The sequence below is a fragment of the Gadus morhua genome, chromosome 6 (assembly GCF_902167405.1).
Source record: "Gadus morhua chromosome 6, gadMor3.0, whole genome shotgun sequence".
NCBI lineage: Eukaryota > Metazoa > Chordata > Actinopteri > Gadiformes > Gadidae > Gadus > Gadus morhua.
The window spans coordinates 20,895,726-21,000,725 of NC_044053.1; the positions used below are offsets into that span (position 1 = coordinate 20,895,726).

The 105,000-nt window shown below is 45.1% G+C and overlaps 4 protein-coding genes across 12 annotated transcripts in view; 2 read left to right on the top strand and 2 right to left on the bottom strand.

Annotated features, from left to right (window-relative positions):
• Positions 1-13,607, top strand: part of si:dkeyp-14d3.1 (transmembrane protein 132C) — a 126,118-nt gene extending 112,511 nt beyond the window's left edge. Inside the window, exons 7-9 of the mRNA XM_030357815.1 lie at positions 3,531-3,804; positions 5,869-6,060; positions 9,651-13,607. Of these exons, the coding sequence (XP_030213675.1) occupies positions 3,531-3,804; positions 5,869-6,060; positions 9,651-10,823 (1,639 nt within the window). The 3' untranslated portion in view covers positions 10,824-13,607. The remainder of the gene's footprint in view (positions 1-3,530; positions 3,805-5,868; positions 6,061-9,650) is intronic.
• Positions 13,608-17,400: 3,793 nt separating this feature from the next.
• Positions 17,401-42,324, bottom strand: slc15a4 (solute carrier family 15 member 4). Its single transcript, XM_030357828.1, has 10 exons — positions 42,242-42,324; positions 40,869-40,969; positions 40,039-40,655; positions 38,271-38,566; positions 37,371-37,512; positions 36,673-36,753; positions 34,387-34,567; positions 30,286-30,444; positions 26,152-26,310; positions 17,401-18,711 (listed from the first exon to the last, which is right to left on the bottom strand). The coding sequence occupies exons 3-10, from the start codon at positions 40,612-40,614 to the stop codon at positions 18,560-18,562; spliced, it is 1,746 nt and encodes a 581-aa protein (XP_030213688.1). The 5' UTR covers positions 40,615-40,655; positions 40,869-40,969; positions 42,242-42,324; the 3' UTR covers positions 17,401-18,559.
• glt1d1 (glycosyltransferase 1 domain containing 1) lies at positions 41,170-54,440 on the top strand. 8 transcript variants are annotated; one of them, XM_030357830.1, is made up of 13 exons: positions 41,170-41,293; positions 41,570-41,668; positions 41,995-42,146; positions 42,278-42,383; positions 43,315-43,366; positions 44,114-44,150; positions 44,389-44,445; positions 48,261-48,359; positions 48,938-48,987; positions 50,574-50,617; positions 51,110-51,230; positions 52,091-52,189; positions 53,879-54,440. In XM_030357830.1, exons 2-13 carry the CDS (start codon positions 41,601-41,603, stop codon positions 54,023-54,025), a joined length of 1,032 nt encoding a protein of 343 aa, XP_030213690.1. In that variant the 5' UTR covers positions 41,170-41,293; positions 41,570-41,600; the 3' UTR covers positions 54,026-54,440. The 8 variants fall into 8 exon arrangements, with proteins under 8 accessions (XP_030213690.1, XP_030213691.1, XP_030213689.1 ...); XM_030357831.1 differs by having other exon boundaries at positions 41,179-41,290; XM_030357829.1 differs by having other exon boundaries at positions 41,187-41,456.
• Positions 54,441-55,225: 785 nt separating this feature from the next.
• LOC115545053 (transmembrane protein 132C) lies at positions 55,226-90,059 on the bottom strand. Of its 2 annotated transcripts, none has more exons than XM_030357813.1 (9): positions 88,870-90,059; positions 83,329-84,229; positions 76,030-76,167; positions 66,356-66,554; positions 63,044-63,187; positions 59,947-60,152; positions 58,675-58,939; positions 57,855-58,046; positions 55,226-57,099 (listed from the first exon to the last, which is right to left on the bottom strand). In XM_030357813.1, the coding sequence occupies exons 1-9, from the start codon at positions 88,940-88,942 to the stop codon at positions 55,768-55,770; spliced, it is 3,450 nt and encodes a 1,149-aa protein (XP_030213673.1). In that variant the 5' UTR covers positions 88,943-90,059; the 3' UTR covers positions 55,226-55,767. The 2 variants fall into 2 exon arrangements, with proteins under 2 accessions (XP_030213673.1, XP_030213674.1); XM_030357814.1 differs by having other exon boundaries at positions 66,356-66,551; positions 88,870-90,058.
• Between the last annotated feature and the right edge of the window lie 14,941 nt (positions 90,060-105,000).

Sequence of the window (105,000 nt, forward strand, 5' to 3'; positions counted from 1 at the left end):
CGCAAGCGATAACGATCAGAGATCTCCCCATAGCAACGCGGCTGCGCCCGCGCAACCTGCCGCACGCTCCAACTCAGGACTTAAAAACATCCCCTCCTCATCATCATCCGCTGATTTGCTTGATTGCCATCCAGCTGGGGCGGGAGAGGACAGAGGGGTGATCGGGGGGTTCGGAGGACATCCGCCAGGACACCTGTTCCCTCCTTGCGTCAGGCGACTGGCAGCTCGGCACTCGTAACAAAATGGCTGACTGTTGCAGCATCACCTGCTCTGCGGTGCGATGCCATCACCTCGGCTCCCGAATATAAACCCGGCGTCTTATTAGAGCTTTCGGCGGGTCGGACCTTTCCCTCCGGCAGCTACTCAAGCACCACCGCTGCTTTGCACTTGTTGACATCCGTCAATGGATGGGGCCGGCCGCCAACACCCCTGTGGTAATTACTCCTTGACGGTGCTCATATCCGACATGGCGCAATGTTTGGCTCTTCTTTATTTTCTCGCACCCATGTTAGCCCCAATCATTGTCCACGAGGGCCGTGCCTCTGAGTGACAGCGCTGTTGATTCGGCACCGAGGCTAGACTAGTCGCTGTGCTGCTGTCCAGCGCCGCGCCTCTCTGCGTCAGCGGCCGACAGCCAGGGGCTTGTTGTGGTCATCGAGGCTTGTGTGTCCGGCCTGGCATGGCCCTGCGACCGGGTACTATGGGAAAGATTCTGTCTGTTCCCAGTATCCCTGTGCTTCATACATCTACGTTTATCTGGGAATAGCAGACTTGACCTTGCAGGGGCTGCAGCACGCTTGGTGGCAGACACAGGCTTTTGGTCCGCCGTCCATAAGCTCAGCGGGGAGCTGAGCCAATCAGCTGCCACACTACACTGAAGGGACCGTTCGCTGGCAAATGGACACAGTTAAATTTGAAAAGACGAGAGAAAAGAGTGGGAGAGAGTGGAAGAGGGAGAGCGGGAGAGGGAGAGAGAGCGTGCAAGAAAGAGAGAGAGCGGAAGAGAGGGAGAGAGGGAGAGAGAGCATGCAAGATAGACAGGGGGAGAGGGAGAGAGAGCGTGAAGGAAAGAGAGAGGTAGAGAGAGAGGGATAGTGAGAGAGGGCACGCGAGAGAGAGAGCAGAGCTTTTGATTGCCACTGACAGCCTCACTAAGCTCTAAGCAAAGCCTTCACATACAGCATCGCACGTGTGTGAACGGAGCGGTAGTCACTCATGCACACAACCATATCAAGTAAGAACTGTATTATAGCTTTAAAGAGATTGTTAGCTGTGCAGTAAGTTGGTTGCTCATTCTGTCATTCAGTAGCATGTTATGCTTCGAGACACAGGCTTACAGAGAAATCTTTATGTAAGTACAGGACTGCAGCACTGCCTGTCCATTTTTGTCCCAAAAAATTGGGGGGAGTTATTTGGGTGGACAGGGGGGGGCTGATACTTTTAGTAGACATGCAGCAAAATGTCAAATCAAATGGAGCACAGGCTCCAAGTGCAAAAAGAGGAAGAAACAGAAAAAGCCAAAACCGAGCATTAATATGCATCAACTCTTCTTAAAGTAAATCTGGGCATTGGAGCAAATGAAGCAGAAAGGAAAAAAATTGGTTTCTGAAGAAGGCTGCACTGCAATCTCAGCCGGGTTTGTCCATTATATTAACCTCTGAGATTAGGTTGAGATTGCTCCCTCATCTCCTGCAGATTAGTTCTATGCCAGAATCTAGGTCTTCATTTGATTAGTTTATACTGTATAACATCCCAGACTATGACAATTATTTTTTATTTTTAAAAGAATGGTAAGAGGATTTGTAACTCCTACTCAGCCATTAAGTACGTATTAGTGTGAGTAACAAAAAAACAAACCAAAGCGTTCATGAATTAAGAGCTTCTTTCCCTGGCTGGATGTTGGATGAATTCTATTTCTCTTGATGAAGCTCATCAAAGCAATCTGCACATGCATAGCTACTGTATGTACCTTGCAAGGCTGGATCTAATGAGGAAATTAGCATGCACACATGTCAACTAAATTAAAATTGGGATTCAGACCAGAGTTTGAAGGTGCTGTTAGAATTAATTAAAACACGATGCTACCATCAGATTAAACTGATTACTGATAACTGATTGGCAAGGAGGCAAAATCATTATGAATCTTGCTTAGTTACTACATTTATAGTTAGCCTCCCTCCCCAACTGACCAGACGGCAACGCTCGCCTCCAGGTCTAAAAGACCAAAAAATGCAGATCATATTCCCTGTTGGAGATTTGATCTTGCTCAGCTGGATTGGTTGAACTTTAACCTTTGGCTCGTGTTGCTGTGGTAACTTCTTCATATGGTGAGGCTCAAGCACTTTCTTTTTGTCGCCCTTCCCTAGAAAATGCATGTTCGATTGGGTCTGTTCTGGAGTCCTTTGCTATGCCTGTGAATCTCAATATGTTTAGTTGAGTTTTCGCTACCAGAGCACTGCAATGAAATCATGGATGGAGTGGAAAAGTCCCAATGTTGTATCTAAGCACACACACACACACACACACACACACACGCACACACACACAGACACAGACACACACACACACACACAAACACACACACACACACACACACATACCGCACATACAGTTTGTCTCGGTGTGGGAGAGAAAGTGTCAAGAGACGTGATTGAATGAAACAAAAGTGTGGACAACATACGTATACGTCCATATACGAACGACCCGATTCTGCTGACAGTTCCTCCTCGCTCCAAGGCTCTGAAGAACTCCGCTCACCTTTCCCCTCGGTCAGCTGATCAAATCTGCCCCATCCTGGGCAGAGTGACCCTCTCCATCCCCCAGTTTAGCGGACTGCCTTGCTGGAAATCCTTTTAACATGTGGCATTGTTGATTTGTTAGCCGTTGTAGTTAAACAGCAGTAGCGCTCTCCAGGAAGCTATTATTTTGAAGCCGCAAGGGAGGCATTGAAGAACAGAAAGAACATCCGTTCATGTGTCTTATGATGAGGCTGAGCCTGGGCCAGACGTTTGATGCCCTCTTCTTTGTTTATTCACAAGACATTCGTCTGTCTCTGTGTAAGGTAAATAAGGGTCTACAGGGGCTAACTGCAGTTGGGTGGGTATGAGCGCTAAATAGGTTTTAGAAAGGTGTGAACTTTACAAACACGGGCGATAAATGTGGTACGGCTTCCGTAACTCTGAAAAATAGATTCTGCGGCCACCAGCTCAATGGCTCTGCAATGATTTCCGCTCATTCCTCGTTCCCCGATACCGTAGGAGAGGCAAACTGAGCGGAAACAAAGGTGAGACTCGAAAGGAGGGGAGGACTGATGACTCGGCAGAAGTCGGCTTTTCTGTATACTCCCTTTGTATTAATATAGGAAAGAACGTGCTATAAGAGTCGTTATTATAAAAAGTTTTTTTGAAAAGTGACTTGAATACGGATGGTTAAATATATATCTATGGATTGTTTGAACGCCGACCTTGAATTAAGGGAACCAATAGAACGGCGCTCGTCCTCATCCCCTTCTGTTTTCCTTTTCATCACAGGTCTGCACGGGACAGCGAGGATGAGGACGATGAAGACCGGCGAGGGCGGAGCTGCACGCTGCAGTACCAGCACGCCATGGTGCGGGTGCTCACCCAGTTTGTGGCGGAGGGGCCCGACGCGCGGGGCCCAACCAGCTTCATGCTGGGCAGCGACTGGCAGGTGGACATCACCGAGCTGATCCGGGACTTCCTGAAGGTCGAGCGCCCCCACGTGGCTCGCCTGCTGGACGGCAGGGTTCTCATGGGACTGGACGTCGGGATGACCGCCATCCAGGTGAGCTGAGGGTCTGCAAGGAGAACACTTTGTAGGGTGTACCTCCTTGCACTTAGTACTTAGCGATAGTACTTAGCAATGTGTAGCGTCTTATCCTAGCAATCTTTGTTGTACACGGGGAATGGGTTAACCTAAAAATTGTTAGTGCTTGGCACTTGGTTCTATGAACATTCTTATTGTACCGACAGCGATATATTGATTCTCTTTCTGACAAATGTACCTATTGTAAGTCGCTTTGGATGAAAGCGTCTGCTAAATGCCCTGAATGTAAATGTAAAGCCTGGTTCCGCCAGATTTAGGTTGTCTGTTTCTGATGCTATTTATTTCACAAAAGTCTTGAAGCACAGTAGAAAATGTGTTCAGTAAAACTCATTGAACCATACAATATAGTTAATTTTCACCAAAATGTATTTAATCTCATGAGCAGTTTATTAAATGTCAGAAGGAGTTAATTTAATCTCAGGAGAACGATATCCAGAGTTACTGAAGTAGGAACAGTAACCACATGAAGCATACTTGATCACCATACCAGGTTTAAGTGCTGAATATTTGAACCGTCTTTCGCCGGGTTAGCTTAGACCAGACATAACTTTATCCCCCCTCTACCCTGGAAGATCTTTGAAATGAATCAGGAATCTGTTTAAAGAACTTCTTCTTTCACAAAAGAAACACCTTATTACGTCAGTGTTTATGAGAGAGAAATATACTCAAGACTGTTTCAGTATATTAGGTCCGCATCCATAACAGATCTGGCGGCAGGACTACCTAGGCAAGGGGGCATCAGAAATGACTGATGGGGCGCAACCATTGTTCACTCGCTGATAACACAGGAGGGATGATAATCGATGGTGGTACAATTACAGACAGGTTTTCGTAGCCCCCCACGGATGTTTTGCCAAGAATACAGGCTACTGCATCGCTTTAAAGCCACTTCAATATGAGCTGTCTTTCCCAGAAAGGGACATAATACCCGGCGTAAGACCACAACAGAGATTGGTCAAGGTCTGCCCAGCCTTATCGATGTAATGCAAGGCAAGCAACTATTCTTCAATTTATTTAACTTTCACATCACATCCTCTTCTTGGCAGCACTGCCAATGATGAAATAATGTCTACGCCTATTCTTTTACTTTAATAAGCGCAGTATTATTTCACATGCATTTAAAAAATATGCGTGGGATCATGAATTATGCAAGCCCAACCGAGCTGCCTCTTCATGCCGAGGATTCAGATATTCGATTCAGCAGCTCAGTGAAACGTTTCCCTTATTCCTAGTACTTTGAATGACCCCGCCCTTCTGTTGGGAAGGGCGTTTTTTTTTTTCAGCTGCTAAAATTGTCCAACTTTGATGTGGCATGCGTACAATAGTGTTGTGTGAATGAATGATGGATGGGGCAGATTGTGTGATAGAACGTTTAGTTACCAAACTCAGCGGGCACGACGTATGAACTGAGGAGGCATCGCGTCCTTTTTTCCCTGGGTGCGCCGGCCTGATCCGCTCTGAGCCTCACCCACGTGGTACTGGCTGCCCGCTGGTGGCCCCAACTGAACTCTCTGGGAGGACAAACTCAGTGGTGTTACTGTGATTACACTTAAAGAGCTAAGGTCATAAATATATCTAGCCATTACAGCACCACTGATACCGTGCGCTGCAAAGACTATAGCGAATGTCGATGTGCGGACGTGGTTTGCACATACAGCAAAGAAGTATCCAGTGTACTTCCCAAGCTGCTTTCCCACCAGAGATAAGACAGTGTGTCTTGTATATAGGTCAGACTGTGGCTGCTGTTCTTCAGGATTACAGGTAGATGGATTCTCTAAGGGTTTCGAAACAAATCTCGAAATGTAAAGCAGGGGCATTATCTTACCAGCCAGGCCGAGGTGTGTAGTCGGGCTGATCTCCTCACAATGACCAAAGACAGAAATCTTCGCTTTTGCATTTCTTGCTATTACCCCCTCCCCCCTCTACCATCGCTCTCTCTCTTGCTCTCTCTCTCCTGCCTATCCCTTTCGTTCTCTCAATCTCACTTTCTATATCTCTTGTTATCTCTGCCACACACCACAGGTGCTGTCTCCCCTGTCAGACTCCATCCTGGCAGAGAAGACCATCACGGTGGTGGACGACAAAGTGACCATCACGGAGCTGGGGGTCCAGATGGTGACGGCTCTGTCCATGGCCCTGCAGCTCAGTCAAGGGAGCAACAGAGCCATCCTGGCCACCACCACCAGCCCGGAGCTTCTGCAGAGCCCAAAGCAGGTCAGAGGACCAATCCTGCACACAAAACTTCTACAGAAGAACATGGAGTGGTGCGGTCGAACCGATCCGAGACAAAAGTCCACACGCCTTTACTCGTGTTTATTTTCTTGTCTACTCAAAGGGATTTCTGACACTGGTGTAGCATGAGTGACTTGGGGAATTTGAAAACATCCTCTGCTGTCAACTCCCTCCCCTCCATTTTCATGATATAAGACTACCTTTCACGATATAAGAAGCTGTAATTTCTGAAGGAAAGGATGGAGAAAAACGCCAAGGACGGAGTTATGCAGAGTTTCCTGGTTTGTCCCACAGATATTTTTAGTGGTCTACTCAACAGATATTTTGACTATGTTCTATTAGTCCCTTCCAATCGATGGGCCATTTGTTATGGTTACGCCGGTAAGGATGTCCTCAAAACAAATGTAAAGAGACAGAAAAGAAAACGCTATGCCCACAAGAATTTGAGCTCTTCTCACTCAGACTTTAGATTTTTATATGAATACTAATTTGTGAGTTCAAATTAACTTGAGGTTAAAAATGTGGAGATGTCCAGCAGCCTTTTTTCTTTTTTTGGCAAGAAAAAACAAAGGCTCATGTCCCAAGCTAAACTGAGGAAGTTCAATGACTTGCATGATTTTGCAACCTAAGAACTTGTATGAGTGTATGTGTGTGTGTGTGTGTGTGTGTGTGTGTGTGTGTGTGTGTGTGTGTGTGTGTGTGTGTGTGTGTGTGTGTGTGTGTGTGTGTGTGTGTGTGCGTGTGCGTGTGTGTGTCTGTGTGCATGTGAGTGACTGTGTTTGTGCGTGTCTTCATCTAACGTGTGTATTTGCTTGTTGCAAACTCTAACCCTCTTAAGTCCGAACCTTGAACACTACAATGCAGGACATAATGTGTTTCCTTGGGCGCCTCATAGAAATGGAGAGCATAAACTCTGGGCGTGCAAAAGCAAGACCACAGTTTCCATCTTCCCCTCCCAAAAAAAAGGGAAATGGTTTACAGGCTAAAACTTGGTCGCTCCTATCCTCTGTAGCTTCTCCTTCCCTGCCTACCATGGTTTGTTCATGGTACCCCCTCCATCGCTCCCTCTCAAGGGCCCTCATCCCCCCACTTCCCCCGTCACCCATCCCTTCATCCCTGGATGAGAAAGGATGGGGTTGGTGGTGGTGGTGGTGGTGGTGGTTGGGGCTACTCTAGTCTTATCTGCCATCTCCATACACAAAGTGCCCGTGTGGGGATAAGCTGGCAGCACTGTCTTGGTCTTCTCCCGGTAATTAGAGAGCATTGAGGGACCACAGCGCTGCCCCCCCCACTGTGAACCCATGGGGGTCGCTCCTCTTGTAAGATATTCAAAGTAGAATTTTGAAAAACGGCAGCTGTGAAAAAAGTTTGGCGACGCTGGTGTGTATGTGTATGCATGGATGTATATATGTGTGGCGAATTCCTGTTTGTAGGGGATAACTCTTTAATGCTTGTGTCTGATCTTTTTCCTGCGCCCGCAGTTTCTTTTAATCTGCCCCTCCCCCCCACCCCCTCCCCCCTCAGAGAGCATTAGCGAGAGTAAGCGGTCGCATGGCCTCCAGTGAGATAGCCTTCTGCTCCTGGTTGAAACACAAGGCTGTTGTACTGGAATCCTTAACAACCTGCCTTATTGCACAACATTTCTGCTAACGTTAGTATATTACACAGGAAAATATGATTACACAAATATTTTATATGAAAAGTACATATTATATTCTGAATATTATTACTAGGAACAAAATTCACAATCGAGAAAATAGTAATAGGGAGAATAAACACAAAGATAGTGTGAGAAAAAATACTACACAATAATTTTCCATCGACTGTATGGGACCATAGCCAGCTCGTATCGTAAAATGTCAAGAACAAACTTGTAATGTGATCACAGGGCCTACTTTCATCAGGACAGCATACACATTTCCCCTCATCACGGCCCTTTAATGTATTGTGGCCAGGACTCAGAGTGCCTTACCTCATCTAGGAAACGCTGAAGTCCCACTCTTGTTAGGGCAGGCATCATCTCTAGAAACGGATACCTGGATAGCAACGCAGCATCTGGAGGCAAGGGCACAGATTTTGAGATGGGAATCATCTGGTTTCTTTTCGGCACTCTTTTTGCACTCCACGTAGTATTGACCAATCAGAGCGATCAGTCTGTGGGGAGCGAAAGAGGCAGAACCGATTGTCCACAACGCGAGCTCGGAAGCCATTGGCAATTGTCTGATTTATCTTTTGTTAATGTTTTTATATATATATCTGCATTCAAACAATGCAAAGAACGACCGGCGCCGGACGAGGAAGGCGTGGCCCGGACATCCACTGGCGACACCGGATGCCGCGTAACAAAATCTGTGTCACTGAAACGGTGGTGGTTAACCACAGAGGATCATACATTAGCATCAGACGGGAGCCTCTAGGCTCCGACACCGGGGAGGCAGTGACTAATAGATCATTTATCTCACCAACTGACTCATCAGATCGCAAATGATTCTAGTCTCAAGAGAAGGCTTTGCAGTCAATTGCTTTCTCACAAAGGACAACAGTGTATCAACATTGTTCTCCTCTGTGTCCCGCAGTCAAGGCCTTCTCCTACTGTGTTTTATTTGTTTTGATCTACTGTCTTTAGATTTAGATATTAGATCTATTTAATTCTTACAAAGGGACAAAATATATTAATGAACATAAAAATAAAAAATAAAATGTAAATATACAGGATTATAGCAGTCGGCTAATTTCCATCCTTAGCCCCTGACTGGAAGATGGTCCCTAAATACATTTTAAATAAAGTGAAATAAAACAAATCATAATATGCAGTAAAACAGACACATACTGAGTAAAACATCATCATAAACATAATAGACAGGGTTAACAGATCAGCGGCAGTGGACAAATTATAGTAAATGATCCCAGCTAGTGACACACGTTTTTTTTTTCAGAAGCCATTTTTTATGGTTTTTGAAAAAATTAGGTAAGAGTTGGTAGTTTGCGTATTGCACTTGGTATGGAGTTCCAGGTATTGGTTGCTTTATAGGAAAGAATTGCCTGGACAAAGGCACTTCTCCTAAAGGGAACAGTGAAATTACCTCTGGAGCCTGCTCTGGTTGTGCTGTTTGTGTTCCTTTTGATATATTCCTGTAAAGGAGGTGGAGCTAAACCATGAATCATTTTAAAAACTAAAATAATGTCAGTCTATTTCACATTGTTTTCCATATGTAGCAACTCAAGTTTCTTTCAAATCTGACAGTGATGATACATTTTAGGTTTTCTATCTAAAACTTTTATAGCTTTTTTATATGTTGACTCTAGGGACTTTAGGGTCGTCTTACAAGCTGAGGCCCAAGTTGCTATGCAATAGGTCATGTGAGACGTGATCATTGCATCAAAGTATAGCCTAGCTGCTTCAAAAGTAAGATTGTTTCTTATGTATCTAAAGTTGGACAAGTTAAATTTCATTTTGTTGACAGTTTTATTGTGTGCTGCATGAAACTCAGTTGTCCAAGATCACATCTAGGTTATTCAACTCTTGAACTATTTTCTATTTCTTTGTTCTCTGTCTTTCTCTTGCTCCACAGGAGGCGGTGATCAGCGCCTGGCTGCAGTTCAGCGATGGCTCCATCGCTCCCCTGGACCTGTACAACCAGGACTTCTTCGTGCTGACCGCCACCTCCCTGGACGAGGAGGTGGTGAGCGTGCGGCAGGATCCCTCCTGGAAGTGGCCCATCATCGTGGCGGAGGCGGAGGGCCAGGGTCTGCTGGTCCGCGTGGAGATGACCGTGTGCGAGCTCTGCCAGAAGTACAAGCGCCGCAGCATCCTGGCTGCGGGGAACTGCAACATCCGCGTGCGCTTCGGGCTGGGTGATCCCCGGGGCGGGGCCAGCGACTACAGCCCCGACGGGGACGAGGTGCTGGAGACCAGGGCCCGGCTGTCCCCGTCCCAGGACAGGACGAGTCTGGAGACCCACTACTACGGCAGCTCCGTCTCCGACATCGAGGACGGGATCCTCAAGCGGGCCACCACCACCAAGAGCGTGATCCTGCGCCGCCCCGCCGGCGGGAAGCTGTCCAACGACGGCGGCCAGAACGGGCCCGTCGACTTCTCCGACTTCCCCGTCCAGGTGGACCTGCCGCGGGGCCGCAATCTGGACGACGAGCCGACGCACAGAAACCGAGGCCTCACCGACCTGGAGATCGGCATGTACGCCCTGCTGGGGGTGTTCTGCCTGGCCATCCTGGTGTTCCTCATCAACTGCATCTCGTACACCCTCAAGTACCGCCACAAGGAGCTCTCCATCGAGGGCCAGGAGAACATGAACCACGCCCACGACTGGGTGTGGCTGGGCAACGAGGCGGAGCTGCTGGAGAGCCAGGTCAGCCTGTCGCCGCAGCGGGACGAGCACACCTCCATGATTGACTGCAGCAGTGGGCTTGAGGAGGGCAGCCACCTGCTCAACGGCGGCTCAGCGCAGAAAAACGTGCAGGGCCAGGTGCATCGGGCGGCGGAGCACGGCTGCCCGGCCAAGGACAGCAAAGGGGACTCGCCCACCACCAAGCGGAAGAGGGTGAAGTTCACCACGTTCACCACCACCATCCCTCCGGACGGCAGCTACCCCATCGTCAGCACGCTCAGCGCGGGCCACGGCCAGGACATTAAGTGGGTGTGTCAGGACATGGAGCTGGGGGACTCTAAGGAGCTCCGCAATTACATGGAGCGGTTGAACGACAGCGCTTTGAAGGAGGTGGCATAGTGCGAGTGGTGCCCTTCTAACAAACTCAACCGATGCCTTTCATAGGAAAAATGGGTGCGGGTAGAAACTCGCCGTGTTGAGTAGAAGATTTCATTGTACTCAATAGGATAAAAATAGCATAAAAAAGTTACAGACACGGATGACAAATCACAAACTCAAAATATGTGTCCGTGAGTGACGGTAAAATGGATGCTCTGTTTTTTGTTTGTTATTTTCCTCACTGTTTGTTATTCCTCTGATTCCCTTTTATCATTCTTCCCTTTTCATGGTTTTAAATAGAATCACAGGATGTCCGCAGGATGAATCTGCATTGAGTTTTGAAGTACTTTGATACAGATGACTAGAGACTGAAGATATAGATATCTAGATAGATGGATAAATGTATTAGGGTGTGTGTGTACACATTAAATGGTTTTGGAAAGTCGTGCAACATTTTGATTATTGATTTTCTATGTCCCACCCTCAATCATTGGTGTCAAGAAAGACATGAGCCAGTCATCGAAGTCCTGCATGTGTTGGACAAAAAAAAGGCACAACTCCTCTGTCCATAGTCATCCTCCCAAACACGAAAGAAAACATGTCCTACGAAAGAAATGTTATGTATATACTGACCAACCTACAAAGCATTGTACTATTGCACTGTATATTGTATTTTCATATCATTTAAAAAAAAAGATATTCCACTCTGTTAATAGTGTGTAAACCTTTTTTGTATCTTCATCTATTTTTTGTCTTTTTAGTCTCAAAGACCAGTGTGAGACCACAGGTACCTCTGACTGTAGGAGAGGGTCCAGAAAATAGCTCAGAGGAATCCAGTGTTCCTCTTCCCTTTAACAGCAGGAATAATCATTCCTCATTCATTGTCTCACCATCTCTCTGTTCCCGCTTTAGCAGTGACTTATTCAAATTAACTGCCATTAGAAAATGAAACTTTATAACCGGTTTGGGCTATTCAACGTTATTGACATTTATCCACTGACAGCGGCACAATAATATAACATTCACATTTTTATGAGGGGAATTAAAGTTCATATTAATAGCTCGTCAACATGTGAACATTACAGTTCATATCAGCAGCTCGTATTCTGAAGTACCATAGTGTAAAAAAAAATGCATAGGACTTACCTCTGTCTAGAGTCTGTTGTTCACTGATAAAATACTAGAAGGTTGTAACTTTTACTTTACACCTCTGTCTTCTGCAATATTTTGGTTGTTGGGAAGTTGGAAATCAAATCCAGCAAGGGAGGTTTCTGTTGGGAAACAGCTCTTCTGCGGTAATCCAGCGAATGTTGTCGCCTTTAAAGCAACTCCAAGAGGCTTTCCTCTATTTACCTGTCCATCTTCAGGGAAATGCACTTCCTTCAGGCAACACTTGCACTTTCCCAAGAAAAAAAACCTTTGGGGGATTTAATAAAACTTTTCTGAACAAAAGTCAGTCATCTGAAAAATTGCATTTTGCTCAAAAATGTTTGGTATAATCAAAGTAGAAACCCCTGATTGGATTACTTTTTTTCCTTCTTTTTTTGTTCGTTAAAATTGTTATCCATCACAGAGAAAAATCTGGATTTGGATTTTACAGGCTGCATGCAATTACAGTGTGCAGAGCCAAAGGTCCTTCAGTGTATTCACAATAGAGTTCCAGCCGCACGCGTCAACCTACTACCTGTGTAATTACTGGTGGTCCAAATTAAAACTAGTTGTGATGAAGCTCTATGACAAACGGCTTCATCCTCCTTCCATGAGGCTTATCAGCGACGCCTAAGCCTCTTCGCTTCATTAGCACTATGCCACCATGGGACTTACCTGAACGTCTGATACATGGAGCAGGTTAAGCCATCCAGCGTCTTCATGAAACCCAAAACAAGAGTCCCAATGACTGTCAGAATTGTCAATCACAGAAATTAAAGCGTAGATTCGGCGCAATAGGGGTGAATCAGGTTAATACTTAAATTTACATCAATGGGTTTATTCAGTCCGCTGGTAGGTCCTTTATATTCTTTCTACATTGCAATTTTTTTCCACAATTCTTGTAACCATGTTTCTTTCACTACAGGTCGGTTCTAGGGCCTGTGATTTGTTGTGCTCCGATGTCAATCAAGATGTCTCCCTGAACCAAGTAGTTGGTTCTGAAACTGTTAATCAGCTGTGTCCCAGACTCTCTGCTTCGAAAGGCTGGCTCTGTGAGACTAAACCAACTGATTGCCTGGCCTTGCTTTCCCCAGAGGGGAATGGCACTCACTAGTGCTGTTTTGTCATTGGACAATTCTCCTAGACTTGGTAGCCCCACCCAGCCTGTGATCCAATCACTCTGCCGGTGAATGGAGTTCGCCCTGCAGAAGTGTCTGGAGAAAAGCAATACATTTCTTTCTAGTTTCGATACGTTTTGCGGGAGCCAATCACCAAGCTGGCTTTTCCGCCTGGTGCACTATTGGTTGGTTTAACACAATGAAGACAGGGAAGCGATGGCAAGCAGCCAATTGCGTACAGAGTCATTTGAACTAGGCCCGTTGATCACGCCTCTTGTGCCGAAGAAAATGACAGCAGCTTTCCCAGACTAACATGCAATCTACGATTGAGCTTGGTCTGGCAATAGCCAGGCTACAGTTCTCCACCATGGTTGCCACAACAACACTTTGTTCGATGGATTTCATAGCATCAGCGGTATCTAACGAGCCTGAGTCTTGAGTGAAGGAGTATTGAAAAGATAGATTCATCGTGGTTCCATGGCCCCGGCAGCGACTGATCCTGTTTGTGAAGAGCATTAAGTAGTATTGTATTAGTGAAAGAAACAATGACATCCAAAGTGACTTTGTTCTACCCTGTCAGTGTATTCAAACTACGATTGGATAAAATAAACGATGTTTGCTCTATCCAATTTAATCGGGATTAAATTAATTTACTCCTCAAATGCTTACTCTACTGAGTCATATACGAGAACTACACTCTCACATATCACAGCGTCTCTAGAGACACTCCAAACTTCAAATTATAGTTTTCTACGAAGAAAAGAACAACTCAAAAGAACAGACAAGTTGCGAGACGTTTCCAAAGGCAGTTGACTGTCAATAAGCCTGGTCGCTCACTGAAAGCAGGCCTGGTCCTCACTGAATTAGGCCCGGTCCTCACTGAAAGCAGGCCCGGTCCTCACTGAAATCAGGCCTGCAACTCGTTGCTAATTACCTGAGGTTTGAATATAGATTGAAAATGAAATGAGACATTTCTACAGATCTGACTCTCTGCATCATTCAATTAGTGTTCAACTGACTCCTGTTCAACTGCATAACAGCACAAGGGAGCAGCAGTTTTGCGTCATTGAAAGACTTGACCTGCTTGGAATCTCAAGCAGGGGTCAAAGCAAGAGAAGGCCAGAGAATCGACTTTGATTTCCTTTTTCCTTGTCGATTTTGCCAATCAACAGAGACGGCGCCATTTAATTGACAGGAGAAAAACATAAAAACCTTACCTCAACGTCATCACGGGTCACTTTGGCCCTGGCTTGCGTCAACCTCATTAAAATGTATGTCAGACTTCCCCCACATCACCCTCTAAAAGGTTCAGCAGAACGACACCAGGCCTCAACTCTCCCCAACACACACTCCTGCTTATAATCCCTATGTTACACTTCATACAAAGGGCTCTGTGCAAACATTGACACACACTACCCACTCTCTCTCCACTCACACACACACACACACCAGAGAAAGCAAAAGGCAAAGAGAGATAACACTGCTGCTGCCGCTGCCTCTCTCCCCCTCTCTCCGCTCTCTCTCCTTTATCTTCGTCTGTCTCGTTTGCTCATCTTTCCTCCCCTTGTGCGACTCTCCGAGGCGCTCAGCCGCACCCCCTTCCCCGCGTGACCGTGGCGAGGGGTGCCGGTTCGTCGCCTGCCACCCTGGGGATTGATCTGCAAGGGGGCCAGAGGAGACGGGGGATGGGTGGGTGGAGGGTGTGTGAGTGCTGGGGGGGGGTATGCCGGTGGAAGCGATGAGAGTTATCATGCAACAGCACGCCTGTGAGATGTTTCAACAGTTTTAAAATGGCATTATTAACCAAGAAGCATGCCTGGGGATGGTGGCGCAGGACCAGGACCCCCCACACACAAGGCCTGCTCCTCTGCTTTCAGGGGTCCCTCCTCAGCTCCATGACCCTGGTGGTTTCTAAGACGTGCAAGCATTTAGGGCTGCAGAAGACACAAATACTGTGGTTTGAGGTTGTCCATGAAGTCCCGACCAACACCCTTTATTCAAATTTCTAACTTAAATCAAATCCAGAATGATTATTTGGTTGACGGTGTGAGACCAGAAAACTACTAATATTTGAATCCTTTGCTGTCAGTGGATCTGATGTTCAAGGCCTGTATTTGCTTTTTCTTAATAATTGTACAAATTCATTTGATTCATGCTGTCATCTTTGTGTTCACTTTCAAATATTGTTCATTGCAGAGAACTAAATAAACAATCAAACACACACACAAACATACACTCACACACTCTAACAGGCACGTAAAGACCGAGAATTACAGAAGATTGAAGGAACTGCTGCCAAGGTCAGTCTGACACTCCATTTCAACCAATTTCTGCAGATGGAGCCGTGGGGAACAGGCCATAATAGTGTTCACAAACGCTGGCAGACCACAGCCAAATAGAGGTCCTGTAAACACCGTCTCCTACTCCCCAGAGCAGTGGGACGTCCTGCCGTATAGAGACACACAGACGCCCCCAGGAGTCCAAGAATTTCCCAAGGAAAATTAGGGGTTGAGTATAGCTTTTATATGAGAGCCAGGGGAGTGCACAGAGCTACACAATCAGAGATACACACCCAGAGCTACACACCCAGAGCTACACACTCAGAGCTACACACCCAGAGCTACACACTCAGAGCTACATACCCAGAGCTACACACCCAGAGCGACAGACCCAAGTGCTTTACACCCAGAGCCTCCCGTTCAGCGTCTTCAGAGCACAGTGTTCACCACAAGCATTTACAGTACGAATGAACGAAGACGATAAAGACGATTGAGGATCATTAAATCCATCCGCGAACCGGAAATGTTAAATGTTCAAACTGTTCGAATGAGAAACATTAAGATGCATCAACAAAAAAATCCTACACTTAGCATAACTATATTATGGTTCTTCCATTCAGGGCAACATTTACTACTATAGAATATTAGTCAGAGTCAGCACCCGGAGGCAATGAACTGATGGCTGAGCCCCAGCAATTGCAATGAGCCATGCTCCCAACCATGTCATACATATATAGGCCTGGGAGAGGGCTGTGTGGTGTGCAGCAGACGTGGGGGTTGTATGTGAAGGCTTGTAAAAATGTATTTGTTTTAGCAGTGGTGAGGGGTGATGGGGGGGATAAGTGTTGAAAAGGTCAGAGAGGCCGCAGAGATACACCTGGTGATGGGAGCGTTCCTCATCAGGAGATTTATCCTGATCCTCGTTCACCTCCTCCCCCCTCCCCCCTCCCTCACCCCCTACCCTCTCCCCTTCCTCGCCACGGCGGGATGGTTAACATCTCCTGACAGGGGAGGGCGGGAGGGGTGGAGGAGTCAGCACATCGTAACGACAGGATCACGCCGTAAATCCAGATAAACGCGAGCTGCGGAGACATGTTATAGTTGTTTATTTCACAGATGATCCGACGTTCTCACTTCCAAGGTACACTGCCGGCCAAGAGGCACATAAATAACACACTTCTGGCTCGTGGAAATAGTAAATCCTGATTTTAGGGCTGTAGTCGTTTCCATTGAAAATGTGATACGATTCACATATTTTCATACTTTCTCTATTCTCAAGGGCATGCGTGGCTCGCTCTGTTGGTAACGTGTGGGGACTCAAGCCGACAGGGGGGCTGCCTCTCGTCTACGTCGCCCATCCGTTAAGGCGAAACCTTCCCTGACCACGAGGAGGCCTGAGTTGTATAATGAAGGAGCTGTCACAGCCATACAAGGATTAACAGCTTGATTAGCGATATCGGCGTGTGTAAACGCTGATCGTTAATATTTAATGATGACGAATGAGTCTGCCTCAGGCCAGGGTTTTTTGTTTTAATATACGCGCATTAGCCTTATCTTAATTAACATGTAATGATACGTCCTAATCTGGCAGCAACACGAAGAACATTGTCTGAAGCATCTGCCGTTCCTGGAGTACAAAAGTAATAGTAAATTATCCAATTAACGCCTCTCTCCCTGGGCACCGTTCAACTACCAGGTGCCTATTTATTTTTGCCCAGTTTTAAGACGTTTTGTCTACAGCGCATGAGGTGGGTCATGAGGTGGTAGAGCAAGACGCATCAACGCTGACAGGTTCTATGCAATATATATATATATATATATATACACACATTATTAATGAATCCATTGCCAGCCAACAAGTCTTTGTGGAAAACAGATGTTATTCATGCATGTTTGATGCCCTGACTGACACGCTACATTCGTTTTACTAATCCTCAGAGATAACTATTTGCTAGGCTCGAAATATTAATGAAATTATGTCCATGCTTGTCAAGAAGACATAATGATTATAGTTCATATGAATGTTGTGGCTCATTTAAAAAATGGCAACAGTTTAGAATTCACACATTTAATGTCAAGGAGAATTTTCTGAACAAATTCCAGTGCTCTTATTTCATTAAAGTTCAGAACTTCGACACCAATTATTTCTCTCATATGCAAAATAAAGTCAAATAAATGTTGGAAAGTTTTTCAAAACCCCAAATGCAAAGACACACAGAAAGTAAATGACTTGAAGAACCCATGTAACTGACATTGACATAAGGAGTGATCTTTCTGGTACAAATGTAATCCAAGAATTATTTATTTCGTGCTCTATTTCCTGGTGGTTTAACAGTATAATCAACCAATTGCTAATAGAAAGCTGGTTCTTTTTAAGAGACAAAATACAAAATGTTTTGATAATTAAAAAATGTTTTAATTATCTAAAATGTAAGCAATAATGAACAAGGCAAATGCAGCTGCTCTGTTTATCTTTTACAATGAGTAGGCAAATCTATCCAAGTAATTTGCTGCAATTTGAAATCGAATCCCATTTATAACACATTTGTGAGACTAAAAAGCCATCTTGATGGAAAAAAAGCACATTCACAGTTATAAACACACATAAATATTGTTCACATGAAGCTCTCTTGTAAACCTCCTTCTAAATGACAACCCATCTATAAACACAAAACTGATAATACTAATTCAATGTGCCTGTCCAGAAATAAAAAAGGCAAACCAGAGACAGGTGAATCCTACGGTACAAAAGTGGTTATTGCCTTTTCCACAAAGCCTTCGGAACAACAGTACAGCAAGAAGTAAGGCACCATCAACTTGAGACAAAAACATCTGGATACTTCATCATGAATAACACTTTAAGCATGATCGCAATTCCTGACCTCAAGTGCAAATTCATCAAAGGGGACATAAAACGTAAAACAACACACAATTGGAGAAGTACCTCAGTAATCGATTGGAGCGTACCCTGCGATCAGCATTAACCCCTTAACCCCGGTCAGCGATGCTAAGCTGAGATCTGTATAAAGTAAGGCCAAGTCCCAAGTCAAAAACATGTTAAATAACAACACAAATAAAACACTGCACAAAAAAAAGCAACCGTACCAAACAGGGAAGCAAGAAGACCTGGAGGAGGTGATCATGGGGGAGGGGGGGGGTCCTTCTCAGGCTTATTGTGGACAAGGCACAGTGGTGCATGGGTGGACGCTGGTCAGGAAGTGGACTGACTCCGCCTGTAACTTCCTGTCCGGCCCTTTTGCTTGTCGTATTTGACCGAGACGATGAGGAAGACGAGGAGGGTGAGGCCCTGGATCCCAGCCAGGAGGAAGAAGTAGTAGTGCAGCTTGCAGTGGTTGATGTTACCTAGAGAGAGGAGCAGAGAGTTCGTCAGGGGAGACGTTTTGGGATAATAATAATCAGGGAGAGTTCAGCCCGTCCGCGGTAGGCTTTGATGAGGGTTATCGAAGGAAAACAAACGCATTAAACTAGGGCTGTGCAATTAATCTAAATTTGATTGTGATTTCGATATGGTCAAACGATGTCCAAACTAATATGATTAGTTTGGATGAGTTCAAAATATTTATTTTTTATTAAAAAAATAATAATACGGTTTTATATTTAATACAAATTGCAGCTATAATCCCATAGAACAGAAGGCTACATATTTTTATGTAGCCTTAATTAAATAATTAAATAATAAATAATTATATAAACAATCTTGATTTCAATATTGACCAAAATAATCGTGACTATGATTTTTTCCACAATCGAGCAGCCCTACATTCAACTCGCTGTCAGCGAATGCAGTTTATTTTAATTAGACAACTAGATATGTCGGGGGGGGAATGACGCCAGTGCTGTACCTCGTCATAGTGATTAGTGCACCACACTAAGGTAATAGCCCTGAGCAGTAAACCTGGTTAACCAGGACTATGAAGGTTGATTCCTATGGAGTCACACGGTAACAGTGGGCTAGGTGTGAGGCTGTAGCTCACTGTGATAAAGCTCTGCTAGGATTAAGAATTCAGTGAAATGTGGAATATGTAAAGATGTTTGACCTGCACATTCTGGTGCTGATAGAGACGGCGGCCGGGATGATGTGAGACTGAAGTCTGACAAATAACTGTAATATGGGCCCACAGCTGTGACGACGGGCAGAGAGCCTTTCATCTGTATTAAAGGACCGTTTGTTTCCTCACGGGACCCGCATCCAATAAGGAGGTGAGGACGAGGCTTCAGCTGTGATTTCCTGGGATTGAAAGATGAGGCGTGTCCAGGTGGAAGAGGAAATGCAGGGATAGCAGACGACACCATCCAACACAAAGACAGCCGCACACAGAGCAGAGTGCTATGGCAGGAAGGAGGCCCGGGAATACTAGTGCCTTCAGAGGAAGAAGAAAAGTTCCCCAACCTGTACTTCTCCAGGTTGTAGGACGCGGCATGCTTAGCTAATGGCTGATAACACAGCGGATGTGTGCAGTAGCCTGTAGGAGGACAAATTAGCTGAGTAATTATTCCCGGCAATTTACTTACACTTCCTGAGCCACAGAATACTACACCCAATCAAACCTTGAGCTTCGCGGTATAATTTGCTATGGTAATTATCTGACAACTGATGGAGTCTATCATATTTTCATCCTCAGTTAATGATGCATAATGAGGGTTGTTCTAATTTTCATCAACAGTTTAGAGGAGTTGTTGTATTTGGATAATGGTTTCCTTTTCCAGTGTTTTTGCTGATGCAAGTTGGGTTTCTGTCGTGCTCAAGGGCATAAAAGAGTGTGGGGGTTGAGGAAGCAGTAAAATAATGTGCTCTAAATCCAAGTTTATGGATACCATTACCATTATTAACACCTCTTAGGTTTTTAATCTCTAAGAATTAGGACTTTTGAACCTCTTTGAATCACTGAAATGAAATGCACTGTGTGAAACCGATTACTCCTTCACAAGGTTCTAATACGCACTTTTGTCATGTTTACAATTGTATAGATACCGCTGTCATCCAGTTAAAGGTTCCAACTGTCTATATGTTACCTGTGTACTGGGGGTGGGTTGTAGTCCAACCAGCCAGGCTGTACTGAAAGCAATTACCATCACCCTGCTAGTGTGGAAATAAGGTTTCTGGCGTCTTGTATCTCGTACATCAGTCAATACGTTTTCTGCGAGATGACCTTCACTAACCATCCTGAACTCCCTATGTCACGGTAGGGAGTTCACAGCCAATCATGATAGGATCATCATGTTTTATTCCCTGCATCATCACAAAGGACACACATAAACCCTTGATTTTCTTATGGGAACATGGTTTGCATGTGTTACAGTTTCCCTAATTAAGTGAATCTAACCATGGCATGACATCGTCCCCTACTTCATGAGACGATCATCTGGAGTCAACTCAGAGCTCTGAGCTTCCAAAACCGTGGACAATGACTGTTGACCTATTAAAAGGTCAGGTCCACTATCCAGTGTATTTTGTGTTTTCTAAAAAAAAAAATCAGACCGGTTTAAAAACCCGCAATGGAAGCATGAAGGCCCGCACCACAGTGCGTCGTGTCCCCACTTTAAAGTGACACCGGGACCGGGGCTATATGTAGCTTGCATCCTACATCATCTTCAGCTGTGGGACCGTGAAACCCCCATGAGCAACGTGCTGCCAGGAGAAGAGAAGAGAAAGCCCCCTATTAGGTTCCTCAACAGAGAATGTCACGGCGAATAAAGTGGTGGGGAAGAAGCAGCAGGCTTAATTGGCTAAGGAGGTAATTCCGGTGTAGTTGTATCATTTCCCCAGGTACCCCCACTCCAGGGGGGGCGCGAGGGGTAGGGAACAGAGAGCAGGTTCTGACAGGTCTGGGATGAGAGAGGCTTCAGTCTCATTACACTGCTACCTTTAGAGCAGGCCGTCCCCGTGGGTCAAGAGGAATAACACCACAGGGGGGTTGAATACATTTCTGCTCTTTCTTTTGCTTTTTGTGAGTAGATGCCGCCTGCAAGGATTGTCGGTATATTTCAAAATAATTTGTCAACATGACAGACAGCTTTTACATCAGAATCTTGTGGAAAAATACATTCATGCATTATTTATTAAAAAAGAAATTGCACAATAGTACAATTCAGTTATTCCACAGTTGAGAACATGTGACATGTGTCTTTGCCTCCCTGTTATGTACTCAAGAAGGAATGTGCAATAATGATTGCAAAAGTAAAGGAATGTGACCCATCTTCTAACACACTACCGCAGCAAGAACACAGTGGAGCAGTCCTCTGTGACCCGAACCCACCCAAGGGCCATTTGACAGGTCAGGGACTGCTGTCACAAGTGCTAAAGCAGGACATCTGGGAACATGAGAACATGTGGCTGTAAGCAGATCGCTGGCCAGGAATCACGAGGGGTGCACACGAACAACAAAGTGATTCATCGCCAAGATTTATCAACCTTCATCTTTCTTTCTCCCCCCAAAAATATCCCTGAATTGTCACTTATAATGTACAAGTAGCAATAACACGCCTTAAAGCCATGGCAAAACTACTTTTTTCTCTAGCCAGAGTCTGTGAAGCTCCTTCACGCTGCACTAGATGCGTATATAAGCGTATCGTTTTCTAGACTCCGCGTCGACATACACGACTTAACACAGCGTCTTGTGGTACGGATCAAACGCTCGGGATTAACCAATCAGGATTAACCAGGATCTGAAACAAAGACACCCTGCTTCTATCACGTCCTCCCCTATTTTGTGCTCAACAGAGCAGATCACAATCCCTGGTATCCCTGGGAATTACAGCTGGTGCCTCTCCCCGCTTCATATGTTGTGATGCGCACCCGGTTGTGGGTAATTAAAAACGAGGGACCATAAAGAGACGGCGACGCTGATGGGAGGCATCAAACGCAGGGGTGCTGCCGTGTCCGCGGTGGGCTCGCTGGGCTGTCTGTCTCCCACCTTTGATCTGGCATTCAAAGGACCTGAAAGCTGCCTTTCAGATGTGAATTTCTGCCACTGCTAATGAAACGGGGAGGGCAATTGAAAGTCCCGCTCCTTACATATATTATTTCCGTCTATTCTGTTGGTCAGCCTAATTCGGCAAAGGTTGCCTGTGTAAGAAACGGATAACATTTTTTAAGGAAATATAATAAATCTACAAATAAAGTACAGCATGAATAATTCATTGTAAAGCACAATGGGCTCAACAGCAGAGCGCAGCGGGGAAACAGGCCAAAGCATTTGTACCGAGTCTGTACTTGTATTAGCCATTCGCATATTAACTTTCAACAGATAATAGGCCAAGGGTCCTGTCGCAATTGTTATTATCAAAGAAGGATGGCCCACAGACAACCACAACTTGAGAATAATTCAGTAATAAGGTGTTTTTGGGGGATTTCCCGGTATATTCAATAATATATTTGAATTGATTTTAAAGATTTATTGAAATGCTTGGTAGGATTATTGCATTGTATGGCAGTGCATTGAAGCCTCTTTTAAGCCGGCCACCTTGCTGCAGAACAACCGAGTCCCACTGCGCCTATTATAGTACTCTCCATGTTAATTAGACATCATCTCCTTTCCTTTAGTCCACTGCCCCAGGGGCCCATTTAGATGCTTGGCACTTATGTGGAGCCTATTAAAGCCAAAAATTACAGGACACTCGCATAATGGGAAATCCATGAATAAGACTATAATATTTTACAGGTATTTAATGGCTCTTTTAAGTTTAATAGCCATTTATCCACCAGTCAAACCACTATGTAGCTGTCACAAGCTAGTGGTTGTAGCTACATTGTAACCGTCACAGCTAGTAGCTGAATTGTAACTGTCACAGCTAGTAGCTGAATTGTAACTGTCATAGCTAGTAGCTGAATTGTAACTGTCACAGCTAGCAGCTGAATAGTAACTGTCACAGCTAGTGGTTGTAACTAAATTGTAACTAATACAGCTATAGGTTGTAGCTGAATTGTAACTGAAACAGCTAATGCTCTTAACTGAATTATAACTGTCACCTTCCAGCGGTTATATCTGAATTATAACTGTCACAGCTAGTGATTGTACCTGAATTAGAAATGTCACAGCTAATGGTTGTAACTAAATTCTAACTGATACAGCTATAGCTTGTAGCTGAATTATAACTCACCTGCTAGCGGTTATATCTGAATTATAACATCACAGCTAATGGTTGTAGCTGAATTAGGACTGCCACCGGCTAGTGTTTTGCAAGAGGATTGCCACTGTCAATGCGATGATTAGAAATATAAAAAAATGGTTACCATTAGCAAGACTCTCTAAAAAGCCATTTGAGGTTCAACGGCTTATATTTTATTATACTCAAAAGCTTGTTTCCAGACTCCATTTGAGCATGGCACGTGAATCGAAACGACGCAAGTCAATATCAACAACAGATAATCTGATGCAGGTCATCAGAGAACTCGGCAGCAGCGCCTCCCGATTGTGATTCTACGACGCATTCAATGCTATCTGCAGGTTCCAAACAAAGTCAGAATCAATGCACGAGTGAGGTGCGGGGAAGGGGTTTACAGATATTGAAAAAGAGGTATTTGACACTCACTCATTCATCTTTTTGAATTGCACCAATGCAGTGTATGTTCAACGATAATAGAACCTCAAAGTCATCAAAGACAGCATAGCAGCTAAAGAACACGGTTTCCTTTCTCTATTATAAACACAAAAGGTATATATCCACAGCAACACACTTCCATGAGGACCACTGGAGAGTTAAAGCAGAATTGTCCTTATCTGACATTTAAGGCCCCGGTTAAAACACTGACATTTTACCCAATATGATCCCACACTTCAAGAGCGAGATGTGTGAATGCCAACTCTCTTTGAGCACTCCCACCCCATCCTTGACATCTGATCTCTGACCTTGCGGTGCTTGAACACAACAATAGAAAAAGGGGCCATTTCCTGTCATGTGATTGAGGCCCAGGCTTTTACTCCAGCTCAAATATACCCCCCTAAAAAGGTGGATCCAAACCAAGGCGAAACGGAATACATTTTGGGAGAACAAAACCCCTTCCTGTATAAAGAGTATGATAGAGAGAGAGAGGCTTGACCTTCTATTCATCGGGCTTTTGAGTTTTAAAGGTAGCGCCGAGGCTGGTTACAAAGGTTTGGGATTGTTTTTTCTGCATTTTCAACAACTCAAATAAAAACAAAATTAAAAGGTGACAGAAGAAGAACTTTGAAAGTAAGCAAGTTCAAATCCCCCAAATAAAAACATTTTCACGATGAAACACATTCCCAAATGAGGATTCCTGAAAACTGTGGATGAGGAGACATGGCAGTGGAGTTAACAGCAAGAGTAAATCCAGTAGGCGCGGCTCCAGGTGAGCTTCCTGAGGGTTAACTTAAGAGAGACTCTTGAATCAGGCCCACAAGCCTGTGATTAACGTTGAATGTCTCCAAGCCCTGCCCGGCACACAGTCGCTATTCGAGCAAGCTTATCCCAAATGCCTCAAACATCACACAGCAACTCGCCCCGAGCCATGGAAATAAGCAGACTTCTACTGCTGTCCCTCCTGGGGCATTATATTTATATTCAGAGTACTGACACCGAATGTGAACGACACGATACAAAACAGCAGAAAAACATGATAATCATGCAACGTAACCTGATAACCACATCCTGATACCATGATTTTTGTCTTATTGTAGTCCGATGACGCGGGGGGAGTTTCAGTGCATTCCCGAAAACCAGCCGCCATTTACCGTAATGCCTTATTTTGGGAAGCCCAGGCTGTCAGGAACAGCCTCCAGTAAAGCAATCAAATGACGCTTTAGAAATAAACGCCGCCTCAGGCCAGCCGATTGGGGGGCGAGGGATGGATCGAGGAAGCCGTGCAGAGCGCGCCAAGTGCCAACCTCATCAAAAATACCTCCTAACCTGTCGCCGCACCGTATTAATGAGCTATTAGGGGTTTGGTGGATAAACAATTTACAGTTCTGCCTTATTTACCGCAAGCTTGCTGGGAAGTGCAGCTGGGCCGGGAGCCGCTTCTCGCCAGGGGGGCCATACATCTGCTGCCACCGCTGCTCCCTCCATCACCAGAGCAGATTTATACAAACCTTTTGTCGTTAGGCTGGCACGGCTATTTATTACTGCCAACGCTCGAAAAACAAGGGAATTGTGCAGCGTGTTGTCTTCACCCCTGTGACTAATTTACAAACTACTTAAGTGGGTTTTAAATCAGAGCGAGCCATGCGAGTACTCGTGACACTGAGCCCCGAGAAAATAAATAAATCTTTTGCTTTTAATCCATCGCAGGACTTCTATATGGTCGAGATGGAACAGCGCACTCTGGACAGCCAATGTTTCTCAATCAATAGCGCCAAACTATTAACCAATGTGCCAGGGAGATGGACAGACTGATTTTCAGGTGCTGGTACAGCTTATGACACACGGCAGCATGTTCTCCTTGGCAAATATTGTAGTGTGAAAGATGAATGGGGCCGTGGGTTGAAGGCAGAGATCCAGGATGTATTTCAACACCGGCACAGAGACATTTTTTGAGTCTGTTATCTTTGGAGTAAGGTTTTGACGGATCTTATACTAATTATTCCTAATCACTTTGTTGCGATATGCGAAACCAGGAGATACTTTCTACCACGGCAGAAGCCCTTGTTGTCAAGAATATCTCCAGAACATAATCAGTGACTTGATTCATATGTAAAGCTGTATGACTGGATTTGATTGTGCTGTGACATTTACCTTTCAACACGTTCAGGTCGATATGTATAACCGACTCCTCAAATGTGCTGAGTGGCTTAAGCTCGGGCTGTGGGGTTTCTCACTCACCAAAGTCGTTGTGTGATGACATCCAGCCAATGGCTTTGAGGGAGACAATGGCCAGCAGGCCAGAGCCCACGAAGGAGCCGATCCCAGAGAAGAAGAAGAAGAGACCCATGATGGCACTCTGCATGGACCTAGGGGCTGCTGAGTAGGCAAACTCCAGACCTGCCGTTAAGAGCAGAAGGTAAAACACAACCTGGCTGAATTATTGCATTAAAAACACCGTTCTGAGCTGCAATTAACACCGTCAGCACGTCGTGGATGCTGTGTTTGAGTAAAATGCTTTTTAAGGACTATCCCATTTGCACACCGGTAAATTTGTAATGTAGTAATGCAACTACAGATTGGATCTATGTGTGTCACTCCCTGAAGAAATACAATCAGCCCGTTATGAATGCACCCTTGTAAAAGAGAGTTGTAGCGTGGAACTATTCCCCCTGCTGTCGATAAACCATGAGGGTCTGCTCTAATGCAACCACAGCTCTTTGGGGAGCGGGGGGCACTGACCAACATAAACATGCATACTTCACCGCACCACTCCACTTACACTGCAGGGGTCTGGCCAGCCAGGACACTGGGGACCTGAGTTATCTACATGGCCCTGCTATAGACTACATGACACCAAAACAGCATTTTTCAATTAGACTTAGATATTTATTTATTTTTTAATGGCGAAGTAACCGTTCGGGCGCTCATGTTAGGAAAAGCGTGACTTAATTTTTTATAAAACATATGGCAAAAATCGAATTGTGCTCCTTCTCGCCCAGAGATCCATCTGGCAACAGGCTGACACTGATAATGTAGCGGCTACAACGTGTTTTTCAACTGGGAGCCCTTAGCCATATCTGCTGGCAGAGATTAGGCTAGGCCAGGGAGCCGTAATTAAATAACTTTTCCTTTTAAGAACTTCCTCGGAGGGGAACAGAGCACAAAATTAATGGGATTCACAGCTTCCTCCGAGATACCTGCAACAGCCGCGATGGAATGGAGGGGAAAAACATTGAAGAAAATAAAAGGAACTGTAAATGTGGCGAAACATAAAGTGACCTTTCCAGAAGTCGGAGGCAAGTTACATTTATTTATAGAAATGTTTAACCTTTCAATAATAACAAACAACTGGTCAATAGTTTAGCCTATAAAACGCATACCAACAAACAGCCCGGCCATCGCAGGGCAACTGTACAAAATTATTAATAATAAACCTCACTGTTTTGTGATCGCTGGAGTATTATAATGTTGTCTCAAGCTCTATCACACTGAACAGACTTATATTCATCGACAGTGGGGGAAATAACAAGCATTTCTTCTTTTTTTCTGTCCAAAATTAGTGGGATATTAAATGTTTTTAGTTTCTTTATCCGGTGGGCTTTATCGCTGGGGCAACTTTTCCTTCCATGAACATATCATTGGGTTTAACATTCTCCAAAGAACAATTCATAATTAAATATCCCTGGGGGAATGTTTTAACCATGGTGTTCATGCTGCCGGCTCCCCAAATCTATTGTCCAGGCAGAATTATGCAGAATTAGGGGGCGGCTGAGGAGAGAATCATGTTCCTACAAGGCTTAGGACGGCAGAAAGGAGCAATAGCAGACACTTTGGGCTCGGGCAGGATTTATTTAAACTGAAGAAGACGACGAAGGGCCAACGTTTCCCGTTTACATGACATGTCTGACAATTCACTCAGCCCGTTCCCCCCGAGGTATGCCCCTTGTGTGAGGGTACGGCATCGAGAAAGGAATGAGTATTCTGAGGTTCCCCACGGCTTTGCCATGTCTGAATCTCTCTTTCATGCAGACCTCATGTTGGCCCTGTGAACCTCTTATTCCATATAACTAACTAACTATTGAACAATCATTACACAGAACAGCATCATCATAACGATTTAAAATGTTTTGCCTTTATACATGTATGTATGTATGTATGTATGTATGTATGTATGTATGTATGTATGTATGTATGTATGTATGTATGTATGTATGTATGTATGTATGTATGTATGTATGTATGTATGTATGTCAACTATAGCACCCATTGCAATCCTGACCATGCCTGGAAGTAGAATAACAGCTACTAACAAATAAACCAAGGTGACAACGGCATAACGTTGTGTAACTAGCAGGATAAGTCAACCCGTAATAGGCCCACGACCGATGCATGACTTCAGAGGAAACACCAGATAAATGGGATAATGACCAGTTAGCTTGCCTTGATTCTCGCAATGTGATCGGCACGTCTAGTCTCTGCGATCACAGGAGGCACACTGCCGCCGCCGCGGCGAATCGCAACAACAACAAGGTCTCTGTTGCCCGTTGATGTGGCTATTGGGACAACGTCAGACTCAGAGACACACATCGCACAGAAACACATAATCTGCTCTTTCATGAACAAGAAGAAAAGGGAAGCTGATGAAGGTTTGTTTTTTGATGTCTGGTTTTGTCACCGCGCTTCGTACATGACACGAAGCGGGCATGGAAACACGCGACATAACATCCCACTATGTTATGCAATGTATGGATCCAACAAGCCCCTATGAAGTTGGTTAAAAGGAGCTTTCCCTGGCATTATAGAGTGCTGATGAGATAGTGTTTTGGCAGCTGAGCATGGTGTAACGTGAGGCTCCTCCTTGTCCTTGCATCAATACAGTAGATGAGGTTTTCTTCCTTCTACAGGTTAACTGAGTAAACGGAGGAGGTTTGACCTCGTTACCTGTATCGTTGCCAGTTCCCTGTGAAATTACGATTTGTTTAAAGTTTTAGCAAATGAGGGGGTACTTTATTTAAATTGATGTCATTGACAAAGTCAGTGGGAGTGTGTTTCATAAGGGTGGCCTGCTTTCTACTTAAAGAAAAGGCTGTCACACACTATGTTTTACCCAAACGTACATTAAAACGCGTCTTGTTGCTTTTGTCTGCAGAATTCATTAATGGGAGTATTACTATAATTAATAGTGAATCGGGATATGTTATTCAAAGCAAAAGTTGAGCAAGTCAACCAACCGCTACGTTCCAACCTCACAGACCTATATTCACAGCAGCTAACATGACCCAACCAGTATACGTTTGGCCATTTGCCATTAAAGATTATTATGATGTATAAAGCTAATTAATAAAATGTGCAGAAAAGTTCTGTATGCTCTATACGTGCAGCCTTTCTACACATTTACGTGGACAGCAGTTAAACCATTGCCCATAAACTACTTTGCTAACACATTTTGGTCATTACCTCTGTAATGGCTGAATTACTTTTGGTTAAAAAGAAGGAAATTCTGATTGAAAATGTAAGCAAAGCGTTTCAAATGGTTTCGAGCTGGTACATGGTTGCTAGAGACCTTCTTTGTTTTCAAAATAAAATCCCATTAAAACAATGTACAGGGACAGAGCGTTGCTTTAGTCTGCAGAACCCATCACTCTGAGTCCGGCAGGTCTTCAACTCTTCACGCAACATGAAGTTCAGGCACTTTGCATGCACAGCGTTTTGTTTGATTCTTCACTGCCACCTAACCAAGTTGTTTTAGGATAAGGTATGATGGTCGAATTAATCGCAAGGATGGATTCTGCTGACAACAGCAAGACCTCAGCTCTATGACAGATTTTAATATATTTTTGGACCACAATAAAAGTATATGGTACCAAAGTTAAGTAATAATAGAGGTTTTGTGCGAGCGGCAGAAGAAACATCGGGCAGTTTTCATTGGTTTACTCGAGATTTTGGCAATAAGAAACCCTCAGATCTCTAGCAAGACTGTCCTTTTAGATGTTCTGAATGTAATAATCACACAATGAAATTACGATGTCTCTTTGTTGAAGCAAAGAGCCAAGGAGAAGGAAACACGAGTACAACAAGGTAGAAAAGGGCTTTTTGCCTTTTGGTAAAGTTTTTACAGGACTGCAGTTAAAAATCACTTGATAATCCTACCCTCCACCCACCAATCAATAAATTTAAAGTTTGAGGTAGAGGGCATCACACAAAATTAGAAACACACATCGAAATTGATAAGGGACTGATTTTAACATGCATCCTGTTTCACATCTGACTATGGCTGTAAGAAGGCTGTGAGAGCTGCACTGCAGCAGTTCAGCCCAGCTGGGAACTACAATGTTCCTTTAAATATAAACACAAGGGGTCAACACACCGTACCTGCAATGCTGGCAAATATTTCGCTGATTCCAATCAGCACATATTGAGGCACCTGCCACCAGATGGGTAAATCTGCAGCGTAGTAGATCACCCCGCCAAGCTCCTGGTCAATGGTGCCGTTCGTCTTCACAATCTCCAGCCGCTTGGTCTCCAGTAAACCTGGGTGAGCAGGGAGAGAGAACAAGGTACACCGTATCACACCGAGCTGAAGGTTAGCAAACAGGCAAAGTAAAGCACAGTGCAAATGAGCACAGACGGAATCGACTGAAGGATGAAAAGCAAAGCAAATAGAGATCTACCGACGGGTGACGGCTACAAAGCAAAGTATGATAATTATATAGGATATATGAGCTGGTATAAGACATTGCGAGGGAGCTCTTGTGAAACTACCTAGTGCCCTTAAGTCCATGACACAGACAAATGGCAGACATAGCCAGAGCTAGCACCTCCACTGACATTCCATTAGGGACTTGGCGTCATGGGTGGCCCACAACTTAATTAAGATCATATCTGCGCACCAGCACAATATGACAGCTAGTAATGGAACGGTTCCGACAGCCCCACAATGAGCAGCGAGCAGTCGTCATCAGCGGCCTCTGCTTCCTAAAAGCTATATTGGATAACCATCATCATGTGACCAACAGCTATTCCCAGATAACTTCCAGAGACAGCCTCCTATCATAACCGCACTTAATGCGCCATCGGAGAGGGGCTTCCAGCCTTGTAATCCAGCTATCCTATAACACCAGCTGTCCATCCTGGATTGGACGGCCCATGGGCTGCCCAGAGCAAAGCTGGCACTTGCCATCAACATGCCCCCGCACTCTCGCTAGCATCCCACATCCGCTGCCTAGTGCAGTGATCCCCGGGTGCTTTGCCTTCACAGAAAAAAAGGAACTACTTTTGGAAAAAAAACAAATAGGGCTAACCAAATTTAAGAAGATTAGCATATATATATTATATATATATATATATATATATATATATATATATATATATATATATATATATACACTTAAAGTTCACTGATCGAACAAGATAAAGACTTGGGTTGAAATGTCATTGCGTCATTGCCCTTGCTGCCTTGTGAAGCAGGAGTCCCGTTGTCCTTGTTCCAAGTGTGGCAGGATGTATGCTGATGGCGTGTACCTAGTCCATATAACTCCAAATAAATAAAAGGGCCACAGAAAATTAGTAATTGACGACAAGGATTTAAATTCAGAAGACGATTAGTGTGGCCGAAGACACGCGGCCAATAGCCGATGGACGTCTCATAAAATGTAGCTTTGAGCTTTTGAACGTTCGGAAATCTATCAGAGATTAAGAACAAATATAGCCCTGGTGTATGAATGCCTGCAGTAAGGGTTGAGTGGGGGAAAAGCACATCTAGTAAGGACCAGCGCGTTGGTATTTGAAGACAAAAGGTCTTATCTTGCGAGAGATGTACGCCAAAGTAGTCCGACTTGAAAGTTACAAAGGCCACGTCTCAGATATATGGTTTAAAACAATTTGATGCTATTTTAGTTTAGAGGTCATCTGGAGACAGCAACATAGTTGCAAAACAAACTTGTTCTCAGAAAAACAACCTGTTTTCCTGCAATTCAGTCTACTTAGATCATTTCAAAGAAAATAATGAAATCTCTCCAATTAATGCGAGGCAAATCCATAAGAAATGCGTTATAAACTCTTCAAATATCATCTTGATATGGAAATATTTCAATTATTTTACTTCCTGGCCATGGGTTTATTTAGTCCTTCCTTTAAGACTACATTATCTTAGTAAAAGATAAGGCAGTGTCAAATGCATTGCTGTTATGTTGACCAAAGTCTTCTCAGTGCCTGTGAACACCAGAACTGTCATAAACCCCTTAGCCCCATGCAATAATGAGACACAAAAATGGCTTTTTGCAATGTTCCGAATTTTCTTTCACCTGCATCCAAGTGGAAAAGCAGGGTGTTCTTTAGCTGTGCCAAATGGGAAAGTAAAGAACTGAAAAGCTTTTGCATGCCTGAAATAAAAATCTATTCCCCCTTTTAACTCATTTTAGTTTTGCCAAAGTACCTGGGCAGACAGCCTTCTGTGAGAACGTATAATGGAGGCTCATTCCATGTTTTTTGATTAAACTTTTCACAACGGTTCAGGGTTCTGAAATGCAGACATGAGGCTTCTGATCATTTTAAACTGGACAAAACACAGAATACATTTTCTAAATGGCAACGCCCCAGCACCTGTTTAGTTCGGTTTGAACAACCGCTCTCTTTTAAACCATACACACCAATTACATTAACATAGCATTGTGTTGTAATAACACAGCTGTAGCCCGCGTGTGTGTGTGTGTGTGTGTGTGTGTGTGTGTGTGTGTGTGTGTGTGTGTGTGTGTGTGTGTGTGTGTGTCGTGTGTTCGTGTGTGTGTGTGTGTGTGTGTGTGTGTGTGTGTCTCAGAGGCATTCATTAAACCCTGATGATGTCTAGCACAGGTTACCAATGGAGCTTCTAGGTCAAAGTCTCTATGTTCAGACTGTACCGGCAGCACCAGAGGGAAATAAGACACTGCATTGAATTACAGGAACAAGGCACATTTGGCCTGACTGAAATCCAATGCTACACTAAGCTACCAATGCTAAGCCAAATTATCATGGACAAACTATTTAATTATTAAGCAGATGCTGATATACAAAGTCAATTCAGACAAAGGTCATTTAGTAACAGGCATAAGCCATCTTGCTCAAGGACGCCTACAGGTAGGTTGTAGATATATATTGGTGTTCGGTGCCCGGTCATTTTCCACTACAAGTCGTTTAGTTGTACATACACCACAATAAGGAGTTCCTTTTGTAATATCCTGTTGTTGACCAAAGTATTATTCTGCATTGGAGCGGGGAGATTGTGAAAAATTATTGCGACCAGCCATACCACTCAAGCCTTTATCACCAGATAATTACACCACAGTGGCTCTGTTGCTGAACCGCCATGGGAGCATTTGCATATTCTGAACATAATCAGCATATTAAAGTTAGGTCATTAAAATAAATGCTATATTAAGCTGTAACAACTGTGTCAATGTGACATTATTTTCATATTAAAAAACAACGTGCAAAACAATGCCTTTTAGTTGCGTCCGTGGGTCCGTTGTAAATGTGGTTGAACTTCACTTACACCGCTCACAATCACCCGGAACGCGTGGACATGTGGTGCAACGTGTCGAAAACACTAATCAGCACACCGTAGTTGACTAAGGAACAAAGTGTCCTCGCTCAAGCAGGGGCGCGTCGGAGGCCGCGAGCAGGGCGGGGGGGGGGGGGGGGGGGTGAGTGGGTACTGGCGGAGGAAAATATAATGTGCATCAGTTCTGAAAAGTGTTACTGATTTGCTTTTTCCCCGCCTCAAGGCTTGTCTCCCTTCAAAATGCTTTAGCCTGAATATATCAATGCAGCGGCACCCACTGACAGGCTGGGAAGAGACTTTATTTCAAAGATAATCCACGGGCTGGAACCGAATTGGACAGAGCACTGCTGTCGGAATGTGGGTGCAGTCAAACAGAACCAAAGTGGAGGAAGCCACAGTCCCCCGTGCGCTCCGTATGGGCGCGGCAAGGGAAGGATATAGGGAAAAAAAGATTAAATAAAACACCTTTGGGTGTTGTTTTTTTGTGTCTGTACGATAAGAGCTCAGCCCAGAGCGGTGTGTTTCTGATTCAGTTACTATCAGTGCATCTCTGAGCAGACAAACGTGCCGACTTCTGAAGGACTCAACTATGCTCGCTCTATCCCTCTCGCCGTATGTCTCTCTCTGTTTCTGTCTCTGTCTTTCACTCTCTGGGTATCTCCGGGTCTCCCATCGCACACCTGCAGCATCAGAATGAAATCTCATCCCGAGACACAGAAAGTTACAAACACCGCCGCTGTAAACCCTGCACACTGCCGTTCCTCCTCCCCTGCTCACCTGGTCTGAAGGGCACTAGAACAAGAAAACAATGGACGTGTTGCTGTGTTTGTCCACCGCCGACGCACACCAGCCATCATAGTTCTTTAAAATGGTGTGCATAATGTTTATTATTTGTATTGATAGTTGGCCGAAAGGGACAGGGAGGGGCCACTCACCCGCCGCGACCGCCGACCACATGACAAAGAACATCCCCACGGCGATCCTCTTGAGGGGGGAGGGCAGCAGGCCCCGGCGCTTCAGGATGGGGTCCACCACTTTGTCCTTAAGGGGGATCAGCAGGAGGATGAGCACTGCATCAAACATCGTCAGCCAGGCCGTGGGGAAGCGGAAGGCCAACTGCACAGGGAATACGGAGTGAGAACACAAGCAGGGGGAAAATGTAGCGCATAAAACACGATTTAATTCAGTGTTCAAGTTCCCCGACCAGTGTGTGTGTGTGTGTGTGTGTGTGTGTGTGTGCTTGAGTGTCATTCAAAGGGGTTTTGCTTATATCTGGCGCCTCCAGGTGGTCAAAAACAGTCAAAGCATTTTCACAAATGTCACAATAAATGCGAAATATAAATTTTCACTAGCAAAATTGCACCTTATATTGTCCTTGTAGTATTATATTTATAAATAGTTAACTTAATGGATTAAAAACATACTGTATTTGAATTAAAACCACAATTTCAATGGTATGCTATTGAATTAACATATGAATGATTTACCCAGAGTAGTGTTCTGCTATTCAGATTGCATTATTGAGGGCTTTTGTTTCCTATTTGCTCAGTGTTACAACTGTCAGTTGACACATCTAATCACGCTTCCCTTTTACCCAGTGGTTAGAGAAAGACCCAGTTCCCCCTGTCAGAATAGATACACAGAAATACGGAAAGCAAACATACAAAACCGCCATTTTGACTCCCTGATGACTGCCCCCCCCACAAACACACACACTAATAGTAAACAACATGTACAGCAAGTTGTTAATAGATTTAATGCAATATAACAAAACGATTCCATGTCTTGGTGTATGTAAACTAAGAGAGGATATTGTATCAGTTGTTTAAATCCACTCCCAGCCAAAGTTTCGTATTTTTTTTAATTGACTATATGCACTTTATTTGTACATTGTCCTTGGGCAAGATGGCTGATGGCCTACCTGCACCTTCATAACATGTATCTGAATTGACTTTAGATAAAAGCCTCTGATAACAACAAATACATCATAGTATGGCATTGGTATCTTAGCGCAACACTGGTTTCGGTCAGGCTAAACGTACCCTGTTCCTGTAACTAAAGGCAGTTTTTACTTTCCTAACGGTACAGTCTGAACATAGAGACTATGACCTAGAAGCTTCATTGGTACCCTGTGTGCGCACACACATCACACACACACACAGACACACGCACACACACACACAGTGGTTCACAGTGTGTTTCACTTCACTATTCAGTGAGGGCTACAGACTTCCTCCAACGCCTCTGATGTGCCTTTTTAAAATAGCAGCAGAGGCCTGCAATACCTGCTAAAACCCACCCTTGATTTAGGAGCAGTTGTACTGACTGACTGTATCGGTCATTCAAAGAGCTGTAAAGTCTCCAGAGAGCTGTGAATTCTCTGAACTGGCGATGTGTGGGTGTTAAATATGCAGGTGCACCTGTGTCGCCAGACAGGGGCGGTCAGGCCTGGGAAAACCCAGCGGATGGAGGGAAATGTCTGCCATGCTGCTAATCTGCCAGGCATTAGTCTGTGGAGGGTAGTTCCTATTTAATCCCCTTGGTCAGTGAGGCCTCCAGCTGTTGACTACCACTGGCTCTAAGTGACCTACTGACTCGTTATCGGCAGGCACGCGTAAACTTGGTCAGAGCACATAGAGGGACGGAGATGGATGGATAGAGTTGACATCCTGAATTTTCATTCAAGATGCTGAAGATCTGATAACATCCGATCGGATTTTGTTACTTCAAGCAATATACAAATGAGTGCATAGAAAATAAGAGACATAAGTTTCGATAGCATCTTATGAAATGCCTCAAAGTGAATGTACTCTATGAAAAACAAAGAAAGGGGCAAGACATTTTACATTTACAATTAGGGCATTTAGCAGACGCTTTTATCCAAAGCAACTTACAATGAGTAAATTTTTCAGAAGAAAGAGAAACAATATATCGCTGTCTGTGCAGTAAGGTGTCAAGCACTAACAATTGTTAGGTTATCACATTCCCTGTATTAAACAAAGCTACAGTAGCTAGAATAAGACAATGCTAAGTACTATTTTTAGATGCAAGGACCTACAACATACAATAATGTTAAGGCAATTGAAGCCTTGACCTCTAATCCATCTTGAACTGGCTCCAGAACACATTTGTGTTCTACACAGTAGCTTGCGATTGTATGACCTGAAGCTGCGTTTTAAAGCTAGGTGTGATGGGGGTGGAGCAGCTGCCCCTGCGGTTACCTGCGGGGAGCCAGAAGTGCTGTTGGAGTCGTAACCGGGGATCCTCAAATGCAGGCTCTGCAGGATGTATGTAGTCTGCATCTGCAGCACAATGAGGAGATTACTGTAGCAGCATGGAGCCAACACTGCCCTCGCCTTGTTAATCAGCCCAATGTCTGAGGCAACAATAGTCACAGCGTTTCAAATTGATACCCAGACATGATGAACATGCAAATGCACACACACACAGACACACATATAGTTATACAACCGCACACACACAAAGACACACGCACACAAATAATTATACAACCGCACACTCACACACACACACACACACACCTTCATACAAAACACACACACAATTAGTTATACAACCGCATTCACAAACACACACAGACACACACACAAATAGTTAAACAACCGCACACTCACAAACACACACACGCATGCACACAAATGCAAACAAACAAAAACACATGCATGTAGAACTTCAGAATACAAACTATCTGCTATTTGGAATGCCAACAAAAAGTTCAATGGCCGCACTACAAGTGAACCGCCAACACTAACAAAACAACAACAAAAAATTAATTTCTGAAGTGTTGGTCTTAATTTGCAATCACGTCCATTGCATGCCAAATGGCATATCACGATGCAAAATATATCCAACACAACAATCATAACAGAGGCATTTACATCAGAAGTATAAGTCTCACCTGGAAGTACACAGTCCAGTATGGAATGAGAGCAAAGAAAACAGGCAGGATCTTCAGCAGGGACTTCAACTCCTCTACCTTCTCCTCTGGGAACTTCCCCCCATAGCTGGCTTTGGCTCCATCCAGCATAGTGGGCTTAGGGCTTCAGTCAAGAAGAATAAAAGGAAAGAGAGTGGGTTCTAAAGCGTCAAGACGAACGGCAGCGAGGAAACCTGGTAAATACAGAATCAACATCGGCTGGGGGTTGATGGGGGGGGGGGGGGGGGGGGGGGGTCTTAATCGGCCTTCTCTATGAAATGCCTTACCCCTAAATTACAGCACTTCTAGAGATACGACAGAAACTTTATTCTAAAGCCAATAATCCCTATCTCGGGAGAAAACGCCTTAATAAGGAATTCTTGAAAGGCTTTGGGATTGACCAACTTAAAATATTCAATGTCAACTTCTTTTTTTTTCTTCCTTTTTTTTCTTTTTTACCGATTGTACTTTTGTTCAAAGACGAATAGCGGGCCCTCGGAATAACTCTTCACTACAGAGGATGATGATGAAGGCCCAGACCAGTGGGGGGAATAGAGAAGTATCCAACAGAGGGATCAAAGGAGACTTTAACATAAAGGTCCACTGTCAACACCTGAGCGGGCTGTTGGATGGGACGGATCCCACAGAAGTCCACCTCAAATATTAAAAACACTGTTGTTGCACTTTTATTGTATAACGACCCTGCGTGTCTCACTTCCAAATCGTTATTTTAAACACTTGGCTCGTTAAGGGTTTTCGAGTTGTATTTCCTTTCTAATCAGTGCTCGTCTTTTCTCGCACATCACTGCAATCGTTTTGTCCCCTGAACAGATAAAGGCCGTGAACCCCCCCCCACGGTCTCTCCCTTCCGCCCCTCCTCACCGTAGCAGGCTGGGCTCCTTGGGTATCCTGGAGGAGCAACAGGCGAAGCCCAGGATCTGGAACATCTCTGTGAAGGCGCTGCCGTCCGCGGGCTTGGAGATGAAGACGGTACGGCCCAGCAGGAACACCAGGAAGGAGACGCCGAGGCAGGCGGTGGGGATGATGTAGCCCAGCTTAAAGCTGACGTTCTGCTGGATGTAGGCCACGCCTCCCAGGGAGATGATGGCCCCCAGGTTGATGCACCAGTAGAACCAGTTGAAGAAGCGCCGGGTGGCCTCTGGGCCTCGGTCCTTCACCTACACACACACACACACACAATCACAATATCAAACGACTGATTCTATACAGTAAATGTGCTGTTGCTTGTTTTCACTGCAGTTGTTTTGGTTGTGCAACAGTTGGAATGTAATGCAGTTCCTCCAGTTGATTGTATGCTTGTGTGCAAATGATTGTTCTCGGCCGCTTGGGATAAAATGGTCTACTGAATTACCAACTGTACTGACACTGTACCAACTTTACTGACTGAATTACCAACTGTACTGACATACATTAACGTTGTTAAGACATCACTTGATTATACAAGCAAAACTAGGGCTAATTTGAACTCTCTTACATCACGAGACACATTGTCATCCCTATTTACATATTTGGTTTGCACATTGTATGAGAAAATGTAGTTTGAGTTGAGGATAGTACTAGTCTAACTTTAAACACTTATACCAAAAATACCTTTTAAGATATCCAGGCCTTGTAGTTTAATATTAGATTATAAACCTTTACACATGAAGAAAACATATTCTTTAATGTGCCATAACGAAAATATTTTACATTCTTTAATAATTTGCCCAATTAGCCAACTTGGCAAAAAAGAAGCAAGCAAATTGTAAAGTCCAGTTTGAAGCGACACGCTTCAAACTGGACTTTTTCTTTCCCAGTTTGAAGCGTGTTTGAAGCCACACGCTTCAAACTGGGGAAAGGCAAGGAGATCATTTGTGATGTGCATTTAAAGGATTGGTGAGAAAATGTTCTGCAAATCCATCACTGCACTCAGAATCCAGTCCTTGGTTACTAACAAAGGCATGGCATTGTAAACGTTTCTGTTTTGTAGCTGTTATGCTTAATCTTGTTTATTCACAGGGTGTCAGTGAGCTGTAAAAATATATCCAAAATCGTATCGTCTATGAATTTATCCTGAATCAATCAATGCAAATCTGAATGTGCCTGACGCATTCGTTTTTAAACTTGTAAATTATTTGCTGATAGCTAAAGATTCAAACTCCCAGATACTGTGTTGAACTCCCATGGATAAACCTCGCAATCGTGATGGTTCTTCAAAGTCATCATACCCAGGTTGAAAGGGTGAGACAAAATAACTTCCTGGTTTTGAATGTACATGTATGCATGCAGGCATGATTAACATTTCATCACATGTTGTAAGCTGAAGCATGCATCCATGTGAAAGTTTGAAGAGTGACCAGTGTATGCGAGGGTTTTCAGTGTGAGAATGGAGCTTTACTATCTGAAAGCCTCAAATCAATTTACTCAAAATGACACTATTCAGCAAGGGTATGCATGTCTAACTCCCAATGTCATGGCATCCCAGTATTTTCTGACATATCTGACCAAAAATCTGTTAGACAGCATGCTCTATATTAGAGCTTGGAAAGAATGACACACTGGAACCATTCAGCACATCAGAATGTGGGTGGCCTCTGGTCTGATAAGAATTATTAGAATTATTGGAATCTCAAGACATTTCATACTTTACCTGATCCGCACCAAAAGGGGTGATGTTGGACTTGACCGTACCAACCCCTAACGCGATCAGTATGAGTCCACAGTAGACTGCGGGTTTGCAGTATGGTGTGCGAGCATTGCAGGTCACGTTGTTTGGTGGGGGGAAGCTGGTGTTTAGACATTCAGGTGCTTGTACGATAAATTGCCCCTGATCCCCGCATAGATTCTGCATTGTGTCCTCATCAGAAATAAATGGGAAAAACAACATGCCAAGGAAGTAGAAGACCAAGCTAAGAGCAATGGTACAGAATTTCCCAAGGTATGCATCTGCTAGCCAACCACCGAACGGTGAGATCAGATAGGTGATTCCCATGAACAAAAGTGGTGCCTGGCTCGCCTCGGCGCCATCCCAACGAAACGGGCTGGTGTTGAGGAACAGAACCAGATTGGATGTGATGCCATAGAATGCAATCCTCTCCAGGGACTCGGCCAATAGGATAGCTGCACACGCCAGCCGTCTCCCCTGGAACACTGATGGTGCGGGTGCGTTCACAGTCCCAGAGTTCAACAGCGGGGTCACCTCATCAGCATCCCTGTCGTCTGCCATTCCTCTCGCACGTTCCTCTCTGCTTCCCTCTGAGTTCCGACCTGTATGGAAACATGGGGTAAAGTTTAGAAAAACAACGTTAAAATCGTTTGTTGCCAAAGTTCAAAGGATGTTTACAGCAGTTGTACTGGCTGAAATTGTTCAGCATGTGTACAAATTGTAACTTACCCACATAGGGAACTCCAAACTAGCTTGAGCACAATGCTCAGACTTATAAACAGCAATCATGTGATAACAGCGCAGGGATAACATACCTTTCAATCTTGTTAACACGTCTGCCGATCCCCCGTTAACCGAATAAACTTGTGTACGCCCGTGAGTTTCTTTCTGAAACCCTGGTTCAATACTCAACACTCTGACAGGAGAAAAGTATAAGCAGAATGAAAACACAAGAGTGTCAGAGTCACCGCCAACCACATGACCCGCGCCCCGCGAGCCCACCGTAACGCGCGTGCGCGCAATCCTTGGCAGATCTACAGGATGGTGGATCGGTGCGCATGCGGTTCCAGCCTCTCTGCCAGCTCATCCACCTGCTCTGAACTCTGTACCCGGAAGCAGAAGTCGCCCCCACAAGGAAGTGATACTGTCTTGTTTTGGTTTTTGCTTCTTGGCTTTTGACGTTTCATGTTTTGCTCGCACACATAAGGACGCGACAGGGGCGTGGGGCAAAATAACGGTGGTACTTAAATCGCAACTTCTAATATGCTGTATGAATTCAGTATATGACAGAGCATATACATATGCAGATACCTGTTGTTGCATCATTTAAAGAGGGACTAAAGCAATTTAACTCAAGTGCTTACCGTGGCATGGTGCTAGAGAGAGCAGACATTGCCAGCGAGGTGGGCTGTTGCAGCGCTTGGCATAGTGGGCATATGATATTGCCCTTAAACATGCAATGTGTTTTGTTTTAGGAACTGCAACTGATTTGTCTTTTATATGGTGTGGTATGTAGACCTGGTCGAAAGATCTGCATCAGTGGCGTTATGAAATTACTCTTTCTTGCCTGCCTAAGTCCAAAAACGGGGAACTGCACCACAGCTGAGAGGATAAGGTAATTTACTTTCAGATAAGTGTAGGAAGTATGTAGCCGATACTAGAGTGTGACAACCACAATCCTTTAAGAGTACACGGGGAAACTGACCAACGTGTGGCTACAACCCACCAACAAGTGGCCCTGCACAGATAGGACATCAGGGGAACACAAAAGTACAAGTACAGGTTATTTTGATGTTAATAAACAGATGATACCTGTCTAATTGTCTGCTACTTTAACTAACTTTAGTCATATTGCAAATAATTAATTTGGATTAAAAAAAAAGAACTGGTTTATTGACGTGCCTACTTAACCTATACGTTTACTGATGTCTGTCATCGCAGGGCTCACGTTGAATCTGCAGGCCACACTTGTGTGCTTCGAGATGCATCAGAATTCAAATCTTCTGCTGAGGTGGCCAAGTTGGTCACTCAGAAACCTCCCTTCGATGGTGCACTGGCCATACATCTGTACAAAGCAGGGAGGCTGCTCTTGGGTAATTCAACTCATTCAATCGTGTTCTCTTTCCAAATCACATTTGTGTTAACGTCATTCCTGTAAACAAGGCACTACATCCGTCCCTCTATTTACCTCTCCCGCTGTATGTTGTGCTGACTTTGACACCAGATGTCCCCGTGCCCTTTGGTGTTGTCTTTGGAGGAACAGATATCAATGAGGATGTGAAAGTGGAGCACAAGCTCGTGGTTATGAAGCAGGTGCTGCTGAAAGCCAGGTGACGTACATGCAAATGACCCTCTTCAATGTATATACATCATTGAGAGATTCACCATCACTGCGACACAATGTACAAGGACAACTTATTGTCGTTTATATAGTAGCTGTTATCTGTTAATACAAGGTATACGTAAGTATCTGAAGGCACATTCATATAAATGTGTGTGTATATATCTATATATATATATATATATATATATATATATATATGTGTGTAACTGAATTAAGACAGTGAGGCAAGGAAAAAGACAGATTAATGCCAAATCCACAGCAAATTAGAAATAACAGGAAGTTCTTCTAATGCAAGTCTTCTAATCCAATTGTATTGAACATTAGATGGTTTGGAGGCATTTTGATGAATTGAGAGTACCCCATTATATCCCAGAGACACCATTCAAAATCCCTTTCTAGATTTGGATTATTGTACCAAATATTTAAGGCTCAATCAATCAATCACCCTGGTTAAACAGCTGTGAATTTTATTCCTCATATATTTTGTGCTGAAAGTTGCTTTATATATTTTTCTGCTGTATTTGCCCATTTAAAGGCGGCAAGGAACACATCTATACACCTGTAGGGGGTGGGAGAACAGGGTGGATCACAGTCTCATGACTTTAGAGCATCTGAATTATAGCTCCTCCTGCTGTTACCAGTTCTCATTATCCTTTTATAGATCTCGATCAGGAAATTGCAACTAACAGGCAGACTAACAGACTGCAATCCCATTGCAAAATGCAATATCTTTCTACTAGGCTTGGCTTGAAATGTTTACATATTTGATTTGCTCTGATTGATTTAGTAATGACGTTATTTGCTCTGAGATCAAATACAAGAGAAGTTCATATTTTGTGTTTCCACTTGGAAATGGATCATTAGATCGTAGTAGAACTGGGCATGTGTGATAATTCCTATTTGTTTTCTTGAATCAGGTTTGCTGTCGCCTTCACTGCCAAGATGAAACAAATGGCGTATGTAGTCCTGGTATGCTTCAACTACTAGCACACATACTTGTCATTCTTGTTCTAAGTCAGTGTCATTTTGTTTAGTGGCTAACTAAGCACCTTAGATTTACATAAATAAATAGCAATCAATACTAGTTTGAATCTATTTGGACCTATTTCACGACTTATCATTGTTTGTGTTACCGTAGAGTCAGTGAACAGTGAAAAAAATGTCTTCTTTAAAACATTGTTTGTTTATATACCTATAGTTTATGAGCATGTTGTGTTGGAAATATGGACCCAAACCACTAGACTATCACAAAATACTGCCCCATCACTAAGATAAGATAATAAGGTATTATAACCAACACCACTGTGTTTTTCATTTCTGATTCGATTCCTCTGTCCTCAGCAGGCAGACACAGAGTTCAGGCACTGCCATACTTTTTATTGTGCTGGAAAAAAATACCCATTACAATCCTTCATTGGATTTCCTTATGGAGCAGATCTGACACCTGTGATAACATCCATTCCATTTCCGCCACCTCTTCCATGATCCACTCGCGGTCGCTCCTTCGGCGTTTAGCAATGACTTCCTCCCATAGTTATCTTCGGGGGTTGATCATTATAAAAATGATAGTGGGCCAGGAACGAGTTCACTTTGTCCCTTGGTGACCGATATTATCTATGGCAAAGGAAAATGTGACTAAAAAGGAATTACATTTTGCCTGCGAATAGTACATGTGTTTCTAATACTCTTGACAATACGCTTCCATGGTCTCCCCAGCGTTCCCCGAGCAGCAAGATCTACGTTCAGCCCCAAGGTAAGCCAAGCCCAGCAGTAAACCTGCTGTCCCTTTGCTGTTGCTAAGCCCTTACTTTTCATTGCCAGGCTTGTGTTCGCTCTTTATGGACATAATGACAGTCTGATTGTTTTGTTTTCCTCTTGTTTACATATTATACAACTATTAACACAGAATTATTACTATAATTGCTACAGTTGTTTATGCTTTCTTTCCATGCTAGCTTTTCTGTGACGTTATCTGATGTTTTGTTGTGCAGGCATTAGGACTGAGGCCACGGAGAAATTCTCCTGGGGTGAATTCTTGAAGAGCTCAGGTATGACTACAAAGATATATTTGTGTCCCTTCATTAATCAGAAGCTAATCACCAGCTGCTATCTAAACCTGGATTATTATCATTCTCATGAATATCTAGCTATGTATTGTTATGGGTTTTAGGTCATATTTACATTGACCTCTTAGTAAGACCATCAGGGTTTTCTTGTTTTCTTATTCTTATACTTCCTTGATAACATTCAACTGACACCCTCACTCGGTTACTGAGTCTATTAGCCAGCCAAGTACATGGAATATCCAAACAATGTGCACGCCTTATTTTCAACAGCTTAAAATATTGACGTTCAATTGTCTTCCTCAATGTCTGACTCTCTCACAGTTCAAACGTTGTCGGCGGATTCATAGCAACAGTGTTGGAGTCTGTGTAATTCCAAACTTCATACAATATGGAATATGAAAAGCCTTTTCATGGACCTTCTCGGTATCTCCCCCATAGTTGTTACACAGCAGGGGGCTGTGGTAGTGATGACGATGGGGGAGGGAAGGGAGGCCAGGGGTAGGAGGTCTCCCTTTCAAGAGTCTTGAAGGCCTGAGTTAAAAAAAGAAAAGTCCCCATCGTGTGTGCCATCGTGTGTTTACATTACTGCATAAGTTTAATCAGATTCTGTTTTTTTCATGTATAAAATGTCATACCGTTCTACACACTTTACTCTGCTTTCAAGCATTCATTTGCCACACAGCTTTTCTTAGTGAATAGTATTGAATCGAGTATCGATTTTTTAATCTAGTCTTAACCCCCAAGGATCGAATTGAATCGTGAGATACCGAAAGATTCACACCCTTAGTCTTGTCTACAGTCGTCCTGCTCTTAAATAAATATATGATGAGCATCTCGGCACTGTACTGCATTTCCCCACCCGCACCCCTAACTACACATACACCCACACACACATAGGGTAGATTCTGAGCTGTAAATTGGACCTTGTGGGATAATGTCTATCGCCCGCTGGGGGAGACCCATGCCAGGTGATGAATCTCTGTCCGGCACAGGGCCATTCCTCAACATACCTCTGAATAATCAGTCATACTAATGGCCCCATGTCTATTGTTACACTTTAAATTCAAGTCTCAGTTGCTCTATTTTTGAAAGAAGTGATGAAACCCTGGTTGTGTTTTGTTCATCCTTTTTTCATATCGTTGCGTTGCAGTTTTGAATTTCTCTCAGTAGTTGAATCGAAGAATTTTCTTATGGACAACTATTCTACGAAACGTATGATGCCCGATTCCTACAATAGGAGCATTCGGTTGCACCAAAAGCCTCTGCCTTCCTATCTCTCACGAGAGTCCACTGCATGCAAGTCCATCCTGTTACAAAACGCACGCTTCTCACACTCGATTCCGCCCTTAAGTGCCTCCAACCCGATATGAAAGCAAAGGGACTGGTGGCCCTCCGTGCTCTGGTGCTCCGACCATGCGGAGACACACAGCACATCTTCTCGGCGATAGAAGTGAGCTTTTGTATCTTCTTGTTGCTGTTAAGTACAGCCTAGTGATGAAGTCCCAGAAGCTCAGGCCCCAGCGAGGAGCTCCCTTAGCGGGCGGCACAGTTCAAAGCACCCCGGCTATGGGCTCTGTCGAAGGGCAGGGGTTATGAGAAGGGCACACAAATGCATAGATATTTAGTAATCCTAAACTATACAGATATAATACACAGATACAGATATAATGAAAATATTGCATAAATATCTACCCCTATTAGCTATCTATTACATGTTGCCAAAGTGACCATTACAATTTGTTTGATAATTGAGGACATCTTAGTCAGGGATGCCTACAGGTAGACTGCGGACGTTGGTACTGGAACCCAGAGCCTTCGGCAGGGAATCAAAAAGCCCTAACCACTAGACTATCCTTCACCTATAAGTTAAATCTACCCGTGGTTATCTTCAACAAAGGACATGCATTCACCGAATCTAAATGTGATGTTTTCAATGTTGTCATGTTCTCCTCTGTCTGTGTTGCATTGAAATCCAGCCAGAGCATGTAAACAAACGTATGAACACACCAGCATGCAGCATCTCACTGATACACCAACAGGGGGTCTATACAGATCACAGTGTCCTTCTGAAAATCAAAGCTGAATCCTCAAATATGTGTTTTGAATACTACCCTCTGAACCGCGTTATTTCCCATGCTGTGAAAGATGAATTGTTTTTGTTGCGGTGGCTTTTTGTCTTCTTTGAGCACCCTAGTCTACCGCCTGCTAAGAGAGGTCTTTGCCCTTGTGTGCTTTTTTGACGGGTTAACTATTATTTTCAGACTTGTTCTGAGGTAGTGTCAACATTGTGTTTACCTTTGTCTGTGTGAAAGTCAGTGACTGGATAACTCTGTCAACTATGAGACCCTTTTATTTTGAAAATCCCTCGCTGTGTTTCCCTCCACCTCACTGTCATCCAAAGATACCTTTTAATAGCATTTAAAGAGCCTACCTTATCCACCTGATCTGGACTTATGTGTCAGCAGGGGATTCAGACCAATGCACACTAAGAATGCCACTCTACTGGACTTGCACTGTGCACATGTTATCTAGCGTTAATTCTAAGTATCGGTTTTGATTTCTCTGTTTATCAAAACACATGCCATTGTAGTTGATTACAGGTGCTTCCCCAGCCTAGCAACCTTGCGTGCCTCAAACCTATTTCATTCTATCAGGGTCAAAGTCAAACATCAGGGATCAAAGAGGGATTTAGTCACACAGAGTCCTGTTCTTTTCGTCAGCACAGTGGCCTAGCTTCTTATAGTAACTGTTAACTAATCTCACCGTTTCAAATCCACGGCACAATAGGCACGCAGTGTCAGGAGCACTGCATGAAACATGATCTCATTGCTACCCATCACCTTCGACTGTGTACAAACGCTGCATTTAAAGAAGGTTAAAGAGTCAAGTACACAGCCAAGTTCACACCCAAACTTCAGTCTTCTGCTACTTTTGATTTGAGCAGTCGTTAATGATGTCTGATACCATCCTCTTTATGCCCTGTCCTGGAGGAATTTCATTAAAGTCTAAGTCAGTGCCGGTCACTAACAAGTAGTTCTTAGCTTCCCATCGGGAGGTCTTCCTGCAGTTAACTACCTTTTAATGCCATACTCTAGAATTATGTTGAGCCCGGGTCAATTCAAAGTGCGTTGAAAGACTGGAGGTTCCAGCAGGTCTGATTGGACGAGGGTCCATAGCGGACGATGTCATCACAGCATGGTTAGTTATTGGGGTCAGGTTTCAGCTCCTTTCTGTCACTGCCTGAATGTTCGGGTGTGCCTCCGTGTTTTTTTGCCCCCTTATGGTGAGGAGTGCTGTACCTCTGCCAGTCCCCCCACACTAATCTCCAGAACGAGCATGAAAGGCTTTAATCTTTGAAGAGGGCTGATCTGGTGTTGGCTGGCACGCGGCCAGCTTCCCCGAAACATGTTGATGTTGTTAGCGTGCTATTACAGTCATTTTTAATCTCAGGCTGTTGACTGAGAAAATTGTCGGCCCGGCTGTTTAGGGCCGGCTAGCATGGCAGCATGGCTGATTAGTCTGCAACCTTGCAGTGCTCCTACCAGCCAGCCCGTCCGGTGGGTGTGGGGGCCGCTACTATCAGAATTATGGAGGAACATTAGTCATCGCCGTTGTGTCTTCCGTGTGACCTTGCATGATGTATTGCTTTCATTATGGCCGGTTGTCGTTTGGATGTTCATTATGCGGTTTCTGTGACACCGTGGTACTGTTCTGCCTCCCACTGCCCTCCCCACCCACTTCATTCACAAACGCTCATGCAAACGTGCACGCTCGCAACGTCCACGCTACCATTTCAGGTTTGAGCGGCGCCCGTGCGGAGCAGCATCGCGTCTTCCTGTTGGTCTGTGGACTGAGGAGGGTGAAGGACCCTCTCTACCTGGCGGAGGTGTTCACAGGTACGCCAGGCTGCTCGCTGCACCACAAGCTATCCACTGCATGGAACAATTCTAAGACCCTCCGCAGGAACCGAACGTGAGTCTGTGGAGAGGAGGCCTGATGCGTTTTCCTGGCATCGCTTTAGATCCACTCAAGCCTTAAGTGGATGAGGTAAATCCCAAGATATACAAAGCTGTTTGTGCGGCTTTGCTGCCCCGTCGGGGTGTTGAGTGAGAGTGAAATGGCGACTTGTGGCGCTGCAGGGCCACACGTTATCTGATGAAAAGCACCAAAAAAAACAATGTTCAAATAGCTTTCTGTCCCTGTTTACCCTGCTAGGGACACCGTGGGGCAGTTTAGGTGCAGAGAGCTTTTCTCTGCACCAATTCAATTGAGAACACTATTGGCTTTTCTCTGAATGATTAAGCTTGTACGATGACTTCTTCTGTGAAAACAACAACGAGAGACCTGTCTACATTCTCCTACCAATTTAGTTTTGCAATTCTCAAAACCAGAAAAAACATTGGGCCGTTTGATATTTGAATTCGGGCCTAATTGATTCTTCTTCCTCTGTCGGTTTGCTTCCTTTGTTTCCCAGAATGGCACCGTGAGGATCCTCTCAATGTCCTGGTTATAATCGGACCAGAGGTGAGTGCGAGGTCGGGATAACGTCAGTCTGTTTACATGCACTACGGCCTATTTTAAGCCCACACGGGCGCCCGACAGACCGGCAAAGGAACACACCAGCATCACTGCGCCTTGCCAATTGAATTAAGCAGCCTGGGCATCCCGATAAAAGGGCCCCTCGGACCTGCATCTGTCTTCAATATCGCGCCCTGTCGTCACGGTTTGAGCACTGTGAGGAAGTTACACGCTAACATGCCGTGGGAATACCGACGGTGGCCTCTAATTGGATATATTAGGCAGCGGCATTAACTGTTGAGCTGGAATTATGGTCGACATTGAGCTGGAAGTCTGCTGCACGCTGTGGGGAGGGGAGGGCAGACTGCAGATGAGGGGCAGCGGTCGGTCTGTCTGTCTGCAGGGAGCCGGTCAGACGGCAGCAGGCGGGGGAGCTGTTGGACGGTACAGCACTAAGGAAGGCCCCAGCCATGAGTGACTCGGATAACGCTTTCCCCCATCCTGCTGTTGAACGCAACGGCTCGGCAATGTTGTACATTTAAACATACAAATATGGATGGATTAAAGACCAGTGGATTGAACTGTTGACCTTCCTGGTGGTTCTGCAGAGCGAGGTTATATACTTATCCCCAAACCCTTTTTCAACTTCTGGTTTCTTCCCCCGGTTTGATTGAGTTGTAGGGATTTATTTCCCGACTTAATTTGACTTTCTTCTAAAACTTGCCTTGCTATGACACGAAAGTATCTTAGAGCCTTTTCTCTTCTTCAAACAGCGGTGTCAGACTAAAGGTATGTTCTGTTTCATCTCTCCAACATCTTGATCACGGCCGGCCTGAGACATGCTACGTCCTGCTATCTCCTTTTTAAGATAGCAGCTGCTTTACCCTCCGCTGTGCTTTGTGCCATTGTGATTACAGGCTTCTGTGGAAGCTGAGAAATGTCATATTTTAAGGAATATAATTAATGTTGACATTAACGAACATCTCGCGACCTTAAATCAGAAAGTCTTTGTACTTTCATTGATTATAAAAAGGAAAATATATCCAAGCCCAAATTACTTCATTAATAACGAATGAGAACACTTGACATTTCAAATTGGAAGATGAACATTCCAATAAAAGCAATTTCTTAATAATAATTCATTATAAATTCTAACATCATCCATGGATGGGTGAGGTTTTTACAATGCTGCTGTAAAACCAGAATGACCTAACTGTTGTCCGACTTTGATGCCACCTTTTCTATATAAAACACTAACTTCATCTACTACCACCTACCCACCAATAGACACGGCCTGCCTGCCAGCATCTTTGACCTAAATTGCTCTGCGAGGGCCTTGCTTTCGGCAGGCTAATGCAGGCAAATCCCACATAGCAATTAATCAGCTTGGCCTCCCACCCACCCACCCAGCCTCCCCTGACCCCAATCTCCAAACATGCAAGATTTCCGCCCAATGTTGGGTGGTGATTTGAAAATGATTGAGACGGTGTTTACCCCCTGCTTCTGATTAGGTCGTTGCGGGCCAAGCTTGTGTGCCTAATTAAGGAATTGTTTGACTACTTTCTTTTATTTTGCCTTTGTGTTTTCCGCAGATTGATTCTGCGCTCACAGAGGAGGTGGAGGCCGTTGCTCAAAGGTAAGGCCTCGCTGTTGTTGGTTTGCGCTGCGCACACGGCACCAGACTCTGGATCCGTCGTGCTGATTGGCAAGCCGTTGCTCGCTTGCGAATGACTATTGCATAGATTTATCTACTAGTCCCCCCGTCCCTATTTATCCTGTGTGTCCCTAAACATAAACAAACATAGATTGCATCTGCCATAATGTGAATCAAATTGAAATCTGCTTGAAGATCCTCCTGGTATCTTCTTATTCTGGCAAAGCTGTTTCCTTTGCAGCCTCTGCCCCCCTTCTACTCTCAACTTTGTGGAGACAGGAAGCTGTTCTCTCTGGTCTCAGCTTACAGAGCTTGTACCTGCACTCTGAGTGCATGTCTCACACACACTGCCCCCGAGCCTGTCACCACTGCTCTGCCTCATTCACGCTCCCGTGAGCCTCCCGCGAGGCTCCAGTGATTCAGGCTGTTATGAGCCCCCCGCCCACCCATACCCTACTTCCACGTTTTTGGCAGGCGGGCCGGGGTCTTCCTGGCCCAGGGGAGGAGCCAGCGGGAACTGCATGCGGTGGTGCGGAGGTGCTTCGCCGTGGTCAACAGCTCCATCTCGGAGGGCATGTCGGCGGCCATCTTGGAGGTATACCTGATACCACCACCCCAGTTTATCAGTATCATTTGCAGTGGAGGACGTTATTAATTAGCTAACGATGAATGAATATTTAAAGCTGTTTCAAGTGAGAACCGATGTCTTTCCTCACCTAGTGCATGCTCACGTGCCAGATCCTTCTCTGTCTACTTGGGTGTGTTCAATTTATCCAAATGAAGGGCTTGCCTCCGAACTTTCCCTCCCTCTCAGTGAGTGAACTCATAATCCAGCTAATCTCTTTTAAAACTGTAGATTAGGACAATCCACAGAGGGCTTACACTCTGTTTAAGAAGTTTCACTCAACAGCCTGCTGGGGAGATTGGAACTAAAAGAGACGCATAATTCCCAGAGAGCGAGCCAAGTCACCGCCGGGCTGAGAAGCCTGGCTGCACATCTGCTCGGGCTTAATCAGGCCTCGTTCCCATCAAGGTAGCGCCCCGAAAGTATTTACGAGGAGGTGACTAGCCTTGATTAACTATTCGTCAAGCGCTGAATGAATAGCCTGGGAACAGTAATAGCAGGGCGAGAATTAAAAAATGCTGCCTCTATATTTAATCAATGTCCGATCCACATCAATCCTACACCAATGTTTGGCCCTTTTCTGATGATATGCTGCATAGGGATAGATTTTATCGCCTGCATTCCTTCTAATTTCTTAGCGAGCATCTGACATCATGCAGAATGAGAATTATTCAGATCAGGTTCAGGTCCAATTTCATGCGTGAGCTTAGATCCAACACGTATTTGACCCCTGTCCGTGCGACCGTACGAACCTTCAGAAAGAAATCCGAAGCGAGCATGGACTCCTTCGATGTGAACCTCTGAGCCGCGTGTCTCCCTTCCCCCGGCAGGCCATGCATCTGGAGGTGCCTGTGGTGGCCAGGGACATCCCGGGCAACGCTGCGGTCGTCCAGCACGAGGTCACCGGCCTGCTGTACTCCAGCCCGCAGGTACAGACCTCCAACACATTCACTAAGCCCTGATGAGCTGCGACACAGAGGCCACTGTAAAGCCCAGCAGAGCAGAGCCTACCGACATGAGTCGGACTGCAGAGCAACATGCAGCTACGGAGCACCTTCCTCCCACTGATTCCAAGAGCAGCACTTGCACTAGAAGTTGTCCCAGAAAAAACATTTGTGCTGAAAACTTGAAGCCGCTTTGACAATCTTCTTTAAATTTCCCATCGTTAGGCTGATCTATATGGGCAACATACAACAAAGGGGCTACTGATGTCTCTGCAGTGGGGGTGATTAGATATGAATCAGAGGGCCTTCTGGGACAGACTATAAGGTGTCAGCCCAAAACGCCACACTGATGCAACGCTCGGCAGCGAGCAGGCAAGGGGTACAATGATACGCCCGGGGAGGGGGGAATGGGGGGGGGGGGGGGAGAAACAGATCTTGTTTGGGAGCATAACAACGACCAGGACTCACTTTCTCAGTCTCGACGCCACAGTCGTGACAGAAGAAGATGGGGCGCTCTCTCTGCGGCAGGGGGGTCAATTGAGTGCTCAGAAAGGGGCTGAAGAAAAAGCATTGCTTGGATGAACGTCTCACAGACTCTGGAGTTCAGATCAACAGTGACCTCGGCTGAGAAAGTATGGATGAGCGTTGAGTGAGGCACTCATCTAGTGTTACTTTTCAAACCCCTCCTTGAAAGGACGTTGTCTTATGGAGTGATTTGGCCGGTAGGTCAGCTGCTCTCAACCGTAGAAGAGGCAGAGAGAGCGGCGGGAGTCCAGTGAGGGACGTGGTACACAGAGGGTGGAGTGATTAGACTCACATTGCCTCGTGAGCACGTAACCCGCACTGTAATCCTGTTGCTGAGGATTTACGGGGCTCAGGTCACTCTAGACTAGAGCACTCCATGAGAGAGCCTCTTGCAAACACAGGAGGGCTGCTTGCAATGGCCTTCTGGTCTGGCTGCGGGCGAGGCTTTAAGGGCCTGCTGACTCACCCTGCAGCAGTGAAGGCCGTAGGCAATCTGCAGAGCCCGTGCCATGCTTCATTCCTCGGCTACCTTGGTGGTTTCTCTAAGCTTCCTGGCCCGGAGTGATGCAAAACTTCAGAGGCCCAGAGGGGGGCCTCTCGCTAGATCTTATTTATCACACAGGGGACGGCATCAACATTCACTAGGCCTTTGCTCTATCACCACACACACAGACACACACACACACACACGCACACACACACCCATCTTGATTCCTCACTCCTGCTTCTCAGCTGGTGCGATGGAGGGTTTGTTTACCAGACGCCGTCACTCTGGCGAAGTTTGCCTGCCATCGTGTGCCAACGAGAGATGGCAGCTCTCGGGTTGGACCGCCAAAGACGGTTGGACGGCCGTGCGGCTGGGTTGATGTCCCCGACAGATGTCCCCGCCAATTAAGAGACGTCCCCCCCCCCCTTCACGTTGTTTATATAGCCGTAAATCTTTATAGTCTACTACTATAATCTTTAGTCTCAGTCGCGATGCCATGTGTATGATTGTACATAGGGGTTTTATTCTATATTTATACAGCGAGGAGGAGAGTGGGAGCAGGCGGGGGGGGGGGGGGGGGGCTGGGCTGGGCGAGCGTGAGATGAAAGCCTGTATGCAGCGAAACTGATCTATATCCCTCGCTTTGCCTCCGTCCCTGCCAGGAGTTTGTTTGCCAATCGCAGAGGCTTCTGTCGGACGGGGAGCTGAGGGAGAGGCTGGTGAGGACGGCCAAGCTGTACGTAGAGCAGCAGCACAGCGTGGAGCGGGAGAGGGAGACCTACCACCGCCTGGTCCAGAGCCTGCAGTGAGACCACAACCTTCTCAGGAACCCAGACCCACCAAAACGTATGGAACTCAGAAGGGTTTTTTCGTAATAGCCCACTCAGGATTCACCGAGTGCCTTTCTATGGAAAACATGTTTACGCAAAGTCGATCCAAGACATTAGCTTTAAAAGAAGGATGTTTCACGTTTCTGGTTCCAATAAGCAATGTTATTAAATGTCTGAGAGAATTCAGGAAATATAAAAAATATACAATATGTATCATGTGTCTCTGTAGAGCATATCTCCAACAAAGTCTTAATAATGCTGGTATTTTTAAACCAAAGAGTTGAAGTGGGTGCAATGCAATTATTAATCTTTTGGTCAATCTATTTTGGGTAAAACATTTTATGCCAATAAATCTTTAAACAATATGCATTAAAAGTGAATTTACTCTTCTAAATTGTATGTGTATGGGTAATTCATTTGTTCATGGGATTTCAAATATTCTGATGTTATTTTTTATTGAATAATTAATTCTCCAGTTCTCTAGTTTAAAGTAAGCGTATTGCAAACTTTTTTTACTTTTCCATTTTCAGTACTGCATGTGACGTAAAACTCCATCGCTAGAACACACTTAGACTGAGAATGTCCGACAATACTTCTACCATCCCGGTTTCTATGGCGACTACATCCATTTTTCATGAAGTGCATCTGTTCGGTTGAGTCACACGGCCACACTACAGTCAAAGCCCTGGGTGAAAACACAATTTGGTGTTCAGGGTAGAGGGTCGGGAAGGTGCATGTAATTTATTGTCACAGACGTTGGTTGTGGCTGCAAGCAAACATGAAACAAATGCTCGCAAACGGCAGCCCAAGATGTCTCTGGTCAACCATCACCTGTCCAACAACAACAGGAGCACGTCGGAGATGCACACATTCATGTCCACATTGTGTTTACTGACTGGAGATTTCAATATTACAGTTGTAATGAGATTTGTTATTTACACATTGCCAATTCATTGGCAGTTTCCCCTTTTCAGAGCATTTTAATGTGGGTTTGAAAGATAAGCTCAACGAATATATATATATATATATATATACTATATGTGAGACAGTGAGTAAAGACCGTATGTTAATAACACTGTACTGAAACACGATGTACTTCCAGCAGTCCTTGGAACAATAACTTCACAGAAACAACTAAATTGCTGTGCTATTTGTTGCATAGAAAATAGAGCTAAAGGCAATATTTAAGATAATACATTTTTTAATGTAAAAGAAACCAGACAGGGTTTATACACAGATCAACTCAAATGTACAATGTAAGTTGGAGACCTGGAACGAATAAGACAAAAAAACTCTCATAGACCTCCATTCACATGGGAGATCAGAAAAGTTCCGGATAAGTGGTACATCACATAGTTTAATAACTTTGAAATCCAAACCATTGCTTATTAGGTGCTGTGGTGTCATACCAGCACATCAGTGCAAAACTGTACAGCACAATTGTTCAACATGCAGTGTGGTCATGTGGTGCCTTAAAGCAATGTGCACATAAAAAGTTCCACAAGCCTAGCAGTCCGGAGAGTACAAACACGGGCCCGGTTGACAGTATTCACAATGATAAACAGTGCATTTACAGTGGATAAAGGCCTTGGTAGGTAATGCAATCAGGCCCATGTGCCTTGCGACATCACCATTTTCAACAACAAAGCAAAGGCATTGAGGTGATCAAAGCCGCATTTCCTCCAGGTGCATACGAGAGGTCTGAGGGTCTTTATTGGTCATCACAGCTGGTCCTCAGGCTCTGTGACCGGCCCTTGGGGATGCTGCTTGTCGTGGCTGCTCTCCTTCCCCACCCAGTGGATGCCCTGGTGGCCGTTCTGCTGAGGCGAGTGCTGGCGCTCTAGCGTGGAGAAGGTGGTGAACTGGACCCTCTTCCTCTTGCTGGTGGGCGAGTGCAGGGAATCGCCCCCAAGGTGCTTGCTCCGCATTGGCCCCCCGCACCCAGGCGGAGGGGAGTCTGTGAGCGAGGCAAGGCAGCTGGGCCGTCTGGACAGGGAGGCCGTCTTGTCGGGCCCGATGTCCATCACCGTGGTGGCGGTGTGGTTGTCCTGCTGCAAGGGGCTGCCCGGCACGCTCATCACCAGCTCGGCGTCGGTTCCCAGCCACACCCAGTCGTGCCGGTGGCCCGTGGGCTCCGGGCCGTGGGAGGGTGGCTTCTTGTGCCTGAACTTCACCACGTATGAGACGCAGTTCCCCAGAAACACCAGGATGGCCAAGCAGAAGACCCCCAGCAGGGCATACATGCCGATCTCCAGGTCTGTGAGCGGCCTGTTGACCAGGACCTCCTCCCCGCCTATCTCCACCCCGGGCCCCTGCCCGGGGGCCCCCGCTTGGAGAGTGAAACTGTTGTAGTTGACCAGGTTCCCCGGGGCTTTCACCGTGCTGCCCAGGCCCACGGCCCCCGTGTCCTCGGCCTGGACGTCGGCCTTGCGACCGGGGCTGCTCACCACGCTAACTGGGCTGACAGGACCACCGGGACCCCCGGGGCTCTTTGGTCCGCTGGTCTTCCCCACGCCGCCCAAACTACCGCTGGTGATGATGGTGCGCTCGGCGGGTCTGACGGTGGTCACTTTCTGCTTGGCTCGTTCCTTGCGGCCCGATACTGTGTTGCCGGCGGTTGGGGAGTCCTGGGACGGCGGCTGCCGCTTCCAGTCACTGTTGAGCTCCTCCCCGTCGCTGCCGTAGTCACTGCCTCCGTCCTCACCTCCGTCCCCACCTCCGTCTCCACCGCGGCTGCTGCTGCCGTTGCCGCCGGCGCTGGTGCTCTCCGGCTGAAGGCCTCCGGCCTGGAACTTGACCCTGAGGCTGCCCTTGCCCAAGGCGATGATGCTCTTCCTCTTGGACTTCTGGCAGGCCTCGCAGATTGACATCTCGACCTTGACTAGCAGCCCCTGACCCTCCCCCTCCGCCACCACGACCGGAGGAGAGCCCTGCACCGACGCCACCCCCGCGTTCAGGGAGCTGACGGTCAGCAGGTAGGAGGCGGCGTCGTAGATGTCCAGGGGAGTCTGGGAGCCGTCGCTGAACTGCAGCCAGGTACTGACCAACGCTTCCTGGATCAACACACAGGAGAACAGAGCACTCAGTGAAGAGCAGACACGTTGATCAATGTATATTAATTAGAGCTGTCAAGCGATTAAAATATTTAATCGTGATTAATCGCATTAATGTCATAGTTAACTCTAATTAATCGCGATTAATCACAAATTATTTTTCTAGGCTAAATATCCCTTGATTTTTTTGTCCCATAATTCTTCTCATTTTAATTCTCTTATCAACATGGTGAAGTGCATCGGCTTGCCTTGTGCAAATGATTTTTTATGATAACAACATTGGCATATACACTGATCAAAACAGGACGATACAAAAAAAGAGCCTATAGTGCAATTAAACGACTGCTTTGAACAAATGTCATTTGAACATAGCAGTCAGGCTACTGCTTCTTTGTTTTGAGCCAAAGAAAAAAAAAAAAAAAAAAAGTTTATTTTTATTTTTTTATATAAAATAATTGCGTTAATCGCGCGATAAAAAATTGAACGCCGTTAAATTTGGTTTGCGTTAACGCCGTTAATAACGCGTTTAACTGACAGCTCTAATATTAATGTATGCTTTTCGTTGCACACTTTCATCGGAAGAAATCTTTGCAAAGGGGGATTCAAACCCCTAACCCTGGCAGTTCTAATATCGTGCTTTGCTAGTTGAGCTGGACAGGAACAGCCATCTTGCTGTCTATGTGTTTGGTCATCTTTAGAGCTACTTGTCACTAGTTTGATGTGAGACATGCAGAATAACGGGGGTTGGATGGTACCTGCTTTGGGCTCTGCAGAAGCTCCTGGCTGGTGGTGGTGGCCAGGATGGCTCTGTTGCTCCCCTGACTGAGCTGCAGGGCCATGGACAGACCCGCCACCATCTGGACCCCCAGCTCCGTGAGGCTCACTTTGTCGTCCACCACCGTGATAGTCTGCTTTGCCAGTATTGCGTCTGTGAGCGGAGAAATTACCTGTTTTGGAAATTACCATAATGGAAAAAGTGTCAGGCCTGTGTGTCATTTTAGATCGGGATTTGCAGTCTTGAACACAGTATTTGTGCACAGGTTGAATAAACTGTAACCCACTGAATACGATGCATGTTGAGATTGACCAGCATAAATCCATCTAGGTAACGTAGCTAGTGTATCCTCGCAAACATATAAATATAGTCATCACTTAACGTTGCATCAGTAAGTGTTGCTTACCTGATGAGGCTTCCTGAGCTTCCTAAGCTAACTCCGTACTAACGTTGTTGAAATGGAGATAAATTAACGCTGGTACGGTGCCATTAGAAGGGGTGATATTATGCCGCCAGGTGTGATTAGCCATTACAAGCCAAAAATCTGCCCTTCCCTGCGCCTTAGTGACGTAACAAGTGGGAGTGTCCACCTATATGTATGCTGGATGCTCAGTCTGCCAGCCTGAGCAGTGTACTTTAGTAAATGTTGCTACAGTAAATACATCTTGGTAGACCCTGCTACTTGGTATACTTGTGATGTCACTAAAACAAAGGGCAATGGCAGATAATGGCTAATAACACCCACACCTGGTGGTCTAACCTAGCCCCTTTACACCACCGGCCCGGTGATCCGGGGTTACCTGGACGGAGGTGGTCCCGAGGTCTCGTCCCGACAGCACCCTGCCGGCCTGCAGACGCGCCACGCGGGGGTCCTCCACCTTCAGGAAGTAGCGCACCAGTTGTGTGACGTCCACCTGCCAGTCGGAGCCCAAGAAGTAGGCCTTGGGGTCGCGGGGGTCCTCCTGCTCGGCCGTGAAGTGGGTGAGCACCCGCACCAGGGCGTGCTGGAACTGCAGCATGCAGCCTTTACCCTTCCTGTCCTCCTCCTCGCTGCTCCAGCCGGGCCTGGGGGGGAGAGAGGAGCCTGGAGGTTACTGGGGGGAGAGAGGAACCTATGGGTTACTGGGTGGAGAGGAGCCTGGGGAGGAGAGAGGAGCCTGGGGTTACTGGGGGGAGAGAGGAACCTATGGGTTACTGGGTGGAGAGGAGCCTGGGGAGGAGAGAGGAGCCTGGTGGTTACTGGGAGGAGAGGAGCCTGGAGGTTACTGGGTGGGGAGGAACCTGGGGGCTACTGGGTGGTTGATGCATAGCCAGAAGGATCTGGGTTCAAATACCACATGACCCACATGACCCACGTCTACCTCAAGGCCCCCCCTCCCCCTCTACCAGATCATTAAGGATGTCCAAACAAGAAGCAGTGTCGCTTTGGGTGTACATTTTTGTTGACAGTAGATGACGAATACATTTTATTTTTTTTGTCTAGGAAGTCCAAATGTATTTACTTTTTGTATTACAAAAATTAAAGGTTAAAAAATAGATTATAATAGTATACTGTCGACCTCTCAGGAAAGTAAAACACTCAAACCCCGCAGAGAAATATTGTAGAAGATAATACAATAGAAGCAATCAGGTCACACCGTCCGCAGTGCAGTGTGATGTGTAGCACTCTCATCACTGCACTCAGTCTATTTGCTTGATGGGGCTGTTGTTGTGAGTTATGTAATGGCATTAAAGGCCTAAGCCTCACAGCAATATGATTTTTACCAGAGGAAAATGGGTCTGCATGCAAGAAAATATGAATGGGTGCTGCTTCTAAAATTTTCTGCTTGTGCGAGATTGAAAACCGGGATCAGACCAGGGATGTGTTTGTGTGATTGTGTTTTTGTGAGTGTGTGTGTGTTTGTGTGGGCCTATAAATGTGTGTGTGTGTGTGTCTATAAAGTATTAACGTGTGTGTGTGTGTGTCTATAAATGTATCAATCTGTGTGTCTACTGTCTATATATATGTGGGTTTTGAGTGTATATTTGTGTGCGTGTGTGCGTCTGTGGGGGGGGGGGGAGTCACGTCTTACCGCTTGGACGTGACGATGGGAACCCTCCAGCTCTTGATCTGGCTCAGCTCCGTGTCGGACACCTCCATCTGCAGCGGCAGCCGTGGGATCCACACGTTGAGCTCCAGCTGAGCGCTCAGGAAGCTGTAGCTGAAGTTCACCAGCATCCCCACTTTCCCGCGCATCTCTTTACCGTTCACAAACACGTAGTCGCATCTGTCCGACACCTGGGGGAGGGGGGGGGGATTGATGGAGCGACCACCAGTCAGCAAAAAAAACAACTCTGGTCCCGTTCGGATTCCTCCGAGACAACCCTAGACATTGCAACGCTGTAATTATTCCTGGAAATGTACCTCTCTATAAACAACCTTTATGAAACTCTAAATCAGGATACTGTCAACTCAAGCAATGTCAGTTATCTAACCTAGGACGGAAAACGAAGCAAATATTCAGATACGTCACCGTTTTTGTTAACAAATAGACCAGCAGTTGAGCCATAAATTCCTTTCACAGGGGTTTTGGTCTCCATGACTCACAAAGTAATATCCATTGGTTGTAATAAACAGCCCAAGATAATCACAGACGTGGAGGTTTTTAAAAGAGGCTGCATCGCAGTATTATGTAAATGAAAATACCTCTGCGTTGCCATGCTAGACATCAATCCTTCACATACAAGTGCATTCATTACCCTGTAATTCCAAAGGTAACCTTGGCAAGTTTTCAGCAGCTCTGATCCTGAGTTCTCACTGAGACCCAGAAAGACGCGAGTCATTCTACACACTCAGTACCGCCACAGGACGGTCCCCACCGCATCGCTGACAGGGCAGTGAGATTTCACTCCCTGGCCCCTTTGTAAGTGCGCCAGGCAATGTAGAGGAAAATGAATAGTGACTTTGACACAACCAAGGAGGCATGCAAATACCAAATAGATTGGCACTCTTATGCATGTGAGAGTGACCATGATAGGAGCATTTCTCACATGTAGGAAAAAGAGTGACCTCCCATTGTGGTCACTCTTTCAGTGTAGCTTTCAGTCACGTGGTGCAGCGGCCCTAATCCTTGTGTCATCGCTGCTCTGCTCTTCTCAGTTAATATTCATGGTTTCCTGGCCCATATGCAACATGAGGCAGCACTTGTGAACCTTCTCTCTTTCTCTTTTTTTCATCTAATCTTCCGTTGATAGTGAGGTGGTCCAGACTGCTCTTGCCTTGGTTCAGAGAGGACTAATTGAGCTGTTCCGTCTCTGAGACCTTCTGCTCAGCCCCGGCTGAGGTCTCCTAAAACCCTAAGTCAATAAGAGGCTCAGGAGGCTACATGACGGCTGGGCCTGACAACACTAGAATCAAATATCCTTGTTTATTGGGATCAGCGCCGACGGGGCCCAATGAGATGATTGCATCTCTCTCTGTCACCTGTTTTGTTCACTTCCTCCGACCTAGTAGGCCCCAGTACCTCATAACTCACTCTGATTCAAGAAGATAGGCTGAATTGGCTTCCAGATAAATCCACTCCATCCATCAATAGGTGGTCTGACAGTCGTCAGTGGCTCTCACAGAGAGAGAAGATATCAGAATCAAGCTGTTAAGGAGATTAAGAGGACTTTTGTGATTGAGGCGGATACTCAGCCCTGCAAACATACTAAGAGATAATCTTAGAACAATGCATCAAAAGGGACGCAAATGTAATGGTAATGGAGTACTGTGGCCCGTTTTCTGCCCCTGAGCATAATCCCTTGTCCTGCATTGTACATGTTTAACGTCCTATGTGCCTTTGAAACATCCCGCATGTTGGTATCTGTGTGTATCTCTTGCTATGAGACTATTTCTAATCCAAACAGAACTGTAAATTACACGCATCACCAGAGACATCTGCTGTTTGTGTACTCGACTTGCATGCATTGTTGCCGGGCGATGACCACGTTTGTAAGCATATGCAGCCATTACTAGGGGCTGTCTTTGTTTTTTAGTGTTGCTGCTTTGTTGTGATCATTATTCGAGTCACTCTTCTAACCTTGAGTTTACACATCCACACGGCGTGACCTCAACACACCCTGGACTCAGGACTCTCCCTGCAACCTCCAATTCATCAGTAAACAAAAGCCTGCTTATTCCGAGCTGCCCCCGGGTCCGAAGGCTAGCAGGGCGAGGCAGAGACTCACAGGAGGAGATCCAGGGGCCCGGGCGCTGGGTGTGGAGGTCATACCTCGGGAGCTGCTCCTACCCCAGCCCCCTCATCACCAGCGGGGAGGCTGACAGAGGGGTTTGCGCCGGGGCCAGACACATCGCTTGTATTGCCACGCGGACAGAGAACATGAAGGAGGTGGGAGGGTGACTTTGGCACAACTTATTTGCTCTCTCCCTCCAAACTCTTTGGGCCCTCCGCGACAAGGATTGTCTGACTATGAGTCCAAATTGTCAGTTTATGCATCGGTTGAGGGCAGATGCACAGGACATTATTTTATTTGTCCCCACTAAACCTGATTTAAAGGACTAATAACTCATCAAGCACCATTGGACCATAGGTATATTTGCTCATACTCAGCTACTAGGAAGCACAACTGGTGGTAATACCTAGAAGAGACTGGCCAGGAATTGGTGAAGGCTAAATCTGAGAAATGGCTTAGCTTTTAAATGAAGTTGAGCTGTAAGACTTGACACCAGCATCCTGGGAAAAACTCCCTTTGTCCCGATTCCAATTGTACATTTAAGAAGGAAACACTGTGGACGGATGATGTGTGTGGATGATGGCCTGGCCTGGCCTGAGTCAGACTGATTGGACTCTCGGGCTCAGTGAGGCTACACACCTGTTGCACATTGATTGCTCAATGTGCAACCAGTTAAAAAAGCCATCAACACACACACACTCAGAGCGAGATCTCCTGCATGGCAGCACCAGGCCAATTATCATTATTCCAAATTACAATAAACCGTCTGCAACACCAACGCCCTGCGTCCTTTGTCTGGAGGAGCCCAGTAAAGGGCACCTCTGTGAAGGGTGGCGTGTAGCACGGACCAGGCTACAAAAGCTACAAATGACACTCACAATACCATCAGAAGAGGGGAACCTAGAGGGCGTGGTTAATGATGCTGCGGGTGGGACGCAGGGGCGGAGCTCGTACCTTGAGGACGTCTTCATCGGTGGAGCTGCAGTCGGTGAAGTCGGACACGTCGGTGATGACTCCGTCCTCCTCCACCGCCACCGTCCTCACGGGCATCACCACCTTCTTGCCCGTCAGCATGGCCGTGTTCAGGATCTCCGTGTCCTGGCGGGCCAGAAAGCCAACGCTTGAGGGGACGCTCAACAAGAGAACTGACGTTGAGTCTGTGATGCTGCTTATTGATATCGAGGTTCCAAAACCAGCTCTTATCCTAAAAGACAAGCATTGATCATAACAGCAGGATGAGCTGATTCTCCCTATCATTAACTGAGAGAACCAACATGAAGAAACACAACATTATACAGTTTCCCATTCGATATTCGACCTGTATCAATGTACACACACTGCATTAGCAGGACAAATCATTCCATGGAAGCAAATAGTCTTCACACACATAAAAGCCCAGGAGGTGGAAGCATATTGCCGTCTTTGTGCGGATATGGTTCAAAGTAGAGTTCACAATGCCATGTTTTAGTTCACCATGAGTAAAACAGGAGCTCAGGATGTATTCTGCTTATGCCGCGCTTTTAAGATGTTCAGATAAATAGAGCCGCGAATCATCCAATTAAATCCCTACTTCCATCCCGTGAGCCTCTTATCACCGCGGTCATTTGAAATGCTGTGCAATTTCGCTTTCCTGTCACTTTGTTTTCCTTTAACATTTATTGTATGAGGCATCATCTTTTCCTACGCTGTTTTGATGTGGAAAATATTGTTTATCTATTTTGAGACGTTTGTCAGATGCTCTTGACCTTTTCCATGAGGTACAGATCTGAAATAGATATATTGTGTATCATACATCTATTGCATATGTATGTATTTTGTTTATTCACTGCAGAACAAATTCTCTCCCTCTGGGATTAATAAAGTTGTTATTTTATCTCTCGCCTTGATCACATCAGATATAAACAGATTTATTTGATAAACACATTTGCTTTGGTCGTGCTGTCCTGTGGCATTTATCCATGTGAGACCACTGCGTGTGTGTGTGTGTGTGTGTGTGTGTGTGTGTGTGTGTGTGTGTGTGTGTGTGTGTGTGTGTGTGTGTGTGTTTGCACGCACGTATGTGTGTGTGTGTGTGTGTGTGTGTGTGTGTGTGTGTGTGTGTGTGTGTGTGTTTGCACGCACGTATGTGTGTGTGTGTGTGTGTGTGTGTGTGTGTGTGTGTGTGTGTGTGTGTGTGTGTGTGTTTAAGTGCATATGTGTCTGCGCTCATGCATGTCTGTGTGCGTGTGCGCACATGTGTGTGTGTGTGTGGGTGTGTGTGCGTCTTTGTGTCTGTGTGGCTGTGTGTCTGTGTTTGTGTGTGTGTGCGTGTGTATGGGCACTCCTGTGTGCATCGGAGTGTAGTGCACGCCAGCCTGGGCTAATTCTAGGAGTAATCCGTCAAGTGAAATTGAATGAGTCGACTTGCCTCAAAAGTGAGCAAATCAACCAGATGGTGGCCGTGCTCCTCTCTTCTAAAGACATACATATAGAAATGACTGTTTGGTCTAGTCAGTACAGTCAGGCTTGTAATCCCCTTGCTGTAGACCCTCTGATGAGCAGCTTTAGCCCTGGCAGATATTGAACAGGCAAATCTATATATATTAAAAATAGAGTGATCCGTCAGTGCTAATGTCACTCTTGGCCAACCATCAAATGTTCTGATGTTGGCCTTCAGTCCTGAGGTCATCTTTTAATCCAACCACACTGTCATATACCCAAATCAAATCAGAGCAGGGTGTGTGCGCGTGCCTTTCCACATTACAGGAGGCTGTCCTGCCTCATCACGTTAATTCACCGCGACGCACAGCAAAAAAGGTCTGCAACACGTCTCAGGCGGAGGCCTAATTTACATGTGTGCTTCAATAGAAACACAACAAACCACACGTTACCTCTAATGCCATACAGACCACCTCAATGTAACGCAACGCTACTCCATGAAATCCATGTTCAACTGTGTTAGCCCTGCACAGGTCACCACGTTCATGCCTGGCCCCATGATGGATTCACAGGGCTCAGTGGAACGTGGCTGCATGTAAGATGGCAGCTTGATGAAGCGATCCACAGGGCATCGGAGAGAAGCCAGGTTCAATACAACACAAACCCACAAGCCACAAGAGGGAACATGAATACGGGGTCCGTATTTAGTCAGTAATATGCTGGCATGTGGCTCAGGAGGTAGAGCGATAACCGGGAGGTTCCTCGATCCCCGGGTTCCTCCTAGCTGATTGTCGATGTGTCCCTGAGCAAGGCACCTAACCTTAACAGCTCCCGACGAGCTGGCTGTCACCTTGCGTGGTTGACACCACCATCGGTGTGTGCATAAATGGGTGAGTGTTAAGCAATATTGTAAAGGGGTTGCCACTGGTTAGGAAACGTCATATACATGCAGTGTATTTACCATTTAATATCTAGATTACGGACATATTATATATCGGCTTTGTGTGGTAATGAACGATTGAGAGAAGCATGTGGTTTCGATTGGAGGTACATAATAGAGAGTGTTTTACTGGGACCGAGCCACACTGAGGAAACAAAACTTATTTTTAGGACACGTCGGCCAGCGAAATATTTGATTTAATATTACATAATGATCATGGGAAAGTACAGGCAGCAAAGTTACCATGGATACATTCAGTGAGACAATGGGTGAACAAGATTCTTATAGTGAAACGTTTGCATTGTGGGTAGGGAATACACAGGTAAGTGGGAGTGACCATAGTGGAGAATTTAGGATGGCGGGAGCGGCCAATTTAACTGCAATACACTATGGGGAAGTGGACATGTGTGCATGTCTGCAAGCATGGCTGCAAGAAGGTTAAAGGAATCTACCTAACAAGGAAGTAGGTCGATTGGCCTGGCCTTAGTATCAGACATAGTGGCTCCAGTGGGAATGCAAATGTAAACTTTCTTAACCTCTCTCAGTTAGAGAGAGGAAGGGATGCATCTTAAGATACAGGGAGAATGTATACAGTTCCTTTTAATGTGAATAGTAATTATATAAACAAGGTTAATATAATTGTTATATGATTGTATATGATAGTTATGATTGATATTTCCACGACACACACATAACGCATCAGCTAGCTGCCAGTCAGCAGAACAAGGTGACCCTCACTGCCCGGGAAGGAAGGCATCTACTGAAATAACACGACAATCCAAACAGACCCATTCAGACTTCTGTTCACACACACACACACACACTTACAAACTAGACACTACAAAAAAATAAAATAAAATGCGTCACAACAAAGTGCACAACACTACTCCGATTGTACGTTGGCTCACCATGACAAGGGGAGCCAGCCCCACAAAGTCCCTCTGGGTGGTGTAGATCCTCATGGCTCCCTCCGTCTTGGCACCCTGGTCCTGGGACCTCTGGGGGAGCTCCAGCTTCCAGATGATCACCTGGCTGTCCAGTGGACTGCTGAGCTCCTCCACCTCAAAGTCCATCTGGAGCACCTCCAGGAGACTGCTGTCCAGCCTGCTTAAGGGGCACACGCACACACGTGAACAAACACACGATCACACACACACACACACACACACACACACACACACACACACACACACACACACACACACACACACACACGCGCACACACACACACACACACAGACACAAAACACACAATCACACACACGCAAACACAGACACGCAAACACCATGATAGTTGGACTGCATTGAGGTAGTGTGATGCTGCGCTGTAGTTTTAATGTTGCAAGCCTTTCTCTCACACATACACACACACACACACACACACACACACACACAAATAAACGCACCCCCACAAACACACACACACACACACACACACACACACACACACACACACACACACACACACACACACACACACACACACACACACACACACACACACACACAAACACACACAAATATCACAGAAGCTCGTCTGAATTTTGGCTGCACTGTTGGACAAGCAAAACGCTAACCCTGATCAGCAAATCATTTTAGTTTGATTCAGTTATTTAATTATATTATTCAATTTATTTGTACATGCACAACACTATTATACACTATCTTGCTAACCAATCAGGGCATCTGTAAACAACAAACCAACCAAAAGTCGGACAAACAAACAATCAAACAGTGGTAAACAACTGGGCAGAAACACGACCTTGTTGACATATTTAGCGTTCCTTTCAACATGCCGTTGTTGTCAAAGCTAATAGAGAACTGGGGGGGGGGGGGGCTTTATCAAAGCACTGCCCCCCGATAGGCTGATTATTTCGCACCAGTGTCATTTAATTCTGTCTGACCGCGTTATGTTCGAGTGGAGATAATGACTTTGTTGGGCGTGACCAAGAAGGTGAGACTGGCTGTGAATACCAAATGAATGAGGACCAGGGCAGAGCGGTGTGATCATGTGTGAGAGCAGTAGGGCCGAGCTCTTCGAGTGGCCAACGACGTGCGTCGCGACCTAGGTCGCATTGGTCGCGACGTAGGTCGCATTGGTCGCTGTGTTGGTCGCTCGTCTGGCTGCCGTTTTCTCGTCTGGCTCGGTCGCTCAAAGTCTATGGGCGGTCCTTAACAGTCAATTTGCATGTTATTAACGGGTTTTTTGCGACAGTTGAAGTACCAGAAAGCCATGCTCTCTGGCGAAAACTACCTACAGCTCTTTATTGCTAATATTGTTTTAATATTTTTATATTGAAGTACAGTTTAAAATGATGAAATCGTTGGTCTATCAGTATCAATAAAATACATAAGTTGTAATTTGGGGCGTATTCAAATAATTTATTTATTTGTATTTTATATCTTATATAGCCTATATATTTGTTTTGTTAAATGTCATTGAGCCTAATAAGGTATATTATGCACAAAGTTCTTCGTTATAGAGCGATATTCCTCTTTAATATAAGAGGAATAGTTTGAAATCAATGCCACAGTGGCGCAAGCTGTGGTACAAGTGGTAGTGACGCTAAGTTATTGATCCTGAAGGCCGGTGTTCTATTCTCTCCACGGACTGATTCATTTTTGCTCTTTTAGTCAAACTTATTGACGCAATCGGCCTCTTTCATTTAACATTTTTGTATGATTTAGTACGATGGTATGGTATGATAATTATATGACGGGCTGCGACGCTGGCTGGTATCGGCTGGCTAGCTGCGACGACAGGCCAGCCGCGCTGGCTGCCACTGTCCGCGCTGGCTGCCACTGGCCGCGCTGGCTGCCACTGTCCGCGCTGGCTGCCACTTGCCGGCCGCGCTGGCTGCCACTTGCCGGCCGCGCTGGCTGCCACTTGCCGGCCGCGCTGGCTGCCACTGGCTCTGGCAGGCTGACCGACTAGGTCGCGACCATAAAAGCGTCGCGACCCTTTTGGCGGCAAATAGGTCGCAACCAACCAGAGGTATGGCTGAATGAGCGACCTGTGGCAGCCAGCCATTGTCACCATGGCTGCTACCACAACCAAAAGCCTATGTTATCAGTTAACATCTCATTGAACAGAATAAATATGGGCTACGTGCGTCAGTGTAATAAAAACGTACATGCAATAATATATAGCCTAGCTTAGATATTGATAGACCAATATGCCTTTTTATAATATAAAAATAAATAGGCCTTTTGGTCTGTCCATCTATAATTAATTTTAAATTAACTTTGTAATACAGTGATGCGTATGAATTTGTATTGATTATATTGTATAGCCTTTTCTTTTTTAAATGTCAAAGACTAATAAAATATCCTATGAAGCAAATTATAGTGTAATATAGTTCTATAAAAAGTGTAACGTGTCTATCATAGAAGTCACAGTGGTGTACCTGTTGATAAGTGTAACGATGTTCATCATGTTGGCCACAGTGGTGTATGGTAGCGATGCTAGGTTAGTAATCAAGGGGATGTGGGTATGAATTTGTTCACAGTCAGATAGATTTTTGCTCTTTTAGTCAAGCTTATTGACGCAATCGGCCTCTTTCATTTTAACATTTTAGCAGGATTTAGTACAATGTTATGATAATTATACGACGTAATGACGGGCTGCGACGCTGGCTGGGTCGGTTGGCTGGCTGCGACGACAGGCCAGCCGCTGGCTGCCGCTGGCAACTGCCGCTGGTCGCTGGCACTAGCTCTGGCAGGCTGACCGACCAGGTCGCGACCATAAAAGCGTCGCGACCCTTTTGGCGTCAAATAGGTCGCAACCAACCAGAGGTATGGCTGAATGAGCGACCTGTGGCAGCCAGCCATAGCCAGCGTCAATAAGTTTGACTAAAAGAGCAAACATCTATCTGATTGTGAATAAATTCGAACCAACGAACGCTTGAATACTAACCTAGCATCGCTACCACTTACACCACTGTGGCTAACAAGCGAAGCATCGTTACACTTATAATCAATAAGTGTAACTGTGGCTTTTATGATAGACACGTTACACTTTTTATAGAACTATATTACACTATAATTTGCTTCATGGGATATTTCATTAGTCTTTGACATTTAAAAAAGAAAAGGCTATAGGCTACAATATAATCAATACAAATTCATACGCATCACTGTATTACAAAGTTAATTTAAAATTAATTATAGATGGATAGACCAAAAGGCCTATTTATTTTTATATTATAAAAAGGCATATTGGTCTATCAATATCTAAGCTATATATTATTGCATGTACGTTTTTATTACACTGACGCACGTAGCCTATATTTATTCTGTTCAATGAGATGTTAACTGATAACATAGGCTTTTGGTTGTGGTAGCAGCCATGGTGACAATGGCTGGCTGCCACAGGTCGCTCAATCAGCCATACCTCTGGTTGGTTGCGACCTATTTGCCGCCAAAAGGGTCGCGACGCTTTTATGGTCGCGACCTAGTCGGTCAGCCTGCCAGAGCCAGTGGCAGCCAGCGCGGCCAGTGGCAGCCAGCGCGGCCAGTGGCAGCCAGCGCGGCCAGTGGCAGCCAGCGCGGCCAGTGGCAGCCAGCGCGGCCAGTGGCAGCCAGCGCGGCAGGCCTGTCGTCGCAGCTAGCCAGCCGATACCAGCCAGGCGTTGCTGCCCGTCATTACGTCGTATGATTATCATACCATCGTACTAAATCATACAAAAATGTTAAATGAAAGAGACCGATTACGATTACGAGTTTGAGTAAAATGGCAAATCTATACCTGATCGTGATGGGTATCGAACAGCCATTACGTTGATTACCAACCTAGGGCCACAACCACTTGTACCACTTAATTATAACTAATATATCACTCTATAACGAAGTGCTTTGTGCATAATATACCTTATTAGGCTTAATGACATTTAACAAAACAAATATATAGGCTATATATAAGATATAAAATTCATTATTTGACTGATAGACTGATAGACGAACGATTTCATCATTTTAAACTGTACTTCAATATAGAAATATTAAAACAATATTAGCAATAAAGAGCTGTAGTAGCTTTCGCCCTTTCTGGTACTTCAACTGTCGCAAAAAACCCGTTAATAACATGCAAATTAACTGATTAAGGACCGCCCATAGACTTTGAGCGACCGAGCCAGCCAGCGACCAAAACGGCAGCCAGACGAGAAAACGGCAGCCAGACGTGCGACCAACACAGCGACCAAAGCGACCTACGTCGCGACCAATGCGACCTACGTCGCGACCAATGCGACCTAGGTCGCGACGCACGTCGTTGGCCACTCAGAGAGCTCGGCCCTGCTCTGTGAGAGGGCTGATTCATTAGGTGGGGCGATCTAGCCGGACTCATGCACAATCCTGCCCTGTCCACCACGGCCAGGGCAGCACTCAGAGTTAGCCTTGATCTGTGAACTTCCTTTCATCAACACAAGCAGGTGCTTCGGTATGTGACCTCGCACCGGTTCTTAGTATGACCATCCAATGAGAGTGTGCGTACTGGAAAAACACTACTGTTGTTCTGTTGTGGCCAACTGTATCATTTCCCAAGCCTAATTTCCCGAGTAAAGACACACTAATCTTAATCCAGCGATGGCTCATCCACGTATCTATCTATTGTTTGAGGGGGTGTGTCCGCATCGGTTGAAATAAGAGAATGCGTCAGGTTATGAAAAAATCGCACACTAGTTTTGAGTGGGATAGGTTATGACAACGGTACTGTCACCGATTTCCAACTCCGTGGAATTAGTAGTTGGGTAGAGAAGGTCCGCAGCCATGCAGAACAATGATATCACTCCCCAGTCAGGATGACGCATCAATCTCTGAGATGAAACCCAATACCCTCTGAAATGTTGTGGCACACGTTTTTTTCTCTGTATGTTTTGAAAGTTGAACAGCATTCGGATAAAACAAACATGCTCATATCCAGATGATTGACAACGCCATAGCAGAATTTCTGAGACTGCATGCCGCCGGGAAACCAGAAAGTGTGAGGGAATGAGTTACGTTGAATGTTAATCTGCTGTCGGATTCGTAAGACTATGCTCTCGTTAAATTTTTACCAGGAGCTGGACTGCATGACATGTTAACCGATGTTTTGAAAAAACATTCCTCATTATCTCAAGATACATGGTAAAATATGTGCTCCTTCAATTTACCCAAAGGAGCACTGTGTGGTTGTGTATGTTTATGTGTGTGTGTGTGTGTGTGTGTGTGTGTGTGTGTGTGTGTGTGTGTGTGTGTGTGTGTGTGTGTGTGTGTGTGTGTGTGTGTGTGTGTGTGTGTGTGTGTGTGTGTGTGTGTGTGTGTGTGTGTGTGTCTATACATATGCGTGGGTGCGTATGTATATGCGTGCTTGTGTGTGTGTTTGTGTGCGCTATATTTTATGAGTGCCTTGGGTCCGTGTAGCAATAGCTACACAGCTTCATGTACTGAATATATTAAATCGACCAACCCATTTTTCACTACACGATTCTATATTTCAACACCAATAAATACCACTTTTAAGTTTCTGTCCAGTCACATTTTAGACAAAGTCCATTTAAATGTAATGTTTTCCTTGATAAGGATGTTTTTGCCATCTCAAGGAGCAGCAGTCTGTCTCAGGGGAGTGCTGGGGGCAAGTAGTCTGTAGCCCACTGTAAAGACTGTTTAGTAAACTGTATTGAGATTGAGTATGAAGTGAACTGTATTGAGTATTTAATTAACTATCTAGTTGAGTATGAAATGAACTGTATTGAGTAGTTAACTATCTTAATTATGAAGTAAACTATATTGAGTATTAAGTCAACTGTATTGAATCTGAAGTCAACTATATTGAGTATGAAGTAAACAATACTGAGTATGAAGACAGGAGAATAATATGGAAACTGTAGCCTAAATTGTAATGAGAATGTAGGTATTATGTAGAACTGTAAATATGAACGTCACTTACCTATACATCGTGTTTGTCTTCAGCTTCAATCTCAACAATGTGATAAACCGTGCTGTTCTCATTCCAATGCAAGACGGAATTGAATAATTAGAGAATCGTTCCATATTGACAACGTAACGGTTCAACTGTCAAAACAAGACATGTTTGTTTCCCCTAAGCACGCCCTTATCCCTTAGATAAGGCATTAACACAGATATTCACTTTAAGTCTGTATCTGTGAGATGATTGGGGGAGTTCCATCACCACCAAAGCCCTCTGTCGATTTCAGAAGACGAATTGACTGCAGGAACCTGTCTAAGCCGTGCTGAACATTCTCATGAAGTGGCTCCTTTAAAGGCTCATGGTGGCGGAGGATAAAGCAGCTTCAATGTTTACAAGCACATCACGGTTGGTCCCCACAGACACAGAAGTGTAGAAAGGGAGTAGGAAATCTGCAAAGTGGAGTGAGGACCGAAAGACTTGGCAGGGGCTCTGTGTGTCCCAACGTTTTGAGAGGATTACCAAAGCCAACTCTGAATGGGAAAAATATGTTTAAGTTGAGATAAACAATGTCCTAATCCATGAGGGGTGGGGGGCTGGGGGCAGTGTTACCACTCAATGGGGACGCATGTTAATAATGTCGACACAGGAATGCCACTGACTCAGTTTGCTGTTGAGTGTCGTTGTGAGTGCAGAGACATCCACCATCAAACAGAAATCCATTCCGCATTGGGAATGTGCCTAATGTTAACTCATAGATTCAGAAATGCATCCCTTAGGACCAAGTGGGTGTTCCCTTGAATCAATGCTGCAATTCACACATCAATGCCGCAATAAACTGTAATCATTTTGTGATTCGTCATCATTAATGACTTCAACCAGTTCCTCCATTCTCATCTAAACACAATATGAGTACCTGAAAGCCTTTTCAACTTCCTAGATTGTAAAGTAGCCTTTGTCTATTCAAGTAGAGAGTGGTGTATGGAAGTAAATCTGGGCCATCGGATTTTGATTCATGAGCCATTGAATTCACACACTGAATATTTATGCATTGAAATGAAGTATCTGGATTTTTTGCCTCCCAATATAACTCTTTAACATTTTCAGCCAATAATTGTCACCTTTATTATTCAATCAAATAAAATTCAAAATGAAATTTTAGACATTAAAAAATTCAACTAAAATATTTTCATGCCAAAGTCACCTGCAAAATGCAATGCATGAAATTTAGTGTTAAAATCCGGGGACCCAAGGAAGAGCAATCCATCCTAGATGCTAGATCGCGGTCAAGCATGGAGAGCGGGAATAGCGTCACTCGCTGGTTCTTTTTTTCTTGATACAAACGTTAATTCTAAACAGGATTTTACATAGTAGCCTATAATAGGAAATGCTCAAAGGTAAATCAACTTCATTAAACATTGACTGTAGCTTTTTATGGGGAGAGAAGCAACGGTGGTGGACCTTACGAAACGCCCTATCCATTGTATCGGTCTGTAAAATGCTAATCAAATAAAATAAAATGGGTTTATGTGTTTAATGCACACACTCTTTTTTTTTTTTTACTGCAGTATGAAATAAACAATGAACTAATGCCTGTATGTGAAGTGTGTGTGTGTGTGTGTGTGTGTGTGTGTGTGTGTGTGTGTGTGTGTGTGTGTGTGTGTGTGAGTGTGTGTGTGTGTGTGTGTGTGTGTGTGTGTGTGTGTGTGTGTGTGTGTGTGCGTGCGTGCGTGCTTGCGTGCGTGCGTGCGTGCGTGCGTGCGTGCGTGCGTGCGTGCGTGCGTGCGTGCGTGCGTGCGTGCGTGCGTGTGTGTGTGTGTGATTGCAGTGACTTGGCTAGATTGACATGCAGTGTAAGGGTAATTGTGGTGGGTTAAGGAGCCCAATTGATTAAGGCACCAATTTGGGGCGATCCAAGCTCCCTTTGCCTACATTTTTGTCTGATGCTGGGGCAATCTGAAGCCCGCTGCCCACAGTGGAAGCCTGGAAGGAGAGCGCAGAGCCGACAGTATTGTGCAACTCAAGCGGCAGCAGCTTGTAGCACCAGTGGCGCTTCTTCCCGAGCGTGCCTCGCCCGACAGCAAACTGCTTTTAATTTGTCATCCTCATATCTGTATCATGTCACTCGATGCGAAATAGTGTTGGCTCTGCACGCTCGTTGCGCTCTTGTTATGCCACAACAGAGGCATATCAACCTTTTTGCTCCAGCCACTTCACGTGCGCCACTGCGCCCGGTGTCACAAAACGAATTCCCCCAATCAAAGTGATAGATGACGATATAAACGTTAAGTTTTAAGAACGTCCATGTTTCCGCATGTGAACGACTTCATGCCTGTCTACTCTTCAAAGTCGTGCATGTTGCAGACAGCGCCCCCTGGGGTCACACTTTTCGGTGGGTCGCAGAATTCTGTTTAGGCCCCGTTTACACGAGGACGCTTGCGGGTAAAAACGACAAAATATTTTATCGGAAGAACCTTTTGTTTAGACGGTGACGGCGTTTTTGGGGCATGAAAATGCATAAATCTGAAACCACCCTCCAGAGTGGAAAAGTTGAATATGCTCCGCCGTAGCGTTTCCGTCTCCACTGCCCAGACGCAAAACACTGCTCAGATCTGCTCACGTCGCGTACGCGTTTACGTCACATACATGTGCCAGTACAAGGAAATAAACAAACATGTCAGATTATTTCCATGCATCGGACCTTCAAGCTGCTCTGGCAGCTCTAACAAGCGTACAGGAGTATTTCCACGAAATGTACAGGATATGTACAGATAGTTACTGAACAGAGAAGGATCTTTTGGTTTTTGCGGCACGGGGAAGAGAAGAAGGAAGATTCTACGCATGCGCTCAGACATGGCGGTGTTGTGTGATAGTGTATCACAGCACCACCTAGCCGCCGGGCATGCATACCCAATTGAATTCCACACACTTTTGCGTCACCGTATGCACGCAGATTTCCTCCCGAAAACGCTCGTCTAAACGCGGAATAAAAAGTGAAGACGCGACGCCACTTTTGCGTCTTCTGTTCATCGTGTAAACGTAGCCTAACACACTCTCCTTGCTCGTACACAATCTAGTATCTAGGATTGATTGCTCTTCCTTGGGTCCCTCAATGTTAACGCTGAATTTCACATATTGAATTTTGGAGCTGACTTTGGCCTGTTGAATTTGGGCATGGTGAAAATATTTTAGGAGAATTTTTTGAAGAAATAAAGCTGAAAATTATTTGTTCTGAATTTTAAGAGTTAAATTCAGAGGCAAAAAATCCACGGACGTTATTTCAATGCATAAATATTCTGTGCAAAGAATTCAATGGCTTTTTATTTTCAAAATCCGAAGCCACAGATTTACTTCCATGGTGTTGCATCACCAACAATCAGCATTAGCAGTACTTGTCTTTGGAGTAAGCCCTTTATCAGGGCTGAATCTCAATGGTTTGTGCTCTGAGTGTAAGTTACATAACTGAGTGATATTCATTTGCAATCAGAAATCCCTAATTTTGTTCCTGTTAATTACTTTGTATTAATGTTTGTCTGACATCGGACAAAAACCTTACTGTAAAATAACTGATCTCAGTCTATTTCACAAAATAAGTTATAATATGAAACCATACTAACGCGTTGAATATATATGCTAACGGTAGAGTAGTCATACTGATGTCATGAGTCTGAACATTACCTTTTCCCGGGTATGGGAGCTGTCCTCTGACACACCACGTTGATGGTCCCATCCGTCCCCGTATCCAGCGTCATGTCCCACAGCAGGGTGTTGGTGGGAGTCGCTGTGCGAAAGGTTACCCCTTTCTTTACAGTGGCTCTGGGAAAGGTAAAAGAAGATGGGAGAGAAAGGTCAAAGACAAGGTAGACGAGAATTATTCTACCGTAACTCCGGAGAGAGCTTCAGAACATACCGACAATCATTAGTTTGGCACATCGGCTATTCATTATTACGGATATATTCTGTTGTGTTATATAACAGAGTTGATATACGAATTCCAGTGAATTGGTGTGTATTAATCCGTTCATCTATTTATCCATTGCACTTATATACTCTCTTCTTCTTAAAGATGTCCCATTTGTTGCCAAAAACATCACAGATTTACTTTGAAGCAGGGTTACATCCATCACGTTCTTTCGAACAAGACTACTGTTGGACTTCAAAACTACAAACACTTTTCTTCACCCGGACTCCAGCACTGAAGCATAACAACAGAAGGTTGTCTGCTTGGATCTCGGTCGCCCCTTCTACATGCTATACACACACAGTGACAGGGCGTAACTTTGAAACCTTGCCCATAAACACTGTGGCTGTAAAACCGCGTAGAGCGCGTTACGATTCTCTCAGGAAAGAGTAATCAACCTCAGAGGCGTCTCATCAATCTGCTTCTGAGTGCATCTTCAGCTTGGCAAGGAGTAGCGGTTGGCCAGGACTCTCAAAGTCAGCCGTGAATCCCTGTGCGCGCCATCAGTCAGACTAAAGAGCAACAATTAGAGAGAGAAGAACGATGCGTTCAAACACATTAACATCTAATTGAAGTATAATCACGTGTTCGTGTCTGTCTATCGGTGTGTCCCTGTGTGTGTGTGTTTATACGTCTGTGTGTGTGTGTGTGTGTGTCTGTGTGTGTGTGTGTGTGTGTGTGTGTGTGTGTGTGTGTGTGTGTGTGTGTGTGTGTGTGTGTGTGTGTGTGTGTGTGTGTGTGTGTGTGTGTGTGTGTGTGTGTGTGTGTCTTGTCTTTGGCAGTCTAGGCCATGTGCATAGGCTGGTGTTCAGTGGACTTAACATCAGTGGACTAAGTAAAAGAAGGGCCAGACAGCTAGCTAAGTACTGCTCAATATCAGCTGTTATAGGGAGCATGTTCATCTGGAAAAGGAGATGTTTCCTGTACCCTTAATGTTCCCATAACAAGATGTTTGTTGGTCAAATAGTTGTTGGATAATTCATCACATTTGGTTCCTAAAATGATAATAACTTGTAATGTGGAATCAAATAAAGTACATCAAATGTGTGTGCGTGTGCGTGTGCGTGTGCGTGTGTGTGTGTGTGTGTGTGTGTGTGTGTGTGTGTGTGTGTGTGTGTGTGTGTGTGTGTGTGTGTGTGTGTGTGTGTGTGTGTGTGTGTGTGTGCGCATGCATGCCCATGTGTGTGTGTTTTCCTGCATTCTCGGTGTGTGGACCATTGATCAAAGGACACATAGAGCATAGAGAGAGCACATTCAGCGAGGCGCGTTCAGCAAACCGGGATCTGTCTTTCTTTCTTTCTTTCTTTCTTTCTTTCTTTCTTTCTTTCTTTCAGTCCATCAGTCCCTCTTTGTTTATTTATTTAATTACATTGAAAACTCCTTTCTTTATTGTGAACGCTTCACATCGTCAATATGCCAGTGTATGCACACATCAACATCCTGTAATGCTGCTCGTGCTCATCACCACAGCATTTATTACCGTATTTTTACTTGCTAGATTAAAAAAGTCTAAGCAATTGTTTTTTTTAGCTGCCACATGGTCAAATCTATCTGCCATGGTGCAGGCGTTCCTTGGATCCTGGTGGCCAGGCTTTAGAGTGTAGCATGTTAGACACTTGATTCGGGGCTTGAAGTGCAACAGGAGAGAGACATACGTACATTTTTTGCGTCTCCTATAAAGGTCTTCTATTTATGATGCGAGTTCTGTGTGATTCCAGGGAAGGATGGGGTTCATCGGCTATGGCGTAGGGTTGTTATGCTTAAACCCTGCCTGCGTGCATTCGCAGGAGACACATACACGGGGAAGGGAGAGAGTGGCATTTCAGTGGGGTTCAGTGTCTTTTTTAGAAGTCCCTTTGAAATGAATTTGTAGAATACATGTATTTATTTCTGCTTTGTTTTCATGTTTCTGCGGGTTTTAAACACCGGGAACGTGGTCGATGTTGATGTTGATGGTGTTTTTGGGTTGAACCAGCCACACACAAACACACGCACACACACACACACACACACACACACACACACACACACACACAAATAAAGTAACTCACATATGCCCAGACCCACTCACTGACACACACACACACACACACAAACACTGAGCCAGAGTACATGAAGAGGAGCCGTGCGCAGTGGGGGCGCCATCTTTCATCTGAGGGATGAAGCTATGTGAGTAGGGATAAAAGATGGAGCCATGGGCGACTCAGACGCCGCAGAAGCAACATCTGATAGGTCAGCACTCGAAATAAGGCAGTAATACAGTAATAACCTGCTACATGAATACAGTTACTGCAGTTTTTAAAATACAGTCATTGGATTCATTGTTTAGCCCAAACACAGCAACTATAACAACGATATAGATATATATTTATATATGTTTTCAGCCTTCAACAAGTGAAAATTATAATTATTTCTATATTCCATATGTAAATAAATAAAAGTTTCTATCCGAAATCCCAGATATTATAACATCATAAGATCAATAACACATTGAATTATCACCCAGTTGTTCCAAGTGGATCTTCTTGCCAGCTCATATCCTCCCATGGACTGAAAATCTAAAGGACTCAACCATTGATTATAATTTTTCAGGTTTCATGCATTTCAACTTTTACATTCCATCAGTGTCTCTAACTGCAGAGATTACAGAAGGACTGCAGGATTGGAATTATCAGAAAATTGGACTTTAATCCTGTGCAGCCATGGATGTAAGGGTGGTGACATGTCATGTATCTTGAACTGCGGGCCAATCCCCCGGGCGCTAAGCTAGTAATGGCTGCAGAACGACTTGGCCTGCATTGAGAAAACACCGCAAAGTGCACACAGAGATCAGCGTGGCCAGCCTGTAGTTCAGATCCCCCGGATAATCTCCAAGTTTACCAGCACCTTTCCCCCCCGAAGAAGAAGAAGAAGAAGAAGAAGAAGAAGAAGAAGAAGAAGAAGAAGAAGAAGAAGAAGAAGAGGAAGAAGAAGAAGAAGAAGAAGAAGAAAGCCCGCCCTGAAGGCACTGTTCCAAGAAACAAAGGATTTACTTTCCCTGTTCGGCTTCTAAACTGTGGATGGAGAGAAGCAGAGACCATGTCTGCGGTTAGGAGGCACGGGGGAGGCTGGGCCAGGGAGCCTGCTACTTGAGCTCCAACAGGCCAGGGAAGACGGATGCCCAGGGAGACTGAAGCTGACAGAGTGTGAGAGAACCAGCTCTTGGCTGCCGAGCGCGCCATCCATCTCACCTCCGAGCAGGTGAGGCATGAGTGGCAGCAGGGTTTTTCATATTTTACATACTCCTTAACATACTCCCCTCAGTCCCTGGCGAGCACACGCTCAGCAGGAGAACACTCACGAGACATGCCAAAAGACTATCACACGCACATACATGCATGTGCGCACACACCAACACTGACGTGATGTCGCAGGTGCATGTGTTATGTAAAGACACACACAAATGCATTGACCTCTGGCATCCTTCCATGCAGACATAAACTCCCTTTGCAAACTAGGACACACATGGCCTCTCCACCTCTGTCACACACGATCAACCCAGCCCCTTGGCCCATGTCTTATGCAAGTCGTGCTGTTTGCTCTTTCTCTCCAAGTGTCTTCTGTAGTCTTTCTCTTGACTTTTTTTCTTGTTTTGTTGCGCAGTTATTTCTCTCTAAAGGCTCAATTTCGAGGCTCCAAAGGAAAACACAGGAACAAACTGGGCGGTGGAGCCTGGTAGAAGGATCAGACTGCCCCAGTGTCGACCAGCAGACAAGCCGGCCGCAACAGTAATGGTGACCTGTGAAGTACGACCCAGACTCACCGCCTCATTAAGGGCGGCTTGGGGAAAACAGATGGATGATGGCTGGATGAGTTACAGATGGAGGGATGGATGCTAGATGGAGGGATGGTGTTTTTAATCACGCCTCCTAGCGGATTTGTTTTCCGTTCTTTTTTCCTCCACACATCGCCTCAGGGCCGCTGGGCCCCTGTTGCACCCCGATGCAATCAGAAACAGATGCAATGGTTAATTATGCAAGCAAATGTCCGTCGTTTAGCACGTAGCTGATCGTTGGTGATCAGCTACGTGCTTGTCATCGGTAAGTTCGGTGGAGCCGGTGGGGCCTTGAAGGCATTGGGCTGCCAAGTGGGAGGAGTCAGAGCACGCAAACCAATGATGAATAATAAGGCGTGCATAATAATACATGCATGCATTTAATATGATAAAGCTGGGCGGGCACTGAGTGATACAGGATAACGTTTTAATCACGAAAACCTTGAGGTTAACAAGCTAGCATGAAACCTGTATGCTCTTTGGAGTTCATAACTGGTTCATATATTAACAACATAATGAATAAATCAATAAAAAACCCGAGCTGACGAGGTGCTCGCCGTGCCCCTCCCGCTGAGAGACGAGCACAGGCGGAATGAGACGGAACTAATTGACCTTCACGTTAACGGTGCGTGCACTCGACCTTTATCAAAGCGTCACAGAGGATGAGGGATGACTTCCAGCGCCAGACAGGTGTGGATTCATCTCCTCCCCACCCCATGACCCCGTCACACATGGACACACGCACCCGACCCCAACACGTACCGACACACACACACATGACCCCAACACACACAGGGACACACACACAACCCCAACAAATACAGACACACAACCAGGACCCAAACCCACACAGACACAGACGCACACACACACGACCCAAACACACACCCACACACACACACACACACCCCAAACACACACAGACATCAAACACACCCCAACAGACACAGACACACACACTCACGACCCCTACACAAACACACAAACACAAGACCCCAACACACACAGACAAACACACACACACACGACCCCAACACACACAGACACACACACACACGACCCCAACACACACAGACACACACACACACGACCCCAACACACACAGACACACACACACACACGACCTCAACACACACAGACACACACACACGACCCCTACACACGCACACACACACAGACAACCCCAACACACACACACACACACACACACACACACAAACCCAACACACATGTTCACACACACACAGGAACCCAACGCACACAGACACACACCCACACACACACACACACACAAGACCCCAACACACGCAGACATATACACACAACCCCAACACACATGTTCACACACACACGACCCAGCCTCTGACTCACTCACTACTCCCGGTAGCGGGTCGACCAGGCTGACGAGGGGGTATTTCAGCGTAACTAAATGGGCCGTTCAGACAGTGATGAAGCACACAGACAGCTGTTACGGAGACCACTCACGGGGCCTGCTAATGACCTAACAAGCAGCAGGGGGGCGGGGTGCTGGGGGTGGGACGGTGCTAATGGCCTTACGGGGACTGAGGGCTGAGGTGGTGGTGGTGCGGCTGGTGGTGGTGGTGGTGGAAGCAAATGCACAGCAGTAAATTCATTATTTCCTGTGTACTGGTGGTAGCCACTGAGCCGTCTGTTCTATTGTTGGTGATTTGTACAAGGACAGGTCTCAACCACTGCCTGCCTGGTGCTGTGTGGCACTGAATTGACCAACTGTTGATTGGAGTAGACAGTAGGAGAGGAGAGGAGAGGCGCAGGAAGGAGGGGAGAAAAGAAGAGAAAAGAAGAGGCGCGGAGAGAAGAGAGGATAGGAGTGGAGGGCAGAGTAGCAGGGAGGAGAGGATGGAAGAGTATAGGAGAGGAGAGGAGAAGAGGAGAGAAGGGGAGGAGCGGAGAGGAGAGGAGCATGGAGTAGTGGAGAGGAGTGGAGAAGAGAGGAGCCGATAGGAGAGGAGAGGAGAGGAGAGCAAAAGAGAAGAGAGGAGGAGAGGAGGGAAGGAGAGGAGAGGAGCAGGGAGAAGAGGAGAATAGAGGAAAGGAGAGGATAAGAGGGGAGAGGAAAGGAGTGGTGTTCTGTGTTTACTTGGAAACAACCGGGAACTGAGTTTAAAAGGACAGTATGGGTTTAAGAGATCAGTGTGTATAAAAAACACAAGAGGGGAACGGCAGGAGTTCATTTTCTGCATCAGAGCTTAGTCAGGGAAGAAACAAGGACACAAGAATAAGGGAAATAGAGCGGCATCTTCTCTTGTCATTTTGATTAAACAAGCCTCCACTGCAGAGCAGCCCTGCGATGCTCACAGATGACTAAGACAGCAAAAGCAAAGCAAATAATGTCCGATAACCTCTGAGTCAAAGCCTTCGTAAAAGAGATAATAAAGATCCCAGAGATCGTAATGGGATGCCAAAACGCTTTAGCACAGTAATGAATCCATGCTACCGGGTGAATGACATTCTCATGGTCAACTAGAAAGTCCATAAAACAAATCTATGCCTCTGAGCAAGCTAGCCTTCATTTCTTTGGGACTACGTTGACTGGATTTGACTGTGATCTGTTGAAATGTGATTTTATTTTAAGTCCTGCTTAATAATAATCACATGAGGTTTAATGTAGTGAGCGGCCATAAAACCATCCGTAATACAATGAAGTGGGTGCGATATGTAGGTCAGTACAGTGCTCAGGTGGTAATCTCTCTGCCTCACCAGCATGATGTGAATGACATTCATTCATTCAACTGGAGAGCAGCACTGATAATACGATTAAAACTAAATCAATAAATTCCAATCCAAACATGATATTTCAGAAGAATTTGGGATTCGCAATACACAACATGCTCGATGTTTACAATATATGTTACTCTTTATCCCAGATTTGGAAAATTGGGGTACTAAAATCTGAGTAATAATTATAATAATTATATTATTATATTTTCCATGAATTACATTTCTCTTACTCCATCTGACTTGGTCTATTAGGAACACATTTTTCCAGGAGAAATAAGGAAAGGGGACTCACACCGCTGTTAAAAAGCCTCCATGGGATTCTACGAGATATCATGAACAAAAATGTATTTAAATATATCCTGAATCGTACCAATTCGATTTGTTTGGTTAAAGAACAGCCATTCCTCCTTCACCTCGTAATCGGGAAATCGAAAAAACTTACCGGAGAGTGAAGTTGAGAAGCTGGGCCGAGGAGACCATGAGGATGTAGAAGGTGGCGATGTCCGTTTTCTTCAGCGGTTTGGACGCGGTGCGTATGACGATGGCGTTCCCCAGCTTGAGGCGCGACAGCGTGGCCATTCCCTTGGGCACCTGCAGCAGCCTCAAGCTGCCGATCCTCTGCATGGGCGTGACCGGTAGCACCCTGGCCTGCCGCTGCTGCCCCCCCGGGCCCCCCCGGCGCCCCACCTCCGGGGAGCTGCAGCTCCCGCCGGCGCTGGGCCAGGCCTGGTAGTACAGCTCCACGGGGTTCCCCGAGGACGGGTCCTGCCTCTCGCTGCTGCTGCTGCTGCTCTCCCCTCCCGCGGCGGCGAACCAGCTGGGCAGAGGCACCAGCTCCGCCATGCAGGTCCCCTTTTCGCCCCCCAGGGTGCAGGAGCCCCTCACCTCCTGGGTCTGCCAGAAGGCGTACACCGTCACGCAGGGCAGCTCCTCCATCGCCTCCGCCGGCCGGCCGCCCCACTCCCGCCCCGCCACGTAGAACAGCACCCGCACCTTGGGCTTGGAGGAGAACACCCTGGGGGTCAGCACGAAGGACTGGATCTTCCAGTTGTAGGTGAGGGCCCCCGGGGCGTTGAAGAGCGGCACGCCCTGCAGGAGGTCCCGGGGGACGGGCTGCTGGGCCGACAGCGGGCCGTAGCTGGCGTTGACCACTGGCTGGCCACTGGCCCGCAGCACCACGAAGGGCTGTGTGTGGGTCCCCATGCTGGAGTTCCTCATGAAGTCCTGGCCCGCCTCCTTGAGGAGGAAGTACTCTGCGTCCAACAGCTCATAGTCGACGGGCAGGTAGACGGGGAGAGGCACCGAGCTCTTAGCGCTGTCACTCACGTCCCCTCTCTCCGAGTCTGGAGGACGAAGACAAGAAAAGCGTGTTAGGGATATCGAGGGAAGGCTTCCTTTAAAGTTACGAATTAGGATATAAGGAAAGTCTCCTCAGATCTAAACAAACTAAATTAAGTTGAAAGTTAAAAGGACCATTGGGGAACGAGCCTTGTGCATAGTTATTACGCTCAAAATCATCTAACCCTCCAATTTAATAAGAAAAATCCCCATAGTGGGTCCATGAGGGAAGTCATATGAATTACAATTCGAAAGGATTTGGGACATTGTAGTCTCTAAACCAGCGGATAACAAATGGACGCAGAGGGATATCATGGCAGCAATATTAAAGCAGCCAACCCAATATGGGGGTCACAGTGATTGCTTTTGTAATTATGTGCTTGTTGGTAATGTACCTTGTTTATAAGCGATACACAACTCAAATGATTCAAAGGCATTAGCGAACCCAACCAGCTTCAGGTCATAGCTACTGAAAAGGGCAAAGGAGAGCATGCATCATGTGTACCGACCGGCCCTAACCCGGGATGAGAAAAAAACAGCAACCACACACCCTCAGCGGTCTGATCTGCTAAGCTCTAGGGTGGAGGAATGGGTGGGGCTGGGGGAGGAGGTGGATGGGCGGGTGGGAGTCGAGGAGGCGTGTTGGAGCGGTTGGGGCAGGGGGAGGAGTGGAGGAATGGGGGAGCAGATGGGGTTCAGATGGGGGAGGAGGTGGAGGACCGGGTGGGGGAGGAGGTGGAGGAGGGGGTGGGGTAGGGGTTGCAACTCTATATGATCCATTGGGGCCTGAGGTTAGAGCTGTGTGTGTCCTTATTAAGCATCCATTTAATAGATTACACAGATGATTATTATTAGAGCTGGGGACCAGCTACATCATGCAATTACCTTACTGGGTGAACACAAAGGATGATAACCCTAATGTGTTTACTGTAGAGGTTATATTGAAATGGATGGGGCGAAACACAGGTCTCGAACGCAGAGTGAGAAAGGGGGCTGAACAGAAAAATACAGGCTTTTAGCTGCAGTGTGAATCCGAGCAAGTGATCCGTTGCATCAGCCTCTCACTGTGATTTCAGCACGGCTGACGGAAGATGAACAAAGTTCTTTGAGATCGGCATCAGAATTCAGATGTGCATATGTACGATGTGTGAGGGTCCTCGAGACAGCGGCCACAACAACACACTTTTTTACCCGCCAAACGCAGCTCGACGAGTGAACCTGGCAACATGCAGCCTGTCCACGATCTTTCGAGAGATCTCGATAAACAGTTTTCGCACTCCATATATAAACACGGACGTCACGCCTGGTGGCGTTGCACATATATTTGTGTCACCCTTCATGTTCCTTCACCTCCAGGAGGCGGGCGCGCTGCTGGGAGCCGGGCTGGGTGGCTGACACAGCATACAGAACGTGTCACCGTCTCGTCAACACGCCCGGCCTCAGGATAACATGTTTTCCTGCCGGCTGATCCTGTCTGCACACAGGTTAACTTCGGGTCTGTAGGCGATAGGGCGGGGGTAGCAGGGAGAACGTGGTTGATCTCACTTAGCCCCCCAGTGGTCATGGTGACAGATGGGGACGGTGGTTAAATCCAGGGCCTGGCAGCGGCTGCAGGGTGTCAACACTGGCCAGGGTGGTAGAATCCCCCAATGCTCTGCCCCAGAGCTGCACCGGTAGCCACTAACGCTAGACAGTGGCTTTAGTATAGCCAGCCCCATAGTGTGGCATGCCCTATATTGCTTCCACTGTCTCTTGAATGTGAGGAGAAAACTGAAGCTCATCTGGCAAATAAAGAGAGCAAATTCAGCAGCCCCAGCTGTGCCAAACTCCAGAATGACTTAAAGGAGAGCTTCAACTTGTTTTATGAAGGGCCTAGCTTAGAAAGAAGGACTCCCATGCAGACTGGCCAACAAACAGCCTGTGGCCAAAAGCTTCTGGGTTCTGCTGTCCCCCTTTCTGGCATCTCATTTTAAAGACTAACATACAGATTGCGCTTCGTGTTTTCATAGCGTTGGGTAGTTACTTTTAAATTTAACACATTTTTTACGTTAGCAAGTAGTATGTTCGTAAGTGTTGCCAACTGAGGTAAGTAACACGTTAGACTACTTTGTCTCTAAACCAAAACTGAAAGCCCCTTTGCGATTCTTTGCTTATGTTGGCTGCATCGTCCAGAGCCCTTCACACCCTGTAGGCTGCTGGTTTACAAAACAGACTGCCAAAGTATACTGTGACAGAAACCAAGATCTCTCCAAGAAGTAAAAAAATAAGATAGGTTAGGCTAGCAAATACGTTTTTATCCTACTAAGATTGATGAGCTGCGATTGTTATGAGATAGGTAGCATACCAGTGAAGCGTATATATTTCGGGCCGTACCCTACTGTGGTCTAAAGAGCATCATGTTAGCTGAGCTACATATGCAGCTAGCCTCCAAGATGTAGGAGAGAAAGGGAGCCAGTGCCAATGTAAACAATGTAAACTAAACTTAATGATGTATTAATTGAATTGCGAAAATAACAGGTAATCTGTGTACTCAGGTGATACTACATCAAGTATCCAAAATACTTTAAGGGCGAAATAAAAGGGCAGAACAGCCACACAGGGCAACGCAGAATCCCTGTGCCACACATAAAAGTATATGGCACATACAAGTATATGGAATCAACAAAATGTGCTTCCAGGTGGATTGAAATTCGCCTTCTCTGTCCGTTTCCAAATCAAAAAGGCTTATGAGCGAAGATGATATCTCACTACTATTATTGAAATGTGTGTTTGCAAAAAGTGGTGTCACCAATCTATGCAACATCCATTAGCCATTAGCTGGCCCAAACCATGTTATTAAAAACATTAACAAAATATTCTTCGCTCTCTAGAGCCTATAGACTAGGCCATAGTCTATATAGGCTCTAGAGTCAGAGTATAGTGTCAATGACATCAAACTTTATTGAAAGAGGTTGGAGGTATTTTAAGCATTGCACACAAATACAAATATATCTTATTAAAGGTTTTGAATATGTAGTAGGCCTATGTGTAAAATAATTGTTTCTCACAAACACATGGTCTTGGTCTGGTTGTGATCTTTCCACTTGATTAATCACCCAAATTAACAAACTGTTTGAGTGCACCCTTGTAAGACTGTGGGATTCTATTGTAGGCTACTTTTTTTTCCCACAACTGATTTCAATTTAATATGCGCTCCTTTAACCTTCATCATGCATGCAATTAATCTTCAAATTATTAAATTGCCAAGCACAAACCCAGAGCAACCACCATGAATCGTAATGTGCAGTAATGACTGATACCATATGTGCAAACAGCTTGTTGAAGTAGGCTTTAAATAGCACCGCAGAAATTGACAAACGTCCTACATTTAATCAGCTGTTTGGTTCGTAAACTGGCTTGTATGTGACGTGTACGTTTTTCAAACCCCTTCCCATGCTGCTAGCAAATGAAAACAGAGAGCTTCTGCAAGTGTTTCCACTGACACAAACTTAAGATGACATTTTGGTGTTTCGTAAATGCCATGGCAATAAACGAGTTTAGCCTCCAGCCTATTGTTGGCTTTAGTAGTCATGTTCAGAGCAGTATGTATATATAAGGGCTAGTTACTTAATACAATAGCAATCCAACGCAACACAGCGCGCGCGAGAGAGAGAGAGAGAGAGAGAGAGAGAGAGAGAGAGAGAGAGAGAGAGAGAGAGAGAGAGAGAGAGAGAGAGAGAGAGAGAGAGAGAGAGAGAGAGAGAGAGAGACACACACACACACACACACACACGCACACACACACACACACGCACACACACACACACACACACACACACACACACACACACACACACACACACACACACACACACACACACACACACACACACACACACCCGCAGCGATTGGTTTAGATCTCAATGCCAATGAGACCATCAAAGCTTCTTTAAAAATACGTTTTATCACGATTTTCCTATTTTATGAACCAACCTAAAATCAGCCAGCCGTCATTCCCTTAAAACGGTCAATTGTGCCTTCCTAAGTCATAAAGGCCCTCGTTGAGTTTGTTATTTTCCACGTTTAAAGGTTAGTTCACACGTGTGAATGTGCCTTAAGTCTGCATGCCTGCTACTGTATTAAAGCGTCCTTTTGCATTTAACTATTATTTTAAAAGAAGCATCTGTATAGTTATTGATATTGAAAGCAACATGATACAGTACAGTGCACTCGATCGTTACGCACAACATACATTCAAATCATGCAATCAAGTAAACTATATGTCCTGCTATGTGTTCATGATCAATATGTCATTAGTTAATATCACTTGCTGCTGTCAACGATCGATGATGATAAATTATTCCTAATTTATTATTTTCACTCACAGTCGAGGAGCATGCACATTTTATTACAAGTTGAAATCTCACTCTCACACACACATACATACACACACACACACATACAAACACACACACACACACACACACACACACACACACACACACACACACACACACACACACACACACACACACACACACACACACACACACACACACACACACACACACACACACACACACACACACACACACACACACAATCACTTCATTTTAATTTCAATAAAAAATAGACAAGCCGAAATAACAACGTTATTGTCACATACCTTGCGCGATAACGGCAATACATGTTGCAAATAAAATGTTTATGATCTTCCAGGTCGGACAGCAAAGACTCATTTTGGCACGTGGTTCAGTATCCTACAGGCAGGATCCCCTGTCCGGGGTTGTGTCTATAGGCAGGACGTCCCCTCTACCCGGTAGGTTCTAAAGGCAGGGTTCCCTCTCGCGGGTGGGTCTGAGTCACTGGCTTGTGGTTCAGTATCCTACAGGCTGGCCCCCTCTCCCGGGTTAGTCCCCTCTCCCGGGTCGGGTCTACAGGCAGCGCCCCTCTCCCGGGTTGGATCTCGGCAGCGCTCCCTTTCCCGGGTTGGGTCTAAAGCCAGCTCTCCCTCTCCCGGGTTTGGTCTACACGCAGGTCCCCCTCTCCCGGGTCTGGGTCACTGGTGCGTGCTGGAAGTCCAGTCCTCCATGGCTGATCTGCTCTCAGCACTAAACGACACCTGTGTGAGTTCAACCTGCCGCTCGGTCCGCCCGGTCCTCACGAGCACAGACCATTGGTGTCAATCGATGGTTGGAGTATCAGATGCGTAAAAGTTGTGCGTAAAAGCGTTTTTGTAATACGATCGAGCGTTAATTGAAATATGGGGATCGCTCGCGACCAAGTTTGTGCGCAAAAAACTTATATTTTACGATGTAAATAACAAAAGCGTTCTGAAATGATTCCAAAATGTGAGCAAAAGCTATAGCGCGTACATCGCAGCACCCGTGGTGCGGTGTTTCCAGACGTCAGCGAACGCCGTCGCCAGGTCCCCGCGGTGTCGAGCGACTGTCAGCAGATCACTGACTGGCTCCGGTGCGCAGTCCTCAGGGCGCTCAGCTCGTCAACTGTCACTCCGAATCCGGTCACCAAGCTGCGGGGATGACTTAACCCCGAGTCCCTTACACAAGCAACGGGCTCACTGGTCAACGATAGACTATAGTTCGTCTTTAATCATTGTTATTAACATGAAGTGTGTTTTTTTATTTAAAATAAATTAATATTAATGAATGTCTACTTTATGCATGTGACTGAATGTGATCAGCATCAGGTCCGTCCATGAGGTCGCTCATGGCTGCACCTCTGCGCCTCTGCAGTGATCATCCGAAGCAGTGTCAGATTACAAGGTTTAAACGAAGGCAGGTTTTCGGTAACAACTCGATCAGAGTAGGTCACTATCCGGCCCGTCGACGCAGAGAAGCAGGTATAGGTTCTGGTGCCCTCTGATGGTAATGACCAGCTTACGAGAAAGTACACTTTTAATTTCCATTAATAAAGCTACTTATAGGAGAGACATATTATAACACCAGGTGTGTGATTAGCCTTACAAGCCGTTTCGAAAATCTGCCCCATATGACATAGTGGGCGTGTCCACCTAGATCTGTGCTGGATAGATGAGTAACGTTTACTTCAGTCGACTGGGTAGGCTGGTAGACTGATCTATCCAGCACACATCTAGGTGGACATGCCCACTAGTGATGTCATATGGGGCAGATTTTCGAAACGTCTTGTAAGGCCAATCACAATCACACCTGGTGGTATAATATGTCTCCTTTAAACAATTATTTGTGCATGAAAATTGGGCATCCAAACCCTAACGGAGGCAGAACCTCTTAATGGTTTTGTTGTTGTGCTGTATACGACCTTGGCAATATCGCCATTCAATGAAGACGACGAACTATGTCAATAACCATTAAAAAAAAAGCGATGGGAAAAATAAAACATAATTACAACATTGATAACCCTGAAAGGCAATCTGAATAAATAACAACTGAATCTAACAACCCCTGGGGACTGCTCGTCTGCCAAGAATGTTAAGCAATTTAAAATTAGTTAGGGACAAACTGATTGAAAATTCACTTGGATAACAAAAATATTTTCTTTGCAGTAAGACAAATTAGATAGAAAGGTTAATAGGCTTCGAACCGCATATTAAATAGCAATTAAACATATGCCTGTACTAAGGCACAACGTACACTTATCCCCTTACTGCACTAGATATCCCCTTCAATATTCAATGATTCATTGTAATAAAGTACACATTTCTCAACCCTCTTTATAAAAGGGGATCAGGCAGCAGACTCTGTGACCAAACTTGACAGGATCAGGCGTTGGTAGGGTAGGAAGATGCCACCAGCTATCGCTACGAGCTACCATAAAGCTCTAACTCTGCAGCACGGTGATAAGAAACCCCAGCAGGATGTGTGTGTGTGTGTGTGTGTGTGTGTGTGTGTGTGTGTGTGTGTGTGTGTGTGTGTGTGTGTGTGTGTCTGTGTGTGTGTGTGTGTGTGTGTGTGTGTGTGTGTGTGTGTGTGTGTGTGTGTGTGTGTGTGTGTGTGTGTGTGTGTGTGTGTGTGTGTGTGTGTGTGTGCTTCCTAAGCACTCCTCCACAGGGTTGCCAGAGGGACATTCAGGTCCTTCCTACTTACCTGCTCCCCACACAGTGAGATGGGCTCCAAGGTAATACATAAATAAGGCTAGCAAATACTTTCCTTAATACTTTAAGACAGTATCAAAATGTCAAGTAGACTTGGAAGAACTTGTTGAGAAAAGTCATGTTGAGATTTTGCTTTCATGCAGGGGAGTATGTGCACATGAACTCTCACCCACCCACCCACACACACACACACACACACACACACACACACACACACACACACACACACACACACACACACACACACACACACACACACACACACACACACACACACACACACACACACACACACACACACACGTACACTCACATGAAGATAGATGATTCAATAATATCATAAATGCATGCTATTTGGTTATCCAAATTGCAAACTATCTTGCAATACCGTAAATGCCTACATGGGGGCCTTAGTAGGAATTGAATACCCTAACCCTGCCATACCAATTGATCTTAAGATACAGTGTGTGTTTGCGTCTTAAATTGACCGCCTGTCAGTGTACCGCCGTTTGATTGGACCATGTTAGCAGTCAGCCAGTAGGAGCAGGTGACTAGATTGTCCCGCTAACGAAGGCCATGCCTCTGTACAGGTGTACACAAGCTGGATGATGCTAACAATTTTGGACAACTGTTATATGAATTATCGATCTTTTGAAAAGACTCACTTTAAAGGGGTAATGTGTAGAATTTAGTGTCATCTAGCAGACTTGTCAGAAATTGCATACAATATTATTAAGTATGTTTTAATTTGTGTATAATCCATTCAAGCTAAGAAGTGTTGTGTTTTCTGTTCCCTCAGGATGAGCCCTTCGAGAGAGCTCGCTTTCATGAACACTTTATGAACATTTTTGTACAAGATGGCCCAGTAAAAGCAAACGTAAAGAGTGTCGATTACAATAGATCAGAAGTGTTTGTCGGGAGCAGTCAGACCGACAGAGGAGAATTCTTCTTGGAAATCTGCAATATGAAGATGTAGACAAAGACGGATGTCACGCCCGTTACATGCTGAAGTGGGGAGAGTGACCATAAAGGGGTGATGGATGCGAGTGCCTCTAGAAAGGAAATGTGTTTTTCAGTGCTCGTCAGGCTTCTCCACTTGACAGATAGAGGTTGCTTCTACCACTGAAATGTGTTTGCCCGCAAATGCTTCTCCTAATGTTCCTCCCTCCCTCATTTCCATTCCAAACACACTGACGCACGGTGCTCACATTTACATACGCTTTCAATGATATAGGAGTCTGGATATTGAATGTTGGGCATGTATGTAGGTAGGGTGATTTGTATGCTCTGCTGAATACAATATATCTTGTGCTGCTAATTGAGGTGTCAGGCAGGCTGCTGCTGTACATGTACTGCACTGATTTTATTATGCACAGTGGAACACAACACTCAAAGAGACTAACTTGATACAGTCGTATCGATGAGGTGAATGCTATTGATGCCTTTTAGCGTCCCCGAAGAGATATGAACCTTAGTGTGGAAGACCTTGAGCACTCCTCAGCTACTTCTGTCCGTTCGGGTTACGTCCATTTAGGAGAACTAGCCTACGTTCTGATTATTACATTTACATTTACATTTAGGGCATTTAGCAGACGCTTTATCCAAAGCGACTTACAATAAGTACATTTGTCATAAGAAGTGCATCAATATATCGCTGTCGTTACCGAAAGGATGTTCATAGAACCAAGTGCAAGTATCACAATCGCTAGGTCAATCAATTCCCCGTGTTACAGCCATGATAGCAGTTGCTACACAGTTAAGTACTATAATACAATACAATACGATTATTCTATGTAGTATGTACATCTGCAATTGTATGTGAACTACGTGAGCGCCTCTACAAGATGGGGAACGCTCCAGTGCTACATTGCCGCTCGCAGGTTTGGTTTGGAAAAGAGTTTGCCATATGATTCATATTTAGGTAGGAAAAGTAAAGGAAAAATACCCTTACAACGTATAGTTGATACTGAATCCACTCTGCATTACGTTTTAATGTTTTCTTTATGTTACGCTTAGATTTTGTCATTTGGCAGACTTTAAGGTTTCCTTTATGTTATGCTTACATTCAGTCATTTGGCAGCCTCTTTTATCCAAAGCCACTTCAAAAGAGATGCTGAGACAAACAAAGCACACCATCAACATTTGAGAGGCGAACAGAAATATTCAAAGTCCTGCCTGACCTAGTTAAAGAAACAACACACACTGGACAGAGGGCTGAGGTAGCAACAGAAACAGAAGGTGAGTCCAGTTCTTCTTTATTGTTAATCAAGTGGTGGTGCATAAGGGTCCCATCACACAGCTTTACCTCCCCTCCAAAACCATCAGTCCTTCCACCCTTTCAACCCTCTCCAACTGTTTGACTGACATCAAGACCTGGATGCAAAACAGCTTTCTCAAACTCAACTCCAACAAATCCGAAATCCTCATCATTGGTCCTGACACCCTCACTCACTCCACTCAGAACTTCACCCTTAACATTGACTGCTCCACCATCACCCCCTCCATCAAAATCCGTAACCTTATCCTGGACCCCACTCTCTCCTTCCTCCCCCATGTTAACCATATAACCAAAACCGCCCTTTTCCACCTCCGAAACATCGCCCGCCTCCGCCCCAACCTGTCAACTACCGCTGCTGCGACACTCATCCATGCTTTCATTTTATCCAGGCTCGACTACTGCAATGGTCTTCTCTACGGCACCGCCACCAAAGTCCTCTATAAACTTCAATATGTCCAGAACTCAGCTGCACGCCTCCTCACTGGTACCCGCTCCAGAGAACACATCACACCTGTCCTCCGTGAACTCCATTGGCTTCCAATTAAACACAGAATCAACTTCAAAATCGTACTCATCATCTACAAGGCCCTCAACGGCCTAGCCACCCCCTACCTTGCCGACCTCCTCCATCACCACGCCCCCTCCCGATTCCTCAGGTCCAGCTCTGCCAACCTGCTACAAGTCCCCCGGACGAAGCGCCGGACTTGGGGAGATCGGGCCTTCTCAGTTGCTGCCCCACCCTTTGGAATTCACTCCCCTCCCACATCAAAGTCTCTCCAACCCTCTCTTCTTTCAAATCTGCACTCTAAACATACCTTTTTAGACAAGCCTTCCCCACCTAACTCCCACCTTATTCTTCATGTTTAACCTCTGTTTTTCTTTTAATATATGTCTGCCACATAATTTAGATAGGGCAATATGTAAAGCGTCTTAAAGCACCATATTAAGCGCTATATAAATGTCTTTTATTATTATTATTATTATGATCAAAGTTCAAGAGCGCCTTCAGTTTAAGAAGAGGCGTTTGTCAACGGAAACCAGATTATTTTAAAAGCTCAACAGTGTCCCAAATCTGGTTGCTGAAGCAACTGGGCATCTACTACTGTTATGTCCAGTTACAAACTTGTTCTAAAGTTGTGTTGTTTGCGACGGATCCGTGTTCATCCGCTAATCCATTATAATAAATGTGCATGTGTGTTGTGTTTCTTTTTGGTTTTAATGCAGTCAGCACCGCTGTTCCCGGTGTCATAATCTGATGTAAACAAAAGTAGGCCATGGGTGGCAGCTCTCCCCGGTGGAGCAGCAGGCAGCTGAGGGACGGTTCAACCTAATCTCCACGGTAATGTAATGTGGGACTTCTCCCCCTGCCGTCCCTCGTGTGTAATCCTCCATTCGTCGTTTTGATTCCTCCCTTTTTAAGTCTGGGGACATGACAGGAGCTGTCATCTTCGTCCCATCGCCGGGACCTGTTAATCCCTGGAGTAATCCAACTGACACACACACACACAGAGACACACACACACACACACACACACACACAAACACATAAACACACAAATACACACACACACACACACAATTGTGATACACAGACCTGTTTACAATGTGACGTCAAAATGTGACTAGGCATTAAAAGCTTCTCATACTTGCTTTCCAGAAGTATTTAGTATGTTATTTTAAAGAAAAATTGAAATGATTACATAATTATAAAGTTTCTTTCTGATTTTGACAGATGATATGAAGAAATACATATTGTTGAATTTCAGAGGTTGTGGTTGATTAAAGGGCAGCATCTGACCTAGGGTGTAGGGATTCCCTTTGTCAACATGGGCGTGACCTGAGAGTGACCTGGGGCCTCCACATGCTTGGAGGGCCTCTGATTAACAGCTGACAGAGGGAAAGGCTTCTGGCACAGCCTCCAACCCCGCTTACTAAGTCTGGTCAACTTTATTCATAAAGCACATTTCATACACAAGGCAGACTCAATGTGCTTCACGTATGAAAAACACGGCAGACAGACCTCTTAGTCTTGTTAATTTCTTCAGGAGATAGTAGGCCGATGTTATCGCTGAATTTCTGTTGCTGTTGAAAATTAGATCTGAGTCCATAATAACACCAAGACTTCTGGGTGGTTTTTTTGTCTTTAAGGAGAGGGACTCAAGGGGCAGGCAAACTTTCAGTCTACCATCTTTGGCACCTCAATAAGATTTTTATGCCTGGCCCATCATGTCCTTGACCTATAGAATGATAGTCAGTTGGTAATGGGGCTATGTAGTGTCTTCCGAATAACAATGGTAAGCAATGTTGCTATATTGGATAATTAGGCCTAGTGGGAGCATGTAGAGGTTGAATAAAGATGGACCTAAGAATTAACCTTCAGGACCTCCACAAGTCCTGTTTTTCAGTTCAGATACAGTTACCAATGGAGACAAAATAGTTCCTGTCTTTTATATATGACTTGAACCAGTTTAAGACTGTGCCGGAAAATTTTCCAATCTGTTCACAATTTTTGAGCATAGCATCAATATGGACATTTTTCCTGAGTCTTTGTTAAGACGAATATCAATTAGCATTTTAATAGGAGACTGGATGCTATGAAGGGGTTTCAATTCTAACTGGAAGTTTTCATAGCAACTAGTAGAGGCCAATACATCATTAAGGTGCTGGAGGACAACTTCCTCTAGGATTTTATTCATTAAGGGTAAAGTTGATGTTGTTCTGTAGTTGTTAATTATAGCAGCATCCAAGCTTTTCTTTTCTTTTTTTAAAAGGGGGTTTAATAACTGTTATCTTCAAGGCTTTTGGAAAGTTGCCTGATTGGATTGAACTGTTAACTATTTGCAGTATATCTTGGGCCAGGTAGTCAAGGACGTTGTGATAGAAGCTGATGGGAAAGCATCAAGGCAACAGGGGGATGGTTCTAGTTGTTCCACTGTTTCCCCAAGAGTTTTAGACTAGGGCATTAAAATCATGTCATCATTGTCAAATTACCTCTTAAAAAATTTGGTGGTGATCTAACATTCTGGTTTGAAATGGAAATATTGATGGCTTGTCTAGTAACTTCAATTTAGTCCATGAAAAAAGACACAAACTCATTGCATAATGGGTGGAGAGCAGTCCAGGGGGGATATTTGGGGGGCGTTTGCAAGAAGCACAACGGTATAAGGAGTAATGTTTGTGCATTACATGTGTTACTGTTAACGATATGGAGGAAGAAGAATTCTCTAGCACTTTTCAAGGCTAAATTGACAGCTCTGTCACGATGAACTTGAAGTTTTGTTTCCGCCAGTTGCGTTAAGCCTTAGGCCTCGTGCCCACTACCTCCGTCCGTCGACTGATCCCCATTGACTTTGAATGGGGACGGACGCGCAATGCATTGTGAAACATCAAAGACATTGAGACCCTTTATGATAATCAAGTCCAAGTTATGTCCCCGATTATGAGTTGCCCCTTTCACGTATTGAGACAGTTCAAATGTGTCCAGAGTAGCAAAGGGTTATTTTGCAATAATTGGAATCCTCAGACAGTATGAATATTAAAGTGTCCAGTAACAACTAAACAGTTAAATTCAGTGAAAATATACAATGGATGGTAGTTCTGTAAAGCGATCAAAAAGTCATTCAGAATATTTTGGTGGTCTGAAAATATCCTTAAATAAAACAGATATTTTTCCAGAACTACAAACATCCATAAAGTCAAAGTCATGGGGTACTGTCTCAATCAAAAGCTGCTGCTTTGTTCTCACCATGTCAAACAAATCAAGTTCTGGAGTCGTAAGATGTGAAGTTCCACCTCCGATCTCAAACGTTGTTGTGGTCTATCCTCGAGATGTCGGACTCATGAACAGCACTTCAGTAAAACAGCCCTCCTCTAGAACTTAACATCGGAAACGTAACAAACACGCAACAATTTATTTGGACACTTCAGTGTGTTGGTTGCATCCCAATCAGCAAATTGATTTTATGTCATGTCTTGTTGTGTCTAAGTTACCTCAATCTAGTTGTCTGAGTCTATACTGCTTACAAAAAAAAAAGGATTTTTTCGGGGACTTGGTATTGGCCTTATCATTTAGGACTGAGTATCTGTATTGACAGTGGAAAGAGGTTGTCTTTGCTGCCCTTAAAGAAAGCATATTTTTGTATAAGGGCCGGAACCGTGACGATGGCCTCAGGTTAAATCAATACCGGGTGAGAGATGATATTATCAGGGCTAAACAGAGGCCTGTTGGATAGAACCTGTTAAACAGTTAGTGTGATCTACCTGTGAATCATGGCAATGGAGCCCTGCGATTTCAAACTTGTTTCCCCGTTGAGAGCTGAGCCAATGTGTTGAAGTTTGCATCCTAATTGTGCTTACTTGAGGCTGATCAGCTGACAATTAGCTGTGAAATATTGTGACAGTAACGACATCACACACAATAACGAGGCCCACCAAATGAGACGTTTGTTTCTTTTAAAATCTCATTAGGGACCATAAAAAGGGGATTACACATTTTAACGGCAATTCTCAAACTACTATTTCCAACAGAGAGATACATAGTTTGCCTGAAAGAATCCACTGAGTTTATTTAGACTCTGATTAATCCTTTCTTATTTCTCAGGTAGAAAAATACATTTCCTTTATCGGTGGGTAGACAGCAATTTCAAGGAGGAATCACTTGATTGCAAAAAACAACAAAGCAAAGCAGCCACTGTTTGTCAGCAAACACTCCACTCAGACCAGCCCATTTGTTTATTTTTGGTTATTGAATTTAAATGCCGCAAATGAGCTGCAAATTGTACGGATGAGGAATCTCAACTGTTTTTAACTGCAGAGCTTGAAACATCACTGCAAAAACGAATCCTATCAACAAAGACATGGCTAAGGTTTGTGTGACCCCGTGGGTAATCTGATGAGTGAAATATGGCAAGGTTGCCTCAGAGAGGGGTCAACCGAGTGCAGCAGCGGATCAACCCAAAAGTCAACAACGTTAATGAATAGACGGCCAAGTCTTGTGTCGGCTCAAGCCTATAATCTGACAAGTTAACCAAAGGCTAAAGATGACAAACTCAGTTCAGCAGTGACCCAGCCTATGGGAGAGATAGACGCATTGCAAGATGATATCAATGATTTTGCTTTGAAGGTAAACCACTGAAGACTTGGGAAGGTGTTGGGAAAGGATGCAAGGGGTCAGACTAAATCACCCGATTGGTAGAAAACGAGGGTCATGGGTTTGTGCTTTGGTAGAATGAGATAGTCAAGGATGACAGGGGCTGGTGGCGGGTGGCGTTCAATAAAACATGAGAGCAATCTTCCCAGCGGGGGGAAAAAGTAGCTTGCGGTTCAACTCGGAGCAGACCATACAGATTTCCCCTGTGAGCCAAAAGCATTGCAGCTTCTCATTCACCACGGCGGGCAATCCACGCAGCCATCAAATTGACAGCAATCGACTGAAATAGTGCTGGAAATTGGACAAACTGTATCAAACGGTATCTGACCTCTGGAAAAGCTTATCTCGGTGAGAGGGAAAAGGTATGGAAGGGGATATGATAGTGTCTCTTTGCCGTGCTTGTCTCTCTGCCTCATTAACCCTCGATAATGGATAAGCTATCCTGACTCACAGCCCATTCTATCAGCGGAGCTCCCTCCATGCGCGAGAATGAAAAGGTTACCCAGGGAGAGTTGCACAAGACAAATTAAAAAATATATATCATTATATATGTATACAAATATATATATGTGTTTTATTGGTGTATATGTACATATATCAAGGCTTATTTATTAAATTATATTGCGTCATATAAATTCTATGTCCAATATATCTATAATATAATGACAGTTTATGTCCAGTGAGCAGGCATTAAGAAGCAGGCATTAAGACTGGACTGCCCCAGGACATGAATCAAGGAGACTGTTGTTTTGGAGATGGTTGATCAACTCTCACTCCTGCGCAATGGGCGACACATTCAGACAGAGGATGAGTCACAGCGAGAGATTAGTACATAAACAAACAACCCCGTACATCATGCTGACTCATCCATGACAAATAGACAATCTGGGATCCAGAATCACTCACAGCCACTGGGCTCCTTATTCTCTGTTTTTAGAGGAATGACGTGCCTATAAGGTCAGGAGAATCACTTAGGACACCTCGGGCCTGAATGACATGATCATTTAGAGAAACCCTTCTTTAGGCCTTAATGTAAAATATTTTGGTCTATGCGTTATTTTTAGACCAACACGATTCAAGCTCATCAGTTACAGTTATGAATAGCTTATTGTACATATAGAGTGGTCAACACTGCACCATATGCAGCTTTATGGTTTGAAGATAAGTCAGGCATTACAAACATGGCCTCTTTGCCATTTCTGCCCAAATCAAGACAGACCCATGGACAGACCGAAGGATTACCTTGTTCAATCATCAAAACCAGAAGGCGTGGCTTATTTACAATTACGCCCATATTTCCAATATAAACGGAGTTCTTAACTGTATAGGGATCGTTTACCTTGTGTCTCTGAATCAACTACGTGTTGAAAGTTTACCACTCTCCGAGTCATACCATTCCCGAAACAACAATTCCAGAAAAGGATTACAATTTGTTTTTCATCAGCCTACAAATCGATGAATTCACACTTCTTCACCAGCAACGTCTTGTATCTTAAATCGTGGCCATCCTTACAAACAACTTGTATGGCCTATTTGAGACCGTGGTTGGACAGGTCTTCTCACATCCTAGTCTACAATGTGGACAGGAATGAACTGACAAGTCTGTCAGTACCAGTGGTTTAAAACAATGTTCCGGAAAATCTCAGAGATTTCCCTTTCCAGACGTTGGTTTAGGGAAAGCAAAGGCCACATCAGTGCATGTCAGATCTCAACCGTAATTTATGTATATTTCTCTATGCAAGCTCAGAAAGCATGTCATGCAGCCTGAGCACTTAGTCATCCGTGTTATTAGATTTTTTTTTCTTCTTTTACAGGCCATGATGTTGGTTTGTGCATAGGAAGCGCAATGCACAAGTCAATCTTGGCATAGATTTATAGACAGAAATGTGTAATGACATTCCATGAAATCACGTTATGCAATACAAACGACGGGCCAACGAATATTTGAAATGTGTAAATGAGCAGATAAGTTTTAAGCCAATGTAGTTGTGCTGCTGCCATCTAGTGGGCTACCGGTGAATGTCTCCGGGACTCTGGTCCAGTACGGGAAAGACTTGGAAGACTCCTTTTGTATATGTTGATGTTCGTCAATTATATAAATCGGGGTTATTTAAAGCCAAGTAGGAGGCTTTAAAAACACACTGTGTGTGCGTGTGTGTGTGTGTGTATGAGAGATTTGAACTCGTAATAAGATGTGCATGCTCCTTGACTGTCTAAATAATAGCAGCGTCAGCAAGTGATGTGTGGATCTAACTATTCTTTCAGGGCTCTAACCCTATTCCTTTTGACAGGTACATGTAATTAGCATTAGCTGCTACAAACCAAGTGATATTGAGAGTGTGTTTGACTTGCCCAGTGTTCGTCCCTTAGTGACCCACACAGACCCCATCGTCAGGTGGGATATATCTCCTACACTGCAGCACAATTCCTCGGGACCAAGCATTACTCTCTCCGTCCCCCAGAGAAACTAATTACCCGGGACGGAGACGGAGACAGAGGACACCCCAACCTGATGTCTGTCACCCTGACGTCTGACAGGCCGCTGACCAAGTCCCCAGCCTGAAGGGGAGGGGGAACCAGAGGAGAACCACACACGCACACACACACGCACGCACACACACACACACACACAAACACACACACACACACACACACACGCACACACACACACACACACACACACACACACACACACACACACACACACACACACACACACACACACACACACACACACACACACACACACACACACACACACACTCACACTCAGATAGCTTGACATGAAACAGAAACATTCTGGTATTCTCTGGTTATATCTGGTTAAAGATCAGGTATTAAGTTGTTAAAGTTAAATCTTGGTTTATCTGCATGGTAATATCTTATATCTGGTTAAAGATTTGTAATTAGGTGGTTATATGTTGTTAAATACGTGGTATTAAGTTGTTATATCTGATGTTATGTGGTTATATCTAAGATCTGTATTATCGTTATTATTTGTAAAATTCTGTTTCTAATTGGTCCTATATAGTTAATGTAAAATGGTGTCACTCCTTGGTGAGGCCTCTGAAACAGAGGGAATGGGAACAAGGAACTCTTTGTAATGCCATAGCTCAAGTCTGTGAAAAATACAGATACCAGATCATGTGCTAATTTATAACAGCAGTATTGCACAGCAGAATCCCAATAAGACCTGCAATATTGAATTTACTCATAAAAGTGCGTGCGTGCAAGCGTGCGTGTGTGTGTGCGTGCGTGCGTGCGTGCGTGCGTGCGTGTGTGTGTGGTGTGTGTGCATGGGTGCGCCGTGCATGTGTGTTTGTGTGTGTGTGCGTGTGTGTGTGTATGTGTGGGTGTATGTTTAGGTGAGCGTCTGCGGTGTGTGTGTGGGTGTGTGTGTGCATTGTGTGAGTATGTGTGTGTGGAGGAGGAACAGTGGTAGGTGGCCTCCACTGATCCCACCGTGATTTATCTCCCTGTAGATCCACGGACGGTGTCTTGGCAGGGCCATCCGGAGGCTGGGAGAAGAGGCTTAGAGGCTGGGAGTGGAGGCTTCTGACTGATAGAGGCTAGAAAAATAGGCTTCTAACAGATGGAGGCCGGGAGGAGAGGCTTCTGAATGTTAGGGGCTAGAAGAAGTGGCTTCTAACTTAGAGGCTGGGAGAAGAGGCTTAGAGGCTGGGAGAAGAGGCTTATGAATGATAGAGGAGAGGCTTCTGAATGATAAAGGCTATAACAGGTTCTGGTTTGTTCCTCTCCTGAGTTAAATTAATCCTCCATACACAGAAAACACAAGCTCTGAATGACAGGGCCGTGTGTGTGTGTGTGTGTGTCCATGTGTGTGTGTGTGTGTGTGTGTACGTGCGTGCGTGCGTGTGCGCGTGTCTTGGACCCCAGAGTGACTCCCCCACCAAGCCTTCTGTGTCAGAGGAGCGTCTCTGGCCCTGTCCCGTCGCGCCCCGTCAGTCAACTAACATTTTGCACACAGATATTTTTCTCAGAGTTCAACCAATTTCCCTCAGGGACATGTTCAGCCTCACCGAGCATGACTTTTTCCACCTCAAGCAATTACTTTTGGAACATTCAAACATGCGTTATGCCCCTCTCCCCGTCTTTAAAACTGATTACTCCTTCCAGGACCAGCGTGCACATTCAATTACGCTTTAACAACATAAATGTCACCACTAGATGGCAATATAAACTAACAGCAGTGGGCCATAAATAAGGTTGTATTAAATGGGACATATTATGAAAACAACACTTTACCTGGGATTTGGGGTGTTGTTTTGGGTATCTGGTGCTCCCACACGCATACAAACTTTGAAAAAAGTCTGTACATGATTTCTTGAATGAGATATGCATTTCTGAAAGTACCCCACCTACAGTTACCAAACGAGCGAGTTTGATTCGGCGCCCCCTCCTACGTAGGAAGGGGGCACAGTTGAATATTACCTCCCACTTCCCCACTCCCCACCAATCAGAGCATAGCTAAGATTTTGTGGACCAGCGGACGAGCAGCTCCGGCGGGGGGAACTCGGCAGAAGCCCGGCAGCTCAGCTCCGGGAGTGCAATCCCTTTCTCTGCCAGACTGCCGCCGAGCTCCCCTCGCCGGAGCTGCCGGACTGCCGCCGAAGCTTCAGCGGCAGTCCGGGGGAGGAGACATGGAGGAGAAAGGGATGTACAACCGGAGCTGAGCTGCCGGACTGGCACCGATCTACCCCCGCCGGACTGCCCACGAAGCTTCGGCAGCAGTTCAGCTCCCGGAGTACACCCCCGGAGCTGCAGGACTGCCGCCGGACGGCTTCGACGGCGGCAGTCGAAGCTTCGGCGGCAGTCCGGCAGCTCCGGCGCGGGGAGCTCGGCAGCACAGCTCCCGGAGTGCAATCCCTTTCTCCTCCATGTCGCGATTGATGCACTTCAGAGATTCATGGCCAAAGTTCCTTTCCCCCAATTCTTCTCAACCATGGCCGAGATATCCTCCACTACGAGTCTTTACTTGTACTGGAAGTACCAGAGACATCAGACGCAGTCTTTATGATTCAAAATACCCTCTGAGGCGCACATAGCTTTTGTCCGTGATATTAGATATGATATTATATAAATACCCATGTATAAAATTATTATTATTATATTATATTATACTATATAGAGCTCCAGGAGTCCGCAAACGGCAACAATCCCTTCTCCTCCATGCTGTGGTTCAGTCGGACAGCTCATTGGTCAATGGGCGGCAGCTCATTTGCATTAAAGCTACAGACACCAGAAACAGCGCATTCTGATTGGACTGAAACAGAGGGGAATAGCGGTAGGCAGGATTTTTCTCCTAAAAGCTATTTCCAGCGTATTGCTTCAAAAACATACTTTCTGGAACTCAAGTATTATATTAACTTGTTGGGAAAGCACCATAATAGGTCTCCTTTAAGTCTTGACTTTTAGGTTGAATGCAATCATACTATCTAAAACTCTTCTACACTATATTGGTAATTCATTTAGAAAAACAGTTTGATGTTTCTTATGATGTTTAAATATAATTTTTATCATCATCAACTTAAATTAAACAGTGGTCTTATACACATGAGTTGATCTTCAAAAAATACTAACATTATGACTTGTTATGGAGCCTCATTTATTCCTAGTGAGTGCAAGCTTCAGCCTGTGGGCCATGGACAAGATGCTCAGGTCCCAGCAGCAGCTCTGCCGCCTGCTGCCTGCAGTCCCCTCCCGACCAGGGCCGGATCTAGGCATAGGCATTCTAGGCACGTGCCTAGGGCCCATTTCCACAAGGGGGCCCAGAAAGAGGGAATGAAAAAAAAAAAAAAATGTAAAGAAAAAAAAAATAGAAATCCTGTCCAACACTCTTCTAAATGTGTACACATACAATATATATATATTTTTTCAATAAAAAGACAAATTAAAAAAAAAGTTTGTGTGAGACGACGCTCTCTACAGCGCTAAGGGGAACCCATGGGAAACCCCATACAATAAGTCCATGGGAAACCCTTAAGGGAAACCCCGTAATGTATATTAGCTAGCTAAAAAATAAATAAATAAAACTGTGTGTAAACGGGTTCAAAAGTCAAAGAAATCCATAGAGTTAAAACAATCTTAAATCGTTGTTTTGTTGTGACTCTTTGGTAATAAATTTAATGTGTACAATGAGTTGAGTGTTTTTTCAGTAATGTGTGTAAATCGATGTGCTAAGCTATAGCCTATTTTGTTCTAAATATATTATATTATCTTCTGGAACATAAGAACTTATATGAGGCTAAAATTA

Excerpts from the sequence above, each read along its gene's own strand:
- slc15a4 (XM_030357828.1), bottom strand. The coding sequence starts at position 40,614 with ATGGCAGACGACAGGGATGCTGATGAGGTGACCCCGCTGTTGAACTCT. Across the intron at positions 36,754-37,370 it reads ACTGGACTGTGTACTTCCAG|ATGCAGACTACATACATCCT; the intron begins GTGAGACTTATA and ends ATTGTGCTGCAG. Across the intron at positions 18,712-26,151 it reads GTCATCACACAACGACTTTG|GTAACATCAACCACTGCAAG; the intron begins GTGAGTGAGAAA and ends TCCTCTCTCTAG.
- glt1d1 (XM_030357830.1), top strand. The coding sequence starts at position 41,601 with ATGAAATTACTCTTTCTTGCCTGCCTAAGTCCAAAAACGGGGAACTGC. Across the intron at positions 42,384-43,314 it reads CAGGTGCTGCTGAAAGCCAG|GTTTGCTGTCGCCTTCACTG; the intron begins GTGACGTACATG and ends TTCTTGAATCAG. Across the intron at positions 48,988-50,573 it reads TGGTTATAATCGGACCAGAG|ATTGATTCTGCGCTCACAGA; the intron begins GTGAGTGCGAGG and ends TGTTTTCCGCAG.
- LOC115545053 (XM_030357813.1), bottom strand. The coding sequence starts at position 88,942 with ATGAGTCTTTGCTGTCCGACCTGGAAGATCATAAACATTTTATTTGCA. Across the intron at positions 76,168-83,328 it reads CTTCTCAACTTCACTCTCCG|AGCCACTGTAAAGAAAGGGG; the intron begins GTAAGTTTTTTC and ends TACCTTTCCCAG. Across the intron at positions 58,047-58,674 it reads TCGGGACCACCTCCGTCCAG|GTAATTTCTCCGCTCACAGA; the intron begins GTAACCCCGGAT and ends TTTCCAAAACAG.